The sequence below is a fragment of the Neoarius graeffei genome, chromosome 4, assembly GCF_027579695.1.
Source record: "Neoarius graeffei isolate fNeoGra1 chromosome 4, fNeoGra1.pri, whole genome shotgun sequence".
NCBI lineage: Eukaryota > Metazoa > Chordata > Actinopteri > Siluriformes > Ariidae > Neoarius > Neoarius graeffei.
In genome coordinates this window covers 27,037,267-27,181,445 of record NC_083572.1, presented here as the reverse complement: position 1 = coordinate 27,181,445, position 144,179 = coordinate 27,037,267, and the positions used below count along the sequence as shown (strand labels likewise).

General features: G+C 42.8%; 1 protein-coding gene across 2 annotated transcripts; it reads left to right on the top strand.

Moving 5' to 3' along the window:
* Window positions 1-37,834: 37,834 nt before the first annotated feature.
* On the top strand, window positions 37,835-108,087 carry stx16 (syntaxin 16). Of its 2 annotated transcripts, none has more exons than XM_060919082.1 (8): window positions 37,835-38,475; window positions 62,302-62,409; window positions 63,025-63,165; window positions 63,581-63,743; window positions 64,626-64,714; window positions 87,806-87,949; window positions 105,590-105,670; window positions 105,828-108,087. In XM_060919082.1, the coding sequence occupies exons 1-8, from the start codon at window positions 38,344-38,346 to the stop codon at window positions 105,927-105,929; spliced, it is 960 nt and encodes a 319-aa protein (XP_060775065.1). In that variant the 5' UTR covers window positions 37,835-38,343; the 3' UTR covers window positions 105,930-108,087. The 2 variants fall into 2 exon arrangements, with proteins under 2 accessions (XP_060775065.1, XP_060775066.1); XM_060919083.1 differs by having other exon boundaries at window positions 37,838-38,424.
* The last annotated feature ends 36,092 nt before the right edge of the window (window positions 108,088-144,179 follow it).

Here is a 144,179-nt window from a genome sequence, read left to right as displayed (position 1 = left end):
GAGGAAGGCAGCTCTCTCCTAACCAGCCAACTTGTGTGTTCTGTGTGACTGGGAATATATTTGTCTCTGAAAAGAACAAATAAATTGAATTATGGAACTTTATTCTGGCCTGCCGTCTTTCTGTGCTCCTCTCCCTCCTACGAACTGCCACAGTGGTGCTGAAACCCGGGAAGAAGCACAGGAAAAGAACAGCCCCATGGAGTCTTCCCCCTTTGCAGACCTGGTCCACGCCCTCACCAAGGCCCAGCAGAGCCAGCACCAGGCGCTAGTCAGCCTCCGGAAGGAGCAAGCATGCCGGTTCGAGGCCCTGGTGCTGGCGCAGCAGGAAGATCGTCAGGCGTTCCGGCACCTCCTCGCGTCGGCAGGGTCCACCAACGCTCCCACCGCGGGCCCGTCCCCCCTCACCCTAACCAAGATGGGCCCACAGGATGACCCAGAGGCATTCATCACGCTCTTTGAGCAAGTCGCGGAGACCTCGGGGTGGCCGATGGAGCAGCGCGCAGCGCACCTTCTCCCCCTGCTAACGGGAGAGGCGTAGCTGGCCGCGCTACAGCTCCCCGCCGACTGCCGGCTGGCCTATGCGGACCTTCGCCGGGCCGTCCTCCAGCGGGTGGGGTGCACCCCCGAACAACAGCGACAGCGCTTCCGTGTTCTGCGGCTGGAGGAAGTCGGCTGGCCGTTCGCGTTTGGCCAGCAGCTCTGGGACGCCTGCTGGCGGTGGTTGAGGGCCAACAACTGCGACACCGAAGGAATCCGTGATCAGGTGGTGCTGGAGCAGTTCATCGGCCGCCTGCCAGAGGGAACCACGGAGTGGGTCCAGTGCCACTGCCTAGCATTGCTGGATCAGGCCATCGAGTTGGCGGAGGACCATTTGGCAGCTGTTCCGACGGCAGGACAGCGGACATCCTCTTCTCTCCTCTCCTCTCTCTTTCTCCCCCTCTCTCCTCCTGTGTCTTGTCCTCACCCCGTTCCCCCACCGCGGAGGCGGGGGCCGGCACCACCCCAGCCGGCCCGTCGCACCCGCGGTGCCCTCCCATTTTTCTCTTTTGTGTCTGTCTCTTCCCCCCCTCAGGTGAGTGAGCCCCAGGGCGCCGGTGCAGAGAGGAAGCCCGGGTCGGTTTGCTGGCGCTGCGGGGAGCTGGGCTACCTCCAACAGCAATGCTTGGCAATGGAAGTGGGCGCGGTGGTTCAGATCCCTGACGCGCCAGGAGCTGCCCTCGATCGGGCCGGAGCGTATCGCATACCGGTGAGTATCCAAGGGGATACATATCAGGCGTTGGTGGATTCTGGTTGTAATCAGACCTCAATTCACCAAAGCTTTGTGCAAGACGAGGCATTGGGGGGAGCACAGGGGGTGAAGGTGTTGTGTGTGCACGGGGATGTTCACAGCTACCCGTTGGTGTTGGTCCACATTTTGTTCCGAGGGGAAAAATTTATAGTAAAGGTGGCGGTTAATCCTTGCCTCACCCACTCGATAATTTTGGGGACTGATTGGCCAGGATTCGGGGAGTTGATGAGTCATCTAGTGAAGCATGGGTCCTGCCATAGTTCAGCAGGGGGAGGTCCCGGTGTCACTTTGGCGGGAGCAGCTGTCGCAGAGCCGTCTATGTCATTTCCGCATGAGAGTGAGGAGCCACAGGCTCCTCCTCCCTCTCTCGGGGAATCCCTTGCGGATTTCCCGTTAGAGCAGTCACGAGACGAGACTCTGCGGCATGCGTTTGACCAAGTGAGAGTAATCGATGGTCAAACACTCCCGCCGAACGCCACCCCATCCTTCCCCTATTTTTCTATTATGAAAGATAGATTATACCGAGTGACGCAGGACATTCAGACGAAAGAGCAAATCACACAGCTTTTGATTCCAAAAAGCCGCCGGGAATTGGTATTCCAGGCGGCTCACTTTAATCCCATGGCCGGACACTTAGGGCAGGATACGACACTAGCCTGAATAATGGCCCGATTCTATTAGCCGGGATTCGCGGCGATGTCTGTAGGTGGTGTATGGCATGCCACGAATGCCAGTTAGTAAATCCAGCAGCCATTCCAAAAGCGCCTTTGTGCCCCCTACCATTAATCGAGACCCCGTTCGAAAGAATTGGGATGGATCTCGTCAGGCCATTAGATCGGTCAACACGAGGGTACCGCTTTATTTTAGTTCTGGTGGACTATGCAACGCGATACCCGGAAGCGGTGCCTCTTCGCAATATCTCAGCACGCAGTATTGCGGAGGCAGTCTTCCGTGTCATCTCCTGAGTTGGAATCTCGAAAGAGATTCTGACTGACCAAGGCACCTCGTCCATGTCATGAACACTGAGCGAACTGCATGGGCTATTAGGTATTAAGCCGATCCGCACCAGCGTGTATCACCCACAAACGGACGGTTTAGTTGAATGGTTCAATCGCACCCTCAAGAATATAATTAAAAATTTCATAAGTGGGGCAGCACGGTGGTGTAGTGGTTAGCGCTGTCGCCTCACAGCAAGAAGGTCCTGGGTTCGAGCCCCGTGGCCGGCGAGGGCTTTTCTGTGCGGAGTTTGCATGTTCTCCCCGTGTCCGCGTGGGTTTCCTCTGGGTGCTCCGGTTTCCCCCACAGTCCAAAGACATGCAGGTTAGGTTAACTGGTGACTCTAAATTGACCGTAGGTGTGAATGTGAGTGTGAATGGTTGTCTGTGTCTATGTGTCAGCCCTGTGATGACCTGGCGACTTGTCCAGGGTGTACCCTGCCTTTTGCCCGTAGTCAGCTGGGATAGGCTCCAGCTTGCCTGCGACCCTGTAGAACAGGATAAAGCGGCTAGAGATAATGAGATGAATGAATGAATTCGTAAGTGAGGATGCACGTAACTGGGATAAATGGCTCAAACTCTTGTTATTTGCAGTGCAAGAGGTCCCCCAAGCCTCCACGGGGATCTCCCTGTTTGAATTGTTATACGGGCGTAAGCCGCACGGCATTTTAGATGTGCTGCGAGAAAATTGGGAGGAGGGACCTTCACCAAGTAAAAATGAAATTCAATACGTTATTGACCTGTGAGGAAAACTCCACACACTCACACACCTAACCCAGGAGAATTTGTGGCAGGCCCAAGAACGGCAAACCCGCCTGTACGACAGGGGTAAGCGCCTTAGGGAGTTCGCACCGGGAGATAGAGTACTCATACTGTTGCCCACATCGAGCTCCAAATTGATCGCCAAGTAGCAAGGACCCTTTGAGGTCACACGGCGAGTCAGGGACGTCGACTATGAGGTGAGGCAGACGGACCGGGGTGGGGCACTACAGATTTACCACCTCGATCTACTCAAACTCTGGAATGAGGAGGTCCCCGTAGCGTTGGTGTCAGTGGTTCCAGAGAAGGCGGAGCTGGGGCCGGAGGTTCAAAAGGGCGCATTGGCATTGCATACCTCTCTGGTCCCCTGTGGAGACCACCTCTCCCTGACCCAACTTGCAGAGGTCGCCCAGTTGCAGACTGAGTTTTCGGACATGTTCTTGCCCCTGCCTGGCCGCACCGACCTCATAGAGCACCACATTGAGACGCCCCTGGGGGTGGTAGTGCGTAGCCGCCCTTACAGGCTACCCGAACACAAGAAAAAAGTGGTTCGGGAAGAACTCGAGGCCATGCTTAAGATGGACATCATCGAGGAGTCCCACAGTGACTGGAGCAGCCCAGTGGTCTTGGTTCCCAAGGCCGACGGGTCGGTCCGGGTCTGTCTGGACTACAGAAAAGTCAACGCGGTGTCTAAATTCAACGCGTACCCAATGCCTCGTATTGATGAGTTGCTTGATCGGCTAGGCATGGCTCGCTTTTACTTGACGCTGGATTTGACAAAGAGTTATTGGCAGATCCCCTTGACTCCATTATCCCGAGAAAAAATGGCCTTTTCCACACCGTTCGGCTTACACCAGTTTGTCACACTTCCTTTTGGGCTGTTTGGGGCACCCACTACGTTTCAGTGGCTGATGGACAGGGTCCTCCGACCCCACGCCACCTATGTGGCCGCATACCTCGATGATATCATTATTTATAGTAATGACTGGCAGCGGCACTTACAACACCTGAGGGCCATCCTTAAGTCGCTGAGGCGAGCGGGTCTCACGGCCAACTCAAAGAAGTGTGCGATTGGGCGGGTGGAAGTACGGTATCTGGGCTTCCACTTGGGCAATGGGCAGGTGCGTCCCCAAATTAATAAGACAACAGCAATTGCGGCCTGCCCAAGGCCCAAGACCAAAAAGGGGGTGAGACAGTTCCTGGGGCTGGCTGGCTACTATCGTAGGTTTATACCTAATTATTTGGACATCACCAGCCCACTGACTGATCTCACTAAAAAGGTGGCACTAGATCTGGTCCAGTGGACGGAGCAATGCCAGCAGGCTTTCTCTGAAGTAAAGGCTGCACTGTGCGGGGGGCCACTATTACACTCCCCTGACTTTTCTCTCCCTTTTATGTTACAGACGGATGCATCGGACAGAGGGCTGGGGGCAGTGTTGTCCCAGGAGGTGGAGGGGGAGGATCGTCCCATGCTGTACATCAGCAGAAAGCTGTCAATACACGAGGGGCGCTACAGCACGATAGAAAAGGAGTGCCTCGTGATCAAGTGGGCAGTCCTCGCCCTCCGCTACTACCTGCTGGGATGCCCTTTCACCCTCTGTTCGGGCCACGCGCCCCTCCAGTGGCTCCACCGCATGAAGGATGCCAACACGCAGATCACCCGTTGGTATCTGGCACTCCAACCCTTTAATTTCAAGGTGATCCACAGACTGAGGGCGCAGATGGTTGTGGCGGACTTTCTCTCCCATCAAGGGGGGGGGGAGTCGGCTGCAGGCCGGACGGCTGCCTGGCCTGAGTCGGGCGGTGGGGGTATATGGCAGCGGGGGCATGGTCAAGCGCCGGTCTGTGACAGGAGGGCAGAGTCAGGGAAGGTAAGTGGCAGAATCACTACACCTGATGTCAATTAACCTGTGTTTGTGTGTCTTCCCAGTGACTGTGCCCTATATAAAGAGAGAGAGAGAGAGAGAGAGAGAGAGCAGAGGAAGGCAGCTCTCTCCTAACCAGCCAACTTGTGTGTTCTGTGTAACTGGGAGTATTTTTGTCTCTGAAAAGAACAAATAAATTGAATTATGGAACTTTATTCTGGCCTGCCGTCTTTCTGTGCTCTTCCCCCTCCTACGAACTGCCACAGCATTGTATTAGCTTTCACTGTTATGCTAATGACACACAGTTGTATGTTTCTGTAAAGCCAAATGAGAGATACCAGTTTTATAAAACTGAGGAATGTGGGTGCTTATTAACTTCCTTCTGCTTAACTCTGACAAGAAAGAAGTACTTGTACTAGGACCACATGCAGCTAAAAGTAGGCTTTCTGATTACACAGTAACTATGGATGGCCTTTCTGTTTCTTCACGTGCAGCAGTAAAAGACCTCAGTGTGATCATTGATTCCAGTCTTTCATTTGAAACTCATATTGATAACATTACCCAAATAGCTTTCTTTCATCTCAGAAATATTGCTAAGATAAGAAATATAACACCACTACATGATAAAGAAAAACTAGTTCATGCTTTTTGTTACCTCCAGGTTGGATTATTGTAATGCCTTATTATCTATATGTTCAAATAAGTGCATAAACAAGTTCCAGTTAGTTCAAAATGCAGCAACAAGAGTCCTTCCTAGAAGTAGAAGATATGACCACATCATCCCTATCTTCTCCATGTTGTATTGGCTCCCAATCAAATTTTGCATTGATTATAAAATACCACTCTTGACCTTTAAAATACTGAAAGGTCTTGAACCACAGTACCTGAGTGAACTTCTGGTCCTTTATGACCCATCACGCCTACTTAGATCAAAAGGTGCAGGCTATCTGCTGGTAACTCATATGGTGAAGGCTACATCAGGGGAGGCTGAAAACTTATCTGTTTAGTCAAGCCTTTTGTTAATAGTTTTTTATTGGGTAAAAAAGTAGATCTGGAGGGTCCTCACCCTTAGCAAAAAGAAGTTTAATCAAGTGTGCTACAAGTATACTTATTTTATACTAAAATCGAGGAAGTGTACTTGAAGGTTACTTCTTATAAACTAATTCTTGATACACTTACAACATAGTACAGGGAAGTATACTTGGTTTATACTGAACCAAGTATAAAAAAGTATAAGTAGACCTATATCAATACTAAGACTTACACTTATACATTACTTTAATACTAAAACTTATACTTGGACCTAAGTATACTTTGTAAATCTTTTTGCCACAAAATAGGAATGCTTAGCATATATCTTGCTTCAAGAGCACAATAAGATCAACTCATTAATTGACTCAACGTTTAATTTATATATTTATACTATATGTATATATTATATTTATAATTTATATTACATTATATTTTATATATATATTATATTTATAATTTATATTACATTAGCTGAGCTATACAGCTGGTAAGTGATTAGGGAATCCAACCTGATCAGAGGGCCCCTCTCACCCCCTCCATCACTCCTTCCAACTGCTCCCATCAGGCTGGCGCTACAATGTACCACTATAAACAAAAAGTCCTTCATCCCCTCTGCAGCAGCCTTACTCAACAGCACATGATGAACATTACCAGCCAACCCAACTGTCAACATGCATGTCTTGTTTAATGTCTTATTATAATTCTGGAGATTAACACTTAGTCATTATGTGTACTGAATTGCATTATCTTCATGTACCTTACACTTCATCATACACAAAAACAGGAAAACAGAAAAAAGTTTGGCTTGACTTTATTTATTTAACTAGTCCCTTTCAAAAGGGTTTGGCAATGGTGTTATGTACAGTGTGTCAGCTGTTTCAACAAGGACACATTTTGTTTTGATCATGTCAGGCGAGACAGCATGAACAGTTTCAGTTTTTTGAACATCATATACAAAATGACTTTGTACATTTATTTGCGAATCTTTACATACAGGCCTGCCTGATTTACTAAGTACGTCAACTAAAACACAACATAGTTTGCGACATGGACAAAAAGCAGAGATTTCATGTGAACATATTTGTTTAAAAACAACCAATTCTATAATACAACAAAATGTACCATCTTTCAAGTATGCAGCACTGTTGAATCTCTTCTTTAGTCTGTCATAGGTTTTACTGTGGTACGTAACTCCATCAACCAAAAAACGGTTGTAAGTGTTAGGGTTTTGCTGGGATTCGAACCTGGTTCGTTGGTGTGATGATCCAGCAAACCCCCACTAGGCCACCAGGGGAATGACTCAAATGCAGAGGCGTGAGGCGGAAGTAGAAAAAGTAACAAAAGGTTTATTTATACTATGTACACTATATACAATCCAGGGCAAAACAAAAAAAAACAAAAACAAAGAATATAATTCAAAAAGAAAAAGGCAAAAATGCAAAAGCTCAGAAGATCCACAAAACACAGTACAAAGGAAACTGGAGATAAACATAACAGCACAAAGACTCCGTGACAAGAGGACTGAACTCAGGGGTATAAATACACAAACTAATTAAGGACACAGGTGAAGATAATTAGGACTAACAGGCAATTAACAAAAAAAACACAAAACACAGGAACAGTGGTGGCCTCTAGAGGCCAAAATAAACATGACACAAAAAGGAAATAACAGCGGCCTCTAGAGGCCAAAACAGTCCAAGTCCTAACAGGACCCCCCCCTCTAGGAGCGTCTCCTGACGTTCCCAGGGCGATCCGGATGGGCCGAATGGAAGTCCCGACACAGTTCTTTATCTAGGACATCCCGAGCAGGAACCCAGCAGCGCTCCTCAGGACCATAGCCCTCCCAGTCCACCAGATATTGCAACCCGCCGCGGACCCGGCGGGAGTCAAGCAGGCGATACACAGTGAACACAGTCTGCCCCTGGAAGATGCGGGGGGGTGGGGGGTTCCTAGGGGCAGGGGCATACGTAGACGTCAGTACAGGCCGCAACAGGGAAACATGGAAAGTGGGGTTGATCCTCAGAGTCCGGGGCAACTGGAGCCGGTAGGAGACAGGGTTCACCCTGCGCACCACCTTGAAGGGGCCAATGTAGCGAGGAGCAAGCTTGCGGTTCTCCACCCGCAGCGGAAGGTCCTTAGTGGACAGCCAAACACGCTGCCCAGGGCGGAAAGCGTGTGCAGGTCTTCTATGGCGGTTGGCCTGAGTCTGGTTGGTTCTGGAGGTCTGTATGAGGGTCTTCCTGACCTTGCTCCAGGTCTTGCGACACCGTCTCACATATTGGTTGACCGAGGGCACCCCCGCGTCCTCCTCCTGGTCCGGGAACAGAGGTGGCTGGAATCCGAATTGGCACTGGAATGGCGACAGCTTGGTGGCCGATGACTGCAGGGTGTTGTGGGCGTACTCTGCCCATGGCAGCCAGGTGCTCCACGATGTCGGGTTATCCATAGCCAGGCCTCGCAGGGTGGTTTCCAGGTCCTGGTTGAGCCTCTCCGTCTGACCATTGGACTGTGGGTGAAACCCAGAGGAGAGGCTGGCAGTGGCTCCGATGACCTTGCAGAACCCGTGCCACACTCGGGAGGAGAACTGGGGCCCTCGGTCTGAGACGATGTCCTGTGGAAGACCAAAGACTCGGAAGACATGATTAAATATAAGTTTCGCTGTTTCAAGAGCAGAGGGGAGTTTGCACAGAGGTATGAAGCGGCAGGCCTTGGAGAATCTGTCAACAATGACCAAAATGACCATGTTACCTTGTGACTCAGGGAGACCCGTGATGAAGTCGACTGCCACGTGGGACCAGGGACGCCGGGGAATGGTCAGAGGATGCAGGAGACCCTGGGGACGCTGTTGTGGGTTCTTGGTTCTGGTGCAAACCTCACAGGACAGGACAAATGACCTTACTTCCTGCTCCATGTTAGGCCACCAGAAGCGTCTTTTCAGGAAGTCCAGGGTCCTCCGAGCTCCCGGGTGGGCGGTGAGAGGGGAAGAGTGACCCCACTGGAGAACCTTGGCCCGGGCTTGATGTGGGACGTACAAGAGGCCCGGTGGCCCCGTCCCAGGACCGGGGTCCTGGCGTTGGGCTCGTCGAACAGCCTCCTCAATACCCCAGCGGACAGGGGCCACAATCCGGGACACCGGGATAATAGGCCCGACTTCATTCTCCCTGTTAGTGGCAGAGAACAGCCTGGACAGTGCGTCAGGTTTGGTGTTCTTGGAGCCGGGACGGTACGAGAGGGTGAAGTCAAACCGACTGAAAAACAGGGCCCACCTAGCCTGTCGAGGGTTCAGTCTCTTGGCTTGCTGGAGGTACTCCAGGTTCTTGTGGTCAGTCCAAACCAGGAATGGATGTTGCGCTCCCTCCAGCCAGTGCCTCCACTCCTCAAGGGCCAGTTTGACCGCTAACAGTTCTCGATCCCCCACATCGTACCGGGACTCCGCAGGACTCAGGCGGTGGGAGAAGTAAGCGCAGGGGTGCAGCTTTCCTTCCGAACGTTGAGAGAGTACCGCGCCGACACCACTGTCCGAGGCGTCCACCTCCACGATGAATGGTTGGGAGGTGTCCGGAAGGACCAGAATGGGTGCCGTGCAGAAGCGGGCCTTGAGGTCTTTGAACGCCTTTTCTGCCTGAGGAGACCAGCCATAAGATCCACCTGTCCCTTTGGTGAGGTCTGAAATGGGTGCTGCCACAGAACTGAAGTTCCTGATGAACTTGTGGTAGAAGTTAGCGAATCCTAAGAACCGCTGAACCTCCTTAACGGACTTGGGAGTAGGCCAGTCCCGGACGGCCAGGGTCTTGGCAGGGTCCATTTGGAGTTGGCCTGTCCGTACAATAAATCCCAGAAAGGAGACCTCGGGAACATGAAATTCGCATTTCTGGGCCTTGGCGAACAGATTGTTCTGTAGCAGCCTCTGGAGAACCTGGCGGACATGGTGGCGGTGCTCCTGCATGGTCTTGGAAAAGATAAGGATGTCATCGAGGTAGACAAAGACGTACAGGTTAATCATGTCCCTTAAGACGTCGTTGATTAGGGCCTGAAAAACAGCTGGTGCATTGGTGAGTCCGAAGGGCATCACCTGGTATTCGTAGTGCCCAGACGGGGTGTTAAAGGCAGTCTTCCACTCGTCTCCCTGTCGGATACGGATGAGGTGGTATGCGTTCCGTAGGTCCAACTTGGTGAAGACGGTGGCGCCTTGGAGCAGGTCGAAAGCAGTGGACATCAGCGGAAGGGGATATCGGTTGCGCACAGTGATCTTGTTCAGGCCCCTGTAGTCAATACATGGTCGAAGCCCCCCATCCTTCTTGCCGACAAAGAAGAAGCCGGCACCAGCAGGTGAGGTGGAGGGTCGAATGAACCCAGAGACCAGGGCGTCTTTGAGGTATTCCTCCATAGCCTTGTGTTCTGGCTGAGAGAGGGAAAACAGTCTGCCACGAGGAGGGGTAGTCCCAGGGAGCAAGTTGATGGCACAGTCGTAGGCCCGGTGCGGAGGAAGAACGGCGGCCCTGCTCTTGCTGAATACTTCCTTGAGATCCCAGTACTCTGTGGGAACTTGAGATAACTCGGTGAGATCAGGGGGCTCGGCAGGAGACACAGGAGAGCTAGAGAGCAGACAAGAGGCATGGCATGCAGGGCCCCATTCCACAACCTGGCTTGTTACCCAGTCTATGCGAGGGTTGTGGCGAGTAAGCCAAGGAAGGCCTAGAATAACTGGGAACTCAGGTGAAGGAATCAGGTGCAGGGATATTTCTTCCTTGTGACCTTGAGACTGGAGGAAGACTGGAGAAGTAACTTGAGTGACTCTTCCATCACCTAACGCTTGGCCATCGAGGGCAGACACAGACAGAGGGACTTCAAGAGGTGCAGTAGGTATATTGATGCTTTGGGCGAAGTGAATATCCATAAAGTTCCCAGCCGCCCCTGAGTCTATCAAAGCTTGACAAGAGTGGACAGACTCACCCCAGGAGATGGAGACCGGGATGTAGATTCCTTGGCCAGGGAGTCCGGGAGAGAGGGTAGGCCCCGTCACAACCCTCCCTCGGCTGGACGGGGCGGTCCTTTTCCCAAGAGTTCGGGACATAATGCTCGGAAGTGACCAGGCTTGCCACAGTAGATGCAGCACTTGTCCCTCCTTCTGCACTCCCTCTCAGATGCGGAGAGGCGAGTACGACCCACTTGCATGGGTTCTGGACAGTCACTGAAGGAGGTAGATGGTCTCCAGGTAGAGGTAGGGAGGCTGGGGGGGCTCAAGGCTTGGTGGCGTTCTCTCATCCTGTTGTCCAGACGAATAGCATGTGAGATGAGGGTTTCGAGGTCACTTGGGCATCCAATAGAGGCCAGACCGTCCTTGATGGGGTCAGACAGACCATGGTGGAAGGCTGACACCAGGGCAGTCTCGTTCCATCCACTTACTGCTGCGAGTGTTCGGAACGAGATGGCGTAATCTGCGACGCTTCCTCCTTGCCGGATGGACATGAGCTTTCGGGCTGCGTCGGTACTGATGTCTGCCTGATCGAAGACCCGAAGCATCTCTTCAGAAAACAGCTGGAAATCAAAGCACTCAGGTCCCTGTCTTTGCCAGATAGCAGTAGCCCAGGCTCGCACCTTACCAGCTAATAAGGTGATCACAAAGGCAATCTTGCGGCGATCCATAGTGTAGGTGGTAGGCTGAAGCTCAAAGGTGAGTTGACACTGGGTAAGGAACTCTCGGCACTCACTGTGCTTGCCGTCATACCTCTGTGGTGCAGGAAGGCTGGGTTCGCGAGGTGAAGAAGGCAGCATGGCAGGAGGCACTGGAGCAGGAGTGGGAGCTGGATCAGGAGCAGGAACTGGATCAGGAGCAGGAGATGCAGGCAGAGATGTCAGCTGTGCCAGGGTTTTCCCAATTTGCTGAAGCAGTTCCTCGTGGCGAGCAAGGGCCTCACGTTGGCTGGTGAGCGTACGTCCATGAGCGTCCATGGTCGCTCCGAAGCGTGTCAAAGCTGCCATAATTCCCTGAAGGTTGGCCGGGTAGACAGTTGAAGCAGCCTCTGCTGAGTCGGTCAAGACGGAGTCTTTCTGTTAGGGTTTTGCTGGGATTCGAACCTGGTTCGTTGGTGTGATGATCCAGCAAACCCCCACTAGGCCACCAGGGGAATGACTCAAATGCAGAGGCGTGAGGCGGAAGTAGAAAAAGTAACAAAAGGTTTATTTATACTATGTACACTATATACAATCCAGGGCAAAACAAAAAAAAACAAAAACAAAGAATATAATTCAAAAAGAAAAAGGCAAAAATGCAAAAGCTCAGAAGATCCACAAAACACAGTACAAAGGAAACTGGAGATAAACATAACAGCACAAAGACTCCGTGACAAGAGGACTGAACTCAGGGGTATAAATACACAAACTAATTAAGGACACAGGTGAAGATAATTAGGACTAACAGGCAATTAACAAAAAAAAAACACAAAACACAGGAACAGTGGCGGCCTCTAGAGGCCAAAATAAACATGACACAAAAAGGAAATAACAGCGGCCTCTAGAGGCCAAAACAGTCCAAGTCCTAACAGTAAGACCAAAAGCAGTTACTTAGTTTCCCACACAACTTTTCAATGGCAAGCCTATATGACATTTTTATACTGGTTTCCCTTAGCAAAAAGTAGTATACTTAAAGTTCATTTTGTAAAGTATTCTGAAGTGTAAGTATAAGTATATCAAGTGTACTACAGGCCATGTACTTCAAGTGTACTAGAAAGCATACTAATTTAATACTTCTTCGGACTAAATTGGAACATTTTAAGTTTATAAAAGTATACTTCAAAGTTACTTTTAAGTTAGCAAAAGTACTCTTTAAGTACTCTCATCTATACTATATCTATACTTTAAATGTACTTGGTATATCCCTCTTGTATACTTACAGTATATAACTAGTACAATGGCAGTACATAAATAAGTGTACTTATGATATACTTCAAGTACACAATAGGGATATACCAAGTGCATTGATAGTATATAAATGAGTATACTTGAAAGTGTACTTTTGTAAACTTAAAACGGACTTGAAAGTATACTTTTATAAACTTAAAATGTTCCAATTTAGTCCGAAGAAGTATTAAATTAGTATGCTTTCTAGTACACTTGAAGTACATGGCCTGTAGTACACTTGATATACTTATACTTACACTTCAGAATACTTTACAAAATGAACTTTAAGTATACTACTTTTTGCTAAGGGCAGGCATTGAGTGTTTTGATAAACTGGGATGTATGGATGCTGTTGCCCCCACCCCCCACTCTCACACATTCACTCGGGTTTGTTGACGGTGTAGTTGCTGGCTGCTTTATGTCCCAGGGCTCACTCATGCCTGTGTTACCTTCTGGCTCTCCCTTTTAGTTATATGGTCATAATTAGTTTTGCCAGAGTCCCTACTTGCATCCAGTGTAAAATGTATACTGTTCCTACTCATTAGATGACATTGGGCATAACTAACAACCTGTGCCCCCCCCCCCCCCCCCGTCTCTTTCCTCTGTCTGTCCCTCTCTGTTGAGGTACATGTCAATCCAGAGACACCAGTGCTGCTGACTTCTGCTCCTTGGACTCGCCTGATCCATCCTGATGCCCTATGTTCGACTGGAGTCTCATCACATTGCTTCTTTGGAGGATGGCCCCATATGGACAGTCGAAAGTCGCACTTGGAAGATAGCTCTGGACACTTACAGTCATGCATCTATGGCACAGGACTACAATTGATTTGCTAACTTTAGGACTACAATTGGCATGAACAGTTTTGCACTCAAGTTTCCATCAATGAAGAGTTTATAACTTCAACAAAACAGATTTCATGTTAAAATTGTAATGGTTTTCCTCGTTACACAATTGTACTTTGTGACTACATAGGACACTCTTATAGAAGCAAATTATATATAATTCATGTTATCTCATCACCCAAATGAGGATGGGTTCCCTTTTGAGTCTGGTTCCTCTCAAGGTTTTTTCCTCATCAAGTCAAGTTTATTTTTATAGCACTTTTAACAATAGACATTGTCGCAAAGCAGCTTTACAGAATTTTAATGACTTTAAACATGAGCTAATTTTATCCCTAATCTGTCCCCAGTGAGCAAGCCTGTGTAGTGTGAGGGAGTTTTTCCTTGCCACTGTCACCACAGGCTTGCTCATTGGGGATAAATCTCATCTCATCTCATTATCTCTAGCTGCTTTATCCTGTTCTACAGGGTCGCAGGCAAGCTGGAGCCTATCCCAGCTGACTACGGGCAAAAGGCGGGGTACACCCTGGACAAGTCGCCAGGTCATCACAGGGCTGACACATAGACACAGACAACCATTCACACTCACATTCACACCCACGGTCAATTTAGAGTCGCCAGTTAACCTAACCTGCATGTCTTTGGACTGTGGGGGAAACTGGAGCACCCGGAGGAAACCCATGCGGACACGGGGAGAACATGCAAACTCCGCACAGAAAGGCCCTCGCCGGCCACGGGGCTCGAACCCGGACCTTCTTGCTGTGAGGCGACAGCGCTAATCACTACACCACCGTGCCGCCTCATTGGGGATAAATTAGGGATAAAATTAGCTCATGTTTAAAGTCTTTAATTTTCTGGAAAGCTGCTCTGTGACAATGTCTATTGTTAAAAGTCAATTGTAAAATTGGTGGAGAGGGTAAGAACTTTTAAGTTTCTTGACACTCACATCAGTGAGGACCTCACTTGGTCTCACAATACTCTGCAGCTTCTGAAGAAGTCACAGCAGAGACTCTATTTCTTGAGAAGGCTGAGGAAGTTTGGCATGCCAACCAAAATCCTCAGCAACTTCTACAGATGCACAGTCATGAGTGTCATCACCAGCTCCATCACAGTGTGGTATGGAAACTGCACTGCTCAGGACAAGAAGGCTCTCCAGCGGGTGATAAACACTACCCAGTCCATCTCTGGAACAGCTTTCCCATCACTACAGGGCATTTACAACACCAAGGTCTTCAGGAGGGTCCATAACATTATTAATGACAGCACACACCCACAAAACAGTCTCTTTACACTCCTGCCGTCAGGGAGACGCTACTGGAGTGTCAAATCAAGGACTACAAGACTCACAAACAGTTTCTATCCACAGGCTATCAGGCTCCTGAACAATACAACACACTAAATACTGCACTCCCCATTCTCCAGCATCCCCACTGCACCTACCTGTTTGCACAAAGCACAGAGTCACTTTACAAATTAACTGAGGTTTTTTAGCACTTCTCTTAAGCCTAGGTCACAACCAGCCGTACATGCTCCTATGGCCGGTCTACGTGCAAAAAACGCAAGAAATGCATGGAGGGCGTGCGCGTGACGTGCTGATTTTCGAGCCGTAGACTGGCCTCAGACCGGCCGCAGGGGTTCTTTGTCATGTCAAACAAACTCTGGGAGCTTACGTTTTTTCAGGTTGCAAGACAAACTTACGTCCAACATGCGTCTTTCTCCATGAACAAAAAAATGCAGCAATTTGGGAAATGCCAAAAATCGCGCGGCCAAAAAAATCGTGCATCCGGTTGTGACCTAGGCTTTACCTATTTAATTTTACTACATTTACTACTTTTTTGTGCATCTTTTTGTCTTGTGTTTGTTGAGTGTATGTGTTATTGTTTTGTGTAAGGAGAGCAGCAAAGTAAGAATTTTATTGCATTTTCTGAACCTCCATGTTTTTACTATGCATATGACAATAAACTTCTTGAATCTTGAACCTGAGCTTAAGTGGGGGCTTGGGTTCAGGTCGGGCCTTGAACAGGGGCAAGGACACAGATGGAGACTTGGGTTCCTGTCAAGCATTAAACAGGGGTATGAGGATTGTAGGGGACTCAGGCACAGACACATGCTTGGGTGTGGATTCAGACATGGGCATGGACTCAGACATAGATTCATGCATTGACATGGTTTCAAGCATACACATGGGCATGGACCCTGGCATCAGTATAGGCATAGATATGAACATGGGCATGGATTCAGGCATCAGCATGGGCATGGACTTGGACATGGGCTTGGATCTTGGCATGGGCTCTGGCATTAGCATGGGCATGGACTTGGACATGGGCTTTGATCTTGGCATGGGCTTGTGTTTGGTTTGAGTGAGGACATCCTCACTGAAGCCAGGCAGTGGGGCTATGACCTCATCCTCACTGAAGCCCGGCGGTGGAGCAACGACCTCTTCAAAGGCTGGTAGCAGAGCGATGACATTGTCCTGGCTGAACCCTGGTGGTGGAGCGACAAAATCTTCAATGCTAGGCAGCAGAGTGAGCAGCAAAATGGAAGCCACCCTGTCAGCCTCTGGAGTGAGCAGTGGAGGCTGCCCCATTGGCCTCCTCAGTCTCATCCCCCACCCCTACCCCCGCCCCCAATTTCATGGGTGTCCCCCTTCCTAGAAGCCTGGAACCAGGACTTGAGCTCCTTGCCAAATGATTTGGAGCTCCAAAGGCATGGGTGGTGCACTCTGACTCAGCCTTCTACCCACTAGCGTGCCAGTTCACTGAGCCAATGAATCATGCAGCCAACCCACCATCTCTGTGGAGATTTAGGCTCCACCAAGTCATAGTAGAAGAAACAGCACTACAATAAGAATCTGTTGGGCAGCTGCTCCACTCCATCATATGGCACCGGAATGTCCAGTCCTATTTACTGTAGAAAGCACATAGATCCTGGCTTAAGCACCGTGACATTAGCGTGGGACTGCACAGTGTGCCTGTAACTTCCTGCTACATCTATTGTTAAGGTGAAGTATGTGGCAGTAGACGGATGTAAGTGCAGGAAGGTGTTTATTTACAAGTGTGATTTTACAAAACCGTGAGGCAAGGTCAGAGTTACAAAAACAAACAAAACCGAAATGGAGTCAATAACCAGAGTCATTAATTGTGGTTATGTTCATTAATGCCACACTCACAACCCGCCGTAAGTGTTTTGGATACACACGGGTCACAGGGTTTGGTAGCTTGCAGCCATGCCGCAGGGTCGCAGTGAACCCGGGGGAAAGTTTGGGGGAGGAATACAGGCAAAGTACTTGTCAAGTACAGGTTGCATTCGGCAGAGGATAAGAGAGAGGAAGTGATTGGGAAAAGATGGGACAGAGGCCACTGCCTCTGCCACCTCGCGTTCTGACATCAGTGTTCCTGTATTAGCAAAGCCAATATCGCTTCGTGCTGCTCCTCAGCTTCTATCATCTGCCTATAAAGGTCCAACTCCCTCAGTCATTATGGCAGTATGGCAACAGCCATCTTCTTCCCTTCTACAATGCTACATGCTACATAATTGGTTCCTTGGTTCCTCCCTCAGTATATATACCCAGAGTCTTGCCCCGAGTGTCACATGAGGGTTGTGTGTGCTGCATGCATTCCACACATAGTGGTAGAAAGTGAGATGTACTTCTGTCTTGGGGGCCACAAAAATAGCAAATGTGGAATACTTGCATAGTACTTCTGAGGCATGTCACTCGTACAATGACCGTGCATCACTCGTGCTTCTTACGGTCATCGCAAAAAGCCCCTACTAGCCGTGCTGCTGACTTGGTTCAGGCATACAAAAGTAGTATGGGTCCCATACGTAGTGTATGCGTTATTGATTTTTTGCAAGACCCATAGAATTTGCATGTGCAAGACTAAAAGTCTCCACAGCCAGTCTGCGACCTTCTACGGCGCTGAACACATGCAAGTGTCACGCAAGTCTCAAGCAAGGTTTTGCCAATTTTTTTACTGTAGACCACCCATAGTAGCATATACGGTTGTGAGTGTGGTTTTACATAACTAGAAACAAATATGACAAGACAAATAACTGTAGTGACAATAGTGATAATACTTCATGAAGTCTCTTCTTCTTCTTCTTTGGGGTTTTATGGCTGCTGGCATCCACAGTGTTGCATTGCTACTATCTACAGTTTTTTTTTCTATATTCTTGTCATTTCATTTTCAAGCCATGGTTCCAGTCCAGTTGTTCTTAAATATGTAAATAACAATTTCCTCCCCTTAGCAGTGTCTCCATATTTTAATGTACTTTTAATATTGTCCTCTACCCATCCTATTTTCTGTAGCTCTGTCATCATTACTTGCCTCTCAAATCTAAATTTCTTGCATGATGTAAGCATATGCCCAACTGTCTCAATTTCATGGCATTGATCACAGAAACCCATTGGATGTTTTCCCATGATGTTAAGTGTACTGTTAAGATTGCTGTGTCCAATCCTCAGTCAGCCCATGCAGACGAAGTATTTGATGCCTTAGATAACTCACTGAGTGAACTTGTTGGTAAGTATTAACTAATATATATATATATATATATATATATATATATATATATATATATATACACACACACACACACACACATCATACCATCTTTATTTATAAGTGCTTTCACACAATCACAGTTGAAAACAAAGTGCTGTACATGAGGAGTATGATTTAAAACATAAAAACAGGTAAGACAATAAAATACAGCTAAAACAAGACCACAAAAAATAAAATAAATAAATCATAACAAACAAAAACAAGTAAGATCAAATCAATATCTCAGGCTCGGTTGAAAGCCAGTGAGTAAAAGTAGCTTTGAAGATATGTTTTAAAAGTGGACACAGAAGAAGCCTGTCTGATATATAGAGGCAGACTGTTCCACATCTTAGGGGCAGAAACTGAAAATGCTCTGTCCTCTCTAAGCTTCCGCTTTGATTTTGGTATCACCAGGAGCAACTGATCAGCTGACCTGAGCGACCGAGCAGGAATGTACGCTTGAAGCAGCTCTGAAAGATAAGGTGGAGCAAGACCATGTAAAGATTCAAAAACAAATAAAAGAAGTTTAAAATGAACTCTAAAATACACAGGGAGCCAGTGAAGCGAAGCCAGGATGGGTGTTATGCTATCTCTCATATGTGAACCAGTTAAAAGACGCGCAGCTGCATTCTGAACCAGCTGGAGACGTGAGAGGGATGACTGGCTAACTCCAAAATAGAGTGAATATAAGGGGCGGCACGGTGGTGTAGTGGTTAGCACTGTCGCTCACAGCAAGAAGGTCCTGGGTTCGAGCCCAGTGGCCGACAAGGGCCTTTCTGTGCAGAGTTTGCATGCTCTCCCCATGTCCATGTGGTTTCCTCCGGGTGCTCCGGTTTCCCAGACAGTCCAAAGGCATGCAGGTTAGGCTAACTGGTGGCTCTAAATTGACCATAGGTGTGAGTGTGAATGGTTGTTTGTCTCTATTTGTCAGCCCTGCAATGACCTGGCAACTTGTCCAGGGTGTACCCCGCCTCTCACCCATAGTCAGCTGGGATAGGCTCCAGCTTGCCTGCGACCCTGTAGAACAGGATAAAGCGGCTAGAGATGATGAGATGTTAGAATATTTCATTTCGAGTTTGAGTAAAACAGTATGAACGCAGTGTATCTCTCGGTCTAGTTCAGTACACACAACCACAATCATGGGGAAGACTGCTGACTTGACTGTTGTCCAGAAGATGATCACTGATGCCCTCCACAAGGAGGGTAAGCCACAAAAGGTCATTGCTGAAAAGGGTGGCTGGAAAAGGCGCACAAGCAACAGGGATGGCCGCAGTCTTGAGAGGATTGTCAAGAAAAGTTGATTCAAGAACTTGGGAGAGCTTCACAAGGAGTGGACTGAGGCTGGTGTCAGTGTATCAAGACCCATCATGAACAGACATCTTCAAGAAAGGGGATACAACTTTCGCATTCCTATCAAGCTACTCCTGAGCCAGAGACAATGTCAGAAGTGTCTTATTTGGGCTAAGGAGAGAAAGAAATGGACTGCTGCTCAGTGGTCCAAAGTCCTCTTTTCAGATGAAAGTACATTTTGCATTTAATTTGGAAATCATGGTTCTAGAGTCTGGAGGAAGAGTGGAGAGGCACAGAATCCAAGGTGTTTGAAGCCCAGTGTGAAGTTTCCACAGTCTGTGATGATTTGGAGTGCCATGTCATCTGCTGGTGTTGGTCCACTGTATTTTATCAAGTCCAAAGTCAACATAGCCATCTACCAGGAGATTTTAGAGCACTTCATGCTTCCATCTGCTGACGAGCTTTTGGAAGATGCTGATTTTCTTTTCCAGCAGGACTTAGCACCTACCCACAGTGCCAAAACTACTACCAAATGGTTTGCTGACCATGATATTATTGTGTTTGATTGGCCAGCCAACTTGCCTGACCTGAACCCCATAGACAATCTATGGGGTATTGTCAAGAGGAAGATGAGAAACACCCGACCCAAAAATAGAGATACGCTGAAGGCCACTATCAAAGCAACCTGGGCTTCAATAACACCTCAGCAGTGCCACAGACTGATCACCTCAATGCCACACCACATTGATACAGTAATTCATGGTAAAGGAGCCCCAACCAAGTATTGAGTGTATAAATGAATATACTTTTCAGAAGTTGGACATTTCTGGATTGTAAATCCTTTTTTTGATTGATCTTGGGGAATATTCTAATAATTTGAGATACTGGATTTCTGATTTTCATGAGCTATAAGCCATCTCATCTCATCTCATTATCTCTAGCCGCTTTATCCTGTTCTACAGGGTCACAGGCAAGCTGGAGCCTATCCCAGCTGACTACGGGCGAAAGGCGGGGTACACCCTGGACAAGTCGCCAGGTCATCACAGGGCTGACACATAGACACAGACAACTATTCACACTCACATTCACACCTACGGTCAATTTAGAGTCACCAGTTAACCTAACCTGCATGTCTTTGGACTGTGGGGGAAACCGGAGCACCCGGAGGAAACCCATGCGGACACGGGGAGAACATGCAAACTCCACACAGAAAGGCCCTCACCGGCCACGGGGCTCGAACCCGGACCTTCTTGCTGTGAGGTGATAGCGCTAACCATTACACCACCGTGCCGCCCAGCTATAAGCCATAATCATCAAAATTAAAACAAAAAAGGCTTTAAATATTTCACTTTACATGTAATGAATATAGAATATATGAAAGTTTACCTTTTTGAATTAAATTATGAAAAAAAGGAACTTTTTCATGGTATTTTTGAGATGCACTAGTATATATATATATATATATATATATACTCTATATGTGTGTATACATATACATATGTGTGTGTGTGTGTGTGTGTGTGTATATATATATATATATATATATATATATATATATATATATATATATATATATATATAAAATTTTGAAATTACAAATGAACTCACAAAAAACAACTAATTGTAATTTGCAAATAGTGAAGCTAAAAACAAAGACTGCAGTAACAACATGAAATGAATTTAAGAAAAAAGGAAACATGCAAAAAAGTGAATACTTATAAGCTAATCAAAACTATTTGACAAGTGAAGTCAGTACCATATTTGTTGGTATTCCTTAACCCAACCCTTATCTATTTTCTATTTGATTTCAGGTGATGACTGGATTGAAAAACCCGTGGGAGCCAGGTGTGATGGGGCCTCTGTTAATTGAGGCTTGGGAGCATGCTGGCATGGGCCTTAAACCAGTCAGGCACCTGGACTTTTTACCAAAGGTTGAGAAAGCAGCCTCAGTCATGACAGACTGGAACTGATGCCAGGCAGATGTAGGGTCAGTAGGTTGGGTCAAAGTGTCATGAGTGATAGCAAGTGTTTTCTCAAACTCATGCTCATGGCTGAAGGAAGAGAGTATGTCCTCCCTGTGCACTGTGTTGCACACCACCTGGAGTTGGCAGTTTTGGCAGGAATAAAAGAAAATGCCCACCTGACTACAATTCAGGACACACTAAAAAAAGATTCATAAACACTATCACTATAGCCCGAAGGCCCTACAAAAACTTCACAACATAGCAGAGACCATGGAGGAGTGGATTATAAAGCCTACACGACTTCATGGTATGCACTGGCTGCCCCACATCCTGAAAGCCTCATCTACTTTGGTTTCAGGATACACTGTTATTGTCATACACTTCCAGTATGTTGGGGAGGCTGGGCCTAAGGATGTCACTGTGGAAGTCAAAGGCAGGGCATGCTTTCTTTCACAAAAGCTCACAAATTTTGATGTTCTTTGCTTTCTCTTCTTCCTCCAAGATGTCTTAAAAATTGTATCATCTCTCAGCCTTGCATTCCCAAAGGATGGCATGACCTGTGTTGACTACATGGAATCATATGAGTCTGTGATGATGGAGCTTACTGACCTGGCACAGCAGCCAGGAGACAACTTGTGTGGATTTTTAGATGAAGTGGCTGCAGACCCAGCAGGAGAGTACCATGGGTTCCTCTTGTCCCATTACAATCCTAACCTAGAATATGGAGACCTGGGAGTAGTTATAGCAAATATCCATAAGAAACTCCTCAGCAGATTTGAGCCAAACCAGAATTCTAAAAGGGTCCTTACTGCAGGCAGGGTATTTGAAACTAAAGAATGGCCCCTCAATAGAGAAGGTTTGGCCCCCTTTGGTAATGATGATGTAATGTTTCTTACCAACCATTTTGCTCCCCTTTTGGAGAGGGTGGGGATGTTTGACCTGAAGGCAATTCGTCATGAGTAGACAAGAATGAAGGCTATCCTAGGAGCCAGAATAAACCAGCACCCGAAACCAAAAGTCAACAGCTTGTTCTTGTCACAGTCTGGTCCAGTCCATCCATTCCTTAGATTGTGGGACTTCCATGCCGGCTTCAGGACAGGAATTCAGTCCTGCCTTGCTGAAGGCCATTTTCTGAAGCGGCACTCCCACACCTGCTACCACTCCTCTCCCATCAGCCAGGGCTTTTTAAGAACTGTTTGGAGCTACTCCATTTGCCAGACTGTCTCTTGTAGACTTTCCTTGCCTCGGTACAGCTCATTGGTATTGTGTCTTCTTGATTCCCCCGCCTGAATTTTTCTTTGTTTTTCTGTCCAGTTTTTTTGTCCCTGTTTTTGCCTGCCTGTTCTTTTGAATTGTCTTTTGCTACCTCTGCCTGGATTTCCCTTGTCCCTTGTCAGTTTTTGTGAAGACTTTTCTGTCCTGTTTTTTTGTCCCTGATCATGTTTACCTGCTCCTGTGTTTTTGACCTCCTGGCCTGTTTTTTGACTACCGATTTTTGCCTGAGCCCTACTGTACCTTTTTGCCTTTCTGCCATCTACTTCATTAAAGAAGTTTTCTCTTTACACTACCTGTTTTCTGAGTCTGCTCTTGGGTCCTCCCTTCACCTCAGCTCGCCATTCCTGACAATACTTGGCTCTTCATCTGGGTTAGAATTTTGTCCAGGGCCCAGTTCAGAGTCTGCATTTTTCCTTTTCAAATATTTATCCATCGCTGTTGTTAGGACTTAGGAGTGATTTGGCCTCTAGTGGCCGCTATTGTGCCTCTGTGTTTTTCTTTTCTTTTTTTTTGGTGGTCATGTGATCAATTTGTCCCTGTATTTATACTGGCTCTGTTGTGTTTGCCTTCACTGAGTCTTTGGGATTTGCTGGTGAGTGAAACCTTTGCTTTGCTGGTCTAAAGTTCTGCCCCTGTGTTTGAATTTGTATTTTACCTTTTTGCCTCTGTGCTCTTGGACTATTTTTGGTTGATTTCTGGATCTAAGTTGTTGGATATTTTTAAGTTTGCTTTTATCCTACCTTTTGGGCATTCCAGAGTGGTTAATACATTTTTTGAAGAATACTATCCCTTTTCACTTGAGTCCCCTCATTAACTCACTGAGCTGGTAGATTGCCTACCACTTCAGCAACCTGGGTTCAATCCCTGACCCCGGCATGACAGAAAGACTCAGTCATGACAGACTCAGCAGAGGCCTCTCGTCCTATGTCAGAGTTTGACAAGTTAATGGCGGCCATCACAAGTTTTGGATCTACCATGGAAACACATGGCCAGGCGCTCACTAATCTACAAAAGATTCTCGCTAGTCATGGTTCTAGGCTGCGGTGGATTGGCCTGGCTCTTCGGCAGCTGACTGCTCCGGCTCCCATGGCTCAACTGGCTCCTCCTGCTGTACCAGCTCCCTCGGATCCACTTTGTCTGCCATCACACAGCAATGAACCCTGGCTCCCGGCTCCACAGAGATATGATGGCAAGCAGGTTGAGTGCCATGGTTTTCTGACTCAATGTCAACTCACGTTTGAGCTTCAGCCAGTCTCCTATCCCACTGACAGACCCAAGATTGCATATGTAATAACACTGCTAATTGAGAAAGCCCGAGCATGGGCAACATCCGTCTAGCAGAGGCAGGGTCCAGAGTGTTCAGACTTCAAGATGTTTTCTGAAGACATGCTAAGAGTCTTTGACCAATCAGTCACCAGCCAAGATGCAGCAAAATGGCTTATGTCTATCCAACAGGGCAGGGGCAGTGTAGCAGATTATGCTATTTCATTCCGGACCCTTGCAGCGATGAGCAGGTGGAATGAGCCTGCCCTGGTCTCAGCTTTTCACCATGGCCTGTCTGACCCCATTCAAGATGGACTGGCCTCTGTGGGGTGCCCTGACGATCTGGAGTCCCTGATATCACATGCCATATGCCTTGATAACTGGATCAAGGAGCGTCGCTGGGACCAGGTCCCTTCCCAGAGATCTCCTGATGCTCCTGGTCCACCCTGGAACCTTGCTTCACCAGCCTTGGATTCCTCAGGGCTGATGCACATTGGTCGCGCCCACTTGTCTGCAGCCGAGAGGGAGCGCAGGAGGAGGGAAAGGTGCTGCATCTACCGTGGAAAACCAGGCCACTTTCGAGCATCCTGTCCTGAGCTCTCGGGAAAAGAGCAAGCCCATCCAGCCGAGGGAGGGTTGGGACAGGAGTCACTCTGTCTCCCGAGTTTCCTGGCCAAGGAGTCTTCCTTCCTATTTCCATCTCCTGGGGTGATTCCGTTCATTCTTGCCAGGCCCTGGTGGACTCTGGGGCGGCTGGGAATTTCATGGACACTAACTTTGCCCTTAAATTCAATGTTCCTCTTGTTCATCTTAAGGTTCCCCTCTCTGTGTCTGCTCTAGATGGCCAAGCTTTGGGAAATGGCAAAGTCACTCAAGTAACCACCCCGTTCGTCTCCAGTCAGAAGCACACCAGGAAGAGATATCCTTGTACCTCATTAATTCACCCGAGTTTCCAGTGATCCTGGGCACCCCTTGGCTTAACCGTCACAATCCTCACATAGATTGGGTGACCGGCCATATCCTAGAATGGGGCCCAACATGCCATGCCACCTGTCTTTTTCCCAGTCCTCCTGTGTTGCCTGCCGAGTCTCTAGATCCCGCTGAGTTGTCCCAAGTTCCTGCCAAGTATTGGGGTCTAAAGGAGGTTTTCAGTAAAAGTAGGACTGCTTCGCTTCCCCCACATAGGCACTATGATTGTGTCATTGACCTGCTCCCAGGCACTATTCCTCCTCGTGGGCGGATCTTCTCACTCTCTCTGCCAGAACGCAAGGCCATGGATGATTACATTAAGGATGCCTTGGCCTCTGGATTCATTCGGCTATCTACTTCACCTGCTGGTGCTGGATTTTTCTTTGTCAGCAAGAAGGATGGAGGATTGCGACCTTGTCTTGACTACCGGGGGTTGAATAAGATAACCGTCTGAAATCGTTATCCACTTCCAATGATGTCTACTGCTTTTGACTTGCTCCGGGGGGCCACTGTTTTTACTAAGTTGGACTTGCGTAATGCCTACCACCTCATTCGCATAAGGCAGGGCGATGAATGGAAAACCGCCTTCAACACTCCTTCAGGGCACTATGAGTACCAGGTGATGCCCTTTGGGCTAACTAATGCACCCGCTGTTTTCCAAGCCCTCATCAATTACGTTCTTAGGGTCATGATTAACCACTTCGTTTTTGTCTATCTGGCTGATATTCTTATTTTCTCCAAGACGCTGCAGGAACACTGGCACCATGTGCGGAGAGTTCTCCAGAGGCTGTTAAAGAATCATCTATATGTCAAGTCTCAGAAGTGCGAATTTCACATCCCAGAGGCCTCATTTCTTGGTTTTATTTTGAGGGAAGGGCAAATTCAGATGGATCCAGCTAAGACCAAGGCTGTGCAGGACTGGCCTGTTCCTAAGTCAGTAAAGGAGGTCCAACAATTCCTAGGGTTTGCAAACTTTTACCGCAAGTTTATTCGGAATTTTAGCTCGGTGGCTGCACCCATCTCCGCTCTCCCCAAGGGGACAGGAGCGCCGTTCATCTGGACTTCCAAGGCAGAGGAAGCTTTTAAAGACCTCAAGCTCCGCTTCTCCACTGCACCTGTGTTGGTCCTCCCTGACCCTTCACAGCCTTTTGTTGTCGAAGTGGACGCTTCTGATGTTGGTGTAGGGGCAGTTCTGTCTCAACGGTCTAATGGCAGATTGCACCCTTGTGCCTACTTTTCGCACCACCTTGGCCCCACTGAGTCCCAGTATGATATTGGAGATCAGGAACTGTTAGCCGTTAAGATGGCACTTGAGGAATGGAGACACTGGTTGGAGGGGGCCCTGCATCCGTTTCTGGTCTGGATGGATCACAATTACCTAGAGTACCTCCAGCAAGCTAAACGTCTTAACCCTCGCCAGGCACGGTGGGCCCTGTTCTTCAGCCGGTTTGATTTCACCCTGTCATATCGCCCTGGGTCTAAGAACAAGAAACCTAATGCCCTGTCTAGGCAGTTCTCTGCTGGAAGGGAGAGCGAGATCAGTACAGTGGTTCCTGCTTCTCGGATTGTCGCTCCTGTCTGCTGGGGTGTTGAAGCAGCGGTCAGGCGTGCTCAGCATCAAGAACCAGATCCTGGATCAGGTCCTCCAGGACTTTTATATGTGCCTAGTCAAGTGTGGGCCAAAGTACTCCAGTGGGGGCACTCTTCCAATCTCACTGCTCACCCTGGGTCTCAGAGAACCCTGGAATTCCTGCGGAGACGCTTCTGGTGGCCCGGCATGGAGAAGGAGGTGAAGTCCTTTGTGAGTGCCTGTTCTGTGTGCACCCGGAGTAAGAACCCACGCCAGTCTCCTCAAGGTCTGCTACATCCCCTTGCCATCCCAAGGCACCCCTGGTCCTATGTGTCTGCAGACTTCGTCACAGGCCTCCCCGAGTCTGAAGGTAACACAGTTATTTTAGTTGTGGTTTACAGGTTCTCTAAGGCCTGTCAATTTATCCCTTTGCAAAAACTTCCCTCTGCTCTTGAGACTGCCAAACTAATATTCGATCATGTTTTCCGAGTGTTTGGGCTTCCCCAGGACATTGTGTCAGACCGAGGGCCCCAGTTTTCCTCCCGGGTGTGGCGGACATTCTGCAGACTCCTTGATGCCACCGCCAGTCTTTCCTCTGGCTTCCACCCCCAGTCCAACAGGCAGACGGAGAGGCTCAACCAAGACCTTGAGGCCACCCTGAGGAGTTTGGCAATGGACAACCTGTCATCGTGGAGTTCCTAGCTGCCGTGGGCAGAATATGTCCACAACACCCTCCAGTCTTCTGCAACCAACATGTCCCCTTTCCAGTGCCAATTCGGCTTCCAGCCGCCTCTTTTTCCAGAACAAGAGGAAGATGCCGGGGTTCCCTCGGTCCATCATTTCATGAGGTGCTGCCGGAGGACCTGGAACAAGGCCTGCAAGGTGCTGCTGCAGACCTCCAAATCCTACCAGTCTCAGGCCAACCATCGCAGGAGGCCAGCGCAACGTTTTCTCCCCGACCAAAGGGTTTGGCTGTCCTCCAAAGATTTTCCCCTGCGGGTCAAGTGCCGCAAGCTTGCCCCTCGTTATGTGGGTCCTTTTAAGGTGGTCCGCAAGGTCAACCCAGTTGCCTACCAGCTCCAGTTGCCTCGGTCCCTTAGAATTAACCCCACTTTCCATGTCTCCCTGTTGCGCCCTGTGCTATCATCACCACATGCCCCTGCCCCCAAAGCTCCCCCTCCTCCTCGAATCATTAATGGAGAGCCTGTCTTTACCATCTGTCGTCTGCTGGACTCTTGCTGAGTGCGGGGTGGAGTTCAGTACTTGGTAGACTGGGAGGGCTATGGCCCTGAGGAACGCTCTTGGGTTCCAGCTCGGGACATTATGGACAAAGATCTTTGTAAGGAGTTCCAGCGCAAACATCCTCTCGGCCCAAGGAATGTCCAGAGACATTCTTAGGGAGGGGGTCCTGTTAGGACTTAGGACTGATTTGGCCTCTAGTGGCCGCTATTGTGCCTCTGTGTTTTTCTTTTCTTTTTTTTTGGTGGTCATGTGATCAATTTGTCCCTGTATTTATACTGGCTCTGTTGTGTTTGCCTTCACTGAGTCTTTGGGATTTGCTGGTGAGTGAAACCTTTGCTTTGCTGGTCTAAAGTTCTGCCCTTGTGTTTGAATTTTTTCCTTTTTGGACTTGGTTGTATTTTACCTTTTTGCCTCTGTGCTCTTGGACTATTTTTGGTTGTTTTCTGGATCTAAGTTGTTGGATATTTTTAAGTTTGCTTTTATCCTACCTTCTGAGCGTTCCAGAGTTGTTAATAAATTTTTTGAAGAATACTATCCCTCTGCACTTGAGTCCCCTCATTAACTCACTGAGCTGGTAGATTGCCTACCACTCCAGTGACCCAGGTTCAATCCCTGACCCCGGAGTGACAGTTGGACATCTTGCCACTGCATTCATCACTTAATTCTACTGTCTTAAATTAACAATGTCATTTATTGTGGTACCTACTGCCACCCATTGACATGGAAGAGTATTTAATTACTTAGCCAGCCATTCCATTGCAGGCACAGATGCTGAACAATGGCAAATTATTTGCAGCAACTAAATATTTTTTGGACCAATTAAGTGAAATTGGACAATTTCCCACAGCACACCTGGTATGCCACACTGGTGTGCCATGACACAGTGGTTGAAAATCACAGATCTACTGTACTCACTCCAGATCACAGAGCCCTGCTGTTTGCAAACAATCAGGTCCTAAGTAAGCTGTCAAAGGACTCCAAACATAAAACTGAAAAGGTTCTTCTCTCAAATGAAAGCTGATAGCTTCAAGAGGCATGAATCCTAACACACTGCTTATCCACTGTGTGATGCTAGGGGGTTCTTCTGAAACCTGCTTAAAGTGCATCTCCAACCACAGAAGAAGAGGATTGTAAGGAGTTTTAATTGATTTGGAGGAATATTTGGGGGATTATTGATACCAAGAATGCATGATAAAGGAGAAATGTTCACTGTTTGACCAATTTTGTCATTGATTTCTTTATGAACATCTTTCCAGAATTTGTGAATATGTTTGCATTTTATTGCTCCATGGACTGGTGCCTCATTGTGGCAGAGCAGCTTGTGTATCCCAATAACCCTGAGAGCTATGCTGGCAGGGGTCTTGTACCCCTGGTAGCTTCAAGCATGCCAGACAGGTTGAAAGTGAAGTCCAGTTCACCATGTCATCCTGCCAGCAAGGGTTAGCATGCTGTGCATCAGGGCACCAAGTTTGCTATTTCAGTGTCTGTATTGGCCTATCTCAACTGCCCAGTGAACAGAGGAGCACTATGCTTATGGTCATGGGGCAACAGGCCTAGTTAGCTAACCTAACCTGGATGTCTTTGGACTGTGGGGGAAAGCAGAGCACCCGCAGGAAACCCACACAGACACGGGGAGAATATGCAAACTCCACACAGAAAGGCCCTCGCCAGCCACTGGGCTTGAACCCAGGACCTTCTTGCTGTGAGGTGACAGTGCTAACCACTACAGCACCATATCGCTGGGCTCACATGTTTTCACTAGGTTTTGCCCTGGCACTTTCTATTATGAGCACCTCTCCTTTATGATGACAAACACTCAGCTTCCATGAATGACAATTTTGGAGTACTCTGCCCCTCAGAGTGCTGTCATTGTTTGGCAAAATTTGCACGTACAGCAGGTGTGGCTGGGTTGTCGTCCTGCAACTGCTGTATATACCTCCCTTGCATGCTGGAATGTCTCTTCCCTTGGAGTCAGCTCTGATATTAACCATCCATTACCATGAAAATCTGCTATTATTAATCCAGAACTACTCCATCTCCATGCCTCTGTTGCTGCTCTGAGTGAATCATTGTTTCTGTCCAGATAAGAAACTATACCCTTTTCTGGAATGGCTATCCTGACAGTGCGAGACCAATGCATGGAGTTGGATTTGTATTTCACAACAAGTCATTACTTTCTGTGGAAGAGCCTGTCCCTATCTCCCCATGCCTCTCCTCACTTCACCTGTAAGTATACAGGTGAAGTGAGGAGAGGGCCACTTGATTGTGGCCCTGTGACAACTGTTGCTGCTTATGCCCCTACCTCCGACAGTGATGCAAAGGACATGTTCTACAATGGGGGGGGCTTCTCCACCCCCCCAACTCACGTCAGGACTCTAACAAAATGAAGAAAGACGAAACTAGGCAACTGAAAATATATAGTGAATACGGGTGAGGATTTATTTACAGTGCAGAAGTGAGTATACAACATAGGAAACCAAAAACTGAATAAACGCAAAACAAAACCGGCCTCAATCAGGCAAATAAAATCACAAACTACAACACAATATTTTCTAAATACACACTTCTTAGCACTTACTTATCGCAACACAGCCTCACAGCTAGCGTGTGCTCACCTACCCCTCTCTTCCCAGAATGAAAAAGACCGGCCCTTTTTAAAGGGTTCACAGACTCCACATCACTGCTGATTGGTCCCGTAATCAACCAATAGGAAAAATTATGTTACAAAAAGTATTAAAACACACACATTTAAAGTCCAATACAAAATACCACCATACTCCCCAACCCACATTAAAAATAAAAGAAATGACACAGAACACTTTGACAGACTTACATGTTGGAAATAAAGCTGCACAATACAATTTCCCCCAAACTCTACACTTTCGTGTGGAAACGTTCTCTCCACTGCCCCAGATCAGTGTATAAGAACTTAGGTTCCGAGAGGCTCTGGTTTCCCCCTGGACCCGATGGCTGACGCACAGAAAGTGAGATGAGTGAAATGTTTGCTTGTCGCATGAAGTTGGAGTGCATATGGATTATGGAGCTGAGACAATGGGTACCACACTGCTCGCTAAGATGGTAAGTAAACGAATGTTCCGACAGAATATACATGATATTGTGTGTGGGTGTCATTTCGCGCTGGCCGCGATAAAAAAGTAATTTACCCCGAATGCTAAATGAGACCTGGCGACTTGTCCAGGGTGTACCCTGCCTTTCGCCCGTAGTCAGCTGGGATAGGCTCCAGCTTGCCTGCGACCCTGTAGAAGGATAAAGCGGCTAGAGATAATGAGATGAGATGAGATGCTAAATGAGTCCTTGCAAAAACTAACTGGTGTCTCGGCTACATGCGCATGCGTATGTGTGTGTGCATTTGTTAGCGCATGAAAGAGACTGTTTGAGTGGCAGGCGGTATCTGTGAGTGTAGGCGAATACATGTATGAGATGTAGTGGCGTTCTGTGAAAAATGTAATTACCACCGCTCGCCATTTTTCACACTAACGTAGAGCTCCTTCATTCATAACATCTCTGGAGGTGAGTGTCTGTTGATTCTCGGTAACTACAATGCCCGTGTGGGCTCAAACCCGACTGCATGGCCTGAAGTGCTGGGTGCTCATGGTCAAGGCAATATGAATAACAACGGTCAAAGTCTACTGGAACTTTGCACTATGGACAAACTTTGTATCCCTTCCTCATTCTTCCAGGGCACCAGCTCCTCTAAAGTCACCTGGTGCCACCCACCCTCCAAGCACTGGCACCAACTCAACCATGTGCTGGTGAATCAGAATCATACACTGATTGTTGATCCCTGCACTCAGTAGATTGTGATCACGCCTTTGTTAGTTGCAAATTTAAACTTGTCCCAACCAAGTTTCATCATGCCAGGTCAAAGCCTAGCTCTCACTTGAATGTTTCTGTCACCCATGACCCTGGGCTGCAGCATGAGTTTGAGAAAACACTTGCTATCACTTATGACACTTTGACCCAACCTACTGACCCTACATCTGCCTGACATTAGTTCCACTCTGTCATGACTGAGGCTGCTTTCTCAACCTTTGGTAAAAAGTCCAGGTGCCTGACTGGTTTAAGGCCCATGCCCGTGTGCTCCCAAGCCTCAATGCCAGGCATTACCCACATGCCCAATTTGCCTGACCAAAACACTCGGGCAGAAATATTTTAGCAAGTTAGGCCCGGTCGGGCACACCTCGGCCGGCGAGGGCCTTTCTGTGTGGAGTTTGCATGTTCTCCCCGTGTCTCCGTGGGTTTCCTCTGGGTGCTCTGGTTTCCCCCACAATCCAAAGACATGCAGTTAGGTTGACGTGGGGCGGCCTTGGGCTGAGGTGCCCTTGAGCAAGGTACCGAACCCCTGACTGCTCCCCAGGCGCTCTGGGCTGCCCACTGCTCTGGGTGTGTGCGCGTGTGTGTTCACTGCTTCAGATGGGTTAAATGCAGAGGATGAATTTCACAGTGCTTGAAGTGTGCATGTGACGAATAAAGGTTTCTTCTATGGTCGGCTTCTTTAAGCACAAAAATTGTTTTTGAGCAAGTACATTACAAAAAACAAGATGTATTAACCAGCATCCTCACCTCCCCTGTGATCACCATTTTATTTTTTTCTTTACGATTTGTAATGGTGATTCAGATTGGCTCACTTCAGGCGCACATGCACATTTGTGCTCTTCATCACTAAGAGTGGTTGCTGGTGCCCTCTACATTTTCCCCGGTTGACTTCAGGACGTCCACATATAGACCCCTTGCACTGATGTCACATTTATGTTAGCAACCATTGCTACCTGATGCCTGGGGGCAAGCAAACTTTGTTCATATACGGAAGCCAAGCGAAGATGTCCGGCATCTGTTGCTGTTGTTCGAAGAAAACTACAGCTAAAAAAACTCTACTACCGGATTACTTAGATAATCTTAGTCAGAAAGAAGCAAAGGATACAGTAGGTATATGCGGAAATTAGAGCTTATTAACAGTTATGATCCGTACAAAATTCCTCAAAATGATTGGAGTGACAGTGCAGATTTGTGGCCTAGCATTAGCATTATGTTGGAATATACCTTCTTTTTCCAAAGAGTCCCAACAAGGAAGAACAGTAAAAAAAAAAAAAAAAACTACAAAAGCAAGAAAACTTTCTTTATATAAAGACTTTTTCCCGACATCAGCTTTAGGGAACAGAATGTTGCGAAAGCCAAAGCATTTACGCTCAAAGGACTCCAACCTAAACTGTGGGCAAGATGGTGTTCTTGCTCCTCCATGTCTCAACAACCCCAAGGACAACTAGTTACAGAGCTATCTGCACTCTATCATTTATAGATTGATGCTCATTATTGTTAAAACAATACCTGAAGTGTTATTTGTAAAATAACATAATATCTTGCTCTAGACTTTCAAACAGTGTTGTAAGATTTTATTTTAATTTTACCTAACAGTGGCTGGTACAATAATTACAAATGCTAACAGAATCAGCACATTCCAGTTGTAGCTATAGTCATATAGTAAATATAATCTTATCTCATCTCATTATCTCTAGCCGCTTTATCCTGTTCTACAGGGTTGCAGGCAAGCTGGAGCCTATCCCAGCTGACTACGGGCGAAAGGCGGGGTACACCCTGGACAAGTCACCAGGTCATCACAGGGCTGACACATAGATACAGACAACCATTCACATTCACGGTCAATTTAGAGTCACCAGTTAACCTAACCTGCATGTCTTTGGGGGTAACCGGAGCACCCGGAGGAAACCCACGCGGACACAGGGAGAACATGCAAACTCCACACAGAAAGGCCCTCGCCGGCCACGGGGCTCGAACCTGGACCTTCTTGCTGTGAGGTGACAGCGCTAACCACTACACCACCGTGCCACCCCGTAAATATAATCATTCTTGTAATAATAAAAGCTAGTGGTAAGTACATTCAGTGAATGGAAAGACATGCTTTTGTGTCTCAAATAGTAAACCACACCCTCTACAGTAAATATATATCATTTACATATTGAATTATCCGATAGATGAATATATCTTACCCCATTTATCATTTGACAGTGGCCCATCATTCATGTGAAGATGAAGACAGGTTGTTTAATTTCCTTCTAAATGCAACAGTAGACTGAATGATAAGACAGTACTGCTGTACAGACTCCTGTTTTATAATGTTTTTAGTTTTATAATTCATCTTTGCAATTAGCTAGTCATTGTTATAGGCAAAACAAAGTGTGTTTTGTGTCCAAAACTCTTATAAAAAGACATATTACATACTAGTACCATATGTAAGTCTTACATATACTAATTTATGTTTCATGTTTTCAGGGCTTGTCTTGTTCTTCTGTTGCAAAAATAGACATTGTTTTTAAAAATAAATATTTAAAAAAAAACATGTACTTTTGTCTAAATAACTCAATTATATCCCTAGAAAACATATGAGTATTGCCTTGAACCATATACTTGAAAACTTGCTGAAATACCACAACATTTTAGGGCAAAAGGAAATTCAAGGGGGGTGGGGAATTTTTAGGCCATTTGCCCTGCAAATTGTTGTTTTATTATGACACAAACAATAATCATGATGAAAAAAATCCCAGAAATCTGGTGTGCATAGGTATTCATCCCCTTTTGTATGAAACCCCTAAATAAGAGCTGATTCAACCAATTCACTTCATAAGTCGCATAATTAGTTGATTAAGATCCACCTGTGTGCAATCAAAGTGTCAGATGATCTGTCACATGATGACTGTACAAATCAACCTGTTCTGGAAGGACCCTGACTCTGCAACACTAAGCAAGCAACATGAAAACCAAGGGGCACTCCAGAAAGGTCAGAGACAAAGTTGTGAAAGAGTATGTATGGATCAGGGTTGGGTTATTAAAACTATCCCAAACTTTGAATATCCCAGGGAGCACCATTAAATCCATTATAGCAAAATGGAAAGAATATGTCACCACTACAAACCTGACAAGAGAAGGCCACTCACCAAAACTCACAGACCAGGAAAGGAGGGCATTAATCAGAGATGCAACAAAGACACCAAAGATAACATTGAAGGAGCTGCAAAGATCCACAGTGGAGATGGGAGTATCTGTCCATAGGACGACTTTAAGCCATACACTCCACAGAGTGGGGATTTTTAGGGAAGAGTGGCCAGAAAAAAGTAATTGCTTAAGAAAACGCGTTTGGAGTTTGCTCAACAGCATGTGGCAGACTCCCCAAACACATGGAAGAAGATTCTCTGGTCAAATGAGACTAAAATTGGTCTTTTTGGCCATCATGGGAACTGCCATGTGTGGCACAAACCCATCACCCTGAGAACACCATTCCTACAGTGAAGCATGGTTGTGGCAGCATCATGATGTGAGGATATTTTTCATCTGCAGGGACAGGAAAGTTGGTCAGGACTGAAGGAAAGATGGATGGCACTAAATGCAGGGCAATTCTGGAGGAAAACCTGTTTGAGTCAGGCAGAGGTTTGAGATTGGGATGAAGCAAGACAATGACCCTAAACATACTGCTAAAGCTACACTGGAGTGGTTTAAAGGGAAACATTTAAATGTCTTGGAATGGCCTAATCAAAGCCCAGACCTCAATCCAATTGAAAATCTGTGGCATAACTTGAAGATTGCTGTACACCAACACAACCCATCTAACTTGAAAGAGTTGGAGCAGTTTTACCTTGAGGACTGGGCAAAAATCCCAGTGGCTAGATGTACTAAGATAATAGAGATATACTCAAGATACTTACAGCTGTAATTGCAGCAAAAGTTGGCTCTACAAAGTATTGCCCCCTTTTTTTTTGGGGGGGGGGGGGGGGATACCTATGCACTCTCCATGTTTCTGGGTTTTTTTTCATCTTAATTTTTGTTTGTGTCACAATAAAACAACAGTTTTCACCTTTAAAGTTGTAGGCATGTTATATAAATCAAATGGTGCTAACCCCCCAAATTTCAGCTTGTAATGTGACAAAACTGGACAAACACAAAGGGGGATGAATACTTTTGCAAGACACTGTGTATATATATTTATACCAGGTCATATATACAGGGAACTGAATAGGCTTTTGTTGTAACCAGAAAGTTTTTTTATTAGCTGTCCAGATGTCAGCTGTAGTGGACATGAAGTTTACCTCTCTGAGTGTGGCCTTCAGATTAGATTCCATCACTGCATATTCACTCTCGAGGTAGTCAGCAAACATCTTTCTTTGTAGTACCCAAGCACTGCTCTTCATGGGTACTCTGTAATGCGTCAAAATGTGGGCAAGTCAACAGTGGACACAGGTAACATCTCTTCTACGATACAGTCAGCGAGGAACTTATTCAGATCCTTCCCATGTCTCTACCACCATTTTCTGTTCTTTAGTCCAGTTTTTGTTGTTTAGCCAGAGTGCATGCATCTCTATCAGCGCCTGTGTTTTTTTCCACAAGTTTCACATTGCTGTGTTGCCGCATCAGATGATAAATTTGATAAATTTGATGATGTATTTTTCACAGCTGAAAGCGTTTTGTTGCTAGACTGACAGAATTTACAATGGACAACAATGTTCTTTGCATCTCTGGTTGCCACAAATTCAAAATAATGGCAGTATTTCCAACTTTGGAAAACAAATTTCTCTTCCACAAGCTCATTCTTCATTGTTTGTCTGACCTGCTGCACATTCACATCATCGTATAGCTTATCTAGGACAAAATTCAAATCACCTTCAGGTAACAAGGTGATACTTGGATTAGTAACTGTAATATAATTACCATTTTAGAAATTGTAATCCGTTACATTATTAGTTACTGCAGAAAGTATTCAAATTACAGTAATGTGTTACTAACACGTTACTGCCCAACACTGGTCACCATCTATAACAACAAAGGTGACTGTGCAGACTGCAATAATTACAGAGGGATATCTCCACTCAGCCTTGCCAAAAAGTTATTTGCCTGTATTATTTTACCATAGCTACAGAGTCCTGCTGAACTATTCTCCCCAAAAGCCATTGTAGCTTTTGTGCAGGTCAATCCACAGTAGATATGGTGTTATGTGTATGTCAACTGCAGGAAACGTTTATCTAACAATATTAGACCTCTTCACTTGGCATTTGTAGACCTAACCAAGGCCTTTGATTATGTGAGTGATGTGGCCTCTTTCTTATCTTGCAGCAACTTGGCTGTCCCTCCAAACTACTGAGGTTGATCATTGAGGTCCATGATGGCATGAAGGCAACTGTGCAGTTTGACAGGGCTCACTCTGACTCATTCCAGATAGATAGTGGCATAAAACAGTGATGCGTTCTTGCCCATACCCTCTTTGGAATTTTCTTCTCTGTGTCATGCCTTCCCTGATGACGAAGAAGCTCCACGGTCTATAGAAACGGAGATCAGCGCCACCCGGTGTGCCTTAACCTGGTTTGTACTGGGTGGAAGACTGCCTGGGAATACCAGGCGCTGGCACGGGAAGGACTGATGGAAAACCAAAAAAGATGAGTAGAAAAGCTGGTGGAAAAGGGCCATAAATTTGGGAGAAAATTGGGGGAAATTAAAAAAAAAAAAAATATATATATATATATATGTCAAGGCACCAGGATATTAAATAGTTTAATACTCAGCAGAATGTTGTATCATGTACAGAAACAGGGGGAAATAGAAAAGAAGAAGATGAATAAGTTACACGAGATTGAACTACACGGCACACAATATGGACAGGTGTGCGTGTGATAAGTGTCAGATGATGGTCTCTTATTTACATTGGAACTCAGACGGAATGAGAGCAGAGACAAATACAGATAGTGCCTTTGAATTTGCAGACCTTATTGCAAGGGGTTAGCACAAAATAGCAGCACGGTACGTATTACTAGATGCAGGGTTCACATAGCACTTTTTTTTAAAACTATATGCAGGGTTGGTTAAAGAATACATGGAAACTCGCAGGTCTGACTTCCCCCTGACTCCAGTCCAGTAGATGGCGGGAGTACACTATTCAGTTGGATTCCCATCGCCTTCATTTGATTTTTTTTTTGTCTCTTAGGACATTTAAGTTGTAGAGATATTTAATTTACGTAATTAGACGTAGATAAAATAACGCATATTTTTAAAAATATATTATTTAAAAGTAGTAGTAACCGCTTGCATTGATAACATAACCAAGAAACCTAGAGGGCTTATTAGAAGAAATGTGACCAATCGGCTAACGCTTTACCCGGAAGTGTCCATGATGCGTTTGTGGCCTCTTGCTATTTCTTCAAATGTCTTTGTTCAAAACGGATATGATTTATGTGGTTTCATGTTTACGTATTACTCACCGTGGTGGCCATAAAGTGGTCTTTTCACGCTTTAAGTTAAAAGGGACACGAGACGTATTATATTTTCGTTCTTTATTATTGTTTTAGTATAAAAACTGCGGTGCACCCGAGGCCAGTGAGACTACATTGGGCGGTTAATCGGTGGCTATCTGCTTTCAGTCGCTAACGTTAGGTAGCTACCTGCCCAAATCTGTCGACAGAAAGCGAGCCAGAAGCAGTCAGCCATTATTTGATCGAGCTAGCCTGCCCTCTTATGTACTGAAAGTAGTCATGGCAACTAGGCGCCTGACAGATGCCTTCTTATTAATGCGGAACAATGCGATCCAAAACCGACAGATATTGGCTGAGCAAGTGAGTACATATGAGCCCCGTCGTACTCTGAATACACGTAGCAATGCTGCGGTGAGTCTCATGTTAATCGTCTGAATTGAATTGAATTAAACTGATTTGGTTGCGACTGTGTCATAGCTTGCTAGCTAGCTGGTTTGTTGTGAGTTGACTCTGCTTAAAAAAAAAAAAAAAAACTGGCACAGTATAGCATGGATCGGTCTGTTCTGTTTGCCTTTTATTTACTTTTAAGTGACCTTTAGCTTTACCCATCATGGTTTGAGGTCCAATAGTGTAGAATGTGGCGTGAAATACTTGGTATTTGGATATATTTGGCCTACTGGTGTTATATGGTCTATCTATTGCTTTGAGGAAATACGTTTTGTTTATAATGTGTGAATCGCAGCGTGAACACTACTTTGAAACGGTTTTGAAATAACATTTAATAAGAGACAAATCATGTTTGTGACTTCACCAGGTGCTTCGTTTTTGAAAGCTAGTAATAGACAATTTGGGTAGAGACAGCGCATTGCTTGACCTAGATTTGCATTTACTGTACTAAGGAAAATGCATAGTGCTTAAAAACAGCTGAAATAATAATGAACAAAGTAATTAAATAGCGTTGTTGTGGTGTTCCAGGTAGTTGCTCAGGTTTGGCGCAGTTAGAAGTTACATGGGTGTTTTGGGGATAAGTCAGGGTGGTATTTATTATATTTGTTTTGGGCAATAAAGGACATGGGATGTTTGAGTTTGGGCAATTTAAGGGTGTATTTATTTTGGAGGTTGGGTGTATTTAGCAGTCTTGAGGTATTCACATGTAGGGTTTGCAGTAGTTAGTGGTCAGGGTATTTATTCTTGTGTTTGGGGAAATTACTGTTTATAGAGGCATTTTATTTTGGGTTTTTGGGGCAAATAGCAGTCAATGGAGTATGTACTGTAGGTCACCAGGATTTTTTACTTTTGGTATTTGAATTAAGTCAAGTGGTATTTAAAGTTGGGTTTGGGGCAATTGGATGTCATGGAGATATTTATTTCTGTGTTTGGGGAATTTTTAGCCTTCAGGGTTATATTTATTTTGGGGTGTGGGGAAATTGGCAATCGGGGATTTTTATATTTAAGCTTTTAGGCAGTTAGAAATAATGGGATATCTATTTTGGGCTTTTGTTGCAGTTTGAAGTCAGTTTTTTTTTTTTTAATTAAATGCATGTGAGTGAATGGAGGATTTTCAAGCATTAATAGATTATTACTTTTGAGGAGAAATATCTGTGTCAAAGTGCAGGCCCATGCACCTGTGCAGTAAGTGTGAGGGCCCCTTTGTGACCTCATGGAACTCTTAACTGACAGTCTGTCTTTGTACTTTTAATGGGTGTCCATTACACAATTCAGCTGTTTTAAAAACTTGAATAATTTAAAGACTGGAAATGTTATCAAAACCAAAAGTGTACAGCTCAACTCCCATGACGGAGAGAAACACTTTGAATGGAGTCTGTTTAAGTGGTTTGGGCTGTATTGCCCAAAGTGTTGAATAAGATGACATATGGGGAATAACAATACACTTTTCAAACACTGTAATAACACTCAATATGGCAGCTGTGAATACATAACTGACTGTCCAGTAAAAAAAAAAAAAGCCAGTTAGCATGTTGGTTAAGACATTACCTGAAAACACTTTTACTGACATTGAGTGCTTTGCTTCTTTAATTAGTTATGTAGAAACTTGCATGCACAGCACTCAGAGCAACACATCTGTTATTTGAACCAAATACTGCATTCAGCACACCTCAGAAATGGAATGATATCATTTGAACAAAATGCATTCGAGATACAAAACAGGACAAACATGGACACCTCCATGATAGTCTTTTGTTGATAACAAATAAGCCAACTAAACTGTGAGTGGGGCGGCACGGTGGTGTAGTGGTTAGCGCTGTCGCCTCACAGCAAGAAGGTCCTGGGTTCGAGCCCCGGGGCCGGCGAGGGCCTTTCTGTGTGGAGTTTGCATGTTCTCCCCGTGTCCGCGTGGGTTTCCTCCGGGTGCTCCAGTTTCCCCCTCAGTCCAAAGACATGCAGGTTAGGTTAACTGGTGACTCTAAATTGACCGTAGGTGTGAATGTGAGTGTGAATGGTTGTCTGTGTCTGTGTCAGCCCTGTGATGACCTGGCGACTTGTCCAGGGTGTACCCCACCTTTCGCCCGTAGTCAGCTGGGATAGGCTCCAGCTTGCCTGCGACCCTGTAGAAGGATAAAGCGGCTAGAGATAATGAGATGAGAATGAAACTGTGAGTGATGTATGCTCACTAAGCACTTTATTAGGAACACCTGTACACCTGCTCATTCATACATTACCTGATCTGCCAAACATATGGCAGCAGTGCATAAAATCATGCAGATATGGGCCAGCAGCTTTTGGGTAATGTTCACATCAACTATCAAAACTGGTGAAAAATGTGATCTCAGTGAATTTGACTGTGGCGTGATTCATAGGTGTCAGATGGGCTGGTTTGAGTATTTCTATAATTGCTGCTGATCTCCGGGGATTTTCATGCATAATGATCTCTAGAGTTTACTCCAAATGGTGCAATGAAGGTTTAAAAAAAATAAAATAAAACATCGGGTGAGCGGCAGTTCTGTGGACTGAAACAGCTTGTTGAGAGAGGTCAGTGGAGTATGGCAAAACTGGTTCAAGCTGACAGAAAGGCTGGAGTAACTCAAATAAGCCCTCTAAAATTGTGGTAAGCAGAAAAGTGCAATGCACTTCAGACCTTAAGGCTACAATAGCAGAACACCACATCAGCGTCCAGTTCTGTCAGCCAAGAACAGAACGCTGTATGTACCAGTCAAAAGTTTGGACACACTCATTCATTGATTTTTCTTTATTTTGACTATTTTCTAGATTGTGGAACAATACTGAAGACATCAAAACTATGAAATACCACATTGAATTATGTGGAAAACAAAGTGTTGAAGAAAAGTTTCATGTTTTTTAGATTCATCAAAGTATCCACTGTTTACTTTGATAGCCTTGCACACTATTGGTATTATCTTAACCAGCTTCATGAGGTAGTCACCTGGAATGCTTTTCAATTAACAAATGTATGTTGTCAAATGTTAATTAGTAGAATTTCTTGCTTTTCTAAAGCATTTGAAAACATCTGTTGTGTTGAGGTACTGTTGGCATGCAGTAAATAGTCCTTTTTTTTTTTTTTCTTTTTTATCAGACATCTAGTTTTTGGGTTTGTTTACCTGACATGTTTCGACGTACGACTGTCGTCTTCCTCAGAGTGTCACCGGATGTTAATTGGTGACGCATCTTTTATCAGCTGATGTTTCTGAAGGCGTGGCCTTCCTGTCTGGATTGACACGCCTTCAGAAACATCAGCTGATAAAAGATGCGTCACCAATTAACATCCGGTGACACTCTGAGGAAGACGACAGTCGTACGTCGAAACATGTCAGGTAAACAAATCCAAAAACTAGATGTCTGATAAAAAAGGAAAAAAAAAAAAACTAACTATATTTAATATAAGACATAATGAACGTAATCGAAATAGTAAATAGTCCTATTTGACAACTGTAATAATCCACATTGTCAAGAACTGCTGAACTAAATAAGGAAAAATTACAGTCCATCATTACTTTTAAGACATGGTCAGCCAGTCTGAAAAATTGTAAGAAATTTGAGCATTTCAAGTTGTGTTGCAAAAATCGTCAAACGCTCTGATGAAACTGGCTCTTGTGAGGACTGTCCCAGGAAAGAATGACATGCGTCTGCTGCAGAGGATAAAGTCTTTAGGGTTGCCGGCCTCAGAAAGTGGCAATTAATACCATCTCAGATTAGAGCCTATAGACCGCTTGCACTGATGTCACATTTATGTTAAGCCCGGCGCACACAGGCGACTTCTCGTTGCAGTGTATTATGATTTTTGGAGCCAAGTTTCCCCTCTTGGGTAGCTGTGTGCACGCATTATGTGACCAGTAGGCAATTTGGGGAGGGGGATGCAAGTTATGTGGAAATCGCGTGACTACTTCGCGGTCGGGGATTGGCTTAGCCTTTGGAGGTGAGCGCTTCATTATCGCAAAGACATGCACATGTGGCGATATCTCTGCAATAAGTCAGTGACTGGCATGTTTTTTTTTTTGGGTCGCAGAATATCAAGCATGTTTGATATCTGCGATCTGTCGCAAGCAACAAAAAAATCGCCATTGCAAATATCCTCACACAAAGCAATTTTTCGCTTGCATCAAAAAGTTGCATGACCAAGCGACAGAAAATCACCTGTGTGTGCCGGGCTTTAGCAACGGTCACTACCCTTGTCCTGGGGGACAAGCACACTTGGTTTGTTTTACATGCTGTTCACACACTGAAGCCAAGTGAAGATATCTGATGTCTGTTGCTGTTGTCTGAAGAAAATTATAGCTTAAAAAAAAAAAAGTTCCACTGCCAGATTACTTGGATAATCTTCGTCAGAAAGAAACAAAGGATAGATGTACGTGGAAATTAGTTTATTGGTGGTTACGAGCCGTACAGAATTCCTTGAAACGATTGGCGTGATGGTGTAGATTTGTGGCCTAGCATTAGCTACATAGATGTGGAAATGTACCTCCCCCCCCCCCCCCCCCCCCAAATAATCCCTACATGGAAGACCAGTTTAAAAAAAAAATTACAAAAGCAAGAAAACCACCTTTGTGGAATTTTTTACATTTTTTTTCCTCGACATCAGCTTTTGGGAACAGAATGCTGCGAAAGCTAAAGCATTTACTCTCAAAGGACTCCTACCTGAACTATCTGCTAGATGGTGTTCCTGGCCCTCCATGTCTTAGCAACCCCAAGGACATCGAGTTACATAGCTATTTGCACTATATCATTTATAGATTTGTACTTATTATTGTTAAAACAATATCTGAAGTGTTATTTGTAAAATAACAATGTCTTGCTCTAGACTTTCAAACAATATTGTAAGATTTTATTTTACCTATTAGTAGATGGTACAATAATTACAAATGCTAACAGAATTAGCACGTTCCGATTGTGGCTATATTCATATAGTAACTATAATCACCCTTGCAAAAATAATTGCAATAAATGGTTACTGTTCAGTTCCCTCTTTATTCTCCATTCAAAAGGCACAACTGAGTCATACAGGTTAAGTGTGCAACTGACAGTAACTGTTTAATCCGAAATGGTTTTTCCTACCTTAGTCAATTTATTTCCATTTTACATGCATGCAGTTGTTCTAAAGTGAAGTCTGTTTGTGTAGAACACTCAAACTGTGGGTTCATTACTACACTCTGGCTCCATGGTGACATTTTGCACAGGACTGGGTTCCTTTGATAACAGAAGCAAAGCTTCAGTGCTCGGTGCTCTTTCTTTTCTGTTCTTTCAGGATATATTGTGCATGTTGCATTATAACGCATTTTATTGCGTTATGTCCGAGTTGTTTGCTTGGTGCTCAGTCTGGTTTTTCTGTGTTGAATAAGGAAGCTTGTTAATCTGTAAGAAAATCACTTTCATGAAGAAGCTAACTCGAATGTGAACAGAAATAAAATGAGAGTCTCATGCAAACTCTTCCATACCCACTTCCAACTTTTATTTTTTTGAATATACAAGCTCTTACATGAAATAAAATTACTACAAATGCGGGTATTTGTGAATTTCTCTGGAATTTTCAGTCTTAGATTCTCTTGTCGTATTCTCTTTAACCACTCATTTCCTTTGTTCTTGAATCATTTGCTTCTTTCTTTACATTTTTGATAGCAGGGAGATGGTAATACATTTTGTCTATTTCTCTATTTGAATAGCAACCAAAAACAGCACAAAAATTAACCATATTTAAGACAGATTAAGCCTTGCTTACACGAGTGTCTTTGCCGCCCCCCCAGTGAAATGAACATGTGATGCATGACATGCGCAAGGGGTCTACATAAATGCTTCAGCGTTCAGGTAGCAGGCACATCTCAACATCAACTGTTTGGACTGTGTGAACTGGGCCTTCACGGTCAAATTGCTGCAGAGAAATCACTACTAAGCAAGGCTGTACAGTACGACATGTAGGTTGCATGTATTACGAAAAAAATCAGTCTGTGTGACGACCAAAATAGTCACTGCCTCTTTGGGGGCGTTAGCTTCATGTATGTGCAGTCACTGTTTAATCGGAAGCCAGTGTGCGAAGGGGCTGTTGTGTAGCTATTATAGTGTTAAAAAATGGACATGGGTATGAAGTCCAACAAGAAAAAACAAAGTACATATACCAGTAATCAGGCCCTGGAAGGCAGGTGTGGATGAACCCTGTTCCCTCTGGTATCGAGAACTTCGCTGGCGAAGCTTGACAAGTTTAGAATGAGTAGGTCATGTATTGAGAGAAATATCTTCGAGTTTATCATAAAAGCATGAAAAGTAAAGTATTAACAAACTTTACACTTTCCTATGTGCTTATTGCCAAATATTATAGTTTTTAAATTACCTAAATTAGATGAAACATAAAACTTGTCACCTTCCTCAGTCACACGAGTCAGTGCGCAGTTACGCATTCATAAAAGACTCTTCACGTGGTAACGGCATGATAATCACTTTCACTTTTTTGGTTTTGTTCTCTCTCAGGAACACCCACTGTAAACAGGATAAAATCTGCCAGACATATGGCCCTTTTCCACTACCCTTTTTCAGCTCGCTTCAGCCCGACACGGCTCGCGTTTCGACTACCAAAGAACAGCACGACTCAGCTCGCTTCAGCCCTGCTTAGCCCCTAAAACTCGCACGGTTTTGGAGTGGGGCTGAAGCGAGCCAAACCGAGCCGAGTGAGGCTGGGGGCGTGAGCAGACACTCCCCTGTGCACTGATTGGTGAGGAGGAGTGTCCTCACATGCCCACACACTCCCCGTGAGCACGCTGGGATCTGTAAACACCGTAAACCCGGAAGAAGAAGAATTACGAGAATTTCTGAAGCCTTATGCGCCTTGCCTCATCTATACGCTCTTGCCAGTATCTGTTGGCGTTGTCGGTGACTACAAGCCACAGAACCAAGACCAGCAACACTAACGACTCCATGTCCTCCATGTTTATTGTTTACTATTCGGGTCATGAGACTACCGCTTAAAAGCTCACTGATGTCACTGTTTGCGCTGCTTAACGACATCACGTGACGTCCACCCACTTTCGCTAACTCCACCCAATGTGTCCACCCACTTCCAGCCAGCACGGTTCAGCGCGGTTGTAGTCGAAATGCAACTCCAACAGCCCCGCTCAGCTCGACTCGGCACGGCACGGCTCAGTCCGACTCAGCCGCGTTTGTAGTGGAAAAGCGGCATTAGTTCAGGCTATCTGGAGGTCAAACTTGTGAGATGGCACATGGATTTTATGTGTTTCGGATGATTCAGGACAGCGATTCGGTTCAATCTTGAGAACCGCGACACTGATGAACGGAGCCTTTTTTTTTAAAAAGTGTTTTTTAAATAAAACTTCAACTCGATCCAGCCTAAATATCAACTCGAGTAAGTGTAAATATTTCTTCTATTTCTGATGAGCAGATTGGTTGATGTGCATACACAAGAAAAATGACTGAGCATTTTTTTCCAGAGTTAAAAATATTTTCCTCAAAATGGTTAATTTTTCTCTATTTTGAGCTTGGAGAGTAAAATTTGGAGTTGGGAGCAAAATTACAGAGTAATTGTGTAACAGAGTTGGCTGTGGCTCTGAACTGAGTAAAATATTACAAGAGTTAATTTCAAGACACACTGAATAAAGTCAAATACCAGAAAAATGAAGCTGTTGTAAAAAGCAGTTGTAGAACTGTGTTGGAATGTGTGTGGGGGGGAAAAAAAAAAACATTACCCATTGTGACTTTGACCTGATGGGATTAAGAGATGGCAGTGGGGGGGTTCCCTCTCCTCATTGGATGAATGGACATTTTTTTTAAACTTCTCACTGAATACCCTTCCCACTGCCAACCCTTTATTCCAAAAGAATAGGATATACACTTTTCTTGATAGCCACAACCAATTGTCCAAATCAATGGAGCAGATTTAAGGTTTTGTGCTTGATACATTCCTAAGACTGAACAGAATCACCTCAAGTGACCAAAATGATTTGACAGAATGGGTAAGGTCATGCCGCTACCACCACACACACACACACACACACACACACACGTTCCAACACATTTCTAAAACTGCTTTTTACAACATCATTTTTTTTTAAAGTACAATCATGACATTCATACTACAACCCCGATTCCAAAAAAGTTGGGACAAAGTACAAATTGTAAATAAAAACGGAATGCAATAATTTACAAATCTCAAAAACTGATATTGTATTCACAATAGAACATAGATAACATATCAAATGTCGAAAGTGAGACATTTTGAAATTTCATGCCAAAAATTGGCTCATTTGAAATTTCATGACAGCAACACATCTTAAAGTTGGGACAGGGGCAATAAGAGGCTGGAAAAGTTAAAGGTACAAAAAAGGAACAGCTGGAGGACCAAATTGCAACTCGTATTAGGTCAATTGGCAATAGGTCATTAACATGACTGGGTATAAAAAGAGCATCTTGGAGTGGCAGCGGCTCTCAGAAGTAAAGATGGGAAGAGGTTCACCAATCCCCCTAATTCTGTGCCAACAAATAGTGGAGCAATATCAGAAAGGAGTTTGACAGTGTAAAATTGCAAAGAGTTTGAACATATCATCTACAGTGCATAATATCATCAAAAGATTCAGAGAATCTGGAAGAATCTCTGTGCGTAAGGGTCAAGGCCGGAAAACCATACTGGGTGCCCGTGATCTTCGGGCCCTTAGATGGCACTGCATCACATACAGGCATGCTTCTGTATTGGAAATCACAAAATGGGCTCAGGAATATTTCCAGAGAACATTATCTGTGAACACAATTCACCGTGCCATCTGCCGTTGCCAGCTAAAACTCTATAGTTCAAAGAAGAAGCCGTATCTAAACATGATCCAGAAGCGCAGACGTGTTCTCTGGGCCAAGGCTCATTTAAAATGGACTGTGGCAAAGTGGAAAACTGTTCTGTGGTCAGACAAATCAAAATCTGAAGTTCTTTATGGAAATCAGGGACGCCGTGTCATTCGGACTAAAGAGGAAAAGGACGACCCAAGTTGTTGTCAGCGCTCAGTTCAGAAGCCTGCATCTCTGATGGTATGGGGTTGCATTAGTGTGTGTGGCATGGGCAGCTTACACATCTGGAAAGACCCCATCAATGCTGAAAGGTATATCCAGGTTCTAGAGCAATATATGCTCCCATCCAGACGACGTCTCTTTCAGGGAAGACCTTGCATTTTCCAACATGACAATGCCAAAACCACATACTGCATCAATTACAGCATCATGGCTGCGCAGTAGAAGGGTCTGGGTACTGAACTGGCCAGCCTGCACTCCAGATCTTTCACCCATAGAAAACATTTGGCGCATCGTAAAACGGAAGACACAACAAAAAAGACCTAAGACAGTTGAGCAACTAGAATCCTACATTAGACAAGAATGGGTTAACATTCCTATCCCTAAACTTGAGCAACTTGTCTCCTCAGTCCCCAGACATTTACAGACTGTTGTAAAGAGAAAAGGGGATGTCTCACAGTGGTAAACATGGCCTTGTCCCAACTTTTTTGAGATGTGGTGTTGTCATGAAATTTAAAATCACCTAATTTTTCTCTTAAATGATACATTTTCTCAGTTTAAACATTTGATATGTCATCTATGTTCTATTCTGAATAAAATATGGAATTTTGAAACTTCCACATCATTGCATTCCGTTTTTATTTACAATTTGTACTTTGTCCCAACTTTTTTGGAATCGGGGTTGTACATAGATATTATTGTAGCTGGACTTGTGCTGAATAGTCATATGACTTTGAAAATGCTGCTTAGATTTGTTGAAATTGATGATAAAATCAGAGCATGCCCAAATCATTAGTGCCAGAAAACACCCTCAGACCCCAGAGGGTTAAAGAGTAACCCACCCATAAATAAAGCGAATGTGGGCAGTGATTATTTCATTGCTCATTCTATTTATAGGGTTGTCTCACCAAAATCTAAGGGAGAGAGTGCAGAAATCTGTGAGCAGAAGATTTGCGAGTACACAAAACAGCCCGAGTGTGAGCAGGGGCTATTTAAGGGAGAGGGCCGGTTTTTTGAGCAGGAGCAGTTCAAATTTGCTTGTGAGCAGGGGCTATTTGAGAGAAATGGGGGTAAACATTGCAAAATCTGAACATGAAATGGATAAGTACTGCTCTCAAACTAGAAGACCATGCTCTTGATTAAAGATAGGAATAAAACTCTAAATATGTGTGGTTCTTTTTAGAGATGGTAGCAGACATTTTATACTCATGCTACAATTTTGTGGCCTGAGCTGCAAAACTATCAACCTCTGTAGTACTATGTGCAAAAAGAAGTTAAAATACAGCCCTGCTGAGGGAGGCCAAAAATAAGACAGTTGCTTGGGCCAAGAAGCACAAGGAATGGAAATCCGTAATTTAGTCTGAGGAGTCCAAATTTTGAGATTTTTGGTTCCAACTGCTGTGTTTTTCATGAGATGTAGAAAAGGGGAACAGATGGTATCCAGGGTTTTTTCTAGAAAAATTTAGTATGAGGGCGCTCACCATGGCGAGGGAGCGAAGGGGGGGGGGAGATGGTGCCGGTTGTCCCCCCCGCCGTGCAAAGCCTTTGAAAAATGCTCCAATGGGACATTCTGAGGCTATCTGAGAGGGAAATTGTAACAAATTGTCTGTCAACATTGAAAAAGAAAGAAGTAATCATCTTCTGCCCCGGACAGTCTTTGGCTTTCTTCCGCTTCGTGCCGCGGGATGACATCTTTAAATGCCCAAGTGTCAACAAAAACAACTCGCGAACTACTTCTGTCAAAAGCTCCCGTGCCGGTGGGTGAAAGGTCATTCAGTCTCGAGAAATCTCGCTCTACAAGTCAGCTGACCTTGTATGTAACCCATGTCAAATCTCGTGAGAGCAGCCGCGACAAGTAAACAACTAAACAACATGGCGCCTCAGTCTGGAAAACGCCAATTCGGATTGTTTTTGCACCGTCTGGCGGTGTATCTACTATGATTGGAATATTTTTGGAGCAATTATAATGTATTTGATGATCAGACACATTGTCACGTAGTGTTGCTGGGATGTTTTCAGAGTCGGTAAGGGGGCGCACGCCGAGAGTAAGAGGGCGCAGCGCCCCTGTTCCCCCGTTTAGATGAAAGCCTGGTATCTACATGTGGTTCCCATTGGGATGCATGGAGGACATGGTGTGATGGTGTGTGTGTGTGTAGGGGGTGCTTTGCTGGTGGCGCTATTAGCAATTCATTCAAATTTGAAGGCCCATTTAACTAGCATCACCATTGCCACTACATGCTATCCCATCTGGTTTGCACTTCGTGGGATCATTTGTTTTTCAGACAGGACAATGAGCCAAAACATCTCCAGGCTATGTAAGGGCTTATTTAACCAAGGACGGTGAAGGAGTGCTGTATCAGATGACCTGGGCTCCATGACAGTGAGTGAAATTTACATGGGAACTCCAAGACTTTTGGAAAACCATTCCAGTTGACTAACTCATGAAGCTGGTTGAGACAAGGCCAAGAGTGTGCAAAGCTCTCATCAAAGCAAAAGATGGCTACTTTGAAGAATCTACCAGACCCTCCAGGATTTCGTGATGTTGCGATTTGCAACTTCAACGCAAATTCAACCAATCCCCACAAATTCAGGGCGGTGTTGCAATTATATCCAATCACCGCAACTTTCCTGCAAATTTGACCAATCGTTGGCGTCGTCTTGAGGTGACGTCGACAAACTACCTTCCGCCTTACTTCCGTGTATGCGTTCAAGAGAAGCAGCATGTGCGAGCAGTGTTGCCAGATTGGGTTGTCTAGGCAGCTTCAGCATCATACTGTGAGGTTCTGTTCAAATTTATTTATTTTTTTTCCTATGAAGCCTGAGCCATTTTATTTTATTAGTTTATAATTATTGTTTAGTCTTCAGGAGAGACTGCCTGCACACAGTACTAGTATTAATAGTTTTTTTTTTTTCTTACATGAAAGCTGAGGCATTTATATTATATTTTAAGGTAACTTCATGTTGTGCTGTGAGGTTCTATGCACTTTAACTTTTGAACCAACAGGTGTATTTGGATAAGTAAAGCCTATTTTTCTGCATTTTTGTCGTCCTGGTAATCTTTTTATATTGGTAAAGTTGTTTATAGGACCATTTCTCAGTGTCTTTTGTTCTTTTAATCAATAGGTTTTCAGTAATAACTTAATATTTAACATATCACTCAATTTTAATCACAAAAAGAGAAAATCGCAACAATTTCTCACAACTTTCACTTTCTCCCGCAATGTAATCATAACAAAAACCTAAACACCGCAACTTTCATCGCAATTTTTTGGAACCCCCCCCCGCAACATCAGACATTTTAGCCCGTAACAATCACAAAAAAGGCCCGCGAAATCCTCGGGGGACTGATCTACAACCTCAAATCAGAAAAAGCTAGGATGGTATATTAAAATTAAAACTGAAAACGATGCTTAGCTCAATGGCCGTAGGGCGATAAGCTATTGCCATCACACGGTGTTTGTCGTCCGTCCGTCCACAATTCACAATCACTAAGCCTCCCTGAGTTTTCAATGGATTTAGATTTTTTTTTTTGAAAGATCTAATCAGTCTGCGCAAAAATTATTCCTTGGTTTTGTGATTTCTCGTTAATGAGTTGCTAATTAGGCCGGTTAACAAACTTTGAGGAAACTCACTAGTCCTCCCTCAGTTTTCAGTGGATTTTGATTCTGATTTTGTTTGGAAGATCTAATTGTTCTCATGAAGAACAACTTGGCTAATTGTAAAAGAGTCTGGTTTCTCGTGGTATGGCCATGTGAGCTGATGCTCTGGTTTACAAATCTTTTAAACTGTATTGCACTCAAAGCAGTACAACAGCATATTTATTTAATGTTTTACTTAAAAGACTGAAGCCATCAAGTGATGAAACCTTTTAGGTGTTATTTTGTCCCATTCTTCCTGTAAGCAGGTCTTAAGGTGTGCAACAGTATAGGGTCATCATTGTTATCTTTCATTTCAAAATTTACCACATGTTCTCTATTAGGGACAGAGGGGACGGGGACACCCTCTTCTACAGCCATTCCTTTTGAAATGTGTGCAGGATGTGGTTTTGAACTGTCTTGTTGAATTATCCCTGGAAAATGTCATCTTGAAGGCAGCACATGTTGCTCCAAAATCTCAGCATACTTTTAATGCTGCTATCACAGAAGTGTAAGTTACCTTTGCCAAGGGTACTGACACAACCCAATACCATGTTAGACCCTTACTTTTGGACTTGTTGCTGGTAACAGTCTGGATTGTCCTTTTCATCTTTGGTCCAGAGCACACGGTGTCCATTTCTTCCAAAAAAATAAAAGTGGAATACTTATTTGTCAGACCATAACACGTGTTTCCACTGTGTGATGGTCCATCCCATATGCCTCTGACCCCTGAGAATTTGGTAGTGCTTCTGGACACAGTTAACATAAGGCTCTGTTTTTGTACAGTAAAGTTTTAACTGGCATATATGGATATAACTCCGTATTGTAGTGGTTGATAAAGGTTTGCCCAAGTAATCCTGAGCCTATGTGGTTATGTCAGCTACAGATGAATGACTGTTTGTGATGCAGTGCCATCTGAGGGATTGGAGATCACAGGTGTTCAGCTTTGGCTTGTGACTTTTCCCTTTGAAATTCCTCCAGATTCCTTGAACTGTTGAATGATTTTATGCACCATAGAAGGTGAATGGTGCAGTGCTGTCTGAGTAATCAGAGATCACAGGCGTTAGGCTTGTGCCCTTTATATACTGAAATTCCTTCAGGTTCCTTGAATTGTTTAATGATGTGATAGATATACCATAGTAGGTGAAATAGCCAACTCCCTTCCTATCTTAATCTTTGAGGAACATAAACATTTCAGTCATTTTCTCATGCACTGGTTGACAAACTGGAGATTCTTTGCCCATCTTTGCTCCTCAAAGACGAGGACCTTCCTGTCTACTGCTTTTGTACCAATTCATGATTATAATTAACTGTTGACATCAGCTCTTTCAAATCACATGATTATTTAAATGTGTTTTACCTTATGACTAGCCTTAAATTGCCCTGTCCCAATATCTTTTTATTTATAATTTTTTTGGAGTGTGTTGGAGTCTTGAAATGCAAGAATGGATGCATATTAACAAATGGAATAAAGTTGAACAGTCATAACATGAAATATGTTGTTCATACTGACTGCAATGAACAAGTCAGAGTAAATTTAAAAATGTGTGCATGTTATATAAATATAAAAATTAAAGTACATATACACACACACTTCTGGAAAACACTTGATACCACTGCAAAATTATCAGTTTCTCTGGCTTTACTATTTATAAGTATGTATTTGAGGAACATGAACATTTTTTGTTTTATTCCAAAAAATTAGTAATTTTCCCCCAAATTCCACAGAAAAATGTCACTTAGAGCAGTGTTTCTGGAGCAGTGTTTCTCAACCACTGGGCCATGGCCCACTAATTTTTTCAAGTTTGAAGCCAAATACTAAATAAATGTTGTTGTGTCTCAAATCTGGTAGCTGGTTTGCTGTATACTTTTCAAGTGGAAGAAATAAATTTGTGGGTAAATTAAAAAAAATAAATAAAATAAATAATAATTAAAAAAGCGCCTTTTTGGTCACATTTAACCGTACTCAGAGAGGGCGAGCGAGCAGCGGGTTGAAATGAATAAATAAATAAATACACTTGTGGGTAAATTATATGGATCTGTGATGCCTGCTGGAAGAGAAGAGCAGGGAGGATTGGGAATTGAGCGGCTGTGGTTTGTTTACACCTGATACTAAAGCTTGTAGCGTCCTAGCAACCATCACAAAGACACTTTCAAAAAGCCAAAAATTCCTCTTTCCCTGGGTAAAAACGATGTGGAATTTATCTTGTGTCCTGATCCCCAGGTCTTTAACCCAGCCACATATAAAAAGTTGTACACCTCCATGCTCTTCCAGGTTTTCACCTGTGTGTCCATGTAGGATGATGTCTGCAGCACCAGGTAGTTTGAAATGTTGGGGAACTCAATGGATGGATAATTTTCTAACTCATAATGAATGAGTAACTTATTTAAACAAGTTGATCAGCAGAGCTGGTGGGGTCATGGATGTACAGATACAAATTACAAATACAAAAGACTAAAAATAAAAATCTTAAAAAAAAAATTAATCTGTTAATTATCTTCACATTTAAATTACTTAATAGTATGCATAACTGTTGTCTTTGTATTTAGTTATGGTTACAATAAGATCAGTTTATTCTGCTAATGTCAAATTTAGCTGGTAAATTTTTCTTTCAAAGGAAAAATCCTGTGCGCATGCAATGATCTATCCCATTGAGTGGTTTCTATATCCACTTCTTTTGAGTGTACTTCTTAGTTTTAATAACTTGCTTGTTTGCTGTACACAAACATAGCAATAAGTTCTTGTGTAATGGATTAGATTCCACTTTTGGACCATTAATCCCTTTTGAGTGATGAGAATGCCCAGCATGCATGGTTTTATGTTGGCTTCTGGCACATCCATACAGTTTTAAATACAATACCTATGATTAATTTTGTCTTTATTGCATTTATTTAATTCCTGGGCTCCCATCTGTAACAGGGAATGATGTTGCATCCTGTTAATACATGGTACAAAAGGTTATTAGATTCTAATAGAATAGGTGAGCCAAAATAATCTTTTTTTAATGGGCCCCAACTTGTTACAAGTATGAATAGAAAATGTTATAATTTAATTCTTATAATAATTCTTGAAAAATAAAGTATGTTCTGACCATCAAATACTTTTATTCCGTATTTTCTTGTGGTTTTTTTTTTGGGGGGGGGGCGGTCTTTAGGGTTTTTTGGCAGTTGGCAAGCCAACTTAAAGTGCATATCCTGGACCAATTTAGTGTTGTTTTTTTTGTTTTTTTAATATATGAAAGTATGTCCCTTTACACACTCATCCAGAAGGGTAATTTTGCACAAGGCCATCTGTCTACAGCAGAAAAAAATAAAATAACAAAACGTGTCTGGAAAAATCCCAAGGGAGTCTGGAGCCAGATTCGTGACGTCACGTGCGAATCCGTCAGCAGGCTGAGAGAGCTTGCATGGATTCAGTGCACAGTCTGTGTAGACCAAGTTTAGCAGCTAGTGATTTTGTATTGAAATATGGAATTGTCGCCTGAGCTAAAAGCTTCAGCTTCTAAACCCATGGATTCATGTATTAATGCTCATCTATCTATTGTTACCTAAATCATATTTTTCTAATTACTATTATGTATTTATATATTTCTTCATTTAGAAGAGTATTGGCTAATGTAGGAGAAAGATTTCATAAGCTACATACATGGAATCGGCTAAGCAGGGTTGTATATACATTTAATGTGTTTTTGACAAGTACCAAGATCTCAAGCCCTGACATGCATATCCCTTGATACATGTCAAGTAAGTGTATTATCGCCCAGCGCTTGTGTTTATTTTTGTGTGTCAATAAATAACATTTAGCCGTGTACCACAGGAACACCTAATTGAGAGTATAGTCTCTCTTACCCTGGCAACAGTCAACTTGTGAATTGCCGATTTTCTTGGTCTTTTTCTCGGCTCTGCTTGGTCCTCGGCTTTTTCCGGGTGCCTCGCACGAAGCGCTCCCATTTCTCTCTCATTGTCCGGTCTTTTGGAAAACGATGAGTACTAATCCCATCATGATTGGTGTTGCTACACCCTCCTACGATACATCTGTTAACCATTTTAATAATTACGTGATAATGGTGAAGGAATTTGCAGAAAACCACCAGGTCGTATTCTCATAAACAAACCAACGCTGACATGGTATTCAGAAGGAGGTGTCCTGCATGTGACATCACGAAAATCAATGTTTGGCAGGAAATCCAAATGCCAAGTTTTTTCAGAGGCAGACGAATTCGCCTCAAATGGCTTGATTTCAACTGAATTTTTCCGATATTGTGCAAGGTAAAAAATTGCACAAAATGCAAAATGTGACAGATATTTGACCAAAGTTTAATATAAGAGAATTACATTGATCTTGCTCCTAAATATACCCAAGATGTGCACTTTAAAGGTGCATTACTACCACTGATTGGGCTGGAGTGTGGAACAGGAAACTTTTTTTTTTTTTGGGTGGGGGGGGGGTACTGTATATTTTGTATCCATTTCGGTTTCTTTTAAATACTTGATCATTTTCTGGGTTTTGTTTTCAAGTAGAGTTTTTTAGTCCCTGGTTGGTTCAACAACATGCTCTGCCATTTCGTTTTTCTCTACTCACATTATATGAGCGATGTATCCTAGTAGTAGACTAGCCAATCAGAGCTCGCAATTGCTCATATCCAGTGAATGTGGATAGACTGCGTGTGTGTATAGATGTGTCATGCTACGGGATTTTTGTACCAGATACTCTTTACAGAATGCGTAGAAATGGTATTGAAAAGCACACAATATTTTGCATCATTTTTTGCTGCCTCATCCAGTAACTATCGATGAATAATCACCTCAATAGCGCCCCTACAGCATTCATTTACCACTTTTAACATCATCCACAACTGTGTTGGACTGAGGGTGGTCCTAGAAGACTTGAGACATGGACTCGTTTTAAATGACTACCATGTAGTTATTATTCAGAACCAGAAATGGGTCAACACTCTGTGTCCATTCATTGTAGATGTATTGACTGATTCTGAGTCCTGGTCTCCATGTTTTTAACACTGCATGTTCAGAGGTTAGAAAGAATAAAAACACATTTTATGACTGTCTTGTATTAACAACAGTTTTAACTTTGTTGGTAACATTTTGTTCAGGTTACAGTTGGTCCCATGTTAGAAACAGAGTATCGGCGACTAATATTCTGACATAATTGGTACAGTGACGACAATGAATTTGACATGGTGCCAGCCAATCAATGAGGCATCAAATTAAATTGCCTGTGGTTTTGCAAATCCATAGTAAAAGTAGTCATTCTGGTCCAAAAATACACTTTAGACCTAGCTGAAACATCATGTACATCAGGGGCATTTTGAAGGCTTTCGGCCTGGAAAATGGACCATTTTTGGTCCTGGCAAACCGCTATTTTCGCATTGGCTTATTGAACACGTCTTTCAAGTTTGGTTCAAATCCATTTGACAACTCACGGATTATGGCTATCTGAGAAAACCAGCTCCCTTTTGCTAGAATTGATTGATTGATGTGTGGCAGCCATATTGTTTATGAATCCCAGCATGTTTTTTGATAATTATTGAGGGTTAACTTCTCCTGATTAGTGAGACGCGAATGTTATGAATTTTGATCAAAAAGCCTAGGACTAGTTTGCAAATGAAGGGTTTACATATTATGCAAATTATCACAAGTTTGTTTGGGCAGAGCCATTTAGCTCTGCCCACACAAAATAGGCAATTTCTTGTACTTTAAGCACCAGAATCATGCCAAAAAAGAAATTTCACAGTCCACCTTATTTTTTTTAAGAGACATGCTAGTTTTGTGTGGACAAACAAATTGCCCCCCCCCGTGGCGTTTTTTCAAGAGCAGTAATTCAGGCGTTTAATCAAAAGCAGTGGTAGTGTAGGAATAGAGAGCTTCTAGAACTTTAATGAGAGTAGTGTCTGCCTCTAGGGGTAATCATTGGTACAGTGTCTTGCAAAAGTATCCATTCCCCTTTGTGTTTTGTCCTGGTCTCCCCCCCCCCCCCCCCCCACACACACACACACACACACATTACAAGCTAGAATTAAAATGGATTTTTGGATGGTTAGCACCATTTGATTTACACATCATAGCTACCACTTTAAAGGTTAAAATTTTTTTATTGTGACGGATGATAAACAGAAATCTGGAGTGTGTATAGGTATTCTCCTCCAAAGTCAATACTTTGTAGAGCCACCTTTTGCTGCAATTACAGCTGCAAGTCTCTTGGGGTATGTCTCTTAGCTTAGCATATCTAGCCATTGGGTTTTTTGCCCATTCCTCAAGGCAAAACTGCTCCAACTCCTTCAAGTTAGAGGAGTTGTTTGTGTTCAGCAATCTTCAAGTTATGCCACAGATTCTCATTTGGATTGAGGTCTGGGCTTTGACTAGACCATTCCAAGACATTTAAATGTTTCCTTTTAAACCATTCCAGTGTAGCTTTAGCAGTATGTTTAGGGTCGTTGTGCTGCTGGAATGTGAACCTTCATCCTAGTCTCAAGCCCCTCTGCCTGACTCAAACAGGTTTTCCTCCAGAATTTGCCCTATATTTAGTGCCATCCATCGTTCCTTCAATCCTGACCAGCTTTCCTGTTGCTGCAGATGAAAAATATCCCCACAGCATGATGGTGCCATCATCATGCTTCACTGTAGGAATGGTGTTCTCAGGGTGTTGGGGTTTGCACCACCCATGGCATTTCCCATGATGGCCAAAAAAGATAAATTTTAGTCTTATTTGACCAGAGAATCTTTTTCCATGTGTTTAGGGAGTCTGTTGCTGTTGGGCAAACTCCAAATGTGTTTTCTTAAGCAATTTTTTTTTTTTTATAAAACCCACTCTTATGTAAAGCCCTGCTGTGTGGTGTGTACAGCATAAAGCTGTCCTATGGACAGATACTCTAATTTCTGCTGTGGATCTTTGCAGCTCCTTCAGTGTTATCTTTGGTGTCTTTGTTGCATTTCTGATTTAATGCCCTCCTTGCCTGGTCTGAGAGTTTTGGTGGGTGTCCTTCTCTTGTCAGGTTTGTAGTGGTCCCATATTCTTTACATTTTGCTATAAAGGATTTAATGGTGCTCCGTGGGATATTTTTAAGTTTGGGATATTTTTTATAATCCAACCCTGATCTATACTTCACAACTTTTGTGTCTGACATGTTTGGAGTGCTCCTTGGTTCTCATGTTACTTGCTTAGTTGTGTTGTAGAGTCAGAGTCCTTCCAGAACACGTTGAGTTATACAGACATGTGACACTCACTACGTTTACATGCACATAGAGAGAATCGAATTTCTGCCGTTGTTCGACTGAAATCGAAGTTCAAAATGCCATGTATACACCTTAATTCGGCTGAAATTGAACCGAACTTGATTTCTCGGAATCGAGCTACACGACCTAGTTTATGCGATTTCTGCCGAGCTACTTTGTGCATGTATACCCTATCGAGCTAGTTGTCGAGCTACTTCCGGAAGTGACGAGTGACGAGACCACAAGCGGGAAACACAACAGCCTCGGTCGGCATGACAACGGTAGTAGCGAGCAGCAGAAGAGGTCAGGAGGAACAAACGAAGAAGAGAAAATGGCGATGTAGAGCTCTCTGAAGTGTGGGTGGAGCACAGAGGACGGCAGGACAAAGCTTCTGGTACTAATAGGCTTTTTATTGTCAGACTTTTCAGTTTAACAGCCTACTTTTTATTCTTGAGAGAAAAACACACACGCACGCGTGCGCTGTGTTCTAGTCCCGGGATGAGCTGTCCCCTCTGCTCTCCCTCTGCCTCCTTAAATAGGGCGCGGTTACTGGGAAGACACACAAACACAGGTTAATTACCGTCAGGTGAAGTGATTCTGCTACTCACCTTCCCTGGCTCCGCCCTCCTGTCACAGACCGGCGCTTGACCACGCCCCCACTGCCACAGGCAAGCAGAAACGTGCACTTCTGGAGCAATGAGGAGACAGAGTTCATGCTCATTCAGCTTAAGGAGTTGAATATATTAAAATTCATGGACGGGAGAAAAACGCGCAATGGAGAACACGGAACTGATAACTTTGTTTACACTCTTGAATAGCTCTTCTTCATGACGACAACCGGAAGTGTACCAACACGATGGGGCGTGTTGCGCCACCTGTGGCTCGGGTGCACAATGCACCTCACACAATAGCCCGATTTCAGTTGTGTGCATGTACGATTGGATTTCTCTGGCACCCTGCTGGGACCTTCAGCTCGATTACCGACAGCAGCTCGATTTGGATGTGCATGTAAACGTAGTCACTGATTGCCCACAGGTGGATCTTAATCAACTAATTATGTGACTTATGAAGTGAATTGGTTGGACCAGCTCTTTAGGGGTTTCATATGAAAGTGGATGAATACCTATGCACACTTCAGATTTCTTCCCCCCCCCCCCCCCCCATTATTGTTTGTCACAATAAAAACAATAATTTGCACCTTTAAAGTGGTAGGCATGTGTAACTCAAATGGTGCTAACTCTCCAAAAATCCATTTTTAACTCCATCTTGTAATGCAAAAAAACAGGACAAACACGAAGGTGGATGAATACTTTTTGCAAGACACTGTAGATTGATTTGAAGAGCCAAATAAAGTCAATATTGTCAAAGGCTGCACTGAGATCTACAAATAACCTGGTTTCTTCATTTTGTTTGAGACCTGTTAAATGTAATGTAAATTCAATCTGTGGTACCATGACCAGATCTAAATCCCTGTTGCTGATCAAGTTGGTGTTGATCATACCACATTTTCAGATGATTTAAGATGAACATAATCTTACATAGGCTTGATCCTACTTCCATCCATCCCATCCATCCATTATCTGTAGCTGCTTATCCTGTTTTATAGGGTCGCAGGCAAGCTGGAGCCTATCCCAGCTAACTATGGGCAAGAGGTGGGGTACACCCTGGACAAGTTGCCAGGTTATCGCAGGGCTGACACAGAGACATTCACACCTACTTGTAAATCCTAAATTATTTCATTTAACAAAGAGTATTTAAGTTGATAAAGAATAAGAAAATAAATGTTGCATTTTTGGTTCATTTATTTATTTATTATTTTATTTTATTTTCAAAATATTGTGGGAAAATTGAATCATGAGTAGAACTGAATCGTGAATTGGATGAATCGTTACATTCCTACCAATCACGTTTGGCTAACATCGGACTAAACATAATTTGTAGGAACTGCAGGATTTGCCAGCCAGTTACCTAAATCACAGAAAAAAGCGAGCAGGCCTAATCATTCACAAGACAATCCAGGCCACCAGTATTTCTCAAAAATCTCCTGGTGGCTAGCCAGATATTAAGCTTGAAGGTTTACAAGTAAACCTCAGTCATTTTAAGAGATTTTGTTCCATGACCTTTCAAGTTTCAGTCAGTTTCACTATATTGGACATCTTTGTGGAATTTGACACAGCAGTATCTCCTCTGAGTTGAGTGTTTGTCTATGAAACTAAAAATGAATACTGAAAGTCATGGTTTTGAATTTTAATTTAATACTTTTTTGTAGTATTTTTTTTTCCTGCTTCTATTTAAAGATCTGTGTATCACATACTAACGTACTCTGTAGCATGTGAAAATAGTTAGCCAGCAACTGTTACTTTTACTATGTTTTGAAAAATCTTGTGTGTCGGTTGTACTGCATGCTAACTGACAGCTATGGGCCAATCACAAGTTATTGAAATAAATCTCACACATTTTAAGACTGATTTTGAATGATGGGGTTTTTCTTTTTGGTCCCTGACAAATCGGGGGGGTTCTTACACCTAAAACAATGCAATTTTTTTTCCAAGATTTTCAGGTTTATACCCTTAAATGATGACTAAGGTGGCCATGCTTTGATAACTTCTGACTAAGGCTTTAACCCAAGTAGCCTTTTTTTTGTTCAGGGTAATGGTTGTCTTGCAGCTCCTTTGCTTACTACTTTGTGCTTGCTACTTTTTTTTTTTTTTAGGGAAAATAAAGTTTTGTTGTTTTCTAGTTATTGATGTAGTCTGTTTCTTTAATACAGGTAGCCGTCGACTTACGACCTATGCGACTTATGACCGATCGACTTTACGACCGTCTGGTTATGACTGGCAAGTGTTTCCTAGCTGAGCGTACGACAGTTTCCGCCCCAGCTCCAGGCACATGAGTAGTCTCTCTCGCGCTCCCTTGCACACTCCGTCATACAGTTTCCGCCCCAGCTCCAGGCATATGCGCAGTCTCTCTCGCGCTCCCTCGCGCACTCCGTCATACAGTTTCCGCCCCAGCTCCTGGTTTATGAAACGAGCAAATGCTCCCGCCAGCCTGAGCACTGCGACAGCTGATGATGACGTAGACGACCCCCAGCCAAGCACCAGTGATGCCAGTGGTCACTAAATTTTGTATTTTGCTGTTTTACATTTGTATTTTGGTATGTTTCAAACTAAAATGTTTTCTATTTTTCACACCTGTATTTCGTATTTTTTGTTTTGCACATATTAAACGAATTGTACTGTACGCAGTGTAGTATGCAGTGTTTGACTTAAACCAAATAATGAGCCAAGGTAATGAAATAAGAAAATGTGGATAAAATAAGACTTTGTAAGATGATTACAATATCATTACACATCACAATATACTTGCGTTCATTTAACATAGGCCGACTTACGACCAGATCGGTTTATGACCGGTCAGTCGTAACCAAACGCAGTCGTAAGTCGACGACTACCTGTATATGATTAAAACAATTTCAACTATACCAAAGATCTTCAGCATCTTTTCATGATTTAGATGTGTTGGGATTTTGAATTTGATTAATATTTTTATGTAATTAATGAACTACAGGTGTTTTCTGATGCTATTTTTCCCATAGTAAATTGTATGCCTAATCCTGATGCTGTTTATGTGTTTTTGATGCTGATCTCTGTCTTTTGCTTTGGACTCTTACTGTCACTTCTCCACCTTTCCCTTCTTGTCTACTTTCTTAACTCATTGGATGGGACTCTACTGGGCTCTGTCAATCAAATTAGGAGTATGATGAGGTATCATTCAATCATTTTACATCTCAGCAGGAGTAATTTTGATATTGTTTAAGAAACTGTCCTATGCACAGTAAACTCCAGTACTAAGTGATTGTTCAGATCAGAAATTGACACCCCTTTCCATGTCTTTTTATTTATAGCTGGTTGATGATCGAATGGCTTTGGTGTCTGGAATTGGTTTGGATCCAGAGGCTGGCATCGGGGTCACTAAAAGGCTCTCACCCAAATGGATAGAGGGTGTGGATGAGGTAAAGTAGCTCCATGTGAACAAAGCAAAAATGTAAAATAAGAGTAAAATATTTTCTCTTTTCCAAAGTGCTTTATAAGTAGAATTCCATGCAAATTTGTTACCCAGTAACATTTGTCATTTGTTTCTTAATAACTGGTTTTGAATCAACATCTTTTTCCATGCTGTCCAAGTGCTTTTGTAAAACCATTACCTTATTTTAATGTGCTTGCACAATGATTGTGCACCTATATTGGGACATTATTTAAAGATCCCTGTACACAATTCACTTTTGAATCCTTAATATGTAGTCTATTATTGTTATGGCATGTCTTACAGAGTAGATTTAATTGAAGTACAAATAAGTAGTAGTGTAAAATACTGTGCTCTTCTCAACCAAAGATTATTTCAAATGAATACATTGGAAAGTTATTCGAAGCCATATGGTAAAATGTAGTTTAAAAAAAAATTATGTATAAGCCATCCATTTGGTAGTGAAGGCTAAATAGTAGCTTAATTAACTGCATTTGATGAATAATATTTCTGTCCCCATTATTATAGTCTCATAGCTTCAGACAATTTGAAATATGGCTCTCTTAGTGGTTCAAAGCTCATTTGTGGCTTTTTCTGTCCTCAGATTCAGTACGAGATCACGCGTATACAGCAGAAAATGAAGGCGCTAGCAAGTCTGCATGATAGACACATGAACCGGCCAACACTGGATGATAGCACCAAGGAGGAGCATGCCATTGAGATCACTACACAGGAAATCACACAGGTTAAATCCCCCCCGCGGAGAGGTTGCAATGATTTTGTTTGCAAATGGCAGTTTGACTGATAAACAAATACCATACACACAATTTCTTTGGCCATTCGTTAAGAAGTTCTTAGAATTCATTACGTGATGAAAAGAAATTGTCTGGATTTTTGTGCTTGGGAATCTATTCTTACATTTGAAGCAGCAATCGGTTGATGATTGATTGCTGTCTCCTTTTGTTCATCATTTAGTCACTGAAGCATGAACTCTCTATCAGCTATTCCCTGCTGAGCTCTTTTTTTTATTTTTTTTTAAATAACATGAAACAGATGAGGAAAGATTCATATTCCATTTTCAATTTCTCTGGATTGAGTATTATTAGCAACTGGTGGTAAATATTTCTGTTGGTCATCTATGGGCATGTTTGTGTGTCTAGATGTTCCATCGTTGTCAGCGTGCAGTTGTGGGGCTGCAGTCTCGGTCTGGTCACTGTACAGAACAGGAGGGGAGGCTGCTCAGAAACGTCATCTCCTCATTGGCGCAGAGCCTTCAGGAGCTCTCAACCAACTTTCGACACACACAGTCCAGTTACCTGAAACGTAAGTGTGTGTGAGTGATTTTGCATTTCCAACTATTTTAAATTGGGAAAGAGCAACTTGAATGATTTTTTTTGTGTGTGTTTTGGCAAACTTGTCTGTTTATGCTGTAAACTGTTTTAGCTAGTGTGCTAACAGAAAGGTTAGCGGTTAAGAGGTGTTTTGGTGTCCTTTTTTTGTGTGTGTGTTTTTTGGCAAACTTGTCTGTTTATGCTCTAAACTGTTTTAGCTAGTGTGCTAACAGAAAGGTTAGTGGTTAAGAGGTGTTTTGGTGTCTGTCTTTTTTTTTTTCTTTTTTTCCTGTACTTTGCATTTAACCCTTTTATACTGTGTTAGAGTAATTCAGTCAGTGCTTTTTGCTTCTTTAGTTTTCCTTCTTTGGATCTTTTTTTAAGTTTGTTTATTTATTTTTTAAATTTTGAATTTGTATTGACTCTCTTATTCTTATAACACTTCTGTAAACCTAAGGGGTTGACGAGATCAGCAGAGGCAGGAGTACTTAGGGTGCAGCCGAAACTAAATTTTGCTCTACTAAATCATACGATATTACCCCTGTGGTGTCACTGTATTTGTCACGTTTTTAATACACAGAATATTGTTTGGAATCCAGCATTGAATTCTTATTGAAGATATTACTTACAGCCAAAAAATGTTATAAATTATCTGCATATAGCTTGCAATAGCATTTTACTACCAGAAGGAGCAAAATGACAATCTAACATCCTGCAAATATAACTTAATGCAGTGACACAAGTCAGTATCTCAGATTTTTTTTTTTTTAAATTTGTAAGCCTTCATTTTTATTTTATTACAAATGAAATGTCTCTAAGAGATTTTAGCATGATCAGTAGTGGCAAGTTCCAACCATTTTGCCATCTATTTCAGGCATGAAGAATCGTGAAGAAAGGTCTAAACACTTCTTTGACTCTGGGCCTTTGATGGAGGAGGATGAAGGCATAGCATTACATGACAGGGTAAGAAAGATAATCAGTAGAGATGTCATGATGACTACTTTTTCCAATAGATACAGATACTGAAACCATGAGTATCAGCTGATCTTGATGCCCATCCAATATTTTTCTTTAAAAACTACTTTAAAGCTTTATTTTTTTAACTGAAGCAATTAAGAAAACAGGAAAAAACAAACAAACTGCATTTTCCACAAAAATAACTTGCTATATATTCCAAATTCATTTCTTTGATTTGTTTCAAGTTTGGGTCAAGTTCATATATATAAATTTTTTTCCCCCTCCAGTGTCTGAGCTGCCTTTTTTTTTTCCTGATATTAGCCTAATATTATTTGATCAGCCTCTTCTCTAATAAGCAAATGGTGTTCTCAACTGTTTGAACAGACAAATCTCCAACTGATTGAACTAAATGAACACAACACTAAATAACTGATTGTATGGTTCTCTAATGGCCCTTTTCCACTACCCTTTTTCAGCTCACTTCAGCTCACTTCAGCCCGACACGGCTCGCGTTTCGACTACCTTAGAGCAGCACGACTCAGCTCGCTTCAGCCCTGCTTAGCACCCAAAACTTGCACGGTTTTGGAGTAGGGCTGAAGCGAGCCGAAGCGAGCCAAACCGAGCCGAGTGGGGCTAGGGGTGTGAGCAGATACTCCCCTGTGCACTGATTGGTGAGGAGGAGTGTCCTCACATGCCCACACACGCCCCGCAAGCACGCTGGGATCTGTAAACACCGTAAACCCGGAAGAAGAATTACGAATTACGAGAATTTCTGAAGCCTTATGCGCCTTGCCTCATCTATACGCTCTTGCAATCTGTTGGTGTTGTCGGTGACAACAAGCCACAGCACCAAGACCAGCAACACTAACGACTCCATGTCCTCCATGTTTATTGTTTACTATCCAGGTAGTGAGACTACCGCTTAAAAGATCACTGATGTCACTGTTTGCGCCGCCTAACGACATCACGTGACGTCCACCCACTTTTGCTAACTCCACCCAATGTGTCCACCCACTTCCAGCCAGCATGGTTCAGCGCGGTTGTAGTCGAAATGCAACTCCAACAGCCCCGCTCAGCTCGACTCAGCCCAACTCAGCACAGCACGGCTCAGCCCAACTCAGCTGCGTTGGTAGTGGAAAAGTGGCATAAGTGAAGGGCTGCCAGGTTTTCCTTCAGGAACTAATTGAGTTTTCTCGCATCCTTTTTTCCTGAGCCAAGTGTTAAGATCAAATTCATTACCTTGTGACTGTGACCTCATGTATGCAGCCTACAGGTTGCGCTCATCCCCTGACTACTTTTGTCAGCCTGAGTGATCCAGGTGGCCAGCTGACCCTCCACTTAGTTGTAGAACCACAGTTGCATATGCCAGCTACCTTTCCACATCTCATCACATTCCAGGTTACTGTCTTCCTTTCAGCTGAATACTTTTGCATATAATGTTATTGCTTCTCTTTTCACAGGGAAAAATGGGCACAAAACTGCTTGTTACACTGTTCATGCATCTATACTACTAAAGGAAGGCTGTCTGTTTCTCTGTCTGTTCACCTATGCAAATCGACATGGCCGGACGCACATACTCCATACTTGTCACATAGATTGGTGACACCTCAGAGGGACCCAAGACAACATTTTTCGATTTTTCAAAACATGGGATTAGTGCTAATCCGACACACACTTCATTTCCCGTAGGCTACATGCTTGCGCTAACACATTGTGCTAATCCAAGACACTACTGTTTCCCATAGGCTACATGCTCACGTTAACACACTGCACGCAGTCTCGGCAGGGAATCCCCTCCCTGACTCACCTGAGTTTCAATTGTATGGGACCTCGCAATCAGTGCTCCTCGCCGGAGACTTTCGCTTGGGCCGAGTCTATGTCACTGAGGAGACGCGGGGAGCGATTTACGCCATTTTGACCGAACACAGTGAAAACGTGTCTCCACTCAACTGTCCACTGGGCCATTCAGAGGAAATCAGGTTCATGGGAAATAACTACTAGTAATTCTGACAAGCTGGGCAACACTGAGATGGTATAAGATGCAATATTCCTCTTTTAATTCTTGGGGTTGCTGCTTCCAGCATCCCTACCAAATGTAGAAAATCTGAATATGGGCCATGTGGTGCTACTTGTTCCCTGACTGCATTCAGAATTGAGGCTGGAACCAGGAATTCCAGATCTTTGTCTCTTCATTTGCCACTGAAACTGTCAGCAATAGCAGCCAACGTTCTAGATAAGTAATAAACACAGGCCTTAGGGCCTCTGTATGCTCTTGCGACAAGGCTTTCGCAGATAGCTTTTCGCAGACAGTTGTAATTTATTGTTGAGCGGGGAGTAATAGGCGTGCGCGATGTTATTCACCGCCACAACGCAAGGGGGCGAGAAGTCGCGAAATCGCTAGGAGTAGTTGGTGGTTGTGGTTAGTGGAGTGTTTATCCTCCGGTTACTTATAATGACTAGAACTGGAGTCGTATAGATGTACGTACTTCCTCACTTCCTCAATCAACCGCTCTTCGTGCTGCTCCATCTTCGCTCATGTTTTTAAAAATGGCGGTCGTGAAACCAAACCGGGAAAGTAGGGAAGCGGAAGTGCGTGTACAGCGGATGTAGAGTGGACCAATCCGAGCCCTCTTGTCTGCGACGCTGTCTGCGAGGCTTCTGCGGTGGTCACAATTTTTGGGAGGTGCGCGCAGAGTGTCTGCGAAGGTGGGGGGGACTACGCAGATGCTATCTGCGACGCCGTCTGCGAGGACTGGGTTGTCAGCATAAATTGGCCTTTAGTGTTGTGGGGGGTTTTAGTGTGGCTTGCACCTACTTGAACTAAAAGGGAAGGATCCTTAATTGGTACAGCACTCCACTTATGTGGGGGGGGGGGAGAAATCCTTTGTGTGTCACAGTAGTGGAAATGTGTATTTTTCAGATCTGTGGCCACAAAGCATTCATGACTGTTCACCATGTTTTTATATGTGCATCGCATGGAGACGATATTTGTGTCTCAGATTTCAGAAAATAATCAGAATATACTGTCTCTTGGAAAAAAATCTGGCCAGGCTTATCTCTGTTGCTTGTTTCTCTAGCATTGACTGCACTTCTGCAGTCAGTATAGCCATTTGCCTTGGATCTTGCACCTCTGTGGCCCAGATTCCAGTGTTCACCTATGGCTGATGGTGACACTGTAAACTATATGCTGTGGATGGTGTGCTCCCCAGCCACTGATCTTATGTCATCAGCCTCAGATGCGTTAAATGCAGAGGGGTAAGCTATCAACTGCATGTTCTCAAGCTTCTGGTTAATCTTGCTTTGGTGGTTTGGGCAGTCTTTTTTTTTTTTTTTAATTTTCTTTTCCTGGTCCACATTCTTGAGTTTCTGCCCTGGTACCAAAGTGAAGTGTGCCATATCCTGCATGACTCTTTCCATCTGTTAGAAATATCATGTATGTGGGTTAAAGTCTCCAATCAGTAGCCCACTTGCCATATGCTTGGTTTGTTTTCAAATCAGAGGTGTGATCATCCAGTATCTCCTCTACCTGTTCAGGCACCCAGTGGCAATTGGTGCAATATTTGTTTTCACCGTATTCTGGTAATGGCATTTGAGCAAGACAGCTTGCCTTCAATAAAAAAATATTGAAAGTTCAATATTTTCCATCAGTTATTATATTTTTCTAAAGATTTTTTTGGGGCTTTTTCCACCTTTATTGGATAGGACAGTGTAGAGACAGGAAATGAGCGGGAGAGAGATGGGGAGGGATCGGGAAATTACCTCGGGTCAGAATCGAACCCAGGTCCCTGGATTTATGGTATGGTGCCTTATCCACCTGAGCCACGACGCCCCTTCCATCAGTTATTTAAAAGTGAAAATTTTTGTATGTTCTAGATTCATTATACATAAATGTTTCAACAATTTTTCTATTTTAATTTTGATAATTATGGCCTACGCCACCAAAAAAAACCCACCTCAGAATATTACAGTATTTCATTTTGAGTTTGAGTAAAACCAGAATAAATCCTGTGCATCTCTCGGTCTAGTTCAGTGCACGCGACCACAATCATGGGGAAGACTGCTTACTTGACAATTGTCCAGAAGACGATCATCGACACCTTCCACAAGGAGGGTAGGCCACAGAAGGTAAATGCTGAAAAACTGGCTGGAAAAGGTGTACAAGCAACAGGGATGACTGCATCCTTGAGAGGATTTTCAAGAAAAGTCAGTTCAGGAACTTGGGAGAGCTTCACAAGGAGTGGACTGAGACTGGTGTCAGTGCATCAAGAGCCACCGTGCACCTATGTCTTCAGGAAAGGGGCAACAACTGTCGCGTTCTTAATATCAAGCCACTCCTGAACCAGAGACGATGTCCAAAGTATCATACCTGATCTAAGGAGAGAAAGAACTGGACTGTTGCTCAATGACCTCTTTTCAGATGAAAGTAAATTTTGCATTTAATTTGGAAGGCAAGGTGCTCGAGTCTGGAGAAAGAGTGGAAAGGCACAGAATTCAAGGTGTTTGAAGTCCAGTGTAAAATTTCCGCAGTCTGTGACTATCTGGGGTGCCATGTCATCTGCTGGTGTTGGTCTACTGTGTTTTTTTGTTTTTGTTTTTTTAAATCAAGTCCAAAGTCAACACTGCCATCTACCAGGAGATTTAAGAGCACTTCATGCTTCCATCTGCTGACAAGCTTTATGGAGATGCTGATTTCCTTTTCCAGCAGGACTTGGCACCTGCCCACAGTGTCAAAACTACAACCAGTTGATTTGCTGACCATGATATTACTGTGCTTGATTAGCCAGCCAACTCGCCTGACCTGAACCCCATTGAAACTCTATGGGGTATTGTCAAGAGGAAGATGATACACCCAACCCAAAAATACAGACAAGCTGAAGGCCACTATCAAAGCAATCTGGGCTTCAATAACACCTCAGCAGTGCCATAGGCTGATTTACCTCCATACCACATCTTGTTGAAATTGAACGTTTCTGCATTGTAAATCCTTTTTTGATTGATATTAGGAAATATTCTAATTTAAAATAGATTCCTTATTTTCATGAGCTCTAAACCATAAAATATGAAAATTAAAACAAAAAGGGCTTGAAATATTTAACTTGACATGTATTGAATATAGCATATAATAAAGTTTACCTTTTTGAATTAACCCTCTGGAGTCTGAGGGTATTTTTCTGGCACTAATGATTTTGGCATGCTCTATGTCAATCTCAACAAATCTAAGCAGTATTTTCAGTCATATGATTTTTGCATTCAGTACAAGTTTAGCTACAATAATATCCATGTAGTATGGATATCATGATTGTACTTAAAAAAAAAAAAAGCTGTTTTACAACTTTGTTGGAACGTGTGAAAAACATTACCCATTGTAACAAACCGTTTGTCACTTGAGGTGATTCTGTTCAGTCTTAGGAATGCATCAAGCACAAAAACTTATCTGCTCCATTGATTTGGACAGTTAACTGGCCATCAAAAAATGTATTTCCTATTGTTTTGGGATAAAGAGTTGGCAGTGGGAGGGGTATTCAATAAGAAGAGTAAAAAATTATATTCAATGAGAAGAGTGAATACCCCGTCACTGCCAACTCTTAATCCCATCAAGTCAAGTGATTTTCAGATTGTTCATCACAATGGGTAAGGTGGTAATTTTTATTTTATTTTTAAACACATTCCAGCACAGTTCTAAGACTACTTTTTACAACATCAGTTATCTTTTTTTTTTTTTTAAAGTACAATTATGACGTACATACTACGTAGATATTATTGTAGCCGAACTTGTGCTGAATACAAAAAAAAAGTCATATGACTGAAAATACTGCTTAGATTTGTTGAAATTGATATCAGAGTGTGTCAGAAAAAGCCGAAGAAGAAATGGGAGTAAACAAGTACCAGTGCGTGTGTTATTTACTCAAGAAAGCATGCAAAGATGATGCACTACACCACATGCACATCAACCGATATGCTCATATGAAATAGAAGAAATATTTACACTTATTCGAGTTGATCTTCAGCTGGATCGACAAGTTCAAAATGACACCACTCATCAGTGTTGCAGTTCTCAAGATTCAGTGAACTGCTGAAATTGAATTGCTGTCCTGAATCATCCGAAGTGCCCCCTGAGCATCAAATTATCTCCAGACAGGTAGCCTAAATTATAGCTGACACATTTTATCCTGTTTACAGTGGGCGTTCCCACCACAAAAGCGAAACCAAAAGGGTAAAAGTAATTATCATGCTGTTACTGTGTGAGTTGTCTTTTATAAATAAGTGGGTGCTCAGTGCTCTGATTCAGGGGTGACTTGAGTAAGGTGACAAGTTTTGTTTAATCTAATTTAGGTAATTTAAGAAAATATATTATTTGGCAGTGGGCACATAGGAAAGTATAAAGATTGTCTATGTTTATTATGCTGTTATGATAATTTATGAAGCTATTAATCTAAATACATAACCTACTCATTCTAAACCTGCCAAGCTTTGATTGAGGAGGGTTAAATTATGAAAAAATGAACTTTTTCATTATATTCTAGTTGTTTTGAGGTGTGTGTAATCTCTGAAACTGGCCACTTGCTTGGGCTGATTTACCACTGTAATGACTTTGGATGTGTGGAAAATGAAGGACTGGAGACGGGTGCTACAATTCAAGGTGAGCTTTGTTTTTAACGCCCACTTTTCAGTGTTCACTTAAGACACACACACACACACACACACACGTTAGGGGAACTCTACTCTCTCTCTTGTTACTGGCCATCTGAAAGACACACGTTTAATAGACAGCCAGTAATTAACCAAGCCCACTGGGTTGCTCCAGTCACTGTGTGACTCCTCAATCACTCCCATCTCAAGCATAACCTTGATTTCATCCCAAACCACATTTTTCTTGTGCTTGGGGAGCCAATACAGGTGGCTGTGCACCACCACCCTGGGGGAGTCTTGATGTGGTTCTCTAGGAGATCAGTGCAATCAGGAAGGGGTGAGAACACATTGAAGAATTCCTCCTGCAACCTGATAACCTGTGCTCTCTGGGATGGTGAGAGGTGGTCTCCACAGGGGAGCGGAGTCAATTGGGCCACGCTTTTTGGACTTGTCCCCAGTCCCAGCTGTCTGGAACTACTGTTGCCAGAGCTACAGAAGCATCCTCTCTCCACTGTTTTAGGAGATTGAGGTGGTTGATTTGATGTGTCTCCTCTATCTGGATGTCTGACCTCATTAACTTCCCCAATTCCCTTGTGATCTCAAAGGGCCCTTGCCACTTGGTGAGTGATTTTGAGCTTGACGTGGGCAGTAAAATGAGCACTTTATCTCCTGATGCAAATTCCCTTAGCTGTGTCCCTCTGTTGTACAGGCGGGATTGACATTTTTGTGCCTGTAGCAAATTCTCCTGGGTTATGTGGCTCAGTGCATGGAGTTTTGTTCTCAGATCAAGAACGTACTGAATTTCATTTTTGCTTTGAGAAGGTTCCTCCTCCCAATGTTGTTTAATGAAGTCGAGGAAGTAACGAGGCTTGCGCCCATCCAGTAGTTCAAGCAGGGAAAACCTGGTGGAGGCTTGTGGGACCTAGCGTACTGCAAACAGAGGGTTGAGACACTAATACTGGTTCCCCTGTGAACAAACTTACGAATCATAGTTTTTAAGCGTTTTGGTTAAATCATTTGACCAACCTGTCCGTTTGCAGATGATAAACACAATGAATCGATTTAATCCTCAATAATTCATACAACTTGCATAGTGTGCATGACACAAAAGCAGTGCCTTGATCAGTAAGGATTTGTTTCAGAGTTCCGACTCAGGAGATGATGCGAAAGAGTGCCTCTGCAACACTGTGCAGAGATATCGCGGAGAGGCACTGCTTCCGGGTATCACATTGCATAATTCACTCTGGCTAACACAAAGCGATACTTGCATGCAGATCAATGTAATGGCCTAATGAGATCCCTGCCAATTCTTTCGAAGGGGATCTCAATGAATGGGCACAATGGTGCTTTTGGCATGACTGCTGGATTTACCATCTGGCATTGGTGACAAGCCACACATCACCTGCAGACATTGGAGTGAATCCCTGGCCAATAGAAATGAGCCATGAGACAATTTCATGTTTTGTACAGACCAAAGTGCTCAGGCTTAGGTTTATGATGAGCCATATGGAATAAAAGTTCCCTACGGCTCTTTGGGACCAACAACTGTGGTGTCTATTCTTTAGTTTGAATGTCCTGTATCACTCGATATAGCCCGTCCTTAATAATAGAAAAATACGGAAAGGAAAGCACCACGTTTAGGTTGGAGCTTCTGGCTGTCAATCACATTCCCTTGGTCAAACGTGTGCCTCAGAGACTCGTCACAAATTTGTTCCAGTGGGAAATCCTCAGATGGATTCCCCAGAGAAAGAGGGCCCTCCCTACTGTGTGTCATCATGACGCAGAGCTGACATGAATGGCCCTGGGCCTGCCTCCCCAGCTAACATTGCAGCGGGATTTTCCCTTTGATGTACTACTGCAGGACCCACCCACAACTAGCTGTTTTATTAACATTTTAAACCCTGGCCAATCTGTTCCCAGGATAAGTGGATGGGTGAGGCTTGGGCTAACCACTGCCTCCACACTATACTTTTTCTCCGTGGAAATGAATAATGACCGGCATTAGCAGATATTTGTGAGCATCATCTCTGTGCACACACCTCACCTTCACCAATCGTGCATTTCCCAGTGCCCTGCATTGAATCAGGCTTTGATGCATGGAGGTCTGATTACAAACAGAATCCACCAAAGCTTGATGTGTACCCCCTTGAATACTCTCAGAAACTCTGTATGTTCCTGCTTGTTTGGGGGAAGCCTGAACTTTCTCACGATTTTGGGGGCATGGACAGATTCACCAAGAAAGGGAGGAGGTTGATGGCAGCATGGACATGGAAGGAGAAAGGGGTGAGGAGATACCGACACAAGTGAGGACCAACACAAGTGCAGGGAGTGGGTATCGGGAATTGGCCCCGTCTCTGCGGGGCTGGGGTAGGGGAAGGGCGGGGAGAGGGAGAAGGTGAAAGTGTGTGAGGGAGAAGGGAAGAGAAGTTGCAGGAGTGCCTGTTCCCAGAAATGACACAAGGTGGTCCTCTGCCAGACGTATCATCTCCTCCAGTGACTCCACTCAGTGATGCTGGATCCACATTGATTTCTCACTCTGCAGTTGGGTAACGAGCTGCTCCAATGTCACTTGATTGGTCACAACGTTACACTCGTCTGTCAACAGCCACCATTAGTAGGCATCCCCAAGCTGTTGCGCAAACGGCTAGCCACCTTTGCCATATGCCAGCGAGCGGAACCACTGGTGCTGCTCTTCTGGGCGCGGCCAACCCGTTGCAGTATGGCCTGCTTCAGTTTGGTGTACTTCAGCATGCTGGTGGCTGGGAGCGGCCGAGCTGTGAGTGGTGCTTCCCCTCACAGGAGCGGCAATAGGCGAGCCGCCCACTATGAGGTTGGCTATGAGCTCGCCTTTCATGACTTGCTTGAACAGCTTGGGGAAGGCTTTGGGGTTGTCCTGCAGTCCTATTTTGACCAGCTGGACGGGCACCCTAGCCACAAGAACGACTGCTGGAGCACCTGCTTACTGAACCAAGTTCTGGATCACCTGCTGGTCCTCCTTATGGGCTCTGCTCGAGGCCTAGGCATGCTGCTCCTGATCCACGACAGTGCGATGAGTGCTTGGTGCTGGCACTGGAGGTTGTTGGTGAGTGTCTGGAGGAGCTCCCTGACTGGTTCAGTCGTCATGGTGGTGTTCTGTTCCTCACTCCTGAGTTTCAGCACCAGCGTACTGACTTTGGATGTGTGGAAAATGGGGAACTGGAGATGGGCACTACAATTCAAGGTGTTTTTTTTTTTTTTTTTTTTTTTTTTTTTTTTTTAATGCTCACTTTTCAGTGTTCACTTAAGACATGCTGTAGGTGCAATAAGCTTATCAAATCAGTCTCATGTAAAAAGGGATTAGTCTCATAAATTCATTAATCATTAATTCAAGTGTCTAATAGTTTATAGCTAAAATGTTAAAATCAATGGAATAACTTGGTGATGCTGCTATAGTTTGAGTGTTGTAGCTCTAATGTAATATGTTTACTCGAGATCTATAACGTTCATATAACAGCCAAATGGGCGAAGGCAATTAGAATACTTGTTTGGCAGAGGTTGGCACTCAGTGAATGCTGTAGCAATAGACAGGACACAGTTTATTCCAAAGATACCATTTATTGAAATAGCTGACATGAATTAGCAAACTAATACTGATCAGATATAGCAACAATAGCAGTCAAGGAATAATTCAATATAAATGGTGATACAATGTATACAAATAAGAATCAGTAGTGTATATGATAACTAAGGCCCTAATGGTGATCAGAAGTAATAAGCTATTATCCCAGTGTTAGTGTAGGGGCGAGTGGATGTTAAAATGTGATGGGGGAATCAGGTGTGTGTGTGTGTGTGTATGGAATGCGCGAGCCTTGTGCTAGGCCCTGCCTAGAGGGGGATGGTCAACAAGGAGGGCGCGAAAAGGGGAGGCAGGATCTGTAGTTTAAACTAGTGTCGGCTAGGTCTTAAACCCAACTTCTACTCCACCCTTAGCTACTCTTGAGATCCCAATGTGGAGGAGTGTAGTACGACGGAGGGAGTTAAAAAGAGAGAGGGAGAGAGAGAGAACGCATGCACAATCTAACTAAATACAGATAGTAAACAAAGTAAATCAAACAATACGCGGTCTAAGACCAACTTTCATGTGAATCAAAATGCGTACATTTAAACCATAAATGAATTAAAATAAACAAGACTCTTCACATTAACCCTTTGGTGACTGACCCCTTGAAAATGGTTCCTCCAGGAACCATGACGTTTCAGTTGTCAAGACAACGGAAAAACTAAAATACAAATACAAGAGCATTTTGTTTTGTGCACAAGAGCATTGTGACGTATCTTTCTGTTTTTGTATTTTAGTTTTCCCGTTGTCTTGACAACTGAAACGTCATCGTTCCTGGAGGAACCATTTTCAAGGGGTCAGTCACCAAAGGGTTAACTAGTCACAACTAAGGTTAACAATTGCCCAGATGCCAGCCTTACTTGATCACTCTTGCTTGGCGACTGAAAGTGCGCCGTCTGTTATCCGAAGACAGCGTGGAGCGCAGGTCCAGGGAGAAAACAGTTCTGTTCCTTTCACTTTTACAGCTCGTCAGCTGAAGATCTTCAATGTTCCGTCGGTCGTCCGATGATCTGGAAGGAATCATAAAAAGAGAGAGAGGGATGTTGTAGTTTGTCGATATTGCGAAAGGGAAAAGGGATCCAGTCGCCTTTTCTCTTTAAAATGCTGCATGAGCTGTGAAGATCAAGTACATTGAACTTTGGCTAAAGGTCCGGTATCAATAGCTCGTTCTTTGTCCTTTGTTCTCCTGTAGCACAGATGCAACGACGTCTCTCTTTCACGCATGGAAACCCACCGCCAGAGAGAAATTTCGATTCCGCCTCCGGTTTAAAGCACAGTTGTGATGTCACTGTATTTAGTATCTGGTATCCTCTGTGTGCGATACCATTACAGGGAGTCAGAAGAATGGGTGGAGATAGAACATGGCATCGAGTACAGGGATTGGTGTGTTCAATGCTGTGTAGTGAAAGGAAGAAGATGGTTCATAAATAATGACTATGGCTACGGGATGGCAATCCATCCCTACAATGCACACAGACACCACACACGTTGGAGGAACTCTGCTCCCTCTCTCTTGTTACTGGCCATCTGAAAGGCACACCAAGAGACGTGTTTAATAGACAGCCAGTAATTGGACACGGGTGTAACTCATGACATGTTACCTGCTGGTTCAATCTGACTCCTTGACATTCGCAGCTGATGCTTGACCACACACCCTTGCTGCCACAACCACATAATGGGTCAGGCTTTAAATTCATCACATCAGGTTGAGCTGCCTTTTTTTTTTCTTCTTGTGCCATGATGGGCCTCATATTGGCATGCAGTACATTAACCATTGCACTTATACCTGCTGCTAACAGCTCTTGAATTTGGCACATGTTCACTCATCTACTTTGTAGTCCAATGCAGTAAGGATGCTCATTCTCAAGTCTCCATGGGGCTTCGCCAAGTTTGTGAGTTTGTGCGCTGTCATCCTATTGTGTCTTCTGACTATCACTGACTGACCATAGTATTGCCTGTGGCTGAGGTAAGAAAAGAAATGCGTATGTGTACACATTGTCATTATAGCTGGGGGATATCAGAAGCTGGTTACAAGTCTGCTGTAGCTGCTAGTTGCTAAAATTACTATTTAGTCAATTTTTTTTTATTAATCCAGCCACCGTGGGTGCATAAGCGTACTCTTGGTGCCGGTCCCAAGCCCGGATAAATTGGGGAGGGTTGCATCAGGAAGGGCATCTGGCGTAAAACTGTGCCAAATCTAACATGCGGATTGAAAAGAGAAATACCATACTGGATCGGTTGGGGCCCGGGTTAACAACGGCCACCTCTGGCACTGTTGGTCAACAGGATGCCGATGGAAAGTATGCTACTGTTGCGCCAAAACGGAGAAGGAAAAAGAGAGGGGGGAGGCATGTTAGGAGAGAGCATGAAAGCTGGAAGGGGAAGGAGCTTAGAATTGAGGGTAGGAACACTGAATGTGTGAACAATGACTGGTAGAGTGAGCGAGTTAGCAGGTATGATGGAAAGAAGGAAGTTGTACATTTTGTGTGTGCAAGAGACAAGGTGGAAAGGAAGCAAGGCCAAGAACATTGGAGGTGGATGCAAGTTGTTTTATTATGCAGTCGATGGAAAGAGAAATGGTGTTGGTATTGTTTTGAGGGGAGAGTTGGTCAACAGTGTGATTGATGTGAAGAGGGTGTCAGATAGTGATGGGCATGAAGTTGGAGATTCAAGGAGTGGTAATGAATGTTGTGTGTGCGTATGTGAGAAATGAAGAGGTTTTCTGGGAAAAGATGAAGTGGTAGAAAGTATACCAAGGGAGGAGCGTGTGCTGATTAGGAGCAGATTTCAACTCGCATGTTGGCAAGGGAAATGGAGGAGATGAGGATGTGATGGGCAGATATGGAATAAGAGAGAGAAATGTGGAAGGCCAAATGGTGGTTGATTTTTCAAAGAGGATGAATTTGGCAAGTGTCAATACATACTTTGAGAAGAAAGAGCAGCACAGGGTGATGTTTAGGAGTGGAGGAAGATCTACACAGGTGGACTACATACTCTGCAGAAGGGATAACCTGAAGAAGATGGGAGACTGTAAAGTGATGGCAGGGGAGAGTGTAGCTAGACAACATCAAGTAGTCGTGTGCAGGATGAGCTTGAAAGAGGAAGCGTGAAATAGTGGAGCCGAAGATTAAGTGGTGGAAACTAAGAGACTGAACATCAGAAGGAGTTTAGGGAAGAAATGAGACGAGCATTGAGTGGTAATGGAAGTCTTCCAGAAGATTGGGATACTACTGCTATGGACCCTTTTCACGTGATGTCACGACAAACGCGGCCGCCATTTTGGACGTGTACTACCAGTAGTTTACCACAGCCAACATTGAGGAACGGCAGCAAAGAAAGTTTTTACTTTCAGCAAGACTTCCATCATGCCACTATATTGTTGTGCACCTGGATGTAGTAACCATCAACAAACAAGGCAAGGGTTATCATTTTATCGGATCCCGGTAGATGCTGACCGACGGAGAAGATGGATAGCGGCATACCAACGCTTGTGTAGTGACCACTTTGTTGGAGGTAAGACGAATAAAATTAGCCAGAAAAGGCATTACATTGCTGTTAACATTCTGTGGCGGCGAGTGTGTAACCAAATAGGCTAAAATAACCCATTGTAACCTCTTTGTTCTTCTGTAGTAGCTATTGTTGACTAGCTAATGTCAACAAGTAGCTGGTATGTTACTGTAGCAATGTTTACGTTCAGTCATTTGGATGACTGTTAAAACCTTTCAGTCTCAAGTTTTTCCTTTACTGTATTTACTAGTTTACTGTAATTATGGTCCGGCAGCTATTTACACCGGATCCAGTATAAATAGCTACCGGAGCCAACGTCCGAGGTTCTGGAGCGCGCTCCGGCTTGCTCTCCCTCAAATTAAGCAGCGCGCACCGGCTTGCTCCCGGAATGCTCCGGCCGAGGTTCCCCTCAAATTAAGCAGCGCGCCGGCTTGCTCCCGGAGTGCTCCGGCTTGCTCTCCCTCAAATTAAGCAGCGCGCGCCGGCTTGCTCCCGGAGTGCTCCGGCCGAGGTTCCGGAGCACACTCCGGCCGAAGTTCCCCTCAAATTAAGCAGCGCGCTCCGTGACCTCGGCTGGAGCACTCCTGGAGCAAGCCGGCACGCGCTGCTTAATTTGAGGGGAACCTCGGCCAAAGCACTCCGGGAGCAAGCCGGCGCGCGCTGCTTAATTTGAGGGGAACCTCGGCCGGAGCACTCCGGGAGCAAGCCGGAGCGCGCTCCGGAACCTCGGACGTTGGCGTGTATGTGTATGGCGATGGGTTTTTAATGACATAGGTATACAGATCACGTGGTCCGAAGTCAGGTAAAGACGAGGGCTTGGTGTACTTCCGTACGTCAGTGAACAATCCTGGTGGAAGCAGGTAAACGTCGTTCTCTAAGCCTGCTAACCTCAATTTTTGCAAATACCTCTCCGTCTGCTCGCCCTGTAAATGCCCTACATCGCTGGATAGTGAAGGTATGTTCTGCATCTCGCTCCTTTTTCTTGTATGTTCTCCGTTTGTCGCCTTCCTCACATTCAAACTGATTCGAGCCGAAGTCCGCTACATGTCCAAAATGGTGGTCGTGTTTACGAAGGTCACGTGACTGAAAAGGGTCTATACTAGTGAGAGACAGCAAGGAAGGTGCTAGGGTGGTCATAGGGAAGGAGGAAGGAAGACAAGGAGATATGATGGTGGAACAAAGAAGTGCAGGAAATTATAAAGGAGAAGAGGCTAGCAAAGAAGAATTGGGACAATCAGAGAGATGAGGAAAGCAGGCGGTTATACAGAGACGAGACAGAAGGCAAAACGAGCAGTAGCAAAGGTGAGAGCAGATGCATACCAGGAGTTGTACGAAAGACTGGAGACCAAAGAAGGAGAGAAAGACCTGTACAGACTAGCTAGGCAGAGAAACAGGAATGTGAGGGATGCACCAATAAGAGTGATGAAAGATGTAAATGGAAAAGTGTATTAAGAAGGTGGAAAGAGTACTTTTGAGGATTTATTAAATGAGGAGAATCCAAGAGAGAAAAGGTCAGATTGGTTGGAGACAGCAAATCAGGAACTAGAGTTGGTTAGTAAGGATGAGGTGAGGGCAGCCATGAAAAGAATGAAGACTGGGAAAGCAGTTGGACCAGATGGTATCCCGAGTGAGGCTTGGAGATGTTTGGATGAGACGGCTGTGGAGTTCCTAACTTTTGTTTGTTTGTTTAATAAGATCCTAGAGAATGAGAAAATGCCAATTGAATGGAGAGTGTGCTAATCCCAATATACAAGAATAAGGGAGATGTACAGAGCTGCAGTAATTACAGAGGGATAAAATTGATGAGCCACACCATGAAGTTATGGGAAAGGGTATTGGAGGAGAGATTGAGAAGAGGTAGCAATCTGTGAACAGCAGTATGGGTTTATGCCAAGGAAGAGCATGTCGGATGCAATTTTTGCTTTAAGAATGTTAATGGAGAAGTACAGGGAAGGCCAGAGAAAGCTACATTGTAGACATGGCATACGAGACTGCCGAGAGATGAGTTATGGTATTGTATGAGAAAGTGTGGGGTGAATGAGAAGTATATTAGAGTGGTGCAAGACATGTGAAACAGCAATGAGGTGTGCAGTTGGAATGACTGACTGGTTCAAGGTGAAGGTGGGACTTCATAAAGGAAGTCGAAGGGATCATGTTTCTATGCACTTTGAGATGAGATCCCTTCGACTGGTGCGGGAGTATGAGAGGACTTCCAGAAAACTGGCAGACATCTTAGCCAGAGAGGATCGTTCATTTTTGTCAACCTGGAACGACCATCATTGAACAGAGGTGAGTGTCTATGACCTCTTTTATCAGCCACCTACAATGCAGCCATCAGCATTCTGATTCGGATTCTATGATGATCCATGAGAGGATAAGTACTGGATACTCCCTATTGGTCAGACAGAACTGAGGAAGCCTTTAGGATGAGAGGCAAAATGTTTTCAAGAATCTTCAAGCAAGTCCAATTGCTCTCTTCAACCAACCACAGAAAACAGAACAGAGACAAACAAGAGCAAAAAAAGATAAAGCCACGCAAGAGAACCTCAAATCAGCAATAACAGACCACTGCAGAAGGGAAAATCATATAATGGACTGGGACAATGCTCAAATCATACAACAAGAGAACAACGGATACCACTGTTGGATTAAGGAGTCAATAGAAATTAGAAAGCGTAGCCCAAGAAGAATAAACAGGGATGAGGGGGCATACATGCTCTCCCACACCTGGAGCGCCATCCTGAGGGGGCAACACTGACAGTGGGAGGTGTGACCGACCTGTCAATGTTAACAGGGAGGCCACACCTCCGTAACATCAGCTGATTATAAAAGCAAGTCACACACCAACATCCAGGTGACCCTCTGATGAAGACGGAAGTACACCGTCAAAACATGTCAGGTAAAGGAAAAAACTTTTACATGTCTGTAACAAAAGAAAACTAATGACTTGACAAATTTCGTATTGATTATAAAATACTACTATTGACCTTTAAAACACTGAATGGTCTCTCACCACAGTACAGTGCCTTGCAAAAGTATTCATACCCCTTGAACTTTTCACATTTTTCCACCTTACAACCACGAACTTAAAAGTTTTTTTATTGAGATTTTATGTGATGGACCAACACAGAGTAGCACATAATTGTGAAGTGAAATGAAAATGATAAATGGTCTTCAAAATTTTAAACAAATAAAAATCTGAAAAATGTGATGTGCATTATTATTCAGCCCCCCTGTGTCAATACTTTGTAGAGCCACCTTTTGCTGCAATTACAGCTGCAAGTCTTTTGTGGTATGTCTCTAGCAGCTTTGCACATCTAGACAGTGAAATTTTGCCTATTCTTCTTTGCAAAATAGCTCAAGCTCAGCCAGATTGGATGGAGAGTGTCTGTGAACAGTAATTTTCAAGTCTTGCCACAGATGCTCAATGGGATTTAGGTCTGGACTTTGACTGGGCCATTCTACCACATGAATATTCTTTGATCTAAACCATTCCATTGTAGCTCTGGCTGTATGTTTAGGGTTATTGTCTTGCTGGAAGGTGAATCTCCTTCCCAGTCTCAAGTCTCTTGCAGCCTCCAATAGGTTTTCTTCCAGGATTGCCCTGTATTTAGCTCCATCCATCTTCCCATCAATTCTGACCAGCTTCCCTGTCCCTGCTGAAGAAAAGCATCCCCATAGCATGATGCTGCCATCACCATGTTTCACAGTGGGGATGGTGTGTGCAGGGTGATGAGCAGTGTTAGTTTTCTGCCACACATAGTGCTTTGCATTTAGGCCAAAAAGTTCAACTTTGGTCTCAAGCACCTTCTTCCACATGTTTGCTGTGTCCCCTACATGGCTTCTGGCAAACTGCAAACGGGACTTCTTGTGCCTGTCTTTCAACAATGGCTTTCTTCTTGCCACTCTTCCAAAAAGGCCAGATTTGTGGAGTGTACGACTTAGTTGTCCTATGCACAGATTCTCCCACCTGAGCTATGGATTTCTGCAGCTCCTCCAGAGTGATCATGGGCCTCTTGGCTGCTTCTCTGACCAGTGCTCTCCTTGCTCGCTCTGTCAGTTTACAGTGGTGCTTGAAGGTTTGTGAACCCTTTAGAATTTTCTACATTTCTGCATAAATATGACCTAAAACATCATCAGATTTTCACACAAATCTTAAAAATAGAAAAAGAGAACCCAGTTAAACAAATGAGACAAAAATATTATACTTGGTCATTTATTTATTGAGGAAAATGATCCAATATTATGTATCTGTGAGTGGCAAAAGTATGTGAGGATTAGCAGTTAATTTGAAGGTGAAATTAGAGTCAGCTGTTTTCAATCAGTGGGATGACAATCAAGTGTGAATGGGCACCCTGTTTTATTTAAAGAACAGGGATCTATCAAAATCTGATCTTCACAACACATGTTTGTGGAAGTGTATCATGGCACAAACAAAGGAGATTTCTGAGGACCTCAGAAAAAGCGTTGTTGATGCTCATCAGGCTGGAAAAGGTTACAAAACCATCTCTAAAGAGTTTGGACTCCACCAATCCACAGTCAGACAGACTGTGTACAAATGGAGGAAATTCAAGACCATTGTTACCCTCCATAGGAGTGGTTGACCAACAAAGATCACTCCAAGAGCAAGGCGTGTAATAGTCGACAAGGTCACAAATGACCCCAGGGTAACTTCTAAGTAACTGAAGGCCTGTCTCACACTGGCTAATGTGAATGTTCATGAGTCCACCATCCAGAGAACACTGAACAACAATGGTTTGCATGGCAGGGTTGCAAGGAGAAAGAGACTGCTGTCCAAAAAGAACGTTGCTGCCTGTCTGCAGTTTGCTAAAGATCACATGGACAAGCCAGAAGGCTATTGGAAAAATGTTTTGTGGATGGATGAGACCAAAATACTGTAGAACATTTTGGTTTAAATGAGAAGCATTATGTTTGGAGAAAGGAAAACACTGCATTCCAGCATATGAACCTTATCCCATCTGTGAAACATGGTGGTGGTAGTATCATGGTTTGGGCCTGTTTTGCTGCATCTGGGCCAGAACGTCATGCCATCACTGATGGAACAATGAATTCTGAATTATACCAGCGAATTCTAAAGGAAAATGTCAGGACATCTGTCCATGAACTGAATCTCAAGAGAAGGTGGGTCATGCAGCAAGACAACGACCCTAAGCACACAAGTCATTCTACCAAAGAATGGTTAAAGAAGAATAAAGTTAATGTTTTGGAATGGCCAAGTCAAAGTCCTGACCTTAATCAAAATGTTGTGGAAGGACCTGAAGCAAGCAGTTCATGTGAGGAAACCCACCAACATCCCAGAGTTGAAGCTGTTCTGTATGGAGGAATGAGCTGAAATTCCTCCAAGCCGGTGTGCAGGACTGATCAACAGTTACCAGAAATGTTTAGTTGCAGTTATTGCTGCACAAGGGGGTCACACCAGATACTGAAAGCAAAGGTTCACATACTTTTGCCACTCACAGATATGCAATGTTGGATCATTTTCCTCAATAAATAAATGACCAAGTATAATATTTTTGTCTCATTTGTTTAACTGGGTTCTCTTTATCTACTTTTAGGACTTGTGTGAAAATCTGATGATGTTTTACGTCATATTTATGCAGAACTCTAAAGAATTTTAAAGGGTTCACAAACTTTCGAGCACCACTGTAGGTGGACAGCCATGTCTTGGTAGGTTTGCAGTTGTGTCATGCTTTTTCCATTTTTGAATGATGGATTAAACAGTGCTTCTTGAGATGTTCAGAGCTTGGGATATTTTTTTTTATAACCTAACCCTGCTTTAAACTTCTCCAGAACTTTATCCCTGACCTGTCTGGTGAGTTCTTTGGTCTTCATGATGCTGTTTGTTCTTCAGTGTTCTCTAACAAACCACTGAGGCCTTCACAGAACAAGTGTATTTATGCTGAGAGTAAATTTACACACAGTAGGACTCCTATTAACTAATTAGATGACTTCTGAAGGCAATTGATTGCACTGGATTGTATTTCGAGGCACCAGAGTACAGGGGGCTGAATACTAATGCACACCACTTTTATTTTTATTTTTTTTTTATTTGTTTAAAATTTTGAAGACCATTTATCATTTTTGTTTCACTTCACAATTATGTGCTGCTCTGTGTTGGTCTATCACATAAAATCTCAATAAAAAACTTTTAAGTTTGTGGTTGTAAGGTGGAAAAATGTGAAAAAGTTCAAGGGGTATGAATACTTTTTCAAGGCACTGTACCGGAGTGAACTTCTGGTCCTCTATGACCCACCATGCCTACTTGGATCAAAAGGTGCAGGCTATCTGCTCGTACCTCGTATAGTGAAGGCTACATCAGGGGGCAGCGCCTTTTCTTACAAAGCCCCACAGTTATGGAACAGCCTTCCAAGTACTGTTCGGGAATCAGACACCATCTCAGCGTTTATGTCTAGGCTGAAAACATATCTGTTTAGTCAAGCTTTTTGTTAATGGTGTTTGAGGTAAAGGTGTAGATCTGAAGGGTCCTCAGACATAGTGTTTTGGTAAACTGGGTTGTATGGATGCTGTCAGTCCCCCACTCGCTTGCTCACTCGAGTTTTTTGACGGTGTAGTGGCTGGCTGCTTTATGTCCCGGGGCTCCCTCATGCCTGTGTTACCTTCTGGCTCTCCCCTTTTAGTTATGCTGTCATAGTTAGTTGCCAGAGTCCCTGCTTGTACTCAGCGCAATATGTATCGTACCAGTCAAAATTTTGGAAACGCCTTCAAATTCGATGTTTTTATTTTTTTAATTTTTTTTCCCTACATTGTACAACCCCAATTCCAAAAAAGTTGGGACAAGGTACAAATTCTAAATAAAAATGGAATGCAATAATTTACAAATCTCAAACTGATATTGTATTCACAATAGAACATTGACAACATATCAAATGTCGAAATTGAGACATTTTGAAATGTCATGCCAAATATTGGCTCATTTGAAATTTCATGACAGCAACACATCTCAAAAAAGTTGGGACAGGGGCAGTAAGAGGCTGGAAAAGTTAAAGGTACAAAAAAGGAACAGCTGGAGGACCAAATTGCAACTCATTAGGTCAATTGGCAATAGGTCATTAACATGACTGGGTATAAAAAGAGCATCTTGGAGTGGCAGCGGCTCTCAGAAGTAAAGATGGGAAGAGGATCACCAATCCCCCTAATTCTGTGCCGACAAATAGTGGAGCAATATCAGAAAGGAGTTTGACAGTGTAAAATTGCAAAGAGTTTGAACATATCATCATCTACAGTGCATAATATCAAAAGATTCAGAGAATCTGGAAGAATTTCTGTGCGTAAGGGTCAAGGCCGGAAAACCATACTGGGTGCCCGTGATCTTCAGGCCCTTAGACGGCACTGCATCACATACAAGCATGCTTCTGTATTGGAAATCACAAAATGGGCTCAGGAATATTTCCAGAGAACATCATCTGTGAACACAATTCACCATGCCATCTGCCGTTGCCAGCTAAAACTCTGTAGTTCAAAGAAGAAGCTGCATCTAAACATGATGCAGAAGCGCAGACATCTTCTCTGGGCCAAGGCTCATTTGAAATGGACTGTGGCAAAGTGGAAAACTGTTCTGTGGTCAGACGAATCAAAATTTGAAGTTCTTTATGGAAATCAGGGACGCCGTGTCATTCGGACTAAAGAGGATAAGGACGACCCAAGTTCTTATCAGCACTCAGTTCAGAAGCCTGCATCTCTGATGGTATGGGGTTGCATTAGTGCATGTGGCATGGGCAGCTTACACATCTGGAAAGACCCCATCAATGCTGAAAGGTATATCCAGGTTCTAGAGCAACATATGCTCCCATCCAGACGACGTCTCTTTCAGGGAAGACCTTGCATTTTCCAACATGGCAATGGCAAACCATATACTGCATCAATTACAGCTTCATGGCTGCGTAGAAGAAGGGTCTGGGTACTGAACTGGCCAGCCTGCACTCCAGATCTTTCACCCATAGAAAACATGTGGCGCATCATAAAATGGAAGATATGACAAAGACCTAAGACAGTTGAGCAACTAGAATCCTACATTAGACAAGAATGGGTTAACATTCCTATCCCTAAACTTGAGCAACTTGTCTCCTCAGTCCCCAGACGTTTACAGACTGTTGTAAAGAGAAAAGGGGATGTCATGTGGTAAACATGGCCTTGTCCCAACTTTTTTGAGATGTGATGTCATGAAATTTAAGATCACCTAATTTTTCTCTTTAAATGATACATTTTCTCAGTTTAAACATTTGACATGTCATCTATGTTCTATTCTGAATAAAATATGGAATTTTGAAACTTCCACATCATTGCATTCCATTTTTATTTACAATTTGTACTTTGTCCCAACTTTTTTGGAATCGGGGTTGTAGAACAATACTGAACTCATAAAAACTATGAAATAACATATGGAATTATATGATAAACAAAAAAGTATTTAAAAAAGCATGTTTCATCTTTTAGATTCTTCAAAGTCGTCACTATTTACCTTGATAACAGCTTTGCACACTATTGGCATTATCTGAATCAGCTTCATGAGGTAGTCACCTGGAATGCTTCTCAATTAACAGGTGTGTCTTGTCAAAAATGCATTTGACACCATCAACCAGTAAAGAGTAAATAATAAATATACAGTAAATAGCCCTGTTCGACAACTGTAGTAATCCATATTATGTCAAGAACCACTCAACTAAGTAAAGAGAAATAAGTCAGTCATTACTTTAAGACACGAAGTGTCTTTTAGTTAATTAAAATAAAGAAAAAACATCGAATTTGAAGGTCTTTCCAAACTTTTGACTGGTACTGTATACTGTTCCTACTTGTTCAGGTGACATTGGGCATACCTAACAACCTGGTTTTTTTTTTTTTGTTTGTTTTTTGTTTTTTTCTTCTCTCTCTCTCTCTCTCTCTCTCTCTGTTAAAAGCGCTATACAAATTGACTTGACTTGACGACAGTGCAAGTAGGCCATGTGTCTGCCCTCCTGAATAGGTGGATAATATCATCTATGGGGAATATCAGTGCGCTGTCCTTGGTGATGATCTTACCACAGAAATTTAATGAAATCTTTTTCAAGAATTAGGTGGTTATGTGTTGTGCTCTGAAGCAAGATTAGAATGAGAAAAAGGATGAGCATGGTGTAATATTTTAAAGGCTACCCACATAAGGTCACAATCACAAGGTAACATTTTTGCTTTTAGTAATCATCTATGAAATGAGTACATGTGGAAAACTCCACTAGTTGCTGAAGAAAAAAACCCTGGCGATCAGAAATGTAAGGATATACAGTACAACTAGCTTTTTTTTCCCCTTGTCTCTTTTTTCCATATCTCACACATTCTTGTTCTCTCAGGGTTTTACAGATGACCAGCTTGCCCTGGTGGAGCAAAACACAGTACTGGTGGAAGAGAGGGAGCGAGACATCCAGCAAATTGTACAGTCCATCTCTGACCTTAATGAGATTTTTCGAGACCTTGGTGGAATGGTGGTAGAGCAGGTCAGTGAGATTATTTTTTATATATATTTAATTTTTTGCTTTATTAATTTTGCTTGACAATGTTTTGCCTCTGACTATTTAAGTGCAAGTTTGATCATTTTTCCTTTTTTCTTTGAGGCACCTCATGAACATGCATGTGAGAATTGAAGATTCTGATGCAGGATGGTAGTTTTTTTTTTTGCGCTCCAAAGTGCCACACACAATAAAAGGGGGGGGGGGGAAGGAAAAATCTAAAAAGACTAGTAAACTATTCCAAAATGCAAACAAACTCAAAATACTTCAAAGAAACGTTTTCAATTACAGTATGGCACAAAGGTACTGCTTAGGAACAAGACCACAATCACGTCTACTCTCTTAACAAGCCAACTCACAACTGACTCAAGCCCAGCCCCTTAACCCTGTCTAGCAGTACACTGGGGTTTCATTTTGCCCACTTATCGGGCATTTCTAATCAGTGTCAATAAATAATTTTACCATCACATATCTGAAGATTATAAGATTAGTCTGGACACTGTTGGGTTTTTGTAGCCCTTTTTATACAAATATTCTGCAATATTGCTGTAAATAAGATTATGCCCACTTTGGTTGTTTATACTGAACCAAATAAAGCCATGCCAGTGTACATTTTTGTATTGCATGCTGGCATTCTGCAACCAGAGGCGTGACGTGCAACACGAGTATCTGCGTCTAGGGTGATGTATGCGTCAGAAATACCGCAGTACTTCAAGCTTGAATTTACAGTGGTGCTTGAAAGTTTGTGAACCCTTTGGAATTTTCTATATTTCTGCATAAATATGACCTAAAACATCAGATTTTCACACAAGTCCTAAAAGTAGATAAAGAAAGCCCAGTTAAACAAATGAGACAAAAATATTCTACTTGGTCATTTATTTATTGAGGAAAATGATCCAATATTGCATATCTGTGAGTGGCAGAAGTATGTGAACCTTTACTTTCAGTATCTGGTGTGACCCCCTTGTCCAGAAATAACTGCAACTAAACATTTCCGGTAACTATTGATCAGTCCTGCACACCGGCTTGGAGGAATTTTAGCCCGTTCCTCTGTACAGAACAGCTTCAACTCTGGAATGTTGGTGGGTTTCCTCACATGAACTGCTCGCTTCAGGTCCTTCCACAACATTTCCATTGGATTAAGGTCAGGACTTTGACTTGGCCATTCCAAAACATTCACTTTATTCTTCTTTAACTATTCTTTGGTAGAACGACTTGTGTGCTTCTGGTCGTTGTCTTGCTGCATGACCCACCTTCTCTTGAGATTCAGTTTATGGACAGATGCCCTGACATTTTCCTTTAGAATTCGCTGGTATAATTCAAAATTCATTGTTCCATCAATGATGGCAAGCCATCCTGGCCCAGATGCAGCAAAACAGGCCCAACCATGATACTACCACCACCATGTTTCACGGATGGGATAAGGTTCTCATGCTGAAATGCAGTGTTTTCCTTTCTCCAAACATAACACTTCTCATTTAAACCAAAAAGTTCTATTTGGTCTCATCCGTCCACAAAACATTTTCCAATAGCCTTCTGGCTTGTCCATGTGATCTTTAGCAAACTGCAGACGAGCAGCAATGTTCTTTCTGGAGAGCAGTGGCTTTCTCCTTGCAACCCTGCCATGCACACCACTGTTGTTCAGTGTTCTCCTGATGGTGGACTCATGAACATTTAACATTAGCCAATGTGAAAAAGGCCTTCAGTTGCTTAGAAGTTACCCTGGGGTCCTTTGTGACCTCACCAACTATTACACGCCTTGCTCTTGGAGTGATCTTTGTTGGTCAACCACTCCTGGGGAGGGTCACAATGGTCTTGAATTTCCTCCATTTGTACACAATCTGTCTGAGCGTGGATTGGTGGAGTCCAAACTCTTTCGAGATGGTTTTGTAACCTTTTCCAGCCTGATGAGCATCAACAACGTTTTTTCTGAGGGCCTCAGAAATCTCCTTTGTTTGTGCCATGATGCACTTCCACAGACATGTACTGTGAAGGTCAGACTTTGATAGATCCCTGTTCTTTAAATAAAACAGGGTGCCCACTCACACCTGATTGCCATCCCATTGATTGAAAACAGCTGACTCTAATTTCACCTTCAAATTAACTGCTAATCCTAGAAGTTCACATACTTTTGCCGCTCACAGATATGTAATGTTGGATCATTTTCCTCAATAAATAAATGACCAAGTATAATATTTTTGTCTCATTTGTTTAACTGGGTTCTCTTTCTCTACTTTTAGGACTTGTGTGAAAATATGTTGTTGTTTTAGGTCATATTTTATGCAGAAATATAAATTCTAAAGGGCTCACAAACTTTCAAACACCACTGTATTTATTGCATTCATTTCTTACCCATGCTTGAATACCCCAAGCATACCGATGTTTTCAAAACGGTAACAATGGTGAACTGAGTTTTGAGGTGCTTTTGTTAGCCATGCACATTTATACCACTTTTCAAATGCAAGCAAAGTTGCTGTGCGATTTAGAAATATGTTGAAGGAGAAAATGGAGAGAAATAGGAAGCAATTTGAGGCAGAAAGGCACATGGACCTTAGACAGCTTAGATGAAGACATTTGAATTCATGCTGGTCTTTTAAAGAAGAATGGCATTTGTTTTTGACAATGTCAAAACAGTCATCCTCTCCGTCTGCAGAGGCAGAACAACACCGACCCCCTGTTCTGCATTTGGATGTTTTATACAGAATATACTCCTGCTTTGACTAGGCTGTGTAAAAAGGGGCTTGTGCTTTCTTGAAGGTGGGCAGGACAATGGGGGGGGAAAAAGGAGTGTGAGCCTCCTGATGGGCAGACAATTCGCACCTCTCCACATTAACATTGGTACAGAGATAAAACTGAAGCTTTTTTGATAGTAAAGCACTCAAGAATTGCAACAATAAAATAACATTTAAACCTAGTGAAAGAAGTACTTTTTTTTTTTTTCCTCCTTTCACCTAGCTTACAAGGCACCTAACTTCCACCCCACTTCAGCTGGCAAGGGCTGTAGAGGCACCATGAATGACTTTTATTTTATATATATATATGGGAGAGTGGAGAGGAGTGAGCCGCTTTTTTTATTTTTGGACCCCTAGCCAAAATAAAAGGGCCGAAGTTAAAATGATCCTATGCAAATGAAAGGTATTCAGAGTAGTTGCAACACGAACCAAGTTGTACAACTAATCGTGCAACCATCAGTTCTACAGATGGGAGAAAAAGCCTGTTAATTTTATGGCTCACTCCTCCCGATCTAAGGGAGGTGTGAACCACCCCATGGGGAGGACTGGACCACTGGCTTGAAATCATGAACAAATGACATTTGTCATGAAATACAAACTTTTATTTGAACTGTAACAAATGAAACGTTTTTTAAAAAAACAAAAACAAATCAGACTGTAAAACTTGTAAAACAGTAAAGATATAAAAAAAATCTAAAATCTTAACATTTTTGTAGTTTGGTGCCATTCTTGCTTCCTCCAGGCCATTTTTTTTAGCATTGTCTACATAGCGTCTGAGGGTAGCACGTGGTATACCGGTTTGCTTTGCAACAGCACGGATACTTTCAGATCCTTCAAGAACACGTTTTGTAGCCCGTAACATGTCAGCAGCTGGCGTTGATCCAAACTTTTCCCTCTTTTTCTTGTACTGGAATGGCATGGTACCTTTTGGGAGTGACTGAAATGCAAGGAAATCCCATCACAATCAAATTAACAGCGTTTCAATTTTGGGTGATAGTTTAGAGAAAATTTGATCTTGATTAACAGGCAATATTGTTGCCCGGAGAGAAGAGATTTAACAATGGTAAGGGTTGGTAGGATTATTGGTAATCTGTGGATTATAGCTCCATACCTTAATTACATGTAAAAGTATTAGTACGGTAATGTATCACCATGACACAAGATTAGTTAAGGGAGGAGTGGGCCTAGGCTCACTCCTCCCATGCACTGTGTGGCTCACTCCTCCCAAAACGACCCGCCATTGCTTCTGATGTCGACCTACATTTGAATGGAAGGATGTGGCCCAGGTTATGTCATCACACAATACCATAGTACATGCCTAATAAACAACAACAACAATGTGATTATCTTGGTTTATTAGACAGTAGGATGAAAAAATGTGTTAAGTGAAATATTTACTTACTACCTTGAATTTTAGACTTTTGTTCTCCTATTGTGAGCAGGGTGCCAGGCTTCCATCCACTGTGGGTTGAAGTCAGGGGAATTCCCTGGTGACTTCATATGACAAGTTAACTGGGATAAACCCTGGCTAAATTTAGAAAAATTTTAAGTGGTTCACTTCTCCCCATGGCTCACTCCTCCCCACTCTCCCATATATATATATATATATATATATATATATATATATATATATATATATATATATATATATAAATAATTTTTTTTTTTTTAAACAGTCCATCATTGGTGTGTTGAGAGCATTTAAACTTGGCGAAGCCCATTCCTCTCCAAGCTTGATCAATGGTCAATTTAGGGTAGCCAGTTAGTCTAACTGCATGTCTTTGCACTGTGGGGGGAAACCGGAGCACCCGGATGAAACCCATGCAGAAATGGGGAGAACATGCAAACTCCACACAAAGGCCCTCATCATCTATTGGGCTCGAACCCAGAACCTTCCTGCTTAAGTGCTCCTAACCTACTAGGAAACTGCAAATTCTTAGCCCAAAGTGTGTCTCTTCAGGAGGGCTCAGAAGTGGTGCAATAGAACAGTGTTTGATATCGTTCCTACCACCTCTAGTTTGGATCCTGATGATGCCATCCAAGGCTGGGAGCTCAAGAGAGCAAAATTAGGCCATGCTGTCAGGGAGCAAGGAGTGGTATATTTTCTCTCTGTGTCAGCGATGCTAGCCAGTTATGCATCTGTGAGCGCATACATGCAGCGGTGGGAAGAAGTGTTGCACCACATCACTGCAGTTATAGAAGATGCAGATTACTACCATCCTGTGCCTTGGAGGAAATGTTGTAGCCTTTGCCCTCCTTGATTGGTAGCCATCATATGATGGGATGGGGGGGGGGGCTGTTGAGTGGGTAGGAATTGGCCATTACTAAATTAAGCCTCTTTTACACCTGAAATCAGTTATCATATGAGGAAAAACAACACGGAATAGACAACGGATTTTCATTCCCACTCGATCTTCCATAACAGAAAAGTAACAGACATCGTGTTTTCCCACCTGACTGTGTTTAATGGAGTTTAATGCTTTTATAATGTTGCCATTCCCTGTGACAACACTTAAGATGTTTAGTTATTGAAGATACCAAGTGATTTAAATATTTCAAGTGTTATTATGCAAACAGTTCTTAAGGTATGGAACAATATGGGAGGCGACATTGCATTTTTCGTTTCAAAATTCACCACATAGTTTCTTGCAAAAGTATTCATCCCCCCAATTGTGTTTTGCCGTATTATAAGCTGGAATTAAAATGGATTTTGGGGGGGTTAGCACCATTTTAATTTACACAGCATGCCTGTAATTTTAAAGGTGTAGTTCTGGTTTGTGTTTGCTCCGCATGTGCAGTAATGCAGGTCATTGTTGTTAGTCTTCATGCTTCCAAACTTTTTTACATCACGTACCCCTTGAAGCATTTCATCTCCAACCGCATTACCCCCCCCCCCCCCCCCCCCCCCCCATGCACAACAAGAAATAAAAACATGAAACTGTTAGGGAGCAGAGTTTTATTAACTAGCCTGCAGATATTAAATACAACTACATATGAACGAGCATGAGAAATAAGAAACAAGAACTAAGACTAAGAACTAATTAGCCTGTTAAGAACATAACCAAACCTGTGGAACTCTGCGTCGAGTTTGAGAGGGGGTGTGACTGGAGCGAGTTCATTAAACATGACCGAAATCCAGGTTAATGTGAAGGGTGTGCTTGAGAGGATGCACATAGCCCCCTTATGTCTGGTCAAATCGGAAAAAGTTTCAGCCTTAAATCGTCTTCTACACACAGCCTGTGCTGGTATTTAGTTTTCAGGCTCGTCAGAGATGAGAACCCCCTCTCACATAAATACATAGTTGTGAAGGGCATTAATTTTTTGACAGCGCGTGTTGCCAGTTCAGGGTACTCTGTGCGCAATCCTATCCAGAAATCTGTAAGAGGCTTGTGGTTGAAATCAATTTTCATGGATCTTGTTGATGCTATGTCAATGAGGTTCTCTTGTTCAGATACCGGCAGGGCAGCAGGGACAGTAGAAAAGGGACGTCGAATCCAACTGTCCGACTCGTCACTGTCGGGGAAGTCCCTGCGCAGCTCAGCAGCCAGCTCGCTGAGGTGTGTTGTGATGTCGCGCTTGATGCCGTCTGTCAGACTGAGGTGATTTTCACACAGAAAATCATGCAAGAACGGAAAGGCCTCCGTCTTGTTTTTGCCCACACAGTCTATCCAGAGCTTCAATTTCTGGATCATTGCCTCGATTTTATCTCGCACATTAAAGATGGTTGCGGAGAGCCCCTGTAATCCAAGATTAAGTTCATTCAGCTGAGAAAAAATGTCACCAAGATGCTAGTCGTGAAAGAAACTCTCCATCATGCAAATTGGCAGACAGGTGAAATGTCTGGTCAACAAAAAAACATTTTAAGTTCATCTCTTAATTCAAAGACGCGTGTCAATACTTTCCCCCTTGATAACCAGCGCACCTCTGTGTGCAGTAGAAGAGATGTATGGTCGCTGCCCATTTCATTGCAGAGTGCAGTAAATATGCGAGAGTTCAGAGGCCTGGCTTTAACAAAGTTCACAATTTTTACAGTTGTGTCCAAAACGTTCTTCAAATTTACAGGCATGCCCTTGGCAGCCAGAGCCTCTCTGTGGATGCTGCAGTGCACCCAAGTGGCATCAGGAGCAATCACTTGGATGCGCGTGACCACTCCACTGTGCCTCCCTGTCATGGCCCTTGCGCCATCTGTGCAGATGCCCACACATTTAGTCCAAAAAAGTCCATTCAATGTCACAAAGGTGTCCAGCATACGGAAGATGTCTTCCCCTGTTGTTCTTGTTTTAAGTGGTTTACAGAACAGCATGTCCTCCTTAACTGACCCTTCATGGATATAACGGACATATACCAGGAGCTGTGCCAGGCCGGCCACGTCCGTTGACTCATCCAGCTGTAGTGAATAAAATTCACTGGCTCGTATGCGAAGCAGTAACTGTTTTAAAACGTCCCCAGCCATGGCACTGATACGCCGAGAAAGTGTTGTTTGATGAAGGCATGGACTGTATGACACTTTTTGCCTTTTCCCCCAACATTACCCCAACCACGTCTGCGGCAGAAGGTAGAAAAAACTCCTCCACAATATTGTGGGGCTTACCAGTCCGGGCTACTCGGTAGCTCACCATATAAGACTCCTCTAACCCTTTCTTGTTTATTGTGTCTGGTTTTCTTATGCTGCTCCTACTGGTAGAAAGTCCACGTAATTCCCTTTCAAAAAAAACTCCCGTGGTTTATTTTTCAAGTGAGGGTGATTCGTCTACAGATGTCTGCGCAAGAGTGACGGTTTCATTGAGTTGTGAGAACACTTTTGCGCATACAATGCACTGTGGCTGAATAGATGAGCCAGTACTGATACAAGTGAACCCCAACGAAATGTAGTTCTCATCATATTTGCGTCTTTTTTCTGATGTCGTCCTTTCTGCATCCATATGCTTGCTCATGTCAGGGGGGTCATCATACTCAGTCACTGTCAGCGGCACAAGCCATGCTAGTAGCTTGATGAGCAACAGTATCCCTACTGCTGCTAGCACCCTGATCCACGGAAGAGAAATCTGGGTTGCTGTCACCGACAGGGGCATCCCCGATAGTAGGCCTAGGAGCCGATGGCGTCTCTGTGGAGGGGGGGTTTACTCTTTTCAGCCATTTGTCCATGTTCGTGTTTGTCCGTTCTTTATTAGCAGCGACGTTTCATTGCCATAGCAGCGAAGTGACATGTAACTAAACTGACTGAAGTTTCGTGTTGGTCGCCTAGCAACAACTGTTTCAGTTGAAGGGAGAATCCTCGAGCCTAACTTTGTGTGCGTGCGTAGTAAAGTGCTGGGACTGATTGGCAGGTTGCTTATTTTTTTGTATTACGTTGCCTACATTCATTGCTGTTTGCATAATTTTTTTTTTTCTTCCCACGTACCCCCTACAATCACGTCGCGTACCCCTAGGGGTACGCGTACCACAGTTTGGGAACCGATATTCTACAATAATATACATGTAGTCCAGTGTTAATAATCTCCATGTGTTTGTGTGTGATTCTTCCTGGTATAATATTTGTAGCCATAACAAACTTTGCTCCATCACACTCAGTCAATTATCATTTGCTTAGCTCATGTTCAGAGGGACTGCCACGATTCCAACAATTAAGTCTGGCCAGTGCAGCTCTCCTACAAATCTGGACATTTGACAATATACAGTGGATCTGAAGTCTACACAGCCCTGTTAAAATTGAACAACACTTTAGGGGGATAAAGAATTAGTGTGCACACCCTTTTAAAAAAAGTGTGATTATAGGCATTACAGGCATTTAGCAGATGCTCTTATCAGAGTGTACCAGTCACATTCAAACTCGTGTTCAAAAGCAATTATCATTTGCTTGTCATCAAAGAAGTGATTCTGATTAACCCTGAATAAAGGTCAGTTGTTTCTTTAGGATTTTCTTGACATTTTGGTTTCATCCAACTGCTGAAACCATGATCTGCAAAGAGCTTAGAAAGCATGGATCTCAACTGTCAAAAGTTATTGGTCAGGAGATTCCAAAACATTAGATGGACTATGGAAACATTTAGAGATCCAATCAACAAGTGGAGAAAATGGGGCACCACAGTGACATTTACCAAGAACAGGACGTCCCTCCACAATTGATGAAAGGACAAGATTAAATATCAGGGAGACTGCTAAGAGACCTACAGCAATGTGAAACAGACTGCAGGAATATCTGGTCAGTACTGCTCACTCCCTGCATGTGATTGCATCTTTTCATCTTCAGATCTGGCTTTGTGGTAGGGTGGCTTATCAAGCACCCTTTCTCACAAAAAACAAAACAAAAACCCACCTAACAACACAGGCCTGGCTAAATTTTGCCAAACCATATTCTAACAAAAGTAGAAGTTAATCCTATATAAGAGAGAACATAATTCTAAAGATATGTTTGGTGCAAAAACAAGACAGTTTATCACATGGTGGTGATAGCCTCATGGGGCTGCTTCTTTTCAGCTGGGACTTTGCCTCTAGTGAAGATAGAGGAAATCATTGATGGTGATTGCTCCCAATACTGACTTGTTTTGGCAAAACACCTGCAGGTCTCTATAGACAGCTGAAGATGAAGGAAAAATTTCACCTTCCAACATAACCCAAAGCACAAATCCAATTCAACAAAGGAATGGCTTCAGAAGAAGAAAATCAAAGTTGTGGAATGGCCTGGTCAGAGCCCAGTGTTAACTCATAAAGACGACAACGAAGGGTAACAAATACGTGAAATTTTACTGAAGTACTTCTCACCTTTACAGCACCAGCATTCTCCTCCATATGACCGACACCCCCCCCCCCCCCCCCGCGCGCTACACATGCGCTGTAACTCTTAACAAACTCCCCCATTTCTTTTAAAGAAAAGAAAATATAGTTCCTTAATTGAATGAACTGCTGAATAAACAAAACTTTAAATCTAAGTGTTGCTTTAATATTACAAGAGTCCCTTTGATTTGTTGTTCTGTCCACTTATTTTTTTAAGGTGCCATACACCTTCACTGAGAGCCTTCAGCAGGATGAGTGCTGACATTCCTTTCTTTGTCAAGCAGTCAGCAAGCTGTTCTTTAGTCGCTGACCACATCGTGTTGGATGATTCCAGATTGAATGAGCTCCTTGATATTGCTGATTTCGAGATGTAGTCTCTTCTCGGTGACTGGTTTGGTAGATTTGCCAGCATCAAGCATTGACTGATTGTCAGTTATACATACAACAAACTTTTGTGCTTGCAGTCACCTACAGTAAGTTCTGAGTACAGTGTGGCAAAGAATATTGCATTGTCAATGCCATCTGCAAGGGCCAGTGTCTCTCCTGCCAAAGTGCTTCTCACAACCCTTCTGATTCTTTCTGATCACCAGCATATAGGTGAGAATCTTCCATTCTCTCCCATGAGCATGATTAGATGCCCACCCTGGGTACCACCATCTGGAAGGTTGCCCATTGAAGAATCATTGAATGCTCCTAGCTTTACAGAGCTGCTGGAAGTGCTGGAACTTCAAGGTGACCTTCAGTTTTTAGTTTCCTGATCAGTTTGTTCGCAAAATGCACAGTCTGAACAATAGCATGTTTTGTACTGGATGCCAAGATGGATACATCACACATTACATCAGGCCGTGTTTGTCTTGCCACCTATAGTATTTGGCCAATCTTTGATTTCAGTGTGTCAATTTCTTTGTCTGTTAGAGGAGCATTTCACTCAGTAGCTCTAGCCAGGTGCACTGGAATGGGCTCCAGATTCTTTATGTACATACTCCGTTGTACCTGTATCATGTCATTCAAAGACTGGAACTCCATTCCAATGTAGCTGAAGGTGTTCTGTTCTTTCCGTCCTACTTGGAAAGCTACTTTCAAGCATGGTATGACTGTTGTGGAGAACATTTCTGAACCCCCCGGATAAAGTCATCCACATGGCAACCGAGGACTCCCATTACATGACTGGAGTCATCCAGCCAGTAGAAGACTACTAGATCAACTTGTGACACAACAGCTCCCAAGTGATGCATAGTGTCTCTTTCACTTTGTTGTACCAATAAATAGAAGCATCTGCTAGTCCGTAAACACACTTCAGTCTCCACAGAATTCCTTGGCTCTGAGCCTCTGGTGGTGGATGAATGTAGATGTTTCAAGTTAATTCTTTCCCTTGTGAAAAGGTTGCTTTAATGTCCATAGAATTCAGTTGCCATTTCTTTTGACATATAATAACCATGATCATTCTTAGAGACTCTGAGGTGCATGTTGGGGAGCCTTTTGGTAGCCCCTGAATGTGTTTTTCTTCAAAGCCTCTAGCAACTAGTCTAGCTTTAGGTGTAACACCATTAGGGGTCTCCTTAAGTGTACACACCCACCATGTGGAGATGGATTTCTGACTTTCATCTCTCACGTCTTCAAATACATCATTCTTTTTCCAGTTACATAACTCAGCTTGCTTAGCAGGATCAAAGACATCATCAATCAGAAGAATGTCAACTTCATGACTGACTTATGTGGGATAAGTCAGCATGCTCAACTGGAACCATTTGAACATTGTCCATTTGACTCAGATTAACTGGCCTTGTAGAACCAGTAGTTTCCTCAGGTCCACTGTACTGCACATTGTACCAGTTTCTGTTTCTCCCAGTAGCCTTTTCTGCCCAACCTAGAATCTTTCCTGTTAGTGTTTTGTCCACTTTGTCTGTGTATGTCACTACTTGTCCAGCTTTCAGCCGCAGATCTTCATGAGTTGTGACTGTGTCTGTCTGTCTATTGTCAGTTTGTGCGCACACATTCTGCCCATACTTATGTGAAGGTAGAGCGGCCCCATTATTGTTTTCTGAGTCAGGCAAGTCATCATGTGTAGCAATCTCTTCCACACTTTTTGTGTCGTCGTCTTGATAATTGAGTCCAGTAGCATTTTGTTTTTCAGTCACCTCTTGCTGAGTTTCCATATCCTCCAGCACTGTTTGTTGGGCATCAACCTTTCTCAGCCTGGTGTGATGTACACGGACATAGGTGCCACTGTGCCTTACAAAGACTACTGCACCATCTTGGCCAATGACCACCCCTGGACCTTTCCACTCTGTGCAATCAGCACATTTGTAGTAGACTTTGTCCCCAGTCTCGTATTGGTCGTTGTTCGGTCACAGTTGTTTATGAAGGGCTTGCCGGATCCTTTCAGAGCATTTGGCCTCTGTCAATGCTCACCGTGCAGCATGTAAACTTGCGATATGTTGAGCTATCCAGGTATTTAATGTATTGTTTTCAAGGACTGGTGGTTTAGGATTGACGGCATATTTGGATTTTGTCCAAACACAAGTTGGTATGGGCTGTAGCCATGAACATTGTGCATTGAGTTCTTTGCCATCAAGGCCCAATCTAGAGCCATTCCCTAACTACATCCATTGTCCTTTTTTATTTTCAACAATATTTCAGTGAGGGTTTGGTTATGTCTTTCCAAAAGGCCATTGCTCCCTGGACTATAGGCTGCAGTGGTCTTGAGTTCACTGCTGAATTTTTCATCCATATCCCTCATTTCTTTGTTGTTAAATTCACCACTATTGTCACTGAACAGTCTATGTGGGGGTCCATGTACACTTATTCAGCAATGAATGAGATGCTTCACAATCTCTTTGGGTTTCCTGGACATCACAATACTCCCCTGCACTGAAGCGCGCAAAATGGTCAGTGGCATGGGGATACCATACCCCCGGTTCCAGCTCATGCAAATCCATAGCAACTGTCTCATTGTAGGTTGAAGCCATGGGTAAACCCACAGTGGGCTTTGGCTTTGTTCTGCTGTATCTAATGCATGTGTCACAATTGCTAACAATGTCTTTGAGAGTTATGACGCATTCATCATCATGATTACCTGCACAGTCCAGTAGTCTTTTCAACTTCTCTACAGCGGCATGTCCGAATTGTTTGTACAACTTTTAACAGAACCTTCTGTTTTTCCTGTGTTGTCATATTTTCAATCACAGTCAGAATTTCCTCCTCATTGTGGATCTCCCTCTCTTCTGAATTATCCCTAGCCCTTATGTTCACACAGTAGTGGCCTGAAGAGGTTAACTCAAGTTTCACTGGCTGCTTAAACATTGTGGCTTTGTCCTGCTGAATATCTAACACTGCACCTGCTCTTTTCAGTGATGTTTTGCTGAAAAGTAAGGGGATGTCTATTGGCACAACTTCAGTTTCTATAGGACATTTAGGTTGACCTATCACAGTTGGAATTTTCATGCTCTTCATAGAATGGACAAATTCCATCACCAAACCGGAATGCTTTTGCACGGTCTTTAGTCTCTAGTTTGGCTAACTCGCTCTGTTGTAATCCATGGTCATAGTGATTAAGCCATTTTTCTCCGCACACTGTTCTGGTGCAGGCTGTGTCAGTGACTGCTGATCCTAAAGCCTCCACCATGAAGATCTCCGTGTCAGACAGTGATTCCTTTGACAACAAAATTATGTGGCACTCATCTATACCTTGTGTCAGGTTGTCAATATCCTCTGTCAATTTTGCCTGTTCATTTTTGTGGGGGCAATCCTTTGCCCAATGGTAAGTGCTCTGACCGACAGCACAACACCATCTTCCATATTTGTCTAATTGATTCAACCCTGGCACAGGACTTTGACTTTGAGAACTTGATCAGGGTACCCGCGGAGTCTTAAAAGTATTAAAAAAGTATTGAATTTCATTTTCCAGAATTAAGGCCTTAAAAGTATTAAATTTCATCTTGAAAGTCTTAATTTTTTCCACGGAGGTCTTAATTTTACAAAGAAAGTCTAACATCGTTGCGTAACCTAGATTAAATTCTCTGTGATGAAAATGAAGCAAAATCTAAAATGTTTTGCGCTGCCCTGGCGTTCACACGCAAACAGCGGGAAATTCACGTTGCACCGTAAAGGGTTCACACGAAACGAGAGCAGCAGGCGCATAGAGCAGAGAGGGTGAGGGGGAGAGAGCATGGGGAAGTGCAGATTCAACCCGAAGTGGCCGCTCGACCCTAAATACGCCTGGGTTAAGGGGGTTCCAAATAATGACCGTGAGGCATTATGCACTTTGTGTAAAAAAAAAAAAAAAAAAAAAAACCTTTCAACTAGGGACAATGGGGCTTACAGCTCTGGATTCTCACATGAAAAGTGGTAAACATATTTTGTTTGCATCCACAATTCAGAAGCAGGCGCTTGTGTAGTGATCACTTTGTTGGAGGTAAGACGAATAAAATTAGCCAGAAAAGGCATTACATTGCTGTTAACATTCTGTGGGGGCGAGTGTGTAACCAAATAGGCTAAAATAACCCATTGTAACCTCTTTGTTCTTCTGTAGTAGCTATTAGCTAACGACATTGGCTAGCTTTGTGTTCCTTTGCTGTTGGTAGACTGTAGGACAGATCAGAGGCAGTGTCCTACAAACAGCGCTTAATTTGAGGGGGAGCAAGCCGGAGCGCGCTCCGGAACCTCGGGCGTTGGCTCCGGCAGCTATTTACACTGGATCCGGTGATCCGACACCTCTTTTGACTATGTAACAAAAAAACAAACAAACAAATAATTAAATAAAAAATGCAAGTTTATTTAGTGTTAATGTCTGATTTTGATATCTGTCTTGTTGGTGATTTCTCTCATGAAACGACATCCACAAAATATCTGCAGATGAACTTAATTTGCAGTGTTATTACAAAACATGCCCAGAAGCGCAGCGCCGCGCCCCCCTCCCCCCTCTTTTTTTCCGCACCGGAGCCGCTCATCCTCTGCGCTCCGGGACCTCCCACTTTACAAATTAAGCACTGCCTACAAATAAGTGTTCAAAACAATAGGAGCATGTATTTGTCTCTGAAATCCAGGCCGTTCCCTGTAATCTGTAACAACGGTTGGAGAAAGTAATGGCAAATAGTGAGTGCACAAGCCATAGAAGGTAAACTGTACACAGCGCCAGGGCAGTGTGATGGTATGTCTACTTTTAGATTGTGTTAGCTTATCAATGAACACACTCGTCACTCAACGAGTTTCACGTCTTTACGACGGATACTTAAATGTGTGTTAGGTATTATTGTTGCAGTCTAAGCAGTCATTGTAGCAGCTAGATGAGCGAGAACCGAAAGGGTCTGTGCCATAAACCGTTATTTCTGTACGGCGTTGCTAATGTGTCGTTACTGTTGTTATTTCTCCCTCTGCTCGCCCTGTAAATGCCCTACGTCGCTGGATAGCGAAGGTGTTTTCTGCATCTCGCTCCTTTTTCTTGTATGTTCTCCGTTTGTCGCCTTCCTCGCATTCAAACCAACTTGAGCCGAAGTCCGCTACATGTCCAAAATGGTGGTCGCGTTTACGAAGGTCACGTGACTGAAAAGGGTCTATAGCACAGTACTGTGTGCCAACAACACCCAGTAACGTTAGCAGCACAGCCGAAAATGAGACCTCAACTTCTGCATTGGGGATGCTTCCATTTGTTGCTGGGTGAGTGAGAGAGATAGAGAGAGAGAGAGTGTTTGAGTGGAATGAATTCTGAATGATAAGGATGTAGGCCATACTGTGATGTCTATGTAGGCTATGTTTTCCCCACCCTGTTTGTTCTCTGAGTGGATTGGCTTACTCTCATCACCTTTGGGCAAGTTAAAGCTGTTCGGTTGATGCTCTTACCTTCCATCTTCTTTTTGTCTTTTGAATGCTTCTCTGGCGTGTGTGTGTGTATGAGGGGTGATTGTCTGGACTTACATGGGGGTGCTCTCCTCTGCATGGTGTCCAGGGGGTGTGAGTAGAATGAATTCTGATTGATTGATTATTTTAATAAATGTAATTTTGTTATTTCAAACACTCGTAAATAGTAATTATTTGAGGTTTAATCTGGTGCTCAATATGATTTATTCTTCCCTAATGAGTGCGACAAAGGTATTAAATTTCACTTGAAATGGCATTAAAAAAGTCTTAAAAAGTCTTAAATTTTGGTTTAACAATCCTGGGGGTACCCTGTTGATCTGGCATTTCGTTTCCTAGTAAATCGCGTGTAGTACATGCAGTCAGGATCACTTGATTCACTAGCCCCCTCTGGTGGTGAATTATTCGCAAAGATTTTCTTCAGGACTGATTTCATATTACTGAATGTGAGGTCTGAGCAAGCAGTAAGCACCAACTGTTTACGTCCAGCTGTATCAAGCAGTTTAAAGGCTAAGACAGCATCTGGAAGCTTCATTTTAACTTGCTCATCTTGTTGTAGGGCTGCTCGAATTCAGTGACGTAATCTAGCATTGAAATGTTACTTTCTCTTTTGATGTTGTCAAACTCCGTATAAGCATTGTATTGACGGTCTTTTTCCTTGTTTAAATACACGGCATCCAGTTTCTGCAAAAGTCAATCCATTATCTTTATTCAAATTCTCCGCAGCCATTTCCAGCGCTATATTCCTTGCTCTTCCTGTTAGTGACAAGGCAACTGCCAAGGCCTATTTCTTTTTGTCCAACCCGGTAACTAGTTTCCAGATTTGGATTTCATTCTTCCAGCTTTCATAGGACTTATTCTCATCAAACAGAGGTGGCACTTTATAGCTGTTTGCCAACATCCTCTGCTACCAATGTTAACTCATAACGATGACAACAGAGGGTAACACATACGTGAAACTTTACTGAAGCACTTCTCACCCTTACAGCACCAGCATTCTCCTCCATACGACCGACCGTCCCCTTGCGCTACACGTGCACAGTAACACTTAACACCCAAATCTAAATCTTATTGGAAACCTGTGTAATAACTCTGGGGCCTGTGCACACAAGATCCCCTCACAGTTTGCTAGTTTCTGGAGTATTTTTGTAGGGAAGAGTGGAATAAAATTGCCAGATCAAGATGGGCAAAGTTGTCTTCCAAGTGCAGCAACAGAGAAGCATTCACCCTGTTGTCTGGAGCTCATGAGTTTGAATCCCGATGATGCCACAGCCACATGTGGCTGGGAGACCAAGTGAGCAAAATTAGTCATGCTCTCTGGGTGGGAATGGTGCCATACTCAGTTTCTCTCAATCACAGCAATGTAAGCTAATCATGGGCATCTGTGAGCTCATACATGTGGCAGGGGCAGATGGTACTTTCTTTAGTGTTTCATCACCCTGTGATGCTACATGAATAGCAGTTCAAAAAAAGATGTGCTTGGCTGGCTTCACATGTCTAAGGAAGCATGTGATGGGCTCTACATGATTGCATAATTGTGCACCCAGGTTATACATTTTTTTGTTTGTTTTCCCCTAAAATGTAACTATTTGTGTTTTTCACTTCAATTTACAGCCTTAATTCCAAAAAAAGTTGGGTGCTATGTAAAACACAAATAAAAACAGAATGTGATGATTTGCAAATTAGGGAAACCCTGTATTTCATTGAAAATAGTAGGACAACATAAATGTTAAAGCTGATTTGATTATTTATTTATTTGATTGTTTATTTTTTAAATGTATGCTCATATTGAATTTGATGCCAGCAACGTGTTTCAAAAAGTTGGCACAGGGGCATGAGGTGATGCACTGTGCTGCATCACTTCAACTTTTAACACTGTAAAATGTTTGGGAACTCAGGAGACCAATTGCTGTCGTTTTTGTCCCATTGTCCCATTCTTGCCTGATATACAATTTGACAGAGGTGTGCATATACCCTATATTGACTGACTGTGTGCTGTTGATAGACTTTGTTTTAGGCATTTGTTTTTCACCGACATTACAATTAGTTATAATAGAACTGCTTATTATTTCAGTCACTAGCCTCATAGTCATATTTGTTCACTTTAACATTGCTCTCATACAGTTTCATTAAGGGTGAATGTTATGTTCTACATTGGTTTCATGTGGTTAAGACAAAACATGCAAGCTTATTTGTATCATTTAATGTCATATTGACAAACAAGACTATGACCAAATGAAAAGGCAGCTTATCTGTGTACTTGAAACAGGGTACAGTTCTTGACCGAATTGACTTTAATGTGGAGCAAGCCTGCATTAAAACGGAGGATGGACTGAAACAGTTACAAAAGGTAATGGCCAGCTTTCTCTATCAATTGCCTTTTTTTTTTCTTCAGCAAAAATGACAGTCACTTAAGTATCCAATATTGCCTTCTTTATCAACAGTATCATTGATAATACATTCAGTGCTATGAAAATATTAACAGTAGCTTTTTCCTGTCCCTTCAGGCTGAACAGTACCAAAAAAAAAACCGAAAGATGCTGGTGATTTTAATCCTCTTTGTCATAGTCATCATTCTAATGCTTGTTCTGTTTATTACAAAGTTTTAATGCTGCAGTTTGTGTACCCAATTGGAGAAGCAAGGTCTTTTGTGTGAACTTCCTGTGAGCCATCTATTCTCACATGAATGCAATATAAAGATACCACGTCCACTAATGATGTTCTTGTGCAGAATTTGAAGTTTCTTATAAATCCAGTGTCATGTACAGGGTGCAGTTTCCCATCCTGTTACGCAGGCTTGGAAGCAAGCCAGTCCACATTCTTGAATGAATTGTTTGCCATAATTGTTTTAAAGTTGTCTTGTTCTCAGTAAAAACTGGATCTGTAAGTAAAATGACATCTTTAATACTCTTTCTATACAGAAAGGCAATTAGCAAATTCCACCCAGAAGCTAGAAGCCAAGATTTTTCTGTCTGTCTTGTCCAAAATGTTCATTTTGCTTCCATTCCTTGCCCTTGATTTTATTTATCATTAACAACAGCAGAAAACAAAGAAAGATGCTTAAACAACAATTCTTTAGTTGTTGGCCGTTTATAAAAGAGTTATCATTTCTGGCTATGCACACTCCAACATGCTTTCAAACAGTTCCTGAACTTGATTCTAGAATTTGCGCAATAAGGAGGAAAAACAGGGAGATACCATGAAAAGCAGAATATTATTCTAGTAGTTCGGAAAGATGAGGAAAAGAGTTTCATAAGTGACCAGATTTTCTCTTTATCATGTGAAACTTGCATCCTGAATAAACGTCACTGTGAACAGTTTAATTTAATGTGGAACTTATCATACCTAATAGTTTTGTTTCAGTTTGAGGTGTTATTTTGCCTGTCTCAGTTGAATGTTGTTTTTGATAACCTCACATCTGTGATTTTTATTAAATTTAAATTATCTAGTTTACCCCAAAGCTCCCCAATTATCTTAGCTTGGCAAGCTATTTGTAAGATATTGTATTTATTGCAGCTGTCTTTCTCTGAATGACCCTGCCATCTTTGTAAAGCTCACCTTTGACCAAACACAACTCAGGTCTATGTATGTGACTGTACTACTGCTGTGTTCTGTACAATATGAAATTAGAATGAAATTTATTTATTTTAAATACAAAGTATTCTATATGGCTAAAACTATGTGGACACCTGACCATCATATCCACATGTGCTTCTTGAACATCCCATTCCAGATTTAGTCCTCCTGCTCTAATAGACTCCACTAGTGGTGTTGTACTTGAACTTGGTCTTGACCACTTTTTTTGAAGGTCTCCTTCTCGTCTTGGAATCTTCTGCATTTTTACTCTGTCTTGTCTCGGTCTCCGACATGGAGGACTCTGGATTTTATTACAACACTTGTCAAGACCACAACTGTAGGGATATCACTAAATTGCCTATGCGTTGTCCGATTTATTTGTTAACATCATTACTGTGATTGGATGTAAAACTTTCTGCTTCAAATTCAACCAATAACATGACTGCTAATTTTAAATTATTGTTACTGTTAATGTCTAATTCCCCAATCCCCCCCCCCCCCCCCCCCCCCACACACACACACACACCCACCCACATCCTGGTCTTAACTCTGTCTCGCCCTGCTTTATTTGTCTTGACTTGATCTCAACCCCTCATAGTCTTGGTCTTGTGTTGATCATGACTTGGTCTCGGTTTAGGTGGCCTTGACTACAACACAAGCTTCCACTAGATTTTGGAATGTGGCTATGGGAATTTCTGCTTAGTCAGCCATGAGCATTAGTGAGATTGGGCAAGAACGCTTGTCAGCACAGTCAACATTGTACTTTATCCCAAAGGTGTCAAGTGATGTTGAGATTTGGGGGAAGGCCCACATGTAAATGTGCAGGTCAGGTGTCCACATACTTTTGCCATAGTGTTTATGGAATATGAATGTTAAGGATAAATGGTCTGTCTTAATTGTGTGTAGGGAAAGAGAGTTTATTTTTTGCTTGTTCAGTTGTTTTTATTTTGATTCTTTTATGAAGAGGTGCACCCAAACTTTAAGAAATTCCCAAATGATTTGAAAAAGGATGGCTGTAATCTAGTATAAATATAGCAGGTCTTTATTTTAGGAAGAGGCAAAGTAATTATTAATCATTGTTGATTTCTGAGGTTGTGTGAAGAACTGCTGTGTCAGTATGGAAATGTATCCGATATTTTCTAAGGACTGAAGATTGGACAGGTTTTAAGGAAATTAAACACATTGAAGTAATTTTGTGTGGTTATTTCTAAGATACTTCTAAGATTTCTAATTTAAGTGTAGTTAACTACATTTAAATGTAGGTACATTTCTAATAAAATATTAAATTAAATGTAGTTAACAATTAACTATATTTTACTGTAGTTAATTGGAGGTAACGACAGTAAAATGTCGTTCAACTCCCCCAGATGACACGAGGAAGAAACCTCAAGAGGAACCAGACCCAAAAGGGAACCAATCCTCACCTGGACAACAACAGACAACAAGACTATAACATTAACAGTTTTAACATGAAGTCAGTTTTGTTGATGGTATAACTCTTCATTGATGGAAACTTGAGTGCAAAACTGTTCATGACAACCACAGTCCCAAAGTTAGCAAACCAACTGTAGTCCTCAGCCACAAAAGCATTACTGTAAGTGTCCAGAGTGTCTTCCAATTGTGACTTTCAACTGTCAATATGGGGCCATCCTCCACAGGAGCAATGTGATGAGACTCCAACCAGACGTAAGGCATCAGGATAGATCAGGCAGGTCCAAGGAGCAGAAGAGGTCAGCAGCTTGATCCCAGGATTGACATGTAACTCAGAGGGACAGATTTAGGGGGGGAAACATAGGTTGTTAGGTATGCCCAATGTCACCTGAATAAGTAGGTACAGTATACATTTTGTGCTGAGTACAAGCAGGGACTCTGGCAAAACTAACTATGACAGCATAACTAAAAGGAGAGAGCCAGAAGGTAATGAGGGAGCCCCAGGACACAAAGCAGCCAGCCACTACACCATCAACAAACTTAAGTGAGCAAGCGAGTGGGGGACTGACAACATCCATACATCACAGTTTACCAAAACACTATGTCTGAGGACCCTCCAGATCTAGTCCTTTACCTCATAAACACCATTTAAGAAAAGGCTTGACTAAACAGATAGATAGGTTTTAGCCTCGGCTTAAACGCTGAGACTGTGTCTGATTCCCGAACAATACTTGGAAGGCTGTTCCATAACTGTGGGGCTTTGTAAGAAAAGGCTCTGCCCCCTGATGTAGCCTTCACCTTTTGATCCAAGTAGGTATGGCGGGTCATAAAGGACCAGAAGTTCGCTCAGGTACTGTAAAATGTACTAGACACACTGTAAAATGCAATATAATGTGCATGAATTGTGAGTTTAAAATAAGACAAAAAATGCCTTCCTTACATAATTCTATTTCAGTATATTTCAGTAACAAACGCTCACCAACCACTTTGTTTGGAACATCCATAAACTTCATTGGCTGGTGAGGTAAGTGCACAAATGTGACTGCAACATGATGACTGCTGTTCACTGGGTGACACTTGTTTTTCGCACCATTTTGTGTGAAATTTAGAGACAGTTGTGCCTGGGAGGGCATATATAAAGGTTGAGACTCTATAGTGGCTATGGTTAATTTAATCCTGCATCTAATCCTGTGGTTTTAAATACTATAGTGCTGATTTTGTGTCTTATTCCTGCATAGTGGGACTTTCAGTTCAAGCCACTCATACTGCTGAATATAGAGGAGTTAAAACACAATTTCCTTTTCAGAATTCACTTGGTTTATAATTTAATCACATGAGGCGCCCCCCCCCCCAAAAAAAAAAAAATTGTCTGGGTTTTTTCTTGTATATTATACCTACAGTGAAACACAGAGGTCACATTCCACTGTTCTTTGTGTAAAAGCAGTACCTTCTACTGTGTTTCTCGTGATAGTGCCTCCTAGAGGAGACGTGCACCTTATGTGCAAGTATAAATGCTTCACCTTGCGTGACCGTCGAGGCCATATATACGGCATAGATTTGATGCAGAAGTATAAATCGTCCTTTAGGGTTCGCTTCATGAGAGGGCCTCAGGACATGATTCTGTTGTGGGGTCAGGCATAAGCTGTGTGGGGGTTAACACAGTTTTGGTAAACTTAAAATACTGCATGAACAGTCTGTTGGTCTGTGCTGGTTTCATGATTCTCAAACCTGTGCACTCTCCTGCAGGGCCTCTTTGGTGGCAGGCCCAACAACCCAACCTGGCACACAGGGCAGATTTTTCAGGCCTGATATTAGGGCAGTGCAGTGGGACAATGGCAGTCATTTCTGACTCACAGCTTCAGGCTCCCTGGTTCAAGCCTGAGCTTGGGTGATATCTGTATGTAGTTTCTGTGCATGTTCTCCCCTTGTGTGTGAGGTTTCTTCCGGGTCCTCTGGTTTCCTCCCACTTGATAAAAACCATGCTAGCAGGTTAATTGCCAAAAATAAATTGTTCCTTGGGGCGAGTGCAAATGTGTGTGCATGGTGTCTTTTGAGTGGACTAAGATCCCTTGCAGGGTGTATTCAAGTCGTCAGTTTATTTGTACAACACTTTTAACAACAGACATTGTTGCAGAGCTGCCTTACAGAAATATTAGGATTTTAAACATATGAACTAAATTTTTATCCCTAATACATTTGTTTATCCCTGATGAGCAAGTCTGAAGCGACAGTGGCAATGAAAAACTCCCTCAGACGACACGAGGAAGAAACCTTGAGAGGAACCAGACTCATGCCATCTGTTATCACCCATCATCATATGGGTGATAACAGATGGCATGATTTATAAATAACTTGTTTCTATAACTGTGTCCTATATCATCACAAAGTACAATTGTGTAACCAGGAAATTGGTTATAGTTTTAACATGAAGTCTATTTTGAAGTTATCAACTATTCCTTAATGGAGACTTGAGTGTAAAACTGTTCATGACAACTGCACTGCTAAAGTTACCATGTCAATTGTCAGCCATCATAGCTAAACTGTAAGTGTCCAGAGCCATCTTTTAAGTGTGTCTTTCGACTGTCCACATGGGGGCCATCCTCCACGGGAGCAATGTGATGAGACTGCAGCCAGACATAAGGCATCAGGATGGATCAGGCAGGTCCAAAGAGCAATAAAGGTCAGCATCACTGGTGTCTCAAGATCAACGTGTAACTTGACAGGAGGGGGGACAGAGAGAATGCGAGAGAGAAACACAGGTTGTTAGGTCTGCTCATTAGTCACCTGATTGTTTAGAACGGTATACATTTTGTGCTGAGTGCAAGTGGGGACTACAGCAAGACTAACTATGACAGCATAACTAAAAAGGAGAGCCAGAAGGTAACACAGACATGAGGGAACCCTGGGACATAAAGCAGCCAGCCACTCCACCCTCAATAAACCTAGATTTTGTTCCAGGTTTCAGCATAATTTCCATCTCAGCTACAGTTGTGGTCAGAAGTTTACACGCAGTGACATGAATGCCATCTTGGATATGAATGTCATGGCAGTATTTGGGCTTTCAGTAATTTCTTCAAACTGTTCTTTTTCTGGGGCAGAATGATTGTATAGCATACATCTTTAATAAAAAAAAAAAAACACTAGAATTTGGTGCACAAGTTTTAATTTTCTTTGGGTTTTCTGAAATCAACAAAGGGTCAAAATTATACATACAGGGTCAAAAATTTACTCATGCTCACTTAATTATTAATTCAGAGGTGCCGAAACTTCCAAAATGTCTCATCTTGCCAAGGCCGAGGTCTCTTAACTTCCTGTTAGTGATCGATTGACTACAGCTGATAGCTTCTCTGTGCCTTCATAAAAAGGGTTTGTTTACAGCACTCATTGAATTGACCAACACACAGTAAAATGGGAAAGTCCAAAGAGCTCAGCGCAGATCTGAGAAAGAGGACCGCAAATATACACAACATCGGAATGTCTCTTGGAGCCATTTCTAAATAACTGCAAATTCCAAGATCAGTTCAAACAATTGTATGCAAGTTATTGTGAGGTGTAGTCACTTTGCCAAGCCACTTTGCTTCAAGAAAACCCAAACTGTCACCCTCAGCTGAAAGGAAATTAGTTTGGATGGTCAGGAACAACTTGGGAACCACCATGGCACAGCCCTGCCATGAAATGGAAGCTGATGGATCACTGTCTACAGTTCAGATCACCATGGACTGGCTGCTATCCAAGAAATAACCCCCTTCTCTAAAATTGACACCTTCAAGCTTAACTACAGTTTGAAGCTGACCACACGGACAAAGAAAAAGCCTTCTGGAGGATAGCTGTATGGTCAGATGAGACAAAGATTGAGTTGTTTGGCCACAATGACCACCTGTACCCAGCTGCTGGTGGTGGGATCATCATACTCTGGGGCTGTTTTGCTGCCAGTGGGACTGGTTCATTGCACAAAGTGGATGGAATAATGAAGAAGGAGGACTACCTCAGAATTCTTCAGCATAAGCCATCAGAAACGTGAACACGACTTGAGACTTACAACAGGACAATGAACCCGAACATGCATCAGAGCTGGTTGTGGAGGATAAAGCAGGCTAACATTAAGCTTAAAACAAGTCCTGACTTCAACTGTACTGAAAATATATGGACCATGCTTATAAGTCGAGTCCATGCCAAGAAAAAAAAAAATTTAATTGAACTCTACCAATTCTACCATGAAGAGACATGAAATATCCAACCAGAATTCTGCCAGAAGCTTGTTTATGGTAAACAATGTTTGGTCAAGCTGAATCTTGTGAAGAGACATTTTACCCAAATATTAGGTATGCTGTATGTATATTTTTGACCCTGTACAGTATGCATAATTTTGACCCCGTGTTGATTTCAGAAAACCCAAAGAAAGTTAAAACTTGTGCACCAAATTCGTGTTTATTTTTTTAATTAAAGATGTATGCTGTACATTCTGCCACAGAAAAAGAACAGTTTAAAGAAATTACTGAAAGCCCAAATAGTGCCATGACATTCACATCCAAAATGACACGTCACTGTATGTAAACTTTTGACCACAACTATATATCTCAAAAAATTTAACAAAATGCCTGAAACTAGCCTAAAACATTCAGGCAAAAAGAGACCCATTTTTCTTTTAGCCATTGCAAGGGGAACAAGTTGACTGTGGTGTACACACGTTTCTGATGTATGGATATTATCAAGTCAAGTTTATTTGTATAGCGCTTTTAACAATAAACATTGTCGCAAAGCAGCTTAACAGAATTTGAACGACTTAAAACATGAGCTAATTTTATCCCTTATCTATGTCCAATGAGCAAGCCTGTGGCGACGGTGGCAAGGAAAAACTCCCTCAGACGACATGAGGAAGAAACCTTGAGAGGAACCAGGCTCAAAAAGGAACCCATCCTCATTTGGCCAACAACAGACCACATGACTCTAACATTAACAGTTTTAACATGAAGTCAGTTTCGTTGATGTTATAAACTCTTCACTGATGGAAACTTGAGTGCAAAACTGTTCATGACAACTGCAGTCCTAAAGTTAGCAAGTCAACTGTAGTCCTCAGCCATAAAAGCATTACTGTAAGTGTCCGGAGCGTCCTCCAGGTGTGACTTTCAACTGTCCACATGGGGCCATCCTCCACAGGAGTAATGCGATGAGACTCCAACCAGACACAGGGTACCAGGATGGATCAGGCAAGTCTGAGGAGCAGAAGAGGTCAGCATCTCGATCCCAGGACTGACATGTAACTCAGAGGAACAGATTTGGGGGAGAGAGAGAGAGAGAAAACACAGGTTGTTCGGTATGCCCAACATCACCTAAATAAGTAGGAACAGTATATTGCGCTGAGTACAAGCAGGGACTCCGGCAACTAACTATGACAGCATAACTAAAAGGGGAGAGCCAGAAGGTAACACAGGCATGAGGGAGCCCCGGGCCATAAAGCAGCCAGCCACTACACCATCGTCAAACTCGAGTGAGCAAGTGAGTGGGGGACTGACAACATCCATACATCCCAGTTTACCAAAACACACTGTCTGAGGACCCTCCAGATCTACTCCTTTACCTCATGAACACCATTAACAAAAGGCTTGACTAAACAGATATGTTTTCAGCCTAGACTTAAACGCTGAGACTGTGTCTGATTCCCGAACAGTACTTGGAAGGCTGTTCCATAACTGTGGGGCTTTGTAAGAAAAGGCTCTGCCCCCTGATGTAGCCTTCACTATACGAGGTACCAGCAGATAGCCTGCACCTTTTGATCTAAGTAGGCATGGCGGGTTATAGAGGACCAGAAGTTCACTCAGGTACTGTGGTGCGAGACCATTCAGTGCTTTAAAGGTCAATAGTAGTATTTTATAATCAATACGAAATTTGATTGGGATCCAATGCAGTGAGACAGGGGTGATGTGGTCATATTTTCTAGTTCTAGTAAGGACTCTTGCTGCTGCATTTTGAACTAACTGGAGCTTGTTTATGCACTTATTGGAACATCCAGACAATGGCATTACAATAATCCAACGTGGAGGTAATGAAAGCATGAACTAGTTTTTCCGCGTCATGTAGTGACAGGGCGGCACGGTGGTGTCGTGGTTAGCGCTGTCGCCTCACAGCAAGAAGGTCCTGGGTTCGAGCCCCGGGGCCGGCGAGGGCCTTTCTGTGTGGAGTTTGCATGTTCTCCCCGTGTCCGCATGGGTTTCCTCCGGGTGCTCCGGTTTCCCCCACAGTCCAAAGACATGCAGGTTAGGTTAACTGGTGACTCTAAATTGACCGTAGGTGTGAGTGTGAATGGTTGTCTGTGTCTATGTGTCAGCCCTGTGATGACCTGGCGACTTGTCCAGGGTGTACCCCGCCTTTCGCCCGTAGTCAGCTGGGATAGGCTCCAGCTTGCCTGCGACCCTGTAGAAGGAAAAAGCGGCTATATAATAAGGCATTACAATAATCCAACGTGGAGGTAATGAAAGCATGAACTAGTTTTTCCGATGAGATAATGAGATGAATGAGAATGTAGTGACGTTGAATTTCTTATCTTAACAATATTTCTGAGATGAAAGAAAGCTATCCGGGTAATGTTATCAGTGTGAGGTTTGAATGAAAGACTGGGGTCAATAATCACTCTGAGGTCTTTTACTGTTGCATGTGAAGAAACAGAAAGGCCATCCAGAGTCACTGTGTAATCAGAAAACTTACTTCTAGCTGCATGTGGTCCTAGCACAAGTATTTCAGTCTTGTCAGAGTTAAGCAGAAGGAAGTTAATAAGCATCCAGTGTCTAATGTCCTTCACACATTCCTCAATTCTATTAAGCTGGTGTCTCTCATCAGGTTTTGCAGAAACATACAACTGTGTATCATCAGCATAACAGTGGAAACTAATACAATGTTTACAAATAATATCACCTAGAGGTAACATGTATAAAGAAAAAAGCAGTGGACCCAAGACAGAACCTTGTGGAACACCAAACTTTACCTCACTATGTCTAGAAAAATCACCATTTACATCAACATACTGATAACGATCAGTTAAATAAGACCTAAGCCAGGAGAGGGCCATTCCCTTAACTCCCACAACATTTTCTAGTCTATCCAGAAGAATGGAATGATCAAATGCTGCACTAAGGTCAAGCAACACAAGCAGCGAGACAGCCCTGATCAGACGCCAACAGTCGGTCATTTACTACTTTAACAAGTGCTGTCTCTGTGCTATTATGAGGTCTAAATCCTGACTGATACATTTCATGGATGTTATTCCTATGTAAATATGAGCATAACTGCTGTGCCACAGCTTTTTCAAGGATCTTGGAGATAAAGGGGAGTTTTGATATTGGCCGATGATAATTGGACAGCTGACAGGGATCAAGGTCAGGTTTTTTAATCAGGGGTTTGATAACTGCTAGTTTAAAGGATTTGGGTACATAGCCAATCGTAAGAGAAGAATTTATTATTTTTAGAAGCGGTTCAATTACTTCAGGTATTATCTGTTTGAATAGACATGTAGGTAAGGGATCTAGTACACAAGTTGAGGCTTTTGATGCGGAGATTAATGAAAGTAATTCAGTTTCTTTTAGGGGAGTAAAACATTCTAATTGCTGATCTGATACAGTTATATTGTTAACTACAGGGTCATTTACATTGTCTGACCTTAAATTAGTAGTTTGAATTTTTTTGTCGGATATTCTCAATTTTGTCATTAAAAAATTCATGAAGTCGTTGCTACTACATATTACAGGTGTGCATGTGTCTATAGTGGACTTATTCCTGGTTAATTTTGCTACAGTATTAAATAGGAATCTAGGATTATTTTTGTTATCTTCTATTAGGGAGGAGAGATGTGTTTATCTAGCAGCACTAAGGGCTTTTCTGTACTTCAGGAAGCTCTCCTTCCACGCTAATTTGAACACTACCAATTTTGTTTGACACCATTTACTTTCCAGTTTTCGAGTGGTCTGTTTTAAAGTGCGAGTGTCATTATAATACCAGGGTGCTAATTTTTTGTCTCTGACCATTTTCCATTTAAGAGGAGCTACATTATCTAAAGTATGGTGGAACGTTGACTTGATCAAGCATTCAGTTGCTTGATCAAGTTCTGCAGGGGCTGACAGTGACCTAATCAAAGTTGATAACTCTGCGAGATCATTTATAAAGCTCTGTGCAGTAGTTGACATGAATGTTCGTTTAATACAGTAGCGTGGTGAGGTGCATATATTATTACTCAGACATATTTTGAATGAGATGAGATAATGATCTGAGAACTTCAGACTGTGGAAGTATGACTATATTTTCTACGTTTAACCCAAATGCTATTATTAGATCGAGGGTGTGACCACCATTATGGGTTAGTCCTATGACATTCTGATTAAGCCCTACTGAATCTAAAATGGACACAAACGCTGCTTTCAAAGGGTCTTCTGGGTTATCAAAGTGAATATTAAAACCTCCAACAACTGAAGCTTTGTTTAAGGAAATAACCAGATCTGAGATAAAATCTGCAAATTCAGAAAGAAACTCAGAATATGGCCCCGGGGGCCTGTAAATAATAAGTCATGGAATTAACTGGGTAGACCTATTTTTCGAGGCTACATACAGGTATGAAGAACTTCAAATGTATTACATTTATAACCAGGTTTTTGTGTTACACCTAGATAACCATTATAAATAACCGCGATGCCTCCTCCTCTACCAGTTAGACGAGGCTGGTGTATATAACTGTATCCAGGAGGACTAGCTTCATTTAATGCTATATATTCATTTGGCTTAATCCATGTGTCAGTTAAACAAAGCACATTAAACTCCTGATCAGTAATGAGTCCATTAACCATTAGCACTTTAGATGTAAGAGATCTAATATTTATCCACTCCAAAATCCTGCTTTCCTTCTCCTAATTGTTGCAATACATCTTACAAATGGTTCTATCCATCATAGACACACTGCATATTGTCTTAGTTTCAGGAAATCTATTACATTTAATTGTGATTTTTTTTTTTTTCTGTAAAACAAGATCTTATTTTAAACTAGCTCAATATGATTTAAAAATCATGACTTCGGCAACACTGTCATTAAGAGCTGATTTATACATCTGTGTGCATGTCTCTTCAAGCAAGCCAGGACATCATGCATGGACACTCACACGGTGAAATATTCCTACTTTCAGGTAACGTGAATGTGTCCTCTAGAACAGGGGTTCCCAAACTTTTCCATGCCAAGGCCCCTGTAGGTATCATGCCGCCATCTTGTGTCAGAACTACAATTCCCAGGCAACTTCCGTGTGACCTACGTCATGCGTGGGCGGGATCATCTACGTCATCATACAAGGAAACATAAAACAATGGGACAACGCTTCCATCTTTGTCTCTCTCGTCTGGCTTCCGATGAATCTGGACGTATAAAGAGGCGCTCTCCACCCAGAAAGACGTCTTCTTTCTTGCAAGATCCATCACTCAGCGCGATTTTCTTTCTTACCCTTGGCGAAGGTAAACTCTAGAGTCGCGCGATCTTTAAACTCAACCTGAGTTACAACCGGTTTACTTGCATTAGAAGTGACGTCACGACTGCAGCCCAGGCAGTCAAAAGTTAAGAAGCGATTGAATCCTTTTTAACTCAAAAGCGCTGTGCATCTTATTCTGATCAGAGACTTTTCCTCACGAACGCTGAGGTTCGGACCAAGAATCCTCTGCTTTCCACGGGAACCACCCAAGTGCTCCGCTGGACCCGAAAGTTTTCTCCGCCTCCATCACGAGCGGCTCACGTGCTCCCACAGCGAGGCCCGAAACTACACCGGCGAATAGTTCTTCATATCTTGCTGAAGGCAGGATTAAGTAAGATTTTGGCATTTGGGCATAATTAGGATAGTCTTAGGAATTTGCTTTTATTTGAAATAGTGTGAATTTAAACCCAGGTTTATCTGTTACACTGTTAGACACGCAGCGTGTTGATTGATTTTGGTTCTATGTTCTCTCAATTGTTTAATAGATAGGCTGCGCATGCTTCTCTCTCTTTTATTCTTACTAACATTATAATTTCATTATTATACATCTTGATCTCAAGATTTCAGTGGATTCAGTATGGTTATGAGCTAGTGGGTTAGCTACAGCTTCCCTTTTGTCTGCTTAGCAACACAAAGCTAATCAAGGCCTACCATGTGCTCAGCAGGCCATCAGGCCTGATAAACCACACCTCAGCTAGAAATCTACAAGCTAGCTTTTAGTTAGCTACGGCTAATACCCTTGTCTTTAGCAACACGTGCTCAGTAGGCCTCACCAGGCCTAACAAACACACTTTAGCTAGGCCATAGGGCCTTTAGCAAACTCACACTAGCAACACAAGGCTAAGCACAGAGCTAATCCTTTGTTCTGTTTAGATAACATTCTTTTGTTTAGCTACCAACAAGCTAGGCCTCCACCACGTGTAGTTAGCTACACGAGGCTAAACACATGGTCAAGTCCTACACACACACACACACACACACACACACGCGCACCTCACTGCTTGTATATATTGATTTATTATTTTTCTTTTTATCTTTGTATAATAAATTCATTTATTAAACAAACTGTTTATTTGTGTGAACAACAATATATACATGAAGTCCCCAATCTCCCTCGAATTCAAAAGAGTGCATATAAAAGTTATGTAATGTGGTAAGTGATTGTAATAATTTGGAAATATACCATAATTTAGCTGTTTGGTAATTTATTATTAAGCACCAGGATTAATGGTATGATTCACTAAATGATTCATTGAACGATTCACCAAATGATTCACTAAACGATTCATTGAACGATTCACTAAATGATTCACTGAGACTGATTCTATGGTATGATTCAATTCAAACGAGTCAAAGTAAATGATTCAATGGGATTGATTCATTTTAATTATTAACCTTCAAAATTTAATGAGACTGATTTAACGAGATTGATCACTTAATTTCAATAATTTACTGATTGCACCCACACCCCCCAAACAGCATTAGCTTCTGGCCGGGGACCCCCTTTGCAAACCCACAGACAATGCTACAAAATATGTAAAGAAACATCAACTTTTAGAATGTTTTCTCTTACTTTTATTCAATATTCAATAATTGTTACTTTTGTTTAGCATAAGAATATTATTAACTAACATGTTTTCAACACAAATATTTTCGCACTGAACAATAAACTGTATAACCTCCTGTAGTACCTGATTCAACTCGTTATCCATCCTTTTTGCGACCAGTGCCTCGCGATGGAGCATGCAGTGTGTGGCCACTACATGCGGGGCCTTCTGCTTAATGAGAGCGGTCACTCCACTGATCTTCCCGGTCATTGCCGTGGCTCCTTCCGAACACACCCCCACCCAACGGGTCCAGTCCAATCCGTTAGACTCGATGTAATTGTCCAAAACTTGAAAAATGTCTTTCCCAGTAGTTCTTCTTTTTAAGTGCTTTACAAAATAGTATTTCCTCCACAAATCTTTCCTGTGAAATAAATCTGATGTACACAAGCAGTTGGGCCTCATTGGATAAATCTGTGCTCTCATCCAGCTGAAGTGCGAAGTATTCGCTGGCTCTCACCTGCTCCAACAGCTGAGCAGATACGTCTTGAGCCATGTCACCAATCCGTCGGCTCACGGTGTTATCAGAGAGTGGGACAGCATCGATTTTATTTTTTTTTTTTTGGCAGCATCCTCACCAAGCAATTCTCAGACAATGTCTTTGGTGGCTGGTAAAATCAAATCTTCTCCAATTGAGTGAGGTTTTTTAGCACGAGCAATGTGGTACGAGGCTAAAAATGATGCCTTCAGGGCCCACTCGGGGACAGTAGCTTGCTGGGTGAATGCAGCAGATTGCCTGACCAAATGCTCTTCTTAATTGCGTCTGAAGAAATCTACTGTTTTTTCGGCATCTGTCGGATGTTTTTGTACCAAGTGACGCTGAAGTTTCGAAGGTTTTAAGCATTCGTTTGACAGGGTCTCCAGACAGAGGACGCATTTCTGGCAATCATGGCCATTTTTCTGTATGGCTGTAAAGCCATACTTAATGTATGCTTCCTCATATTTTTGGATTTTAGTTGGCCAGGACTTAGTTTTTTTCGCAGCAGTGTCCTCCACAGCAGGGCTGTTGGTTTGTTCCTTTGGTCTCTTCTTCAAAAACCTGTCCATTTTGCGCTAGCAATACGCTAGCTTGAGGAGCAAAGCAGCTTGATAAATGGCGCAAACTGCAACGTCACAGGCAATCGGAGAGATGAGCATGGCAAACAACGTTTCGATATGATGTATTATTATTATTAATAATTATATTTTATAATAATTATTAAAAAACTAATTACAATATATTTAATAATTATTTTTAAAAAAGTATATATATTTTTTCGCAATTTTTTTTATCGTCCCTCCAACTTTCTGAGGCCCCCCTAGCGCCCCCTGACGGCCCCCACTTTGAAAACCACTGCTCTAGAAGGTGCTGTCACATGAACCATACCAGAATTTACTGAATTACACATTGAAGAGGAGCTGAAAAACAATGTGAGTTCAGTGTAGGAATAATAAATAGAAAATAATTTTGTTTTGAAACCAAAGTGCTGGGGGAAAAGAAACCTTGCATAGTTAATTGTAAACCAAATGTATTCTCACAGACAGCATTTCTGAAGTAGCTTAATTCATCTGTATTCAGCAGTATGAGTGGCTTTTGTATTACAGCACAGTAATGTAACCAGTGTTCATATACACAATTCTATCCACTGTGGGAGGATGATGCTTTGTTTGTTTGTTTGTTTGTTTGTTTGTTTGTTTGTTTGTTTGTTTGTTTGTTTTTGTTTAAGTTACTGTGGTTTACAGCACCTACACTTTGTCCTTGGTGGGAGTTCATTAGAAAAAAGAAAAGGCAAAGTGCCCAGTCCTGCCATTATACCTGGCCCTTATAATGACCTACAGCTGTTATATAGCCTGCATATTATCTATTTATATTAACACAGTATCATAATTGTAGTTTTCTGTTAAAAAAAAATCCATTATACAATAATTTGATCATGCTCATCAATAATGTCTTTGTGAAGCAACCATGAAACAGAGGAAAATCTCACTTTTGTTCATTTACACAAGCTGTTCAGTGAGAGTTTTCTCATAGATGTGAATGTTTTAATTAATGAAAGACACCAGTCTGAGAAACTAACTTCAACTGTGGTTTTTACAGAGCATTTTTCATCTGCTTCTGTCGTGAGTTGTTTTAAGGTTTTTAACAGACTACACAAAACAGTTTTTTGGAGCATGCGCTTGTCTATAGAAGACAATGTGAAGTGATGAGGTGAAATATTATTTACACTTAAATGTGGATTAAAAAAAATGTTCTTTGAACAGTATTACTCTGATTTAAACAATATTAATCTGAATTTTATTACACCTGTAGATGAAATGTTTCATGCTGTATGCACACACATGCCTCCCAGCCATCCAGTCAGCATTTACCCTAACGCATAGCATGAAAGGTATGTACAACATATAGTTAACTCATGGGAGGACCGTGTGCTAGCAAATCTCTGTGTGCTACGTTTACCCATGAGCCCCCTCTGTGTCATGACAAACACAAATGCACATTAACGCAGAAGTATAAATTGGCCTTCCTCCACTGAAAATGTTCATAGACTGAGCATGGAGCAGTGTGATTCCTTCCCCAATGGGTCTCTATTAGCACTAGTTGCAGTCCCCATTTTTTTATCACCAGCTACAATAGTAACTCTGTGGAACTAAGTGGGGCAGTGAGCATGTTGTTCCACTATTGTGCAACATCTGGAAAGGCCAGTGGCATGTGGACAACCTGATGTCAGATGTAGCTCAGCTGATTCTCGAATGGATCATGCATCCAAAAACCATGACAATCCTCCATGAATTATGAAAGATGAGGAGTATGACACCTAAATGGAGTCCACCTGTGTGCAAGTGTCTTGGGATCTCAGGATAAATGTTCCTGGAAGGCCCCATGATGGAGAACATACCAAGAAGTTGACAAAAGTCCAGGACAAAGTTATAGAGAAGTGACCAGGTGACTTCATTTGTCAGAAGTAACCAAGAGGCCATGGGTAACACTGAAGGAATTGGGGAGATCCACAATTGAAATGGGAATAAGCAAATAGCTGGACACTCCACAAAAATGGACCTTATAGAAGAGTGTTGAGAGGGGGGAAAAAACAAAAACACAAAATCCCATTTGGGGTTTGCTACTCCTTTCAGGCCACTGACTGAAATCATAAAATCAATTAGTAAAAAAAAGAGAATATGGCCCAACTGCAGCTCCGCTGAGAGAAGGTGGACAGCCTTCTCTAATCAGAGCTACGGTTGGGCCATATTCTTTCTCTTTTTTTAGAATGAATTTTATGGTTCTTCTTGAGATGTTCAAAGATTGGGATAGTTTTATAGCCAAACCCTGACTGATATTTCTCGAGAGTAATGGATTTTCTGGAGAGTATAAAGTCTGCTCTACATTAAGGGGATCTGTGACAGCTGTTGCTGTGCATTAAATTCAGTTACATTTTATTTATATAGTGCTTCTTTTTTTATGATGGACATTGTCACAGAGCAGCTTGAAAAAAATCCAGTTGAGCTGTTGATAGGATTTGATCTGTCTGTACTGAAGGAGGTTGAATTGACAAAGTATGATCTAGGAACATTGACCTCTGCTTCCCAGGAGATTCTGCCTCACTGCTCAATCCAGGAGCAAACCGTTACTGACACAGACACAGCTGTTCAGAGATGTTTCCTTGGTTTATTGTAGGACAAACATGAGTATATATTCACTTTCAAGCGTGTGTTGTAGCTATATGATTGGAGGAGGAGGATTTAAGATGAGTTGTCTGTGTGTAAGACAGAGTAATGCCAATGGGTCATGAAGCATTATATCACTGGTTTAGACTACACTACTTTTTGAAAGAGAAACATTATGTACCACCTATCAGGATTATAATCTTATGAAAGAAGAGATATTATTGGTCAAAATAATCTTATGGAAACAGAGCAGATGTGTGAGCAAAGATGAATATCAAGGATTTAACTAGCCAAAACGAGTAGCAATCAAAACAGTCTGTACCAGTTTCAAGCATGCCAAGCAGATCTCTATCAATACCCTCTTCGATCCTGAAAGGATCTGAGGCATGCTTGCTCACACTGGACTTTCCTCATCTTTTAACTTTGAGGTCTTGCAATGACATGAGTATATAAGTAGCATTCACAAGTCGTGCAAGCATACGGTTCATAAGTGATTTATGAGGAAGCTAATACAAAAATTACTATATGTGTATATGCAAAGGTAAGAATGAGAAGAGGTCCCCTGAGGACCTTTTGATTGCTGTATTGCCCCTGTCTTTTCAGGTGAGACGAGAAGAGGTAGGGATGATGGAGGACACTGTTTCAGACGACTTGCATGTATCCACTATGGCTGGGAGTCAGTGAGGACAGTTGTTCTTCTCAGCTATTTTTGTTTGGCCTGTGCACTAATATTCAATCATCTGGAAGAAATGGGAGCAAAAGCTTTTCTGCAGGCAGAGGGAGAGACACAGAGACATGACCATGTACACTGTTCAGGTTTTCAATCAAAGCTTAAGTAATTGCTGACGATTATGTCCAGACCACCTGTAAATGAAACACCAGGGTTACTTTTGGTCCAAGGGTTTGAGAATGGTCGGCCCATTATCACCCCAAAAAGGGACCATTTGGATCTCAAATTGGGAGTTATTCTAATTTTGCAAAGGATGGATGGTAGAAGGTCAAGTTGGCCTCATTGGCCTGAGTCTGTAGAAAAGTTATGTCTAGGCTGGCAGGAGACAAAGAAAAATGAAAACATAGAATAAATAGGTGATTCAGAAGCGTATGGGCAAGATTTGCCCTCTTTGGCTGCCCACTTAGTGATTTGGTCTGCTAAGAAGTTCCCACAGGCTTCAGAAGAGTTACCAGAGTCATGGCCTTTGGTTGTAATGATGGACAATTGTTTTGGGTAGGGAACATGCTTCCAAAACATCTGCGACAAGAGAGGCATGTAATATAGGCTTACTGACAGTGGACATAAAGCTGTGTGAGTGCCAAATTTTCCCAAAAGCATGAGCTACCCTAAAGGTGTAATGTGAATCTGTATAAACAGAATATCCACACAGAAAAATTAAATCATTAGGTTTTGAACAAGAGCTGTCAACAAACAGATGCACACCATGCTCAAAGGGAATCTGAGACATATCAGACCTCAGTGAAGAGGTAGAGATAATTTCAGTGAGACAGTGTGTTCCAACCATACTGGATCTGGGCTGTATCTGTAGGACAACATGCAGTGTAACAAAAAAGCTGGGGTACCAGCTGATGTGACAAGCTTAATAAACAAGTTTTGAGTGGCACACACAGTAGACTCATAACCAGAACATTGCAATGCGGTCATATGTTGTGTCTGAATGTTTAAAATTGAGTGCACCTGATATGATGCATATAAAATTAGAGGGTGAGACAGTGCCAGTTTTTCAGCATCAGTCACCATGAGAGCTGAATTTGCAATAGCACACAAACATGCGAGCATGCCCTGGACTACAGGATCCAGGGTCTTTGATAGATAAGCTACAGGATGATAACCTCCGTCATGCTCTTGGGCCAGGACCCCCGCTGCAGTCACTCCATCCTCTGAGACGTACAGGTGGAATGGCTGTAGTCAGGCATGTCCAGGCCTGGAGGTGATGTGAGAGGTTTTTTTTTTTTTTTAGATAACAATGAGTGCATCATTTCACAGGACCATATAATGTCATTGGGCTGCTCTTTGAGGCAGGACTTTCTCAAGATCTTGAAAATGATAACATTCTGGAATATACTGACAACAATAGTTTAGGAGTCTGAGAAAATACAACGTGGCAGTCTTTTTCGAAGGAGGAGCCACCTCTAGTATCACAGTCTATCAGATGAGAGATGATGCTCACTTTGAGAGGTGTCAAAGTAAGGGCTGACAAAAACTGCAATTTGGACAGTGAGACTTTAAATCCACACCTAACCAGGTGCATGAGAAGAGCCTTGTTCACACTTGGACTCATCTTCAGCTGAGAGTAGAATGTCTGCAAATTGCAGCAATGCAACGGTCAGAGAAGTTAATGAGTCTCGACCAACAGAGAAAACGGCAGGGGAGCCAATGAACCCTTGAGGTAGGTGGGTCCATGTGTATTGTTGCAAATATAAGTTGAGTCTTAACACTCATGGGGGCACTGAAAAATGAACTACAGAAATCAATGGCAGTAAAGTGGGTACGATGGCTAGGAATAGATAATAAAAATGGAAACCTCTAGCACAGGAGGGCTGACAGGAATAACCAATTGATTAATATATAAACAGGAACAGATGTTTTCAGACTGGCAGTATATGTACATGTACATGTCCAACCTCATTGGGGTATGACACCCAGAGAGTTTGAGGCACTTGAGTCAAAATCTAAGAAATGGAGGCTTCAGCGCCTGTGTTGTCCTTTGAAATCAGAAATCAGAAACACTTTTATTGCCAGGTATGTGGACACACGAGGAATTTGACTCCGGTTTCACTTAGCTCTCATAGTACAAAAACAGATAAAAAGCGTGTACACAAAACAAACAACCAAAAAAAAAAAGGTGCAATAGGTGCATTGTGCAAACTAATCCAGGTAAGTCAAGTATGAAATAGATAAATAAATATAAAGTATACAGTGTGCACAGAATGACGGTATGAGTGTGCAGATATTTTACAAGTGATATTACTGATATATGAATCTGGATTTTAGCTGTTCATCACAGAAAGGATTTTCCCTTTTGGTGCAATATGGTGCATAGTGCAAAGATGAAATAGTAAATATAAATATAATATAAGTAACAGTGAGCACAGAATGACAGTATGAGTGTGCAGATATTTTGCAAGTGATATTACTGATGTATGAATCCAGATTTTAGCTTTTCATCACAGAGACCGCCTGAGGGAAGAAACTATTCTTATGTCTGGTTGTTTTTGTATACAGTGATCTATATCGCCTCCCTGAGGGGAGAAGTTTAAACAGTTTGTGACCAGGGTGTGATGGGTCCACAGAGATGTTACCTGCCCGTTTCCTGACTCTGGACAGGTACAGGTCTTGGATGGAGAGCAGGTTGACACCAATAATTTTCTCTGCAGACCTTATTGTCCGTTGCAGTCTGTTCTTCTCCTGTTTGGTGACCGAACCAAACAGTGATGGAAGAGCAAAGAACAGACTGAATGATGGCAGAGTAGAATTGTGTCAGCAGCTCCTTAGGCAGGTTGAGCTTCCTGAGCTGGCGCAGAAAGTGCAACCTCTGCTGAGCCTTTTTGATGATAGTGACTGTGTTGGTCTCCCACTTCAAGTCCCGAGAGATTGTGGAACCCAGAAACCTGAAGCTTTCAATAGCAGTCACAATGTTGTTGTTGGTGGGCAGCAGAGTGGGGGGGCTCCTCCTAAAGTCCACTGTCATCTCCACAGTTTTGAGCGTGTTCAGCTCCAGATTGTTCTGACTGCACCAACAGACCAGCCGTTCAACCTACCGTCTGTATGCAGACTCGTCACCGTCTCGGATGAGGCCGATGACCGTTGTATTGTCCGCAAATTTCAGGAGTTTAACAGACGGGTCTCTTGAGATGCAGTCGTTGGTATAAAGGGAGAAGAGCAGTGGGGAGAGCACACACCCTTGGGGGGCACCAGTGCTGATAGTCTGAGTGCTGGATATGATGTTCCCCATCCTCACCTGCTGCTTCCTGTCAGTCAGGAAGTTTGTAATCCACTGACAGGTGGAGGAGGGCACAGTGAGCATGGTGTGGAGGATGTCTGGAACAATGGTGTTGAATGCCGAACTGAAGTCCACGAACAGGATCCTGGCATACGTCCCTGCAGTGTCAAGGTGTTGCAGGATATAGTGTAGACCCATATTTATTGCATCATCCACTGACCTGTTTGCCCAGTAGGCAAACTGCAGGGGGTCCAGCAGGGGGTCTGTGATGTCCTTCAGGTATGACAACACCAGTCTCTCAAAGGACTTCATGACTACAGATGTGAGGGCAACAAGCCTGTAGTCATTCAGTCCTGTGATATTGGTTTTCTTAGGAACCGGGATTATTGTGGAGCGTTTGAAGCATGAGGGGACTTCACACAGCTCCAGGGATCTATTAAAGATCTGGGTGAAAATGAAGGCCAGCTGGTCAGCACAGACCTTCAGACAAGAGGGTGACGCACCATCTGGGCCAGGTGCCTTCCTGATCTTCTGTCTGCGGAAAAGCTGACAGACATCCTCTTCACAGATCTTGAGTGCTGGAGGGGAGTCAGAGGTGGGGGGTGGCAGAATGGTAGGGGGTGTAAATGGGTCTTTAATGACTGAAGGGGGGAGAGGTGTGAATGTGTCGAATCTGCAGTAAAACACATTCAGCTCGTCAGCCAATTGATGGTTCACTGCAGTGTCGGGGGATGGTCAGTAATGTTCTGCAGGCCTCTCCACACTGATGTCGTGTGGGTCTTTGGGTCATACTCAGAGAAAACAGCAGAAGCAAAAGATACAGTGGTGCTTGAACGTTTGTGGACCCTTTAGAATTTTCTATATTTCTACATAAATATGACCTAAAACATCATCAGATTTTCACACAAGTCCTAAAAGTAGATAAAGAGAACCCAGTTAAACAAATGAGACAAAAATATTATACTTGGTCATTTATTTATTGAGGAAAATGATCCAATATTACATATGTGAGTGGCAAAAGTATGTGAACCTCTAGGATTAGCAGTTAATTTGAAGGTGAAATTAGAGTCAGGTGTTTTCAATCAATAGGATGACAATCAGGTGTGAGTGGGCACCCTGTTTTATTTAAAGACCAGGGATCTATCAAAGTCTGATCTTCACAACACGTTTGTGGAAGTGTATCATGGCACAAACAAAGGAGATTTCTGAGGACCTCAGAAAAAGCGTTGTTGATTTCTGAGGACCTCGGAAAAAGCGTTGTTGATGCTCATCAGGCTGGAAAAGGTTACAAAACCATCTCTAAAGAGTTTGGACTCCACAATCAGACAGATTGTGTACAAATGGAGGGAATTCAAGACCATTGTTACCCTCCTCAGGAGTGGTCGACCAACAAAGATCACTCCAAGAGCAAGGTGTGTAATAGTCGGCGAGGTCACAAAGGACCCCAGGGTAACTTCTAAGCAACTGAAGGCCTCTTTCACATTGGCTAATGTTAATGCTCATGAGTCCACCATTAGGAAAACACTGAACAACAATGGTGTGCATGGCAGGGTTGCAAGGAGAAAGCCACTGCTCTCCAAAAAGAACATTGCTGCTCATTTGCAGTTTGCTAAAGATCATGTGGACAAGCCAGAAGGCTATTGGAAAAATGTTTTGTGGATGGATGAGACCAAAATAGAACTTTTTGGTTTAAATGAGAAGTGTTATGTTTGGAGAAGGGAAAACACTGCATTCCAGCATAAGAACCTTATCCCATCTGTGAAACATGGTAGTGGTAGTATCATGGTTTGGGCTGGTTTTGCTGCATCTGGGCCAGGACGGCTTGCCATCATTGATGGAACAATGAATTCTGAATTATACCAGCGAATTCTAAAGGAAAATGTCAGGACATCTGTCCATGAACTGAATCTCAAGAGAAGGTGGGTCATGCAGCAAGAAAACGACCCTAAGCATACAACTCGTTCTACCAAAGAATGGTTAAAGAAGAATAAAATTAACGTTTTGGAATGGCCAAGTTAAAGTCCTGACCTTAATCCAATGGAAATGATGTGGAAACACCTGAAGCGAGTAGTTCATGTGTGGAAACCCACCAACATCCCAGAGTTGAAGTACAGAGGAATGGGCTAAAATTCCTCCAAGCCAGTGTGCAGGACTGATCAACAGTTACAGGAAACATTTAGTTGCAGTTATTGCTGCACAAGGGGGTCACACCAGATACTGAAAGCAAAGGTGCCCATACTTTTGCCACTCACAGATATATAATATTGGATCACATTCCTCAATAAATAAATGACCAAGTATAATATTTTTGTCTCATTTGTTGAACTGGGTTCTCTTTATCTACTTTTAGGACTTGTCTGAAAATCTGATGTTTTAGGTCATATTTATGCAGAAATGTAGAAAATTCTAAATAGTTCACAAACTTTCAAGCACCACTGTAGGTTATCTGGTGTGTACAGAACAGTATGGCTTTGTTCAAAAGAGACTGAACAACTGAACGTAGTCAAAATATCATGATCTAATAGATTAAAAGGGGAGCTAGGAATGATGATAAAGTGATGAGCACTTAAGTTTACTGAAGTTATGTCTTATTTATACTGAATACATTTTTGTGTTCATTCTTTTATTCTTTTTAATATTTCTTCTAGTTCTGAATATCAAATATGATAACTGTTAATGCAGCATTCTAGAGAGAAATCTAGTCATTAGAACTTGTCATCTTCATACTAGAAGCTTCTCTACAACAATATTGTATTTTAATTTTAGGAGAAAAACTGCTCAATTTGACAATTTGAGCTCATAAATAACGTACAGTCATGTAAGAAAAGATTACAACTTCAAATTCCATAACAAGTATTGAGTCTTGTGGCTCATATCACTGTATTCACTGTAGGGCACCTACAGTGGAAATTCTCAAAACACGAGCATTTTCAGGAAGCAAGTTATTCAAAAAGATTATGAAAAGCATAGTGAAATTCCTGCTGGCCAGTGCATGCTTATTCCATGCAGTTTTGATGCACACACATTAAAGATTTAGTATACTTTAAACTTTTTGAGTTACTCTTTCCTCTGTCAGTGTTATCAACCTTTTTTCTTATGAGCATGGCCATAGTAGCTTATCATTTACCATCAATCTAATGCTTAACAAATAGTTCTCATCAAAGATACCTAGGATAAGTTGACCTTCCATCCATCTGGCCAAATTATCAATGAAAGGTTGCACAAACTAGCCTTTTACATTTATTAATTTGGAGTCTTATTTTAATTCTTAGACTGACCACTTCCACCCATTTTGACACACACAAAACACAACAGACATAAAGGTGGAGAATTTCCTAGGTGGAATAAGGTAAAATTTCAACAAATTATAATATTGGGAAATAATTCTCAGCTGAGAGTGAATAAACCTTTCAACCTATCTCTGGGAACACCATTGACACCATATTCATACAGTATATGGTAGCTTTAGAATATACGTGGTTGAGTAAGACTCAATGACCCTCTTATTCCCAGAAGCACTCGGCGATAAGCATAAATCATCTCATCTCATTATCTTTAGCCGCTTTATCCTGTTCTACAGGGTTGCAGGCAAGCTGGAGCCTATCCCAGCTGACTATGGGCAAAAGGTGGGGTACACCCTGGACAAGTCACCAGGTCATCACAGGGCTGACACATAGACACAGACAACCATTCACACTCACTTTAGAGTCACCAGTTAACCTAACCTGCATGTCTTTGGACTGTGGGGGAAACCGGAGCACCCGGAGGAAACCCATGCGGACAACATGCAAACTCCGCACAGAAAGGCCCTCGCCGGCCCCGGGGCTCGAACCCAGGACCTTCTTGCTGTGAGGCGACAGCGCTAACCACTACACCACCGTGCCGCCCTAAGCATAAATCAGACAAATCAAAATTAGTCTCTTCCAGTCAGCCCCAGTAAACACCATAAGACTATTTGTACAATCAACATGTGTGCAACTGGGACAACCGAAAACTACTTCATCCAGTCGGCCCTAGGAAACACCATAGGACTATTTATTCGATGCACGTATGTATGCGATTAGGATAACCAGATTCCAGATCTCCTGATGGAAGAACCCAATGTCTCATCTCATCTCATTATCTCTAGCCGCTTTATCCTTCTACAGGGTCGCAGGCAAGCTGGAGCCTATCCCAGCTGACTACGGGCGAAAGGCGGGGTACACCCTGGACAAGTCGCCAGGTCATCACAGGGCTGACACATAGACACAGACAACCATTCACACTCACATTCACACCTACGGTCAATTTAGAGTCACCAGTTAACCTAACCTGCATGTCTTTGGACTGTGGGGGAAACCGGAGCACCCGGAGGAAACCCACGCGGACACGGGGAGAACATGCAAACTCCACACAGAAAGGCCCTTGCCGGCCCCGGGGCTCGAACCCAGGACCTTCTTGCTGTGAGGCGACAGCGCTAACCACTACACCACCGTGCCGCCCAGAACCCAATGTACTTGATGGAAAAAAAAATCTCTTGTCTTCCATGTAGAGATCCCAGACACCAGCCCCCAGAAAGCTAATAGGTTTTGATCTGTCTGTACTGAAGGAGGCTGAATTGACAAAGTATGATCTAGGAATGTCAACCACTGCAGCCCAGGAGATTCTGTCTCACGGAACAATCAGCTTCACGATGTCTCAAGAGCTCAGAGCCATGGAGGAAATGCTGAGCCGAGCAGCTGAAATCCTGCAAGAGGAGGAGAATGTCCTTGCTCAGGAGGAGATTTTTGATGTCCTGGTGGAAGCAGACAATCCAGACAGATTGTGGCCTTCATGGACTACATATTGCCAGTTTACTTTGACCTCCACAGGGATGAGAATGAAAAATATTTAAAAAGTCTGAAAAACCCAGGGCGGGGCCCATGGCCCAGGGGGGCGGGGCCCATGGCCCAGGGGGGCGGGGCCCAGGGGTTCCAGGGACTAATGATTTTTGGCTATTTTTTATTTTATTTTTTTTTTACCCCAAAACCATTAATTTTATCAGCAAAAAGTTGCAATGTATTTGGAAATAAATTCCCCTTCTTGATGGACTACCAGGTGAAAATGATTAATATGGTACAAGAGACTTGTTTTTAATCAATTCACATTTGATGATTTCAAAAAATCAATGCACCTTTTAATATAAATGAGCTCTACAGTATTATATTTCTGCATTTTTGCTATTCATGTCTTTGAATACTCTAATCCTTTACAATGAAGTGCAAACCAGAAAAAAGTTCTGTCATATAATTCTCTGAAGCTTTCTTCTGATGTTATCATGGTAGCAGGAGCTCTTGCATATTAAGCAGGCAACATTCAACATCACTCATCACTTCCCTTTCAACTGTTGTGTGTACTAACTAGGTTTTATCTGGACAGGATGTTGTGTAATGTAATGCATATACCATACGGTCAATTTGAAGATCGAGATGGTGATTTTGAGTTAAAGAACAGGCATGTACAATGGGCATTACAAATTGGAAAAAATTTTTTAAATCAAAAACTATAAGTTCATCTCGGCCTAAAAAAATGTGGGCAGACACTCCCGCGCAGCACATCAAAGCAATTCCCCCCCATGAAATGAGCAACAAGTAGGAGAGTTATACATGGTATCATACCTAAAATTTTATCAGAAATATAGATATGATACTATGATTCTCCCCAACATGCTACATTAGACAAGCTAACCTCATTTATAAAAAGATACACACTTTTATATATGACATGTATTTGATATATATGATGTATATTCATACATTGTTACTTTACGGAAATCTTCAATAACTTTGGTCTTTTCATGACAGCCTGTTGTAGACCTATAATGCACATGAAATGACACTCCTCACCTCAACATGTCCTTTACAATCATTTAAGCCACCATGGGCAATGCTGAAATCACTGCTGCAAACAGTACATCGTGCAAAACTGTCATTATTTTCTACCCTTATTAGACAGGGAGATTCTTTTGTGTAATCTGAGCTGAAGTGGGTTTTGTACTTTCGTTTTTTGGGGCGCGCGCTCTCTGCTATGCCGGTCGGTCCTCAAGAAAAGGGATAAAAGCCCGCCCACACTGAAAGCTGATTGGCTTATTTTGCTGAGTAACCCAATCAGGATGCTCTTTGTCTGGCATGCGCTACATGAACAGGCACACAGGCAGTGTTGCCACATTGGGTGGTTTTAAGTGCATTTTGGCGGGTTTTGAACATATTTTGGGTTGGAAAACGTCAGCAATATCTGGCAACACTGCACACAGTCTCCCTCGCGCGCGCACATTCTAAGATGCGTGATGCAGACCTTAATGTCGCGCGCGCACGCATGCTCTTGCTCGCTTCTATCAATATGCAGGAGACTCCCAGAAGTTCTGGGAGACTTGGGATGTCTGCGTTATAAGGTGACCACAGATCGTTAATCATATTACCCCCCCCCCGAAAATTTCTCAATGGATTTACATCGATCTCAAAAACGATCATTTTGGTCTGAAAAAGTCAGAAATCCGCCGATCGGCGGAAAATTCTCATCCCTGCCTCCAGTGACTTGGCTGAAACAGGTGTGATTGGATTGGAGGATGAGCTTGCCTGGGCGGCACAGTGGTGTAGTGGTTAGCAGTGTCACCTCACAGCAAGAAGGTTCTGGGTTTGAGCCCAGTGGCCAACGGGGGCCTTTCTGTGTCTGCGTGTGTTTCCTCCGGGTGCTCCGTTTTCCCCCACAGTCCAAAGGTATGCAGGTTAGGCTAATTGGTGGCTTTAAATTGACCATTGTGTGTGTGTGTGAGAATGGTTGTTTGTCTCTGTGTCAGCCCTGCAATGACCTAGTGACTTGTCCAGGGTTTACCCTGCCTCTCGCCCATAGCTGGGATAGGCTCCAGCTTGCCCATGATCCTGCACAGGATAAATAGTTATGGATGTATGGATGATCTTACCTCTCTTCATTTTGGATCTCAGAAAAGTCCAAGAATTATTACGAGTAGTAGTGTAATGCCTCACAATCTGGGAGCAGTTACTGATGCAGACACAGCTGTTTAGAAATGTTTTATCAGTTTATTGTAGGAGAAACATGAGTATATGTTCATATTCAAGAGTGTGTTGTAGTAATATGATTGGATGATAATGATTTAAGAAGCTGAGTTGTCTGTGTGTGACAGAGTAATGTCAATGGGAGATGAAGCATTACATCACTGGTTTAGACATTATGAAAGAAGAGAGACATTCATAATCTTATGAAAAAAGAAAGACATTACTGGTCAAAATAACCTTATGAAAACGGAGCAGATGTGTGAGTAAAGATGATTAACTAGCCAAGGATTTAACTAGCCAAAACAAGTAGCAATCAAAACAGCCTGTACCAGTTTCAAGCATGCCAAATCAGCTGTGCTGTAGTGCATCAGTGGGAGTATACCCTCAGGCTGTTCTGTTTTTGACTTTGTGGGCAGCTACAGAAATCCAGTGGAGGGAATGGAGTCCACCTGTGTGCAAGTGTCTTGGGATCTCAGGGTGCATATACATGTTCCTGGAAGGCCCCATGATCGAGAACATACCCAAACAAACAAGAAGCCCAAGGAGTTAACTAAAGTCCAGGACAAAGTTATGGAGAAGTGACCAGGTGAGTAGGGCATTTGTCAGAAGTAACTAAGAGGGCATGGGTAACCCTGAAGGAATTGGAGAGCAATGTGATGGTGTGGGTGAATTTAGTGAGTGTGAAAATAAGTATTGCAGCTGCATTCTGGATCAATTGGTCATTTAGAAGGTTTGGATGGCACACAGATGCAGACATACCAGAAGTTGCAGTAGGCCATTCTCAAGATGACTAGGAACTGGCCAAGAAATTGTGTGGCCTTTGTGGACAGGAAAGGTACATTCCTCCTGATGATGTAAATGAGCAATTAGTATGACTGAGGTTAGCAATGAAGGATAGTTGGTTATCCAGGATTACCCCAAGGAATCTCCAGAGATACACAGCAGCTCAGTTTTGCTGGCACGGAGTTTCAGCTGGTGAGCTACCATTTATGATAAGATGCGTGCCAGCCATGCCAAAATCCCAGCAGAAAATGAGCATCTGAGGTTGGAAAGGAGAAGGTGAGTCAAGTGTCAGCAATGAAAATGAAAACCCATATGAGGATATGGCCTCATGGAGAGAGTGGGAATAGAGGGAGAAAAGAGGGCCCAGCACTAAACTTTATTGATAATAAGAATAATAAGAAGGGCACCTTTCTCACACCCAAGGTTGCTTTACAATTATAAAACAAACAGAAGAAAAGGAAAAAGAGTCCACCAAAAGTGGTCAGGCTGTAACTTCAGTGGTGTAGCTGTTCACAGTCCCACTGAAAGGTGAACAAAGGCATGTCCCACATTGTCTGCACAGCTGCAACAATGCCACCAGGCAATAGCACTCGGGAACACCGTGCCATGGATCCACAAAGCAAGCACAGAAACACCACCACACAAAGTGCTAGACAACCCCAATGTCACAAGACCAACTGTTGCTTCTGAATGCACACACTTCTTCACAACTTGTTTGTATTTGTAGGATTCTAATGTGGCCAAAAGCATGATGCAGCTGGTTATCTACACATCATTTTTACAGTGAACACAATTATTCTGGTACACAACACCCCCCCCCCCCCCCTTTCTCTCTTACACCCACCCACACCCCTAAGTCACCTTGGACAAATTAGGTAATCAGAAAGCCATCAGCAGTTGATCAGGCAAAAAAAGATCAACACATTTTTGCAGCAACAAGCAGGACTATTACATTTGAAAAACCTACCCAACAGTAGTAGCTGATGGGTCGCTCTGTATATTTGTTTATCTTTCTGTAACTGTTTCACTATCTTTTTGTTTGCTTCTCTCTGGGCCTTCTCCTCATTACGCTGGTCTTCTGTTTTACTGTTGCCCAAACAACCCATCTTCCCAATGTCAAAATAAAAAATTAAAAGTTTTTTTTATGGATGGGGAATTAATGTATAGTTGTACAGTGTATTCAAGTAGCAAAAATCCCTTGATTGGCACGTGTTAAAATCCCAAGGATTGGGAACTCTGAGATTTCTATGTGCATATGTACATTCCCTGGAAGAATAGCACACGGGGGTGGATGGGGAAATCGTTTAAATGGAAGAAGGGAGCAATATGAAAGCTATGCCTTTGGATGAGTGCTCAGCAGGAGCTTTAGGCAAAAAACGGAGGGCTTGTGATGATGGTGAAAACACTAAGGCTGGCCTACACACAAGGCCGAATCCTCCGAAGCTTTTTGGTGCAGTAATATTCGAGCCGGAGTTTGACACTTCGTGTTAGATGTGTGTGCCTCCACGGCGTTACATGAAGGTCTTTGTCTTGCTGTTCCAGAAATCCTTGGGTGATTTACCAAATTTGTCGTAGACCATCCATAGTCGCTTCCCCAAAATGAAAGTCGCGGCTAGCACTCCTTGCAAAATCATCGAGAACGCTTCGAAACGGGTTTTATTTTATTTCCTATCACATCCGTTCACCGACACACTAAAACGGGAAAAACTGATATAGTAATGTTTAAAAAAAAAAAAGAAATAACTGACGAGATAAATATCTTTCCCAAACTGACGACCTGCGGTTGATTCCGCTTCGAGCTGTGGCTGACATGAACCTTTTTTTAAAGTCCGCGATGAAAATATGTCTGATAATTTTTTTAATGAAATCCCAAAGATAAATGTCTATTTTCTCCTGTTCTGCAATGATAACCGATGTCTTTTGTGGCTATTCAAATCAAAAGTGGCGCTTTTTGTCTTCTCCATTAGCTGCTGTAATTTGAATCTCTCCTCACGCAAACAACAGTCTGTATGACTTCACTAACGGCGCACGCAGCTGTTCCGAACAACACAATTCTTCGATATTTTTCACTGCATTTCGTAGACAGAGTCCGCTGTCAGGCTACCCTTTGTATTACTGGGTTTGAATTCACCTTGTAGATAGACAGGGTTATACATGTGCAATTTAAAGCCATGAAGTCAACCTATTTAAAAAGACATACTGCAAACTCTTGGCGGACGGAACGTCTCACTTCTGAATGGACGCGATCGGATCCGTTCGACAAGACTATTTTTTTTTTTTTTTGGCGATTTGCCCCTTTCTCATTGAATCGTACACTGAGCTAGATAGCATTGAAGAGATGGGTGGGGCAAACAGCTCTCATTGAACCCTGTATACTAGGACCACCACTAATTACATGACAGTCACAAAACGTCAGCAAGTGGGGCTTCTGCGGACCGAAAGTGCCCTCTTTAAATACACACCGCCGTACAGTGGAGCTTAATATACATATAGATTTCAATAATACTGCAATATATAATGTATATGACACAGAGCTGCTAGTTTGAAGTGACAAAACCAGAAACTCTAACGACGTTAAATTCAAGAAGAATCATGAATTTAAAGGCACACAGTAAAGAAATACCCATCTCATCTCATCATCTCTAGCCACTTTATCCTGTTCTACAGGGTCGCAGACAAGCTGGAGCCTATCCCAGCTGACTACGGGCGAAAGGCGGGGTACACCCTGGACAAGTCGCCAGGTCATCACAGGGCTGACACATAGACACAGACAACCATTCACACCTACGGTCAATTTAGAGTCACCAGTTAACCTAACCTGCATGTCTTTGGACTGTGGTGGAAACCGGAGCACCCGGAGGAAACCCATGCGGACATGGGGAGAGCATGCAAACTCCGCACAGAAAGGCTCTCGCCGGCCACGGGGTTCGAACCCAGACCTTCTTGCTGTGAGGCGACAGCGCTAACCACTACACCACCATGCTGCCCCTAAGGAAATACCCATTACAGTAATAATCTTAACATAATTTACTAATGTATGCATTTGTGAAAATATCGTGAGAATATGTTTTGTGTGGTCTTACGCTATCATTATAGCCATAAGGAAAATTAATATTCATTAATGTCTATCTCTCTCTCTCTCTCTCTCTCTCTCTGTGTCCCCCCAAAATACAAACAAACAAAAACCCTCGACCCTTAGTTTATCCAGAGGAAGTGCTATTAGTGTAATTTTCTAACAAAAAACGCACATGAATTCAAAAGTCAGAGTTTGTTAAACACCAGTAATGACCCACTGGATCTGAACACCTCTACTGAATTGATCACGGAAGACACAGACCTTGTTTATATTCTGATATTACTTTTCACCACTAGGTGTCAGTATTTAGTTAGAGACCTACCCCAAGCTGTAACTTCTAAATAAGTATAAACTTAGCATAGACTGGCTTTGCTGCTGCAAACAGACTTCCAAATTCATCCTTATGTCTCCTTCATGTACTGACTCATTATATGCAGTTAAATTTCTAGGTTGATGAATTTAATTGATAAAAGAAGATTACATGGTGTGCTGCAAGAAATCCACTGACTTTTTTTTTTTTTGGCTGTGCCAATTTAATAGAAAACACAGTCAATACAGTAATCAGCAATCCAGTGATAAAAACTCAACATTCATCAACTTATTAAATAAAGACTTGAACAGTAACAACAAATAACTGTATGGTGGTGTAGTGGTTAGTGCTGTCGCCTCACAGCAAGAGGGTCTGGGTTCGAGCCCTGTGGCTGGCGAGGGCCTTTCTGTGCAGGGTTCGCATGTTGTCCGGGTGCTCCGTTTTCCCCCACAGTCCAAAGATATGCAGGTTAGGTTAATTGGTGACTCTAAATTTACCGTAGGTGTGAATGGTTGTCTGTGTCTATGTGTCAGCCCTGTGATGACCTGGCGACTTGTCCAGGGTGTACCCCGCCTTTCGCCCGTAATCAGCTGGGATAGGCTCCAGCTTGCCTGCGACCCTGTAGAACAGGATAAAGTGGCTAGAGATAATGAGATGAGATAAATGTAAGGGCCATTTAAGCAATAATAATTTAGGTTAAAAATTAATGATGATGATAATTTAAGAACATAGAAAAGAGTTTAGAACATAGAAAAGAGTTCCATGTTCTAAATCTTATATGTGACATCACTGACTGTGTATACCTTAGTTTCGAGTCAGAACACGGTGGAAGCAACACAGTCTTTTGAACGTGCACCAGACTTTGTGATTTACCTTGTTGTTTTTAAGTAAACATTTTAGAAAGACAAGGGAAGTTGTCATGTCTCGTCGCTCGCGTGGAAAAAGTGTTTTTTTTGACTGACTCCAGAAGTGGTACAGTAAACAAGGAAGAGCTAACGGAGTCAAAAGACTAGCTTAACGAGCAGAGCAGCGGAGCTGGAGTTGCATTGTGTATGTGCGAGAGAGCGGGGCCCGTTGCATGAAATGAAAGGAGAGCTCATCCAAGGATGCTGAAGCAGAAACAGACTATTGTTTGAAATATTCTCCAAGACAAGGTACTAATAGATCCTCGTAATATCCAAGTGCAATAAGACGAGTAGACGTGAAGTGGATAATTATGGAGCTCGAGCCAAAATTAAAGGACGATTGCAAACAAAAAATGCAAGTTACAGATTTCCCCTGTGAATTGTAATGCAAGTCTTGAATCAAACAACGTGGAGTTTGGCATTATTTTGAAAGGTTGTATTGCACTCGTTTTATGAAGAAAAGTGACTTTGAAGAAAAGTGCTTTTAAACTTTTGCATACTACTTGAGCCTTTACTCTGCAATATAAGATGGCTAATGAAAAGGAGCCAAGATGTCTTGAGGATACAATGGAACAGGGAAGGTCACACAAGCTGACAGAGAAAGCACTACATGAGAAATTACAAAGGCACATAGCACTGAGGAAGCACAACTTAGGAGCTCTCACAAGTAAAATAAGGGACGTGGAGACATTGAAGAGTGATGCTCAAGTTACACCAAGTGACAGCGTTTCTCAGGTTGATGTCAATGATGATGGGCACACTCGCCCATGTGGATCTCAAGTTAGTCACACGTCATCCACAACACGAGTCTCAGCAACATGCATTAAACAAGAAGCGGAACATGCAGCCCTGCTTGAACGTGCGGCTGCACAGAAGAAAAGGCAGCAGCTTGAGCTTGAAATGGCTGCAAAGGAGCTTGAAATGGCTGCAAAGGAGCTTGAAATGGCTGCATTTCAAGCTCAAAAGGAGACTGAAATGACCAGACTTAAAGGTGCAAAGGAAGAACTTGAGCTGGAGACTGCATTAGCTGAAAGTAGTGCAAAAATAATAAAAAGGTGCTCAAAGAATATGAGAACTCAGAAGATGGTTTGAGTAGCCACAGACAAGCACAAAAGCTACGAGGTGGGAACGTGAAGCAAGAAAGAACCAGCTTTCCTCTTCAACCAGGCAGCATGAACTTTCACGCACCACCACAAACGTGGCACAATGTGGTTCCACAAGATTTGAACTATAATGCGCCAACCAACAGAGATGAGGACGTAATAAAGGTCATGCAAAATCAGAATGTAATTACTGAACTGCTAGTTAAACAACAGAAGCAATCTCAGCTACCCGTGAAGGATATTCCTGTCTTCAGAGGTGATGCACTGCAATACAAATCGTTCAAAAGAGCATTTGAGCACTCAATAGAACAAAGGACAGACAATGATCAAGACAAATTGTACTTTTTAGAACAGTTTACAGCCAGTAAACACCAAGAGTTAGTCCACAGCTGTGCACACATGCCACCCAGCAAAGGCTACTATGAAGCAAAGTGTCTGCTTCATAAACACTATGGGGATGAGCTACAGATCACCAGTGCATACATCGATAAGGCATTAAAATGGCTGCAGATCAAGTCAGATGATGGAAAGGCATTGAGTGCTTATGCAATGTTTTTGGTTGGATGTCGCAACTCTATGGAGGACATAGGCTTCTTAGATGAGATGGACAATCCTACTAACCTACGAACAGTGGTATCCAAACTACCTTACAAAATGAAAGAACGCTGGCATGCTGAAGCTTTTGATATCAAAGAGCAAAGAGGCATAAGAGCAAGGTTTGCTGATTTAGTGAGTTACATAGACCGCCAAGCTAAAATAATGCTTGATCCCCTCTTTGGTAATATACCAGACAGCCGCTCAGTCACAACTAGAAAAACTGAGCACAAAGAAAGGTATCCTGCAAAGAGAGAGATCCGTGGAAGCAGTTTTGCCACAAACATTTCAGCTGAAAACCAATGGTCTCCAGGATCATATGTGAAACCAGCAAACTCAAGCAAGACAGGGATTGCCTTTGAGAAGCCATGTTTGTACTGCCAGCAATCTCACACCCTAGCTACATGTAGCCAAATCAAAATGCAGCCACACAAAGAACGTGTGGAGTTCTTGAAGCTTAAAGGGCCTGTGTTTTGGATGCTTAACCCCTGGCCATCTCAGCAAATTCTGCAAAAGAAGAATTGAGTGTAAAGAATGTGCATTAAAGCACCCAGACATTCTACACACACCAAAAAGGGAAGTTTCTGTCTCACCTGACAAGAGTGATGGTGGCCACGGAAATAAAGTAAGTTCTCTTTCATCTGAGAAGGCTTGTGGTGCTCACAAAGAAGTATCATGTGCTCAAGTTTCTATCACTCAAGAATCTTGCAGCCTCACAGGGGCCGGAGAACCTGAATAGTACCAGTGAAGATTAAGTCAAAAAAGGGTGACAAGTATGTGGAAACGTTTGCTTTCATGGGTTCAGGAAGTACAGCAACATTCTGCACTAGAGACCTGCAAAGAAAACTGAATGTTAAAGGGAAACCAACACAAATACTTAGCACCATGGGTCAAAACAAACCTGGGGGACAGAAACTCATGAACAGTTATGTGATATCGGACCTGGAAGTGTGCGGACTGGAAGACAACAAGTATATTCAGTTACCCAAGGTGTACACTCACAACAACATACCTGTTCACACTGACAGCATACCAAAGCAATCAGATATAGAGAAGTGGCCTTACCTCAAAGAAGTACACTTGCCAGAAACAGAAGCGGATGTAGGCCTACTTATTGGAGCAAACTGTCCAAAGGCAATGAAGCCATGGCGCATCATCAACAATAGAGATGGAGGACCTTATGCAGTGAAAACTGTTGTTGGCTGGGTCGTGAATGGGCCCATAAGAAAAGAGCTGGATGACACAGAGAATAAACCACCTCAATGTTCAGTGAACAGGATGTCTGTGATGGAAATTGAGAAGTTGCTGGTCCAACAATACAATGCTGACTTCCCAGAGTGTAATTATGACGACAAAGAAGAGTTGTCACAAGAAGACAAACAATTCATGCAGTCTGTGCAGGAAACAGCAACTTTAGAGAATGGACATTACAGCATTGGATTGCCACTCAGGAACAGAAGGCTTCAAATGCCTAATAATCGTTGTGTGGCAGAACAGCGCATAGCCATTCTACTCAGAAAGTTCAAGAAGAATCCTGGGTTCTATGAAGAGTACAAGGCCTTCATGGACACCATTATTGACAAAGGCTACGCCGTTCAAGTTCCAGCTGAACCGTGATGACAACAGGGTGTTCTACATACCACATCACAGGGTGTACCAACCTATAGAAAGGAAAGAAAGCCTTCAAAACTATCCAGAAGTCAAAAGCACAGTTACAGTCAACACAATCGAAGTCAAAGATAACATGGAACCAATCAACAATTTGATCTACTACTATTCTGACTGACATAAGCTAAAAAGATCGGTTGCTTGGATTTTAAAGGTAAAGAAAACTTTGCAGCAACTGAAGGATGAAAGAAAAGAGTTCACAAGAACAATCAGTCAAACTGAAAAGGACCCTCAAAGGCAAAGATCAAAGTTAGGACAGCATATGGAAAAATGCAAAACAACAATAGAACGGAAATCACTTACCTTGGATGATCTGGCTGCCGCAGAAAAGGAGATAATTATGTTTAGCCAAAGACAGAAATTTGGAGAAGAAATCAAAGCTCTACAAAAAGGCAAACAAGTCAGTTGCAACAGTCGGCTGTTCAAACTAGACCCAATCCTTCAAGATGGCATTTTGAGAGTCGGAGGAAGACTTAACAAGTCGGCTATGCCAGAAAATGTCAAACATCCAGCGATACTCTCTAAGCACAGTAGAGTCGCCACACTGATTTTGAGAGACATACAGTGGCAGCCATTGAATTTGTTCCACGTTTCTGTGACTGGCCCTCAGCAGGCCCTTGGCCGTCCCCTGACTGGTTCGTGACTGTCTGCCGATTGGTCCGTGCAGATAATTTATCCCCCACAATGACGTAGTCAATGCAGTCCTGACTGGTGACGCCCCTAAGCAGCTTGTGTGAAAACCAGCTGCTATCCCTCATTTTTCCACAGGGAGGAGCAGTGATTGTCCGTTTCACAAAGCAGGTTTATCAAACGCTGAGAACAGCTGATTTCAGTTAGTTAATTCAACCCGGAGGAGTTTCACCATGAGTTAAAAAGCCATAAGATTTTAATGCGCTCATACAGCGAGTTTGAATATGTTTATATATAATTGAAATAAAAGATAGATAGATTGATTGATTGAAGTGCGCATGCTCTCTACATAAACACTGTCTAGTGCAGCATGGATAGGCATAAATAAATAAATACAGCCTCCGCTACTGTCTAGTCCCGGGGAGGCTCGGCGGAGGCCACTGATGAAACTATTTGGCTGTCCTACTACTAGGCAACTACTTGTCTACTACTAATACTAGGCCTTTTGTAGTAGTAGTAATAATGATATTTGCCTACTGAAAGGTGATCAGGTGAAAAGTTGAAGCCGCAGCAAGAACTTTGCTATTAAGCCTTTTGTAGGTTAAACAGGCTTCGGCAGACAACGTTCTGGAAAGGCTGTGTTTTTCTTTGGTTTGATTAGCCTACGATTTAATCTTTAAACATTATGGTTTCAGCAGTTCGTTTAAACATTGGAGGCTATAGAGTCGGGCTGCAAGATTTCCCGACACTTGTTTAAGATGACAAACTTCATAGTAAGGAGAAAATAATTCCACAGTATTTAGTGCCTCGTCAGTCTCAAAAATTAATAGTGAAGGACCAACGTGAATTAAGTCCCAAAAAAACATCTCGTAGGCCTATATTTTACATTTTCAAAAAAGTCCGGAATTGGAAGTCGGTCAGTGGAGTGTAATGAAGTGTCTCATTCACTAAGCACAAAAGGTCGGAAAACAGTGGAGAAAACAGCGATTGCTTAAATAGGCTACTAATGTTTTACATTAGTAATTTAATGTATGTGACAAATAAGTTCATTGATTA

Bases quoted from the DNA above. Each gene is read 5' to 3' on its own strand.
- stx16 (XM_060919082.1), top strand. From the start codon at position 38,344: ATGGCAACTAGGCGCCTGACAGATGCCTTCTTATTAATGCGGAACAAT. The intron at 64,715-87,805 runs GTAAGAAAGATA...TTGTTCTCTCAG, and splicing joins GCATAGCATTACATGACAGG to GGTTTTACAGATGACCAGCT. The intron at 105,671-105,827 runs GTAATGGCCAGC...CTGTCCCTTCAG, and splicing joins GACTGAAACAGTTACAAAAG to GCTGAACAGTACCAAAAAAA.